General features: G+C 41.4%; 1 protein-coding gene across 6 annotated transcripts; it reads right to left on the bottom strand.

The window, feature by feature from the left end:
- Positions 1-50,537: 50,537 nt before the first annotated feature.
- On the bottom strand, positions 50,538-109,270 carry ICE1 (interactor of little elongation complex ELL subunit 1). 6 transcript variants are annotated; one of them, XM_036278797.1, is made up of 21 exons: positions 104,386-104,469; positions 102,465-102,493; positions 99,142-99,200; positions 98,556-98,590; positions 95,894-95,912; positions 95,013-95,124; positions 93,456-93,532; positions 92,461-92,498; positions 89,797-89,879; positions 89,543-89,582; positions 89,399-89,455; positions 82,425-82,511; positions 82,155-82,217; positions 79,500-79,894; positions 72,375-77,081; positions 70,732-70,900; positions 65,350-65,510; positions 62,644-62,834; positions 60,152-60,258; positions 53,101-53,199; positions 50,538-51,600 (listed from the first exon to the last, which is right to left on the bottom strand). In XM_036278797.1, exons 6-21 carry the CDS (start codon positions 95,088-95,090, stop codon positions 51,419-51,421), a joined length of 6,534 nt encoding a protein of 2,177 aa, XP_036134690.1. In that variant the 5' UTR covers positions 95,091-95,124; positions 95,894-95,912; positions 98,556-98,590; positions 99,142-99,200; positions 102,465-102,493; positions 104,386-104,469; the 3' UTR covers positions 50,538-51,418. The 6 variants fall into 6 exon arrangements, with proteins under 6 accessions (XP_036134690.1, XP_036134688.1, XP_036134691.1 ...); XM_036278795.1 differs by lacking the exons at positions 102,465-102,493; positions 104,386-104,469 and adding an exon at positions 109,181-109,270; XM_036278798.1 differs by lacking the exon at positions 98,556-98,590 and having other exon boundaries at positions 95,894-96,021.
- Positions 109,271-144,179: the final 34,909 nt, after the last annotated feature.

The following is a 144,179-nucleotide window of genomic DNA, read 5'->3' on the forward strand; positions in this document are numbered from 1 at the left end:
CCAGAGAGGCCACGAGGCTCCCACAGAGGAAAGAGTTGAGGTGGAGTTTTTTGGGGGGGCGTGGTTGTGCAGATAGACAGAAGGTGAGAAAGCTTTCCAGAAACAGCTTCAGGTAATGAAGGCTGAGGGGGGGGAACAAACGAGAGATGATCACTGACACAAGGTTATATGACCCAGGGCATAGTGGACAAACAAGGGTAAGAGGAGAAGTGGCAATAAAGACAAATCAAGATGGCTTTGAGCTCTTCACTGAGGACTTGGGGCTCTCCGAGGACCTGGAGTGAGGGCACTGCATGGCGGAGGTGATCCTTCCCGGTAAGATGCTACGATCATCTTCACGGGATCACTGATAAGGAACAGGAGCCAGGTGTTAAGGAGAGAAGAACAAGGAAGGGAAGACTTCCTGGGGGAGGGCTCGGTGAGGACCCAGGCGCCAGTCCCCCAGCGCTTCGGGCCCTCTGCGCGTGTTCACGTGTCCTACGCAACATGCAAAGTGTGTGCTCCTTGCTGTGTTAGATGCAAGGCGACAGAGACATCGAGTTCAAGGCAGCTGCCAGAAAAAGGTGACACAACAGGATTTGTGCCTGTGTCTGTCTAACCCCAAAGACCATTTTCTATCCAATATTTCATAGTGAGAAATTAAACGGAAAACACCCAGAGATGCATTTAAGATGTTTAGAAAATAAATTATGTCGGGGACAGGTGCTAAGTTTTGGAGATGGGGACATAGAGGTGTTAACCTGAAAATAAAAGGCTTTTCAAAGTGAGAGGCAGCATGCATTTATTTGAAATAAAAACGAATGGTGATTTGGCAATCACTGATTCAGGCAGAAACCCAAATGGTGGTCTGATCAAGAGACAAAAGTAAGATATGTTCATGAGAAAGGGAAGGGGAACAATGACATCCATAGAAGGAAGGCATTTCTATGGGTGCAGATCACATAACATTATTAATTCTAAATAATGTTTCTAATTTCTAGTTCAGTACTCATAATATCTGCTTTCTTTTTATTTTTGAAAACAATTCTTAGTGGCACGAGTTTCGTTAGGCCAGGACAAGGTTATTTTGCCCCGTTATAGCTTTCCCGATGTCTGAGGCACAAACATTAGGGAAGTTCTTCTGGGATCGCAGCTCTGGCTTCATTTTAAGGTGGCTGCATAAATATCTATATTAACTGAGGTTGTGCTGCAGGTCTGTGCAGAAAAGCTCTGCTGGGATCCAAGGGACCAGGGAAGATAATATTTCCAGAAAGAGGAAGTGTCCATTGTGTCAAGTCACTCAGAAGTCAAGAATAAAAATAAATAAATGTCCTTAACTTGGTGATTTTCAACCTAAGTTGAAAGAATCCATGACTGCCAAACACTCTTAATTAAAAAATGGATTTGCATACCATAGAGAAGGTCAATAAATCAGGCTGGTTCCCATCAGTACAGATATAAATACCCACCTCAGGAGTGGGGCTAGCCCCCACCTCACTGACCATCTGGAGTATGGGCAGGGCTCGGGGATTCACAGGCAGAAGCAGAGCAGGAAACAGAAGGATCAGGGCTGAAGGGTCTCCAGTGCCACCTGTCTTCCTCCTTACCTTCCATGTGGGACCTCTTTGCAATGCCTTCGCTTCCCCCCGCCTTCTGCTTCTGAACTCAGGTGTCTCTGGGGACCTGCTGACATGCAAAGAGATCTCAGTTTCACTGAACTAAGACCAACCAGACAAATACATTCCAATAAAAACGCGGATGATCAGAGAGTGACACTCAGCTGCTAGACACACACTGACCCCAGAGACAGAGTGAAACCAAGTGAGTGTTGGCAGCATCCTCAGCATTCAAAGAGATTCCGTCCATGTCATCCTGCCACGGTCCACTGCAGTGATGGTAGAAAACAATAAAAAATGACCCCATAACCACCTCTTGCCATCATGTCTCCAGCTGTTTACTGATACTAGGTTCAACTCTATGAATTTCAGGGTCCTTTACACAAATGGCTTTAAAATACTTCATCAGAACTAAACCTGACCCTTCCTTTCTGAGAACTCCATATCATCTAAGCCTCCTAAGTGTTAAGTCACAAAAGAAATGCTTCCCAGACTGCTTTCCTCAGACTCTCAGGCAGGTGCGGATCAGGTACAGTACACGGGAATGAAGTCGGCAAGCTCATCAGGGCAAAGGTCTCCTGTGGGTGTGTGGGCCAGTGTCTGTGTTAACACAGTTACTCCCTTGGGCACACCTGTTTCAGATGCCATTTCTTCAAAGAGGACAATAAACAAAGGGAGCCTTAGTTTGGCCAACTTCCCCACCTCTTGGGCTGTGTCAGAGTCCATAAGAAGCACCGCTAGAGTCCATGTCTTTAGCCCAAGAAGTCCCGGGAAGGGAATATCGCAGGAAAACCAGCCTGAGGGTAGAGATGGTGGGAGAGCCTCATACCTACAACAGGATCCCCGTGTAAGGGGCACCTTCTAAGGTTCCAAGACAGCTCGCTATTTGCACTGCTCATGGAAGCGAGCATTTCCTAGACTTGTCTGATCAGGAAAATCACCTGCGAAGGTTTTTAAATTCAGAGACCCAGCTCCCTGCACAGGGGTCTGATACAGTCTTGAGTCACATGTGAAATCAAGTGATCAACTGAATTTGGTAATTTAAGTTATTGCCTTCATATTTGGAGGGACAGCTGTCACACAGAAAACTCGAGACCTTGCGGGAGATTATTTCCATGCATCCTAATCAATGGGGAGCAGGTACAAAAGACAGCAGAGGACAAGACAGGATCACATTGCTCCCTGTTGCTCTCTATGTGGAAAGCCTGGCCCCAGACACTGTGTACACTGTGTTCTCCTGTGTACCCAGGAGAACCTAGGGTTTCAGTAACGTGTGAGCGGCCAGCGTGGAAAAGACAGAGAGACTGAAGCACATGCAGCTCAGGAAAGGGGCCTGTGGTCCCCCAGGACCCTCTGCCTGCTCACCCACAGCACCAGCACGAACCCAGCCATCTTCTTAACCTTCTCCTGAGATGGTCTTCCTGAGAAGGGAGGGCTAATGGATCAATGACATCAGAAGTCTGCTGCCCGGTAATGCTTACTTAACTATCTCTATTTGATCATCCTGTTCACTCAGAAATATTTATCACACTGCTCCTCTGTACTGGGTCGGAAACTGTGGAAACACAGAGAACAACGTGTCCATTGTACTTGGCCTCTCGGAGCTTCTGCTCCAGGAGGGGAGACAGCCGTTGAACAACCCTTATGCATTCATCCTGGACGTGTGACTGAGTGCCAGGAGCCCTAAGAAAGGAGGCTCGGAAATCCCAGTGTGAGTCAGAAGGCAGTGGGCCAGAACCTTCCAGGCAAGGAAACCCCACTGAAAAATCTTTATTCAATAGCTGTTCATTTTCAAGATTTAACATTGCACATTCGTATTAGGAGTTTGTGTGTGTGGAGTGGCAAAAGCCCTGTTTTGTAATTACCTTTTTTTTTAAACATCAACGATATAAATTCTGAAGCCCCTATTTCTCACCTGCGGGCATCCTGGTGCCGTGGCTTTGCTGGCTGAGGGCTCCACTCCAAAGGGTACTTTCCCTTCACACCTGTGCCAAATATTATTAGGAAGCTTTCTTTTCATTTTTTACTGTAAAAATTTTAGAAAATGTAAACAAACTAAGTAAAAGCAAATCATCTAATAGCTAACCAATATTAATACGTGGTGAACCCTGACTGGGGTTTTACATACTTTATCTTATTTAACCTTCACATCAACTCTGAAGCAGAGGCTCAGTAACTTGCCCAGGGTCCACAGCTAGGAGGTGACCAGGCTGCTGAAACCAGGTCCCAGCACTGGCTGTGCCTTCCTGCTTCCCAACTTGTAATTTCACATCCCGGAGATAACCACTGTTAGCACTCTGATGTACAGTTTTCCAGCCTTTTCCGTGTGTGTGTGTGTGTGTGTGTGTGTGTGCATGTTTAACAAAAATGGGATATAGGTTGCTTTTTTAAAAACAAGTTATTAAGATAAAATTTTCATAAAATAAATATTTTAGTATGAATAATTCAGTGGCATTGTGTACATTTTCTCTGTTGTACAATCACCACCTCTGTCCAATTCCAAAATATCTTCATCACTTCAAAGTAAAATACTTTGATTATGAAGCAGTTTCTTACCATTCTTCTCTGTCCCCAGCCCCCAACCACCAGTTGGCGTTCCGTCTCCATGAACTTATCTGTCCGGGTAGTTCATATAAATGACATCATATAATATGTGACCTTTTGTGTCTGTCTTCTTACAGCTAGCATAATGTTTTAGAAAGTCCATCCATGTAATACCTTGAATCAGTACATCATCCCACTTTATGGCTAAATAATATACCATTGTGTGTGATATGCTACTTTGTCCATTCATCTGTGGATGAATATTAGGGCTATTTCTACCTTTTAGCTATTATACATACATATTTCTACCTTTTGACTGCAGACGTGCATTTGATGAGTATTTTTTAAATTTTTTAATCTGTTCCCAAAGTGGAATTACAAGGTCATATGATAATTCTATATTTAACTTTTTGAGGAATTGCCAGACTGTTTTCCAGAGGCTGAACCATTTTACATTCCCACTAGCGATGTACAAGGGTTCCGATTTCTCCATATCCTTACCAACAATTGTTATTTTTATTTTTTTATTACTGTTGCAACCATACCAGAGGGTGTGACATGGAATTGTGGTTTTGATTTTCATCTTTCTGATGACCAGTAATGTTTATTCATGTGCCTATTGGCCATTTGTATATTTTCTTTGAAAAAATGTTCTTTTAAATCCTGTGCCAATTTTCTTAATTGGGTTGTCTTCTTGTGGTTGAGTTCCACATGTTCTTTTCATATTACAAATATTAGACCGTTATCAATACATAGTTTAATATGCATGTTTCACTTCTTCATAATGTCTTTTGATGCACAGAAGTTTTTAATTTTTATGAACTCCAATCAATACCTTATTTAGTTGCTTTTGGTGTCATGTCTAAGACTCCATTACTAAATACAAAGTCACAAAGATTTAGCGCTATATTTTCTTCTAAGAGTTTTATAATTTTAGCTCTTACATTTAGATTATTGATCCATTTTGTGATTATTCATGTATATGGTGTGAAGTAGGGGAAAACTTCATGTTTTCACATGTGGATAGCCAGTTGTCCCCGTACCACTTATTGAAAGGAGTTTTCTTCCCCTCATTGATTGGTCTTCTCACCCTTGAAAATCAATTGGCCATAGACATATGGGTTTATTTCTAGACACTCAGTTCTATTCCATTGGTCTATATATCTATCTTCATGCAAGTACCAAACCATTTTGATTACTGTGGTTGCATTTACTACTTTTTAAACTATTTGGCTTTACTTAATAAGCATAACATCTGCAAGACTAACTCTTCTTCCATAACACCATAACAAGTCAGCCTTGTTATGTTTACACTGTCCATACTTGTTTATTACATGCACTTGCAGTTTAATGGATGAGATAACCCACACCCCTCCCCTAGAATAACTTCCTAGAAGTAGAATTGCTGGGTCCATGGTCATGCAAAATTCCCAGACTCTGAGCAGCTATCACCAAATTCCCTTCCAGAAGTGCTCTGCTAGTTCATCTTCTCTCTATCCTGGAAGAGACAGCTCAGTTCCTGTACTTCAATCGCTTCTTAGTTCAGTCAGACCCCAAAGTTATTACCTCCTCTCTTCTTCCACCTCCAACCTTGTTGAGTAGCAACTGTCCTTTTTTTTACAGTTTTAAAATTAATTAAAAATTGGAAAATGTAATGCTCCTTTCTCCTTTCTTTGGCTGAGACATTAAAAAGTCCCAAGGATTCCCGAAAAATGGCGGTGGAGTGAACGGAGCTACACAGACCGTCTCCCAGAACCAAACTGCAATTACAACTATAACACAGACAAATCGACGGGAAAACCAACAGAAAAGCAGCTTGCGAGGACCATACAACAAGGGACACTGACTCCATCCCGGTTGGCTTGCGAAGGCGCTAGACGGGGATGGGAGCCCACGGTCGGCAGCTCGGCAGCGGCCTTAGCTGGGAGCAGCGCCCTCGGGTCACACTCCCAGGCGGCTCCACAGCGCAGCCGGGACAGAGGCTGAAACAGCCACAGCCACTCATCTTGGGCTCCAGCAGAGGGAGGGCAGACTGGACTGGAGCTGTGACGGGACACTCGGGGTTTGGAGGGCGCTCAGAGCTTTGGCTGAGTGCAGCCACTCAGGACGGTGGCCACATTGCTCCTTCCCAGGGCTCTGAGGAGAGGCAGCAGCCCCTCCCTCGGAGATCCAACCCCACCCTGTGGGCCATTGAAGTGTTAATTGAGGCTCACTAACAACCAGCATCTGCCCCACCCTCGTGAAAGCCCCTTGGCTGAGCACCAGAGGGAGTTTTTCAATCAACTGACAACCCAAAACTGATCAATTAACCTAGACTGCTAGCCTCCAGGCAAAAAGCTAGAGGATAACAGTACGTTTCCTGGGCTGGCAACTTTAACCAGGAAAGTAAGACTTGACAGTGGTGTTCCACGTGGGTCCTCCCTCGCTCATCTAAACACAGGAGAGAGAGCCACAAACAGCAGAACACCAACACCCACAGGGAGAACTTGACAGGCTCCAAAGCCCTCAGTGATAGCCAAAATGGTGAAACACAGAAACAGAAGCCAAATGAAAGAGCAAGACACCTCCACCGAAGATGAGATCAATGTGGAGCAATTAGGCATGTTAACAGAGCTAGAATTCAGAGCCATGATCTTGAGGAAGCTGAACAGCATGAGTAAGGACATAGAGACACTGAAAATAAGCCAATTGGAAATTAAAAACCAACAAGAAGAGATAAAAAATGACATATCAGAAATGAAAAACACATTGCAAGGTTTAAAAAGCAGAGTAGGGGAAGCTGAGGACTGGATCAGTGAATTAGAAGACAGGGTAGAAAAAATCAACCAATCAGAAAAACAAAAGGAAAAAAACTATTAAAAAACAGGAAGACAGCTTAAGAGAACTATGGGACAACTGGAAACGTAATAATATTCGCATCATAGGAGTCCCCGAAGAAGAAGAAAATGAGCAAGGGATAGAGAATATATTCAAAAAACTAGTGAGAGAAAACTTCCCTAATTTGGTGAAGGAAGAAGGCATTCAAGTTCAAGAAGCACAGAGAGTCCCAAGTAAGAAGAACCCAAACAGGCCCACACCAAGACACATAGTAATTAAAATGCCACAAATTAAAGACAAAGAGAGAATCCTAAAAGCAGCAAGAGATAAGCAACAGGTTACCTACAAAGAGAACCCCATAAGGCTCTCAGCTGACTTCTCACAAGAAACACTACAGGCCACAAGAGAATGGCATGAAGTAATCAAAGTCATGAAAAACAAGAATCTGTATCCAAGACTACTCTACCCAGCAAGGCTATCATTCAAAATAGAAGATCAAATAAAGAGCTTCCCAGACAAAAAAAGGCTAAGGGAATACATTAGCACCAAACCAGCACTGCAAGAAATGTTAAAAGGACTGCTGTAATTAGCAGGAGAAATGGGAAGAAAAATAGAACCACACTAAACAAAAATGGCAATAAATAACTACATATCAATAATCACCTTAAACGTAAATGGATTGAATGCTCCCATAAAGAGACACAGAGTAGCTTATTGGATAAGAAAGCATGACTCATCTATATATTGTTTACAAGAGACCCACCTCTCAACAAAAGACTCACATAGGTTGAAAGTGAAGGGATGGAAAAAAATTTTCCAAGCAAATGGAAAGCAAAAAAAAGCTGGGGTAGCAATTCTCATATCTGATAAAATAGATTTCAAAATGAAGACCATAACTAGAGACAAAGAAGGCCACTACATAATATTGAAAGGATCTATCCAACAGGAAGATATAACCTTGATAAACATATATGCACCCAATATAGGAGCACCAAAATATATTAAAAATCTTCTGGAGGACTTCCAAGGAGAAATCGACAACAATACAATCATAGCAGGGGACTTCAACACCCCGTTGACAGCACTGGATAGATCCTCTAGGCAAAAAATTAGCAAGGAAACAGAGACTCTAAATGAAGCACTAGACCAAATGGATTTAATAGATATCTACAGAGAATTACACCCCCAAACTACAGAATACACATTCTTCTCAAGTGCACATGGGACCTTCTCAAAGATAGACCACATGATAGGACACAAACTAAATCTCTACAAGTTCAAGAAGATTGAAATCATATCAAGCATCTTCTCAGATCACAATAGCATGAAGCTAGAAATCAATTGCAACAAGAACATGCAAAGACATTTCAACACATGGAGGCTAAATAGCATGTTATTAAACAATGAATGGGTCACCGAGGAGATCAAGGAAGAAATTAAAAACTTCCTGGAAACCAATGAAAATGAACACACAACAACACAAAACCTATGGGATGCAGCGAAAGCAGTTCTGAGAGGGAAGTTCATAGCACTACAGGCCTACCTCAAAAAACAAGAAAAATTTCTAATTGACTGTCTAACCTCACAACTTAAAGAATTAGAAAGCAAACAAAAAGAAAACCCCAGAGCAAGTAGAAGGAAGGAAATAGTAAAGATCAGAGCAGAAATAAATGACATAGAGACCAAAAAAACAATTCAAAGGATCAATGAAAAAAAGAGCTGGTTTTTCAAAAAGATAAACAAGATTGATGGACCCTTAGCTAGACTCACCAAGAAACAAAGAGAGAGAACCCAAATACACAAAATCAGAAATGAAAGAGGAGAAGTAACAACCAATACCACGGAAATACAAAAGATCGTTAACAACTACTATGAACAACTATATGGCAACAAATTCGACAATCTAAGCGAAATGGACAAATTTCTAGAAACACACAGTCTCCCAAAACTATTCCCGGAAGAGATAGAAAACTTGAACAGACCAATAACAACTAAGGAAATTGAAGAGGTAATCAAGACTCTCCCAGCACCCAAAAGCCCAGGCCCAGATGGTTTCACGGGGGAGTTTTACCGAACATTCAAAAAAGAACTAACACCCATTCTCCTCAAACTATTTCAAAAAATTCAAGAAGAAGGAAGACTTCCAAACACGTTCTATGAAGCCAGCATAATTCTAATTCCAAAACCAGAAAAAGACACTACGAAGAAAGAAAACTACAGGCCAATATCCCTGATGAACATAGACACCAAAATCCTGAACAAAATATTAGCAAATCGGATCCAGAAATACATCAAAAAAATTATTCACCATGACCAAGTGGGATTCATTCCAGGGATGCAAGGCTGGTACAATATTTGCAAATCAATAAACGTGATACACCACATAAACATAATGAAGAATAAAAACCACATGATCATATCAATAGATGCTGAAAAAGTATTCGACAAAATCCAGCATCCATTTCTGATAAAAACGCTCAGCAATATAGGAATAGAGGGATCATATCTCGACATAATAAAGGCCATATATGAAAGACCTACAGCCAACATCATACTCAATGGACAGAAACTAAAAACATTTCCATTAAGAACAGGAACAAGACAGGGATGTCCACTTTCACCACTCTTATTTAACATTGTACTGGAAGTCTTAGCCACAGCAATCAGACATGAAGAAAAAATAAAAGGGATCCAAATTGGAAAGGAGGAAGTGAAACTGTCATTATTTGCAGATGACATGATATTGTACATAGAAAACCCTAAAGACTCCATCAAAAATCTATTAGACTTAATAAATGAATTTGGCAAAGTAGCAGGATACAAAATTAATGTCAAGAAATCGACGGCATTCTTGTACATCAATGATGAACTCACAGAAAGAGAAACTGAAAAAACAATCCCATTTACCATCACGCCAAAAAAATTATGATACCTAGGAATAAACTTAACCAAAGAAGTAAAGGACCTATTTGCAGAAAACTACAGGTCATTGAAAAAAGAAATAGAGGAAGATATAAAAAAGTGGAAGCACATACCCTGTTCATGGATTGGAAGAATTAACATAATGAAAATGTCCATACTACCCAAAGCAATCTATAGATTCAATACAATCCCCATCAAAATACCAACGACATATTTCATAGAACTAGAACAAATACTTCAAAAGTTCATATGGAACCAAAAAAGAGCCCGAATAGCCACAGCAATCTTGAAAAAGAAGAACAAAGTAGGTGGGATCACAATACCAGATATCAGGTTATACTACAAAGTGACTGTAACCAAAACAGCCTGGTACTGGCACAAGAACAGGCACATAGACCAGTGGAACAGAACTGAAAACCCAGAAATGGACCCAAGGCAATACGCTCAATTAATATTTGACAAAGGTGGCAAGAGCATACAGTGGAGTAAAGACAGCCTCTTTAATAAATGGTGTTGGGAAAATTGGACAGCTACATGCAAAAAAATGAAACTAGACCATCAACTTACACCATACACAAAAATAAACTCAAAATGGACAAAGACTTAAATGTGACCCGTGAATCCATAAAAATTCTAGAAGAAAATGTAGGCAACAAAATTTCGGACATCATACGGAGCAGAATTTTCACTGATACATCACCTAAGGCAACAGAAATAAAGGAGAAAATGAACACATGGGACTACATCAAACTAAAAAGCTTCTGCACAGCAAAAGAAACAATCATCAAAATGGAAAGGCAACCCACTGTACGGGAGAACATCATTGCCAATGATGTATCAGATAAGGGGTTAATTTCCAATATATATAGAGTGCTCATACAACTCCACAAAAGGAAGACAAAGAGTCCAATTAAAAAATGGGCAGAGGAGATGAATAGACACCTCTCCAAACAGGACATACAAATGGCCAAGAGACATATGAAGAAATGCTCAACATCACTAATCATCAGAGAGATGCAAATTAAAACAACAATGAGGTATCACCTCACACCTGTCAGAATGGCCGCCATCAACAAATCATCAAACAACAAGTGTTGGCGAGGGTGTGGAGAAAAGGGGACTCTAATACACTGCTGGTGGGAATGCAGACTGGTGCAACCGCTATGGAAAACAATATGGTGCTACCTCAAAAAATTAAAAATTGAACTTCCATTTGACCCAGTGATCCCACTGCTGGGAATATACCCTAAGAAGCCTGAAACACCAATCAGGAAGAGTATATGTACCCCCATGTTCATAGCAGCACTATTTACAATAGCTAAGATCTGGAAACAGCCCAAGTGTCCACCAGTAGACGAATGGATAAAAAAGCAGTGGTACATATACACAATCGAGTACTATGCAGCGGTAAGAAAGAAAGATCTCTTATCCTTTGAGACGACATGGAGGGACCTGGAAAGTATTATCCTAAGTGAAAGAAGCCAAGCAGAAAAAGACAAATACCACATGATCTCACTTATATACGGAATATAATGAACATAACAGTCTGAGGAATACAGTAGACCCAGACACATGTAAGTAGTGCACAGACTGACATCCCTCAGAAGAGGGGAAGGGGGGTGGGGGGGGGTGGGAAGAGATAAACCACAGAACATATATGCATGTATGCATGACCAATGGACATGGACAACTAAGCCGGGGACAGGGTGGAGGGGGGGGGGTGGGTGGGGGGGTGCCAATGGGGTAAAAAGGTAAAATATCTGTAACAAAAAAATAAATAAAAATTCATAAAAAAAAAAAAGTCCCACCTCCTTGAAAAAGCCTGAAACCCCAGTTCCTGATGTGATGATCCAGCAAGGACTCTCCGGCCCTGTGAGTGCCTTGTGTCTGTTGAAGCGGCTTAGCTCAACTGAAATATTGGGGACACCCTGCATCCCAATCTAGCAGTCATCTCTCAGCAATTGCCTTTACAATAGAGATGACGTCTTAGTAGCTGATGGTTAAACTGCAGTATAAATAAGTTACTAGTCTCGACCGAATTGTGCTGGTAAACAAAGCCCTCTCTGGGCCACCGGGCAGGAATGACACGACAGAGAGAAAGAATGCCTCGTTTGACTCAGAAAACAGTCATCCCTCTCCGTACCGCTGAGAAAAAAACAGTTCTGAAAATTCCTCCACGGTGGTGAAGCATCTTCAAAGCTACGTGGCTGCGAAGTTTCACTGAGACGGAAATAGCTTCCTTTGATGATGAATTCAGAGCAGTGACTTCTGAATGGCACAAGGAAGAAAAGGGAAGCGGGGTTGGGGCAGCTGTGGAAGGCGAAAGAGGATAAAATCTCTCCACTCTAGAAGTCTCTGACTCTGAGATGTATGGTGAGGCTCAGAGGCGTCCAGCAAAGTGCCCTTACCAAGGTCCTTAGCTGAATAAAAACACTTTAAAATACTCCTCTTTTTAGCACTAAAGTATGGAAGAGTAAAAGTGCCAGGAAGCTGTTTATGAAGCTGAGTCATGGACTAGTCCAAAGAAGAAATTAACCAGGGTTGGGCTGAGCAGGGAGACCAGGCTTCCGGCAGGCTGGAAACCACTGCACGGCCCCAGGCTTGCACACATAGCACCAACTGGTAAACGAACACTGTGCTGAATCGGTTCTTCTCCACAGTGCTCCAAGAAGCCATGGCCACCGTTCTGAATATACCTGAGACGAGTTCAGTTGGCCAAATCTAGGCTAGACACTGCCCTCGCCTCATCACACAAGGTTGCATCTCTTTTCACCTTTTCTTGATCCCTCTCTCCTCTCTCCCTTCCCCAGAAGAGACATATAAGAATGAGAGCGAAGAAGATGAGGGAAGACTGGAGATCGTACCCTGTTGTCTTGGCATGAGTGCCCTCTGGGGATGGAAGTGAGGATGGGCCCAATAGGTACATCTGAAGGGAAGTTTTCTGTCCAGAAGGGGAACCATCCATTTGAGGCAAGTGGTCACTTTTGAAGTTTTCATCAAAGTCTTTGTTATGCAAGTCACCTCTTCCCTGGTTCTTCCTCTGGTGGCGTTTCCCAAGTTGACTTCAAGAGTTCCATTTGGGATTTTATCTATCGCCTGTCATGTCCTCTGTTCTCCTTCCCCACTTTGACTTCGGTGCTTTCAACCAGCTCATCCTAAACTGTTTCCTTTCTCCAGCGGCATTTCCCCCAGATCACAGAGCCTGAGGGTGCTGTGTCGTTAACTTACAGAATCAAGCTGTGTTCTGCCTCGGCATCGCCTCCTCGTTCTCTGTTCAGAGAGATTCTTTCTAATTTGCTTTCTGCTATGATGTTTAAACATTGCTTCTGTTCCAAATCCTTCTACCAACTCCCTCTGCTCTACTTCACATTTGGGCTCCTCCTTGTGCTCTCGTCTTTCTGTCATCAGCTGATGAGTTGACAGGAGTTGGGAGACGTGGCTAAGTAGCATCTTCTGTCACTAATGAGCTCTGTGATCTCGCTCAGACCACTGGACAGGCCTCCTCACTGCTTCACCTGCAAAGGAATGCTGAGGCTCCCTGCCCCGGGGCACCGTCAGGAGCTCCTGAGCTGATACTTTCCAAAGTGCTTTGTGACATGAAAGTATGAATGGAAAGTTGTGTCTATATTTCTTCGTACTCACCACCTTTCCTGAGTTCATCATGGACTGCTCTTTTTATCACTCTGTCTAGCATGTTTTCTTTATCCTACTTGTCCCTAGCTTCTTTTTACCTTTCCACTTATTTCCACATTCTCGTTTGTTGTGTGTAATATCCTTTAAAGAACCTGGAAGTACTGAAATTCCAGAACCTCTGCCTTTGGACATGTCCCTGATACTCAGAGCTTAGCTGCAAGCAAAAGTGACTTCATAATATTTCAGGCCAATTGAAGCTGCTGGTATGGCATATTTACCTGTTTGACATTGACCTTCCAAAGGCTTCTTGAGAGAACATACAAGTTAACCCAAAGATTTCCACATAGAAATATCTGATTGGTGATGACCTGCTGCTTCTAGTATTTTTATTTTAGAGATTTGCATTCAGAAAACATGGCGATTTGTTTTCCTTAGAGAAGTCTCAGAAGAGAGAAGCTATTAGTAGCCATTAATCCCTGTGACCTCGTTCACTATTCTCTTCAAAGAGAGCAAAAACCAGAAACAGATTTCAAATGAAAGCTCTTCTAATGAGCAGTGACAGACGTGCAGTTTGGGAGTAATGAGCCCTGAGTCTGTAATCAGCCACTCTGTTAAAAAGTGTCCCCAGATAAGGCAGCCCTCTGAACCTAATAAACACATATCCCAACTGGTAATTCTTCCTCCTCTCTCCAGGTATCCCTCCTCTACCTGTAAATTCAAGGTGCTTTATCTATTCCCTTCTTCCCACAAAGAACCAGGTTTAGTGATCTTGGGAAGAATGGGTCTATTTTATCTGAGCCAGTGGTTCTCAAGCAGAGAAGAGTCTGCCTCCCCAGGGACCTTTGGCAACATCTGGACACATTTTTGATTCTCATGACCGGGGAGGGGCTGAGTGCTGCTGTTGGCAACCGGTGGACAGAGGCCTGGGATGTAGCTCACCATCGTACAGTGCACAGGACGGCCCCTAGAGCAATAATCCAGACCAAAATGTCAACAGAGCAGAAGGCAAGAGACCATGACTAGCTGAAAGACATGAATACATCACAGCTCTCGCTCTGCCCCTCTAACACAGGACGCGGCTCACATGCAAATCCCGGGTCTGTCTTCTTTCTCACAAGTACAGGATTCCAGCATCCAGGTGTCCAGACAAGGATGTGTGCAAGTGCCCCCCTGTTGTTGCCTCACCTGCTGCTGGAGCATCGTCTTCATGTCTGAGACAAGTCAGGCCGTAGTCACACAGTGATGTGGGGTTGGGGTAGTTCAGATGCGTGATGCCCAGGGGAAAGACTTGCAGAGGTTAACTTCAGCTGAGTCTCACACATCCAAAAGCTTATGTACTTACCTATGTCATTTGCTGCACAACTTTATAGAAGTTAGTTATCTTCTGGATGCCTTACCCTGTCCTGATCATCCAAAAGGGATACTAAGAAAATGAAGGCCGGTCTTTAATCCTAGACAAGAGGCTACAAAGAAGTGGAGTCTAGTAGGAGTCTAAAAGAAGAAGTTGTGTATTTTTTTAAATCTATGACAAAAACAAGAAAGAAAAAGGACTTTTAAAACAGGCATATCACAATAGCCAAAAGGTATAAACAACCCAAATATTCATCAACTGATAAGCAAAATGCAACATATCCATATACTTTGTCCACCAGAAAGAATGAAGTACTGAAATGTGCTACAACATAGAAACTTTGAAAATATTATACCAAGTGAGCCCTGGCCAGTTTGGCTCAGCAATTAGAGCGTCGACCTGCGGTCCAGAGAGACCCAGGTTCGGTTCCCGCCAAGGGTGCGTATCTCTGTTGCAGTTTGTCCCCAGCCCTGGTTGGTCGTGTGGGTGGCAGCCACTCGATGTGTCCCTTTCACGGCGATGTATCTCTCTCTCTCTCTCTCTTCCTCCCACTCTATCTGAACAAAAAATGGAAAAATGTCCTGGGGTGAAGACAAAAAAATATATATATATTATACCAAGTGAAAGAAACCAGACACCAAGGCCATATATTATATAATTTCTCTTATGAGAAATGTCCAAAACATGCAAAGCAATTGGGACAATAGCTCAGGGATTGCCAGGGGCCAGGTGGGAGGGAAATATACGGTGACCGAGAGCCTGAATAAGGTTTCATTTTGGGGCAATGTAATGTCGGAAACTAGATAAAGGTAATGGTTTTACAACATTGTGAATAAACTAAAAGCCACTGAGATGTATACTTAAAGTTGTCCAAGTGAATTTTATTTATATGAATTTTATATCAATTTCAAATGAAACAGGTTTTGGAAACTTCTACTTGAGACAGTCTGATGAAATGAGTTCTATTGAATGGGCAAAAAGTTAAGCATGAAAAATCATTCAGGGTCTATTGGCTTATGGAAAATAAAGCCAAACAAACAGCAAAAATTACCAATAATCTGGGTGTTTGTGGATGGTAAATTAAATAGGTCATTCCCCTTGGCTCTGAATTGCATAGTTTAGGACAAGATAAATGAATACATATCATTGAATATAAGTCATTCCCTGGCCATTAGCCAGGCATATTGTTCTGTAATTCTCATTCTTTTTTTTTTTAAATATGTTTTTATTGTTTTTTGTTGTTGTTGTTGTTGTTTTTTTAAGAGGGAGAGAGAAACATCGATGTGAGAGAGAAACCAAGATCAGTTGTTTTCTGCATGCCCCCTACTGGGGATCAAGCCTGCAACCCGGGCATGTGCCCTGACCAGAATCGAACTGGGACCTCTCAGTTCGTGGGACAATGCTCAGTCCACTGAGCCACACTTGCCAGGCAATGCTATTCTCATTCTGATCCCCGCATGCAGCTGTATTTCGCTATGACTTAGAGAGATTTGAGTGCAATCATGGTCAATGCCAGCCTGTGGGACAGGTGGCCACCAAACCTTCTAAGACCTTCCTCCCCAAGCATATCTCACCTCTGGCATCATTGGGTCCCCAACCTTGGGGTCAAAACCCGATATGGAGCTGGTCCTGAGGAAGAGACAGGATGCCGTGAGAGGTCATCTGTTCAGTCCGCATGACACTGAACAAAGTGAACAACATACGAGATGAGTGACCAGCAGCTGAGTTACCTAAACCATGGTGTGCTTCTGATGAGGGCTGATCACTTCAGGGGCCCTGAGGCCTTGCACAGTCAGAAGACAAGAAGGCAAAGACACAGCCATTCTAAAAAGGGGGTGGTTCTAAACAAAAGGAGGTAGGGGTGGGCGGAGTGGTAGAGAGCTGAAGATCAGCTTCTTTGGTTCTACCTGTCTGCAGGCCCCACCTTGATCTTATCCTTCTTCAACCTATGCCTAGACCTGACCTCTGCCCACACACTTCAGCATCTCTTCTTCTTTTTTGATGCTGTCAGAATGGGCAGATTCCAGGCTTCCAGAATGTTCCAGCTGTTTGTCAATCTCACGATCAAATTCATAGTGTCAGAGTCACTGCAGAGACAGAGATATGGAACCTGTTCTGACCAAGACATTCTCCCCCTCTCCCTTTTTTTTTTTTTTTTTTTTTGACTAAGACATTCTTTGCAAAAGAGGACCGGCTTATCCGGACAGTCACATTTTGGACACAATTTCTCCTGTTCAATGCCAAACCTCAGTTGTGCAGAAATCTGGGGAAGCAGAGATAAATGTGAAGCAGCCCTGAGGGCCTTAATCCTCCACTTTCCTTCCGTCTCTCAGAGTCAGTAATTCTAAGCTGGCTGACAAAATAGGTACACGATGTTTCTAAAAGTCCTGTGTCACATGGTGGGCATGGCTATGAGCATTCTCAGCATTTTGCTGCTTTTTTATTTTTATTGTGTTTCTAATATTATTATTGCACAGGCTTTAAAGCCTGCAGATAGTTCTTTCTACGCAGGAGCTGATGCATACAGCCCACCCACCTCTAACTCCCACAAACCTGCAAAGAACCAGCTCCACAGAGTGGCGGAGAGGAAGCAGAGGAAGGCCAGGAGCCCGATCTCCAGCCTGCTTGAAACTTAACGTGCACACCTTGTGCAGGGTGTTCCCCATTCACTCCAGCAACACAGCACCCTGTGAACTGCTTCGACGGGCTCCCTGGGAGGCTGGCTTTCCTTGGGGTTTAGCCAAAGAGAGGCACCAGCAGGAGACTGGAGGGAGGGCAAAGGGAGAGGTCAGGTCATCTCTTCTCCATCTCCTGTTCTAGACCATGTTTCTGGGGTCCCTTCTTCACAGCCCCACTCCCTCTTAGTTTACATAAAACCCTTTCCTTCCCTTTAACCAAAAACAATGATTCCTGATGCTTGTTAAAGACAGGAAGGCTGACTTTATGCCTGGACTATCTACAGACACTACACAATGGGGTTCCACAGAGCAGAGGAACTGGGCTTCATTCTGAATACGAGAAGGAAAAGTTGAAACGTATAGCCAGGAGGGACTCTGGCCCATCTGACCTAACAGGATTCTTGCTTATGACAGGGTAGGGTGATCAGAAACTTGATCGTACACCCAGGGTTAACAGGTGTGAAGGATGGGGGATTCTGACTAAACCGACTTAGCAGTATTTTTGCTAAAGTGGGGTGATGTGAAGATGGACATGGAAGTCCAATGTCAGGGTTCAGGGAAGAGGGCACAGAGAATCCTGACCAGAGTTTGATCAAGGAGGAACACTGCCACCTTGGCCCGCCCGGTCTAAGGTATGTCACCTTCCTTTACCATTTTCTTCACTCTCACTTCTGAGAACAGAGCTTTCTTTAAGGGCTCCTGAACTATCTGAGTTTGATTTTATTTTCTGCAGTGACCCAGTCCTGTGCCATGTGCATCACCAAAGCATTGTTAGCACCCAACATAATTTACTGTTTTATTTCTGATGTTACCATTCAATAGAAATCTTCTGAAGATCTCCTAGCAACAGACAGATCCCTCCTTCAAAACGAAGGCATTTCAAAGGTGAGTGTTCCCCCGTGATTTACAATGTGCTCTCAAAGCCTCTCAAATGAGTGCCTTGTGAACAGGGAAGATTTATCACTGTCGCTCCTGCTACGGAAAACAAGCCTGCTCCTCAATCAGAGGATCCCAGCTGCAGAGATCGAAGGCAGATGAAACTGAACTCTGAAGACAGCTGGGAAGGTGGCTCCCCACCCGCATCAGCGTCCGGCACAGCCTCCCTCTGAGGAAAGCCGGCTGCCGCTACAGGCAGTTTCTCTGTGCCGCCCAGCAGCACCCGCGCGTCCAGGCTCAGCCTTTGTCACTGGGAACAGTGGAAATGCATGAGCTCGATGGGTGAGCCACCCGCCTGTCCCCCTGAAAAGAGCCACCATGAGATACAGGTTAGGTAGATCAGAGCTGGATAAACTAACACCAAATGCTTGCTGGTTTTCTTTTTCACACTCAAAGAATAAAATAATATCTTTCTTCTATTAACTTCTTTCTCCTTTGACTCTGAAGACCCACAATAGCTGAACTCAAGTCACTTTTTTAAAAAATTTATTTTAATTTTATTTTTATTAGATAGAGTGGGAAGGAGAGAGGGAGAGAGAGAGAGAGAAACATCAATGTGAGAGAGACACATGGAGTGGTTGCCACCCACACGACCCCAACCAGGGCCTGGGACAGACTGCAACCAAGGTACAGGCTCCTAGCAGGAACAGAACCCGGATTCTCTGGTCCATGGGCTGACGCTCTAACTACTGAGCAAAAATGACCAGGGCTAAACTTAAGTAACTTTTTATCATGATTGTCCAAAAGCCACCTTTTGGGGGTGCCCGGAACATGTATTTCAAAATCTGATGGCTTGTCCCTGGCCCCACTCTTCCTTCTCCACCCAACCTTGAAATATACTTTTTAAAGAGGAGTTGACAAGGATCAAGTGCTTTATCCTGCCTGCCTGGTCATCCCAGTGTCCCTTCTGTCCCTGTCAGTCATGTGCCCTGGGTTGCCTATTGCATTTTGGTGCACTTCCTTTTCTTTTCTTTTTTCTTTTTTTTTTGTTAATCCTCACCTGAGGATATTTTTTCATTGATTTTTAGATTGAATGGAAGAGTGAGAGACAGAAACATTGATGTGAGAAAGACACATTGATTGATTGCCTCCCACACCACCCCAACTGGCGCCAGGGACCCTTTGGTCTGCAGGCCGATGTTCTAATAACCACTGAGCCAAACCGGCCAGGGCAGTTGACTTTCTATAACTCGAAGTCAGGCGTCTCCCGTGATTACAGCTGCAGTGGTTGCCGGAACGAGGAGGCACTCAGGTCCCATCCTGTGGCAATGCCCAGTGAGAATTCATCCTGGAGAATGCCCACTGAGCGTCTGAAAGGAACTCATCTCGAAAATAAGGATGCTTGGAACCCTTCTGAGGTCACTGTGTGTTACAGAAATAGAATGGTGTTCTAGAAATACAATGCAAGGTTGAAGGATGCCTCCATTAAAGGAACAGATATTTTGTTCAATGGAAGACAAGTGAATAAAAGCCTCAGGCTCTCACCTGTACGCACAGTGGTGACCAGACACGAAATGACATCTTTATCTGTATGCTGGAGTTCATTGGGTGTTCAGATGTACATAGTGGGTGTTGGTACAGTGACGAGAAGAAGGCACACCAGCTAAGGTCCACCATCCTCACGGACAAGGGGGTAGATCTGGGTCCACAAACAATGGCTTATGAACTAAATCCATCCCACCTCCTGTTTTTGTAAATAAACTTTAATTGGAACACAAAGGCGGTGTTGAGTCTTGTAATAGAGACTGTGTGGACTGCAAAGCCTGTACCATGAACTCTCTGGCCCTTCAGAGAATAGATTCGCCGAACCCAGTGATAAATAAAGGATGGCAGCATCGCCGCTTCCTACCATGCCTAAAATCCGGTGGCAATGGGCTGCTCTATGAACCCAGGTAAATTTCTTAAACTATTTGAGCTTAATGTCAATAAGAGTGAAAGAGGACTGTTTGGTAGAAATAATGGAACCAGGAGAAAATGAAATATCCTCAAATAAAAACAACAACAAAAGCCAACAATGTAAATTCTAGAAAAGTCTATCTCAAAAATGAAAGTGAAATTAAAACACGGTCAGGCAAACGACATGGACAGAATTCGTCAGCATAAGAGCCACATTAAAGGAAGTGCTGAGGCGTATCTTCAAGGAGAAGAGAAGACTCCAGATGAGAACTGAAGGAATGGAGGGGAATGCAGGCATTGAAGCTGGGAGTAAATCTAAACAGTTTCCATTTAATAATAACAAAATAGAATTAAAGTGAATAAGAACAATAATGCATAAGGTGAGCAGAGGCTAAGTGGAGTTAAGTCATCCTAAATTTCCTGCATTGGGTGGAGATAAGTGAGAGTATTAATTTATATTATACTTTGTAAGTCAAGAATGCCCGCTGCTTTCTCTAAGGTAAGCACTGGGTTGAAAAGAGTATACAACTATGAAGCTAACGGGGGAGGGAAGTGGAGTCGTTAAAACATGCTTAACCAGTCCAATAAAAAGAACAAGGAGCAAACCATCCCTCAGATATCAAGACTTACCGTAAAGCTACCATAATGAGACATTTCGGTACTGACAGAAGGATTAACACGTTTTTAAAAGTTGAATGACCTCTTTGGAAAACTGTGGCCTCAGCAGCTAAACATGGTCCTTTGTCGGATAACAAGGTGCCAATGCGAGCGGGGGGCCTGGTGGCCTCTTTAGTAAGGTGCGAAGTCCACTGGAGAAGGTTACATGAGGGCAGGGGGCAGGGACAGAAATTGCAAATGAAGAAGTGGCTTTTGGAAATTCTGTGAAGACACCTGGAACTTTCGTCCTATACCTGACTCCAGCCTCGGAGAAGGAGCAGGGGATGTCTGAAAAGGAGGGCTCGTGCTTCTACGACAGTAGTCCCTCATCCTGAGAGGGGGAGGAGAACGGGGATGCGGCTCAGGAGACATGGGATCTCCTGGGAGAAGAGGGGTCAGGGTTACACACTTGACAAATGAATCCGGTTCTAGAAGGAAAGGGAACTTGCCCAACGAGAGCAGAATGCTGGTGTCCTGACAGGCTCCCCAGCGCCTGCTGCCTCCAGATGGGCTGCAGCAGAACCACAGCGACGAAGGGGAAACGAGGAGGCTTAGAAATGACCTTGTTACTTTTGTTCTTTCTAGACCAGTAAGTAAATTTTTTTTTAATTAAAAGAGTGACCCTTGACCCCTACATCACAAAGTACATAAAATCACTTCTAGGTAAAATGCAAAACAATAAATGTTCTAGAAAATAACATAGAAGAATATCTCCTTGACTTAGGAGTAAGAAAAGATGTCAATAAAGAATGATAAATAGAGCTGTTTAAGAACTTAAAGAGTATGATCATCAAGGGGGAAAGAAGGACAATATTAAGGGAGTAATAAGGCAAGTTATTATTATAAAATCTTATTATTATATAAACTTATTATTGTATTACATTATGTATGTCATTTACATCACATGTAACCACCAAAGTCCTCCCATTAGGAACCCTAGAGAATAAGAACAACAACAAAAATGACCGACAACTATATGAAAAAAAACAGGCAAAAAATCGAAAAGGCCCTTCACCCAAGAGAATGTGTTTAATCTTACTAGCCATCTAGGGAAATAGAGATGTTAAGACCAATATGGAACATCATCATGCACCCTCCAAAATAAACAAATTCAAAGATTGACAGTGACAGGCATTAGCACAGCTGCTCGGAGAACATTTGCCATTACCTACCGAATTTGAACAAATGCCCGCCCTGTGACCCAACCCCTATACACCTTGGTCTATCCCAAGAGACATGAATGAGAATACTTGTGGCAGCCTTATCTGTAATGGCCTCAAACTGGAAACAATTCTAATATTCTTCAATAGTGAAATGGGTAACAAATGGTAGATTAATAATTTCATGAAACACCATGAAGCAATGAAAACAAACAATATACAGTGATGTAGAACAACATGGCTGAACCTCAAAAATGTAAGTTGAATAAAAAAAAACAATAACAAAGAAATTATACTATATGAACCCACTTACATAAGTTCAAAAATAGGCAAAACTACTCTAAGATGTTAGATTTACATGGTGGCTAATTATGATTAGGAGGCAGCATGACCATGGGGACCTGGCCATATTCTATACCTCCTGAATACTGGTAAAACAGGGGCATTCATCTGGTAGCAGTTTATTGGCTGTATATTTATGATTGGTACATTTTATGTGCATTGTTACACTTTGTCAAAAAAAAAAAAAAAGAGAGAGAGAGAGAAACATATGCTGTAAAATGCCAAACCTGAAAGTAGAAGAACATCACAAATAAATAGCTGAAATTGGAAATAAGTCTCTTGGAAATAAGTTACCTTTTTGACTAGATTTTGATACAGGTGATTTGAAATAGATTCTGTTTATGGAACCTGTACTTGGTGCTCTAAAAATCACAAAAGTTCATGAAATAAATAAATGGAAATTTGGGTATTGAAATAGGGATAATTAAGAAGGGGATACTGCTATTCTTTGGGAATGGAAGGGCAGACCCACTGTGAAGAAACAGAGCCTTCTTCAAGCCATTCACCAAGGACCTGTCAAGCACTGATCACTGAGCAGGTGTTCTTTTAACTCAAAACCTGTATCTGAAAAGAGAATCCCAGGTCATTTATGAAGCTGGACTCTTTCTTGATCTCTGCCAGATAAGGGTTGTGTTGAACTGTGCTTATATATATATATATATATTCATAATCTGATATATTTATATATCATATCATATATATAATCATAATCTGATATATTTATTTATATGTAATATATATAATGTGATATCAAGTTTCATGAAGTAGAAAAAAGAACAGGAATTTAAAATCAAAGCACTGATAGTTTAGCCCTAGTGCATGTATTTTAACATGGAAGATAAAATATACAGTATTTTACAATTTTTTAAAGCATGAAACATTATAATTTATAGCCTCAGTTATATAGATATGAAGGTTGCATAATCAGAACTCCCATTGGGATTGAAAGTGGATGTATCACAGACAAACAAAGATCAGATAAGAAATTAGGTGGGTCCAATTCTCCTTAAAAAAATTGCTCCATATGAAGCCTCTCTGAAATTTTGAGTAATTTAGAGGTTCTTAGAGCAAAAACATAAGGAGATCCACAGCATCTTATAGCTCTAGGCTTCTGAGCATAAGCATGTAAAGCTGGTCTGCTGGTGTCTTCTGGGAAATCATTGCCCTGAGCTTCTGTGGGGTGTGCATGCGTGTGTGTGTGTGTGTGTGTGTGTGTGTGTGTGTCTTTCTCTAGTCTGTTAGTAGGAGCTCTGTCTAGTTCAGGAAACAGTATAATCTCAATCAGCAATGATATTCCTGCCTCAATCCACATTCGCCAGTAACTCTAAGAGAGCCCATCTCACCCTGATGACATAAGACTATACTCCTGGTCAAAGCTGGTGCATTAACCTCTTTTCATCTTCTCTCACCCTCATCTACATATGTTTGTCTTCAGTTTCAACCTCTGCACCTTTTGGAGTCATATGACAGTCATGTGAAGTCATCCTGACTTCAATACAACACCTGTGAGAAAAGATCAATGAGAGGCCCTTTCTAGATCCCATATCATGGCTTTTCTAAAAGAATTATTCCAAACAAGAAGAGTAAGACTCCATTAAGAAGAGTTTCCAAATCAACCAACCCAGGCTAATAATAGTAACTGCATCCTCAGACTTGAGGCTTAAATCATATTAGAGGTAAGTACCCAAAACAGAATAAGCTCTATAATTCATAGGCACCACCCTCATCATCATTGTCATTATTATCACTACCATCATTTTTTTCATCACCATCCCCACCACCATCATCATCACAATCATCATCATCACTCACAACACCACCATTATGACCATCATCATCACCATCAACATTATCATCGTCACTATCACCATCACTGTCATTCTCATTGTTACCATCAGCAACATTGTCATCATCATCACTACCATCATCATCACCACCACCATCATCAACATCATCTGGAGCTGATAGATTGCCTCTGTTTTCTTTTATTTTCCAACCTACATTCCTAAGCATTCCACCTGAGCCCTCTGGAACTAAATGTGCCTAACCATGCCCATCAAAGAGACATTGGTAAAGTGTGTTTTGCCTGTCGGAACATATGAAAAATGGCAAGGATGCATGTCAACAGTCGACAGTGCACTGTGTGAGCCAGGCACTTGGCAGACAAGCCTGGATGCATGGCTTTAGCTCAGTGGACACAGGGCAGGAGGACTCCAGTCATAAGAGGCTGTATGACCACATGACTGAGATAAAAATGTTAAGACACCAGCTTCCTGTGATCTTGAAAGTGCAACTGGCTGGTGTCCTGCAGGAACCTTTCTGAGATTTTGCCTTGATGTTCTGAATGAAGTTGATTGTGAGGCAGGCTCATTCCATTTATTTATAGTGATGAGATGAAACCCAGGTGAGTTATTTGGCAGCAGGGAATGCTGCTGTTTTTAATCAAAGCAAATAAAAAAAAACAATCTCTTTATTGAAAAGATGTATCCTCAAGACCTTTTACAGATTACATATGTGTGCATTGTAATCTCACAGTGCTTTGAGAAGAGAACACACTTGAAAAGCAATCTATATAATCCTAATTTCATAATAAAAGACTTAAATAGTTCTGTCTTTCTGAATCAGCACAGAAAAGAAAGGGAAAGCATAAGCCTGCTGTGACACACAGCCCCTGGAAGGCAATGATGCTGGGGGAATACTGAGCTCAAGACCACCAAGCCTCAGGCTGCTAAGAGGCAAACTCAATTTTACAATATAAACATGAGACGGCAAGATAATAACTAAAATACTAGGACACAAAAGGGTGAATAGAAAAGCAGAACCAATGTGTCTGAGGAGGTTATAACTATATTTATCAACTGTCAAAAAAGACTTCACACCCACAAGTAAAGGTGAGTTGGATGCCACCTAGTATGTCCCACACTACAATGGATAGTACCGTCTAGGCACGTGGATAATGATGCTTAAAAACCATTCAGAAACATATCAACCTCTATAATTGCCGTCAGGGAGAATCCTAAAAAGACAAACGCCCAGAAAATAACCTCATTCTTGGCTGATGCAAGCAGGAGCCTGCACAGTTTCATGCTGAGCCAGGGAGCTATATGATCTGTTGGGTGATGTTGCTGAGAAAAAAAAACATTTGAGTTCGTAAGTATTCAGGTTTCATGACTTATGTATAAAAAACATACATTTTTATGGATTTCTGACATGATTTCTTCACCCAACTAGACTAGAAAAAATATATAATCATGTTCCAAGTTTCTCTTTATTTTTTTTAAACTGGGGTGTGCTAGTGCAGATGTAATTTTGTCTTCTTATTAATTGTTTTACATTACTCAAGCGACTCTTACCATCACATCCATTATTACTTTAAGGAGATCTTAATTACAAAAAAGAGTAAGTTACTCAAGCATAATGAGCAGAGCTGAGGGGCACTGGGACTTGAGACCTGAGCTTGAGGTGATAAGTGCTTACAAGGGCAGTACTGGGTTGGAGGGTGTCTCCCAAATTCAAGTCTACTCTGAAACACACGGTCTTTTCAGATGTTATGAGTTAAGATGAGGTCATTCTGGATTAAGTGGGGTTCTAACCCAATGGCTGATGTCTTAATAAAAAGAGAAAACAGAGCCACACAGGGAAGGAGACTGAGTGAAGACAGAGGCAGAAATGGAGCAACATGAGTGCAAGCCAAGGATGGAAGGTCACCACCCGAAGCTGGAAGAGGCAGGAAGACCGCTCCCCTGGAAACTTCAGAGGAAACATGGCCCTGCCAACACCTTGATTTCAGACTCCCAGTCTCCAGAACTGCGAGGGAATTAATGTCTGTGGTTTTAAACCATCAAGTTTGTGGTACTTTCCTACAGCAGCTCTAAGAAATGAATACAAGGTCCCTTAGCCACTGGGAGAATGGAATCCACAGGCCCAGCCCCTTCCAGGAGTTCATGACCACTGAGCATTCAAGTGCCCTTTGACGTCTGTGAAGGAAAGAATTAACAGTGCTTCCCCTGAATGGCCCTGCTAACCCATGGAGCTGGGACAGACAGCTCCCGTCCACCAGGTGCCGCTGGAGTGCGGCCAGTCCTCTGTGTGCTGTCTTCCTTTTACTCTTGATCAGGCTTATGGAAAATGATTTCTGTTTGATCATCTAACCTGCATTTTTAATGGCCTGGGTGGACCTCGCTGGGCTTCAGTTTCCTTGTATGTAAAATACAAAGACAGGATCCTGTTACATTTAGAAACTTTGTGGCTCTATTAGTCTTTTTTTTTTTTTATCCTCACCTGAGGACATTTTTGCATTTGTCTTCTCATAGGGCGGGAGGGAGAGAGGGAGGAAGAGAGAGAGAGAAAAACATCGATATGAGTGAGACACATCGAGTTCGCCACCTACACAACCCCAACCGGGGCTGGGGACAAACTGCAACTAAGGTACGTGCCCTTAGTGGGAACCAAACCCGGGACTCTCTGGTCTGCGAGCCGACACTCTAACCACTGAGCCAAACAGGCCAGGGCTCTATTAGTCTTTTGACTATAAAATTTTCATTAGGACAAAAGCCAGCTGTGCCTTAAATGGGGACAAACAAATGCAAACTCTGTGCAGAAGTCACGGGCCGAGCACAGTGCCAGGCAGAGCGGGAGGAGGGACAGACACAGGCCCTTCATCCCAACACGAGGACTGGTCTGGGCTGTGGAGGGCACAGATCCCAAGCACAGCTTAGCGGGCGGGTTCCATCCCGGCCACTGGGCGCCCAGGCCTGTTAGCACCTGGAGCTGTGAGCACCCACAGGGTTGGGAATCAGCACCCATGCTCACGTTCCCAAGGAATATGTCTCCTTTCTCAGCCTGTAAACTGGACCATTAGAGTCCCAGCTGCACCCTGACTTGGTGCTGTGCATTATGTACATCTTTCAAGTGATAGCCTTAATTTAATAAAGCTTTTTTTAGTTGTTGCTGTCTCCTTTTGTGTCACGAAGGGCCCAAAGAGTTCATTCTTTATGAAACTAGGAAATCTCTCTCGGGCTCCAACACGGTATGTTTTAGGACTTGCCCACCTCTCATTAAATCATGCCAGGTTGGGGCGGGATAAGAGGTTTCGAGATGTACAGCCTAACCTCAAACTTAATAATCTGTTTTCAGGGGGAAAGAACTTTAATTAAGAAAGCAAATGACAGATCAGAGAAATGTAATCAAGCAAGCTTGTCTTACGAAGTCTCATTTACTAGCCATTTCCTCTGGAGACCCAGCCTGGAGGAGGAGAGTCAACGCTGAGTTCGAGTTGCAGCCTTGTTCGGTGTCAATCAGTGCACTTCCCTGACCCCTGGCCTGGTCACTCCTGGGACCCCATCCAGCCGCCTAGGTGCAAGGGCTGGGTGTGGAGGAGGGTCAGGAGGTGGAGCAGAGGAGCTCGTTGTACAAGGTGAAGTCCGGGCCTGGGGGGCTGCCTCTGTATGAATAACCAGACGCGTGCTCCCAGGTGTGTGTGAGGAAAGACGCCTGCAACCTCTGTGCTTAATCAGTATAAGAGTTCACTTAGAGAACATACTCCCTAAAACAAATTTATCTCATGTGCCAAATTTAATCACCTGGCACTGTGTTGAGAAAGATTCTGAGGCTGACTCAAGGTCAATGACAGAGGGTGTCATTCTAAGGAGCGGTACCCGCGGTAGGTGTGGGGTGGGGAGAGCAGCAGCTAGGCGTTGTGTAGTTACCTACCACTGGTCTCATGTGTCCAGTGACAAGTGTTCCATAATTGCGATGGCAAGGCAGGTACATTGTTATCTTTTCACTTCTTCCTAAAACAACAATGCCATGGATTGACTCTGCTCCTATGTATTCTTCCTTTTCCTAGAATACTCAGATAGATATAAATGTCCCAGTTCTATAATGTATTCACATACATTTCCTAAAATCTCTCTAGGCTTGTAAGTAGTGAGCATTCGATAACAAACTGATTCATCTCAGGACTCATGGTGTAGATTTTAATTTCTGCTTATACATCTTCAAAGGTTAATAAAAAGAGAAAACGGTTTCTACAAATAAATCATAGGAACCAAGAGTGTGATGTAATTTCATCCACCTTTAGATAGAAATGTTTTTATACCATCCAACACAAACTACAGTCCTGATTCTGCTCTCTCCCGGAAACCACCTGAGCCCCTCTGTGCATCCAGTCTTCTGGGGCTAAAGCCTCTTTGTGTTGTGGGTGCTCCTCTTGAGGCTGAACTTGGGCACCTGGAGAGAGAGAGAGAGAGAGAGAGAGAGAGAGACCGGTTGCATTATTAATTTCTCAAATTTCTGATCTGACCCACAGACACCCTTAACAGTGACATTTCCTCCATCCACTTACACCTTGTACACCTTGGTGCTTAACGTCCTTGTAGGCAACAGAAAAATGGAATGTTACCGCTTTTCCAATGTGGTGTTTCAAAAAAAAGATCGCAAGATCGCCCTGGCCAGCTTGGCTCAGCAGTTGGAGCGTCGGCCTGCGACCAGAAAGTCCCGGGTTCAGTTCCCGCTAGGGGCACGTACCAATAAAAAAAGGAAGAAAAAAAAAAAAGATCACAATGTCTTTGACACCCCTCCCTTCAAGGGGCTGCATCTGTGTCTCCTTGCTTTAGGTCGGGCAGGCTTGAGACTGCTTCAGTCAATCAATGTGGTGGATGTGACCCTACGTAACTTCTGAAGTATGAGCTTCCGTGTGGTGGCTTGGAATGTCCCCTGTTAGAATGCTCCTTCTCACAGCCCAGCTTATGCACGAGAAACCCAAGCAGGAGAGGCATGTGTGGACACTCTGCTCAACCGCCCCAGCAGAGCCCAGCCTTCGAGCCATCCAAGCCCACGTGCCAGATGCCTGAGTGAAGAAGCTTCCAGATAGTTCCAGTCTCCAGCCTCAGTTCATAACAGCCAGTCAAGTGTCTCTAAGTAAGACCCCAGCCCTCCCTTTTGAGTCCACACAATTTCCTGAACACTAGGATTTGTGAGCATAATAAAATGATTGCTGATTTGTGCATCTAGGCATGGGGTGGTTTATTGTGCAACACTCGACAGCCAGAGTAACCACGTGACTTTGGCCACGTCATTCCAACTTGTCCAAAGTCCCACCCATCAACCTGTTTCCACCCTGATGGCATATTCTCTGTCAGTCCTTAAGCAGATTTTCTGTCTTACTGCTCATATAGTAATGTTGCTCACATTATAATATTTTGCCATATTTAACTCCATTTTGTAAAGCCTTTACCTATTATGGAACATTTGGATTTTTTTCTATTTGGGGCAATTATGGGTGATGCTATCCTAAATATCTTTGGGTGTAATTTCATGCTTGAGTTTGGGATTTTTTTATAGAATATGTTTTCAGAAGTTTAATTACTGAGTTAAAGAGGTTTCATGACAAGGTTCTGGAGGCATATTGTCAAATTAATTTTCAAAGAGTTATAACCATGCAGAGTGATACAATAATATATGAGCATGCTTACAACTCCAGCTAACTTAGGTTTTATAAGTAAGAGAAATATTCATTTAAAGCATAGAATTCATTGCTTTATTTATCTCACACATAGATGTGCAATGACAAGGACAGCTAGAATAATAGGCACACTCTAGCTCAGGATAAAAAACAGATCCAGTCTGATTTAGAAGAGGAGAGGGAAGCAAAAATAATGATTGTCAAGACAGATTGGGAGAGAGAAAGAGGGAGGTGAAGTAATGTACCCGGAGAGACACTCGGAGCCCATGACAAGGCCAGGGTGCAGAAAGACGCAGAGAACCGGAAACAGAGACGATCCCCCACAGCCGTGGGGTCGCTGGGTGGAGCGGGACTCCGAGGCCTGACCGAAGCTCACTGAGGGCTGAGTATCAGGAGGTCAGATGGGGTTTTCAGGAGAGCGGTGTATGAGAATTAGAACAACACATTGCAGAGATCTAGGCAAGAGTCAGTAAGAGAATAAGAACAAAGAAATCTTGACCATGATCCAGTTAGCACCTTGTTTGTCATTCCATAGCTTCCTCAGAGGTTAGAACACATGCTTTAGAGAAACAGCAGTAAGAAAGAAAAAAAATTACAAAAATATATTTGGAATGAGAGTGAATTTAGCCAAATAGATTCAAATTTCAAAACAACTAACAATTCATCTTCTTCCAGGTAAATGTAGTTCCTAGGACTAAGACATTCACGAGAATATTTAAAACATCAATCTAAAGAGTGTTCCTTAAAGTCCCGCTGTTTAATGGCCAGTATGCTGTGCAGGCCTAGTTTTGTCCCAGCTACCGAGGGCTTGCGATGAAAACATCTGGTCTCTGTGAGCTTGTATGTGGCAGTAGCGCATTATGTAAAAAAATATCTGCTTAAAAAGGCATCCTGCCATTGCAATGGATATCATCAGCTACCCAGTTTTGCAAAAATAATATGAGAAAAAATGCCCATTAAGTCTTCCAAACAAGAAGAGGACAGCTGATAGCATCATCAGTGTCATTCAGGCTCTGTCTGCTCTGGGCTGCAGTGAGGACCCATGTAATTCCAGGCACGTGATGGGCGCTGTTGGACCTGCAGAAATCTGCCTTCTCTCAGACCAGGTTCAAGTGCCTGGCCCATGCATCTCACATATACAAACACATTAAAATTCCATGTTCTGCTTGGACAGGAAGTGAGCACATGAAATACTCTAGTTTGCAGCGTAAGTGGTGTCTATATACAGTGATACCTCGGTTCTCGAACATAATTCGTTCCAGGAGGACGGTCGAGAACCGAATTGTTCGAGAACCGAAGCAATGAAACCAATAGGAAAGCGTGACTCCACAAAGCATGACTCTCTCTCTGCACTCACACTGATGACGCAAGCAAGGCGCGCTGGGCCGAATGAACGCCATTCGGCTCATCTCGGAAGTTCGAGTTCCATATATTTGTTCGGATTCCGAGACAAAAGTTTCTCGAATCTCCATTTGGTCGAAAACCGAGGCGTTCGAGAACCGAGGTATCACTGTATCAGGTGTGGGTTGTTCATTACTCAGACTGTACACTGACCTCCAACGGGCATGCCGATTTCCTGGGCGTCGCCCTGCTTCCTCAGCACAATTCTGACAAAAAGCTATTTACATCTGTTGTTCGAGACTCCAGTCCCAGGTAAGTGGAACTGCTTGGAACATGTGGGCAGCCAATGCCGAGGAGAGAAATTGTACAACTGCTTTCGATGCGATTTCCCCTCAGTGTTCTCGCAGCCACTTGGGCCCTCAGACGCCCGTCCTCCCGCCCGCTCCCCACACCGCAGCGAAGATTCTGTGCTGGGCTCCCTAGCTCTCCCCCAAGACTCCATCATAGCTTTCAGGTGCCCCCACAAGAGTTCTCTCTGCTGCAGTTCTCAGAGTAAGCCTACCGCAGGTCTGTGAAGAAGAGCAGGTTTTAAGGTCTAAGGGGACCCGAGGACAACCTTCCACATCCTCTTCTGCAGAGTTCCCTGGTTTCTGCCAGCACTCCAACAGCTCAGAAGGCCTCTCTCCTGCCTAGAGGCTTCCTGAAGAGATACTGGCGTTTTCCAACGTGCTGTCTCTCCACGTGGACCGACGCCCCCCTTTTGGGAGACACTGATTTTTATTTATTTGTTTGTTTGTTTGTTTTTGTGGGCCTTTGAAGAAAGCAGAAAGCAACATGGTGGCTTCTACCACTGTTTGGCTGGATCGTGCAGAAGGTGCTTGCTGGGGTGATGGTCATGCATGGGGATGGAAATAGGATCAGTTAGGGGAGGAACAGTGTGACACAGGATAGAGCAGCAGACCGGGTCAATCTTGGGTTCCTGCACTTGGCTCTGAGAAGTCTCGGTGATGCTGGGTTGTGAACCTGCAGGGGCTGCAGAGCGGACCTGGCAAGCCCAGTGACAGAAAGCAGCCACGCGGCATGGTCCGGTCACAGATTCCTGACTGGGCAGCTATTGGTCTGCAGCTTCCTGAGCCAAGATCAATTGATGACGGTGAGCCCTGCCCACTGTTCTTAGGCATCTAGGATAACATACTGTCAAAGTTCACTGCCACCAATTCAGTTCCACCAGGAGTCTCCGATCTGGAGTGCCGCGAAGGAAGAGACTGTGTTCCGTGAAAACAGCTTAGTTGTGAAACACTGAGTCGAGGTGGCTCCGTTGTTCAACCCCAGCTCCAGTGTTACAGCTTCAGCCTGGAAAACGCAGTCTTCCATGGAAGCGGAAGCGTGCTCCGTGGACGCAAGGTGAAGCTGGCTGATAAAGAATGCCCGTCCCAGACCTGAGAAGCTGGTGCTGTTTCTGAAAATACTTGCAGCATAGTGATCTTTATTATAGTCCTGGAAAGTTATTCAACATAATTATATTTGGTTCTTTTTGACTTATTTTGCAAGCAACTTTGTGATCTCAGGAAAACAGATACATTAAGATTTTACTGTAGGAAATGAGTCACACTTGAGTTCCGAGCCCTGGCGGTTTTTCTCTCCATATTATTCACTCAGAGCACTAGGGCCACACACAGTGTCCTCAACTCCAAGGCCTTTCCTTTCAACCTCAGGGGATGTTACTGTTGCTCACAGGAAGACAGACATGGCGTGATCTTTTTAGATAATTTGGAATTGCTATTGGGAAAACCGATGCTACCGACGCGGACTACTTGGTGTGATTCTTGGGCAGGTCTGAGGGCTCCAGGCGGCAGCCTCTGGCGAGCAGTAGGTGGACAGAGGAAGCAGGTGAAGGGCCTCCATCCCAGAACTGAAGGGCAGAGTGCAGGGCCTGGGGCCATAGACAGAGGGGAGGCAGCCTTTTCAGGGAAGAAAGAGAAAAGCTGCAAAGAGGGGTAGTCTTTTGGGAAGCTTAGAACTTGCCCAAGAGACTGAGGGGAAGGGACTCCCTGGATGTGGAATACTGTGAGCAAAGTCAGGGGACGAAGAGCAGAGCACGGGACAGGAAGCTCACCCAGCGAGGTGCGCACAGTGCAGGCTGGTGGGGGTGGGGGTGGGAGGAGACGCCTCTGGAGAAGCAGGAACAGATGATGATGGTGGTCTTCCCGTGCCAAAGGGTCAACCCAGTGTGAGGGGTAAAATTCAGGCCAGTGATCTGTAGAGACATTGAAATGAACTCAGTAATGGTCAGCAGAGGAAACTGACCCAAGGCTCAGATGAGACTGAAGACTCCTAGATGAGAGTGATGAGGGTTTCTGGTCCCATCTGGGACCCCATCTGCATGCCTTTGAAAGGAAGGAAGAGAAGAGGAAGGTGAAGGGGTGGCAGGGGCAGAAGCACATGAACCTATCTGGAGGATGGCAGGGTGGGCACCATCATGGTCTGCAGCAGGATCATTTAAATTCCTCATGAGGCATCAAGAAATCAAGGAGTAGCCCGTCCAGCCTTCCTCCTCCTCAAGCCCCCGCCTTTATCTCCCTTCTGCTCTGGAGCCTGTGGCCTCTCCCAGTTCGGGTGCAATAGTCTTTTTTTTTTCCCCTCCATTTTATTACAGTTTATATTCAATAGTATTTTGTATTAGTTTCAGGCATACAGCATAGTGGTTAGACAATCATATATTTTACAGTGTTGCCCCCATATTTCAAATACCCACCTAGAACCTTATATAATTATTACAATTTTATTGCCTATATTTCTTATGTTGTACTTTACTGGACGTAACTACCTTACCTCGTGCTGGTGACAACCCCGCACCACCTGATCCTCGGGGTTGCAGGCAGCAGCTGGTGCAGTGCCCCCACAGGGGACCACGGTGGTGTGGCTTTCAAGAGGCAGCAGAGTGACTACTGAAGGAGCTTCTGATCTGGGAACTGAGAAGCAAAGAGCTTTATAGATCCTGAAGGGAGGGGCTGAGTGAGCAGCCATGAGGATGAGTGGGACCACATGCATGCATTGTATCGGTGTGTCAGTCACTGAAGTGGGACCAAGTCAGCACCAACAGGAATCCCCAATTTGGAATACGGTGAAGAAGGAAATTTTATTCAGTGCAAAACAAGCCAAATGTGATACAGCTCAGCTGTGGAAAACAGCGGGGCTGTGAGGCGGCCCTGGGGCCAGGCCCGTCTGGAAAGACAGCTTTCCTCGGCCCTGGGCTGGCCTGCTCCGCTCCGCTGCAGCAAGCCGTCTTCGGTTTCCAGTTCCTGCCAGGGAAACGCACTCTTCAGTGGAAGGGAATGTGTGCTCTCAGAGCAGAGGGAAGCTGACTTTTGTAGACAGAAGTCCCCGATCCTGGCCATTGTTGGTCTGTTCTCCTTCAAATAAGGACACCAAATTCTCACAGTTCAATGGGTCAAAAAAGCACTATCCTGATTGGCCTGATTGATGGGCGAAGAAGCTGATGAGAATGTAACTGTGCAGCTCCAATTGAATGGGGAAAGCCTCAGTTTGATTGGTTGAAATAGGATTTCGGGGATTTTATAAGGGCTGGCTCAGATGGCAGAAATGGTGTAAGCAGGCAGTTCAGTGAAGAGACAGATAGGTCAGTGCAGGTGTGTCACTGAAGTGTGTTTTGCTTGAGAAGCCCTGTGTAGAAATGGCTGCCAGGCTGTTTTTAAAAAATGGAGCCCAGTTAGCTACCAAGAGTTCTTTCCAGTAAGTATCTTCTTTCTCAGGGTCCACAGGAGTGACTAGGGGGGTGTGTTCCAGGTGGGGTGGACAAAGCCTCCATACCCCTTCATTCTGGGGGTTCCAGTCATGATAGAGCGACAAATCCCATAATGACTGTGAGAACCTGACCTTCACCCACCTGCTGAGTTCACACTAGAACAACCAAAGAGGGTTTGCCTTCAACAGAAATTGCACATTGTTATTAAAATGCTCACAGACCCTGAGATGGAGAGATCACAGTTTAATAATTTTGCAGCCGACCACAATTTTTCAAGGAAATAATGAACAGATATAGCATGAAGAATTATATGATGAGCAATACAGCACCTGTTTTAGGGAATCTGGTTTCAGAAATATAAATGCTCCTGTCCCCAAATATTCCAGCTGTGTGACACCCTCATTAATTACTTCAGTAGTGATTTTTTCCCAAATAAATGACCTTTCACATGGGGCCACCTGCCTCCTCTGAATCAGGATGCTGTGCTGATGTGTTAGTCTGGGTTCTCCAGAGACACAGACCAATAGGACGTATGTCTGTCATGGATATGTGCTTCTGTGTCTTTGGAGAACTCTGATACGATGGATGGATGAATGGTTGGATGGATGGATGGATGGATGGATGGATGGATGGATGGATGGATGGATGGATAGATACATAGATAGAGATATCAATATAGATATCTTGATATAGATATAGTATGTATATAGTATAGATATAGATATATACATATAGGATGTAGATATAGAAAAGAGTGAATGTAGGGAGTTTATAAAAATGGAGTCACTTTAAACAAGGTGTTGAAATTATTAACATTATAGAGATTGAGGCATCAGGAAAGATGCCGTTCTTATTCTAACTAACTTGAAAACATAAATATTTTCAACTTTCTAGTCCTATGCCAAAGCCTGGATATACAACTGGATATACACCAGACCTCCAGATAACCCTCTGATTACCACCTGAAGGACTCATGTATTCAGGCCACATGGCATTATCCAGACCACCGGACATGACCAGACCTCCTGGCATCCTCTAGACCACCTGGCATCCACCATCCAGACTGCCTGATATGTGACTGATAACCATTCTGGACCAATCCTAGAGCTAAGAGTACAGGACTGATAATTCTCAAGAATGCACTTTTTACTATGAGAACTCTTAACTTCTCTTTATTATTCCGAATATTTTGAGTTTTTCCCTAGCTGTGTTCAAAGTTCGAAAACTCTAAAACCCTTAAATAAATCACCATTTATTGTAGCCAAAACTTCTTGAGTTTTTTTGAATATATATATTATAATTTTAACTATTTTTGTTGTATTAGTCTCGATTTTCCAGAGACAGACTACATATTCTTAACTAGTATGTCATATTGGTTCTGTGTCTTCTGGAAAACCTGGATTAATAAACGATAGATAAGATAGATAAGTAAATAGATAGATAGATAGATACATAGATATAACCTCTCTCTACATATATATTTATATAGATATATATCAATATCTAGATGTCTACATATGTATCTATATCTATATTTATCTAATGTATCTGTATAGATAATGATAAAGATAGATAGATAGATAGATAGATAGATAGATAGATAGATAGCTATTGATTGTTTTTAAGGAGTTACCTCAGTGATTGTGGGAACTGGCAAGTCAGAAATAAGTAGGTCGGGCTGGGGATTCAGGTAGGAGTTGATGTTGCAGGCTTGAATCTGAACTCCAAAGGCAGCAGGCTGGAAACTCACTGGGTTTTCATGCTGCATTCTTGAGGCAGAATTCCTTTTACTTTGGGGAACCTCAGGAACCTCTTGAGGCCTTCAGCTGATTAGGTAAGGCCCGCCCACATTATCAAGGATAATCTCTTGTATTTAAAGTCAACTGATTGTAAATGTTAATCACATTTAGAAAGTCCCTACATAGCAACATGTCAAACGGTACCTGACCCAACCTCTTGGCACCACAGCCACATTGACACATAAAGTTAACAGTCCCTGCAGGTTTACATGTCCTCTTTCTGAAACTCCCCAGGGTGAGAACAGTCATCCTCCCCAGAGGGCAGCTGTGCTGCGGCTCCATCAGCCTGCTGTTCCTGGACCAGGAGGGAGCTGCCTGCGGTAGGAAGCTGCACACGGCAGAAGGTCCGAGGGAGGAACACAGAGCTGCTGTTCCAGTGGTTCTCAAGACCAGCCCTTTTGCACCCTGGACATTTTTTTGAAAAGGCTACTTCAAGTATCAGGTCTGCTCTCTCAACCAGGGGCAGAGAGGGTGGGTGTGGCAAAATCATTCAAATTCATATAAGGAAAAGTTGCAATACAATTTCTACACATTGAAATGCTCAGCTCACAAGTGGACCCTTCCGTAGGTGCCATGAGTATCTATCAAAGCACAGAGCATTTTCACGAGCAGAGGTGCCTCCCCTCCCCAGTCAATCTACTCACTCCGAAGCAAGCACTGGTCTGATGTCCACCACCACAGGTCTCTTTTGCTTATTCTAAAAGTTTATGCCTATTCAGTTATACAGTGTATACTTTTGTATTTGGCTTATTTCACTCAGTCTATTATTTTTGAGACTCATACATACTGTGTGTGTATCAATGGTTCACTCCTTTTTATTGCTGAGTAATACTTGACTGTATGAACAAAGCACAGTTTATCCATTCTATTGATCATTAATCCAGGTGTGACTATTACAAACATTATTAATGACTCTTTTTGGATGTACACATTTATTTTGGACAAGTACATAGGAGTGAAATCACTGGGTCATAAGATATATTTAGCACTTTAAGAAAATGAGTTTGTGCCTGGCCAGTGTGGTTCAGTGGTTGAGCATAGACCCATGCACCAAGAGGTCACCGGTTCGATTCCTGGTCAGGGCACATGCCCAGGTTGTGGGCCCGGTCCCCAGTGGAGGGCATGCAGGAGGCAGCCATTTGATGTTCTCTCTCATAGATGTTTCTAACTCTCTCTCCCTCTCCCTTCCTCTCTTTCTAAATATCAATAAAAAGAAAAAAGAAAAAGAAAAAAGAAACTGACAGTATGCCAAAGTGGTTGTACCATTTCACACTTTGACCAATAACATTTTAGATATTTTAGTGGGCCATGTAATAATAGCTCACTGAGTTTTTAATGTGCATTTTCTTGATTGATAAAGTTGACCAGTTTCATGTGCTTATCAACCACTTAATGGCTTTTGTGAAATGTTTATTTGCCTTTGTCTTTTTAAATACTATGTTGTCTTATTATTGAGTATAAGGACTTTTTTATAAATTCTGATACAAATACTTTGTCTTATGAACATATTCTCACTGTTGTGACTTGCCTATTTTATTGATGATATTTTGTGATGAAGAATTGATTTTTGGTTTTGTTTGTACGTGCTCCTATCAGGAACCGAACCCAGGACTCTCAGGTCTGCAGGCCAACATTCCAACTGCTGAGCCAAACTGGCAAGTGCACAAAGAATTTTTACTTTAATGAAGTCTAATGTATAATTTTTTTGTTTTATGATCATGCATTTTGTCCCATAAAAAATTTTTGCTTATTGAGATCACAAACACAGACATTTTTGTTTTGTTTTTGTTGGTTTATTTTAGCCTTTACATTTAGGTCTATAGTATAAAATACATTGTTAATGGAGTAAGTGATTAAGGTTATTTCTTTTAAAAAACTAATTCTCACACAAGTCGCATATTAAAATCTGATTTTAAGGTCTTAATGTAGAGTAGCAATATACTCTTTCCTCGATTTGGCTGCTAACACAGGTTTTGACAACTGGTTTTAATACACCTAGAAGCACTGGATGACATCATAAGATCCAACTCCTCTTCTTGTGTTTCAAGCTCTTCGATATGGAAACATGAGAATACCCTGACTTGTAATCACATTTATTTATCACTCAGTTTCTTTGTTGTCAAAATAGCTTTTCTTTTCATTATGCCTTGGTGTAACACAGACATTACAGACATTCTCCAGATGGTATTACCTCTTTTCATTTCTTTTTCTCTAAACATTTTTGGAAGTATAAAATTTACCATTTACCAACATATATGCACAGTTTCAAGAATACACACACACATTTATAAGGCCTTTATATATATACAAACATGTACTTTTTTGATTCTTTTCATTGCTTTCTGCAGATTCAGGGTTGAAGCTAATCTAATTTCTCTTTAGCCTAAATAAATTATTCTAGTATTTCTTATAGAGAAGGTCTAATGGAGAGAAATTCTCTTTACTTTTATTTTCTGAAAATGTATTTATTTTGCCTCCATTTTTAAATTAGTCTTTTTAAGATAAATAATAGCTTCATGTGCAATTGTAAGAAATACATAGATTCCATATATCCTTTACTCAGTTTCCTTTAATAATAACATCTTGCAAAATTATAGTGCAATATCACAACTAATGTATTGATGTTGGTGCAATCAAGTACAGAACATCCTATCACTACAAGGATGTCTTCATATTGCCCTTTTTAGTGACCTATCTCTCACCTCTCTACCCCATTAATGACCTCTGGTAACCACTGATCTCTCGGCTCTATAATTTTATTTCAATAATAAAATTATACAGGATAAACATTTTTGGACTGCTTTATCTTAATTTTAAGGCTATTTTTTCAGAATATGGAACTCTAAATTGACAGTTGTGTGTGTGTGTGTGTGTGTGTGTGTGTGTGTGCCGTATCCTTTTTATTTTTTTTTTATGATTGGTGTTTTCTGAGCATATTGGATTTGTGGATTGATGTCTTTCATCAATTTCAGACCATTCTGAAAAAATATCTTATTAATTTTTCTTATTTTTCCTCTCTTCTTCATGGACACTAATTACATATATGTTGGACCATTTAATATTGTCTCCAAATTAAGGCACTCTCATCTATTCTATTTTTTGTTTTGTTTATCTTTTTTTTTTTTATGTTTTTTCCCTTTGTATTTCAGTTTAGATACTTTCAACCAGCCTGTTCTAAAGTTTATCGATAATTTCCTCCGCTGAGTCACTCTGTTATTTTTAATAATATACTTCTCATTTCTAGCATTTTTACTTGTTTTTCATAGTTACTATGTTTCTGCTGAAATTCACCATCTCCTCATACATACTGCACATGTTATCCAATATGTCATTTAGCATATATCTAGCTATTTTAAACCCAAGTCAAATAATTCCAACATCTGGGTCATCTCTGGGTACTTTTATAAACTGTTTCCATTCTTCATCATAAGATATAAAAAAGGTACAGACTGAAATAAATATTTCAGAAAGTAGCACTTCTTTTATTTGTATCAGGCCAGGGTTTGGAGTGATTATAACTGTGTTCCACAGCTGAGTTGCAAGTGAGCTTTTGGCAAGTTTATTTTGCTTTAATTCACTACTACCTACACATATTTTGAGAGGATTTTCCACTCTGCAATGCTTGGGTTAGAGCACCAGCAAGATTCCCTAAATGTCTTCATGTTATCCAAACCAGCTGTTTTGCACACCGTGAGAGCTCTCATTGATTTGCAACTCAGCTGAAGCACTGTGCATTATTGGAGAGTTCTCACTGCCTTCCAGCCCAGACACAGGCCTTTGGGCAGCTGAGAAGATCTTGTGCTACCTGGAATGACCTAGACGATTCTTTCAGCTTCCTGCCCTCCTGCAGCTATTGTCCGTGGAAAACTGGAAATACCTGGGAGAAAGGAGGGTTCTCTCACATCTCTTGCTTATGCCCAGCACTTGACAACTGAAAATCCTGAGCGCCTCTGGCTGATTATCTCAGTTCTCATGCTCTGTTTCTTTTCTCCCTCAGTAGGGCGTTGCCTTGGATTGGAGGTGCCATGAACTTCAGCAGAGTCTCTCCATTTTCTATCTGGCCTTCCAGGCTTTGGCAATCCAACTTGAAGCACTGGATGATCACCGATGACAAGGACTCAGGCCCCTGGCCCACTGCCGATGTTTCAAAAACTTATATTAAAGTAATTTTTAAGTGAGTCATTTTGGTAACTGAAAATGTTGAATGTGGATATTACTAAATTGAAAAGTAGATGTATTATTAATATGTACTTATACAAATTAAATTTCAAACAATCCCTTATGATTAAACAAAAGTTTAACAGTTATTTCTAACTTAAATTAATCTTTGAGCAGAAATATATACTTTTAAATAATAACTAGAAATTGTCTGGTGTTAATTGCTCTTATAGAATTTTATGAGTAAAAGGCTGAATAAGTCTGAAAGCTTAATAATTTAGAAGGGAAGTGCATAATGAAATCTGGCGTTATACAGAAATGCTGCGAGATAGTCTGTGTAAAATCTAACAATGGAAGTGATCCTGAAATTCTTACCGTGTGCTGTGTTTCCCTTTCTACAGAGAAATACAGAAACCTCATATGTGCATACACACAAAGTGAGCATTGAAAAGATGGCACAGGCGTTAAAGTTAAGGCAGATTTCAGACTGAGGTCAAAGAGACCTAGTTTGCATCTATCTCAGCTATGAGCTAGCTCTCTAATCCCCCCAACCACGCACCACAGATTGGGTGAAATGACTGTAGAAGAGCGACTGCAATGACAGTGCCCATGGTCATGGCAGGGTCTGGGGAAGAGTTGGGACTGATAGAGCTCTTGCCTATCCTGTATCCATCTGCCTTGTGTGGTCCTACCAGCTGTCCTGGGTATACCAGATGATGGAACTGTCTGCAAACTGAGTCTGACATTTCTGCCACATTTTGTCATATCTTTGCTCAATCTAAGTGGCAAAACATTGGATCTGCGTCATGGGAAACACACTTTACACTTGACCATTAGGACTTCACCAGGATGCTAGAACCAGCAACATTTCTATAATGGTACCTTGTGCTCTTCACAAATGCATTTTCACTAATGTTAAGTCACCTCGCATGCCTGACCCTCGGATTTAGAAGCAGCTTCAGTGATAGCAGAGCCTGTTAAGCAGGCTCTAAGGAAGACAGAGACATAATAATATTCTTCTGTTTTAATAAAAGTACTTTGTCTTGGAAAACTATCAGGCAAAAATTTTAAAAAGTTAATCAAAAAAATTAGTGGCACATAATTACTTTAATAAAGAATATTGTGCTATCTATGTATGAACTTGAACATTTAAAACTAATTTCCAGGACTCGAAATTGACTTCTAGTCAAGATGATAGAGTAGGTAAATGCTGTGCTTACCCCTTCCACAACCACATCAAATTGCAACTAATCTATAGAACCACCACCCGTGACAACTATTTGAAGACTAGCTGAACAGACTCTTAAAACTAAAGATATAAAGAAGAAGCAAAGTTGAGACTGAATTATGAGAAAAGCAAAAATTACCAACATCAGAAAAAAGGAGATATCTACACATTCTATATCATTAAAAGTATTATTCTAATACATTTAAAAATTATAAAAACTTTTTTTAAATCCTTCTCCCCCACAAGAAAAAAACAAAAACAAAACAGAAACAACAACAGGCAAAAGAAAGCAATAAAAAATTCCCTGTCAGTGGTGTACTAACGCTGACAACTAACGAACCACCAGGATCCGCCAGAATAAGTCAATGAACTATGGTCGTTGCTAATGCAAAGAAATGTCTCCTGGGCTAAAATGTCTTCTGAGCTCCAAATCTCATGATCTGAGTGTGCATTTTTCAGGGGCATTGTTTGCATTTTCTATAGAAAAAAGTTTTCGGCCCACAAATCTTCAGAAAAGTGTTACTGGTAGTATAAGTGTCTTGCTTCATCATTGCTACATAGACAAAAGACAAATCCCAGGATGCAATGAGCCACATGAAGTCAGGAAAGAATGCAGACCCAAGCACACTCCACCTCCATCTGAGGCACATGCATGTAGTCCTGTTTTTGCTTCAATAATTCCAGGTAAGTCGCATTGTCATTTGGTTAAAAAGGAAGAGAAACATTTCTCAACTTCTCTCAGAAGTTCTGCTGTAAGTCCCTTCCCATGCTTTTGGGAAGTGTTACCAGCGGACAGCCTTTACTTCCATGAAAGTTTCCTCCTTAAAATATACACCAAAGGTACATTTAGAAAAGAAGAGATCTTTGGGATAATCTGAAATACACCTTGAAGTCCGTTGGTTTGTTTTCCTAAAACTGTTTCTATGGATAGGTGGGAATGATGGGTGGATGGTTCTGTGGCCCATGACCAAGGCACAGGTGCCCCCTACTGGGAAGGTAGGTAAGGCGGCTGCAGGCCTCATTTTGGAGGGGAGGAGCTAGGAAACTGATAGCATTTCCCACTGAAAACACTTGTACAGGATTGAAAAACAAAACAAAAAACAACACACTTGAATTCAGGCATAAATAAGGGGCTTGTGGAATTTGAGTGACGAGGATGCCATGTAAAAGACAAATACAAAGCTCAAAAACAAACCATTCAGAGCATTCCTTTTTACTTGAGTCATTATAAAATGGGAAGATACAGCTAAAGAAAGCTATATTATTTATTTTTATTTTTTTATCCTTACCCGAGGATATTTTTCCATTTTTTTGTTCAGATAGGGTGGAAGGGAAAGAGAGGGAGAGAAACATCGATGTGAAAGGGACACGTCGAGTGGCTGCCACCCACACAACCCAACCAGAGCCGGGGACAAACTGCAACTGAGCTATGTGCCCTTAGCGGGAACCGAACCCGGGTCTCTCGGGACCGCAGGCCAACACTCTAACCGCTGAGCCAAACTGGCCAGGGCAAGGAAACTATTTTAAAAAGCAAGGTGAAGTGATAGTTCCTAGAACTGTATTTATCTTACTTTAGTTTTTCTAGTATCTGTGTTTCTGAATTGAAATTAGTTAAGCATTTTAAAATTGCACCAAAATCCAGAAAACTTATTTCCTCATGCAAATAGGGTTTATAAACAGAAAGATGTATTAAAAAAATTATTCTGGATGATGGCCAAGACGATTGGAGTTCAATTCCATCCCCTTTAAAAATACAAACTAGGAAAGGTCAAGAGTGAATGCCTTACCAGTGCTATTTTCTCCTCCGCTGCTGACCGAACAATCAGATCTTCAACGTGCAGATAAAGGCCCATCCTCAAGGGCAGCAATTCAGAGGTTGTGAGCACCCTGTGCAGACTGCATCACGCTTTTCCATCGTCCACAAAGGCGGCTCTTCGGGAAAGCGGCGTTCTGAAAGTGGACCTGCACACGGGGCTCGTGACGACGCGCTTCTTTCTGAGCTTTAAGGTGGTTGTGTGGTTTTCTCCAGCATCTCTCCCTCGGCTCATCACACATCTCTGGAAGAGATCTGACCCTAGAGTTCCCACAATGAATCCCAGGTCTGCTTTTCTAGATGTTTCCACATTAATAAAACTCTGGAGGAAGCAAACATCCTACAAATAGCAGGTTCTCCTTCACCTCAAAACTTCTTTCCTCTTCTCCCAATTTCCTCAGGGTGAGGTAAAAGCAGAAGCTTGAGACAAACCGTTGAATTATTATTTTTTAATTTATTTTAGAGGAGGCGAGAGAGAAACATCAGTCGGGATCAAACCCACAACCTAGGTATGTACCCGGACTGGGAATTGAATTCCCGACCTTCCGGTGCCCTGGATGATGCTCCAACTGAGCCACACTGGCCAGAGTGCCAGCCACTGAATTCTTTATTAATTTATTTTTGTTACAGATGTTTCTCCTTTCCCCCCCAGCTGCTGAATTCTTAATGTGAGCTTCCTGAAATCGAAATCAGAGTGGTTTAGAGCACATGCTTGGAAAGCACAGGGCTGTCCCAGCCTTCCCAGCCTTCCCCTGACCTTCCCGTTGACCTTCCGTATGCCTATATCAGGTGTGGGGGCTGGAAGCGGGCTCCACTTAGCAAAAGAAACCCCTGGAGGCTAAATACCTTTTTGTGAAAACTGAATCCTTTCACCAGAAACATTTGTTTCCCCTCAAGGTGTAGCATCAAAAATGTATAGTGGGATACAGGTCAGGTCAGGAGGCTTTTCTCTCCACAGATACACTGAGTATTTACCAATTGTCTTCCTATAAAGTAAGTTTCTGGAAGTCAGACTTTGTCCAAATATTTGCAAATGACTGTTGTTTGCTATTAAAACAAAGTGAGCTCTTGGTTATCTGTTAGTGGTTGATGGGCAGGCCAAGGTGGGGCTTCCCTACTGCCTGTGACACATGCCCTGGGGAGGGCACTGGTGATTTTGGATGCCTCTTTTTTTGTCAGTTGTTTTGATAACATCCAGCCCCTTTCACTAGTCCACACAAGCAAGGTGGCCTTAAATATAGCGTGGAACGAAGTTGTGTAATAAACAGTGACTCAGTAACTTCATAACACAGGGTTACCATCGTAAACCACACACATATTACCTCTCAACTCCAAACCCTGAAACATTACTAGGTGTTTTTCTTCTTAAAGAGCTGTCACAGAACTTTATTTTTCAGAAGTCAGAATGGTTACTTCACTTGACATTTTGCTGCATTTTTTTTTAGGGTTGGTTTTAAGAATCTGATGTTGGCTTGGACTTCACGGAATCATAAAACAGGCCTCAGTTAGGAGTTCAGGTACAGAAGTAACCAAGGGGTGAAAGTTGGGTAGAGTAAGTGGCCTCAGACCCCACATACTACCTGCTGGTCAGCCCTTCACTCCAGACTGTGAGCCCCATCAGCGGGGGACAGAGCCCTGCTGGGCAGGCAGCACCAGGCTCCTGACTCCAGGTCAGACATCCCTCCCACCCTCCCTACAGCATCCAGATCCCAAAGCAGAGCAGAGTGACAGCCCTCCATACCTAACTCCCTGGCACTTCCGGCTTCTGAAGGGAACTCTGAATGGCTAATTGTGATTCACCACTTCATACAACCTGAAGTGCTCCCTTCACCACAGCCCCCACCTAGGGGACAGCTTCCCACCTAGGGAAAATTCGAGCATGCAGGACTTATTCACAATGGCAGGGGGAGCAGAGCATCAGCCTCCTCCTGTGCTGTTAGCCTCGGGGATTATCAGAAGAAAGGGGTGGAGAAGAGCGGTCTGGTCCTGACTTTCCCGTTACACCCTGGGTAGTTGGGAGTGGGCATACCCTGCCCCCAGGCTGCCTTGGGCCTGGTGGTCTCTGGAAGGAAGCTGCTGCCAATAGCCTGGACACAGAGCTGCCCGGAGAGCAGGGCCTGAGTGACAGGGAGGAGAGGAAGACTGACATTTCACTGTGTGACCTGTTTTAATATTTAATTTACTACTCACATACAATACATGAATAACATGAAGAGATTAAGTAATAAAATACATTGGGTTACAATTTAAACTATTAAAATGAATATGTAATAATACAAATTTACATATAAAAACATGACCGTCAAGAGGGGCAATTACTCTGGGTGTCAAATGTGTGCTGGGTTCAGGGGTGTGCATTTCGACACCCATTGTTCTCCTCTTTGGAGTTACCTCAGTTTACACTCATGATTTAGGGTGAGGTTATTTCAGAGCAGCAATTAATGACTATTTCTTAAGAAAAACTATTCTTAAAGACCACACACACACTCACACAGACACACACACACACACACAAAAATTAAAGGGACCAGGTTCAGCTCAAGATGATGGGAGGCAGTTACCATGCTCTCCCGACTTTCTCCGAAATTCCCACTGAAATGAACCAAGAAAGGAGACAATGGGAGAGCCTGTGTAGGGAGTGGCTAGGAGGGCAGTGCCCAGAGCAGAGGGCAGATGCCCAGGCAGCACAGGTGACATCGCTCTCAGGTTTCCCAATGCTAGGGTGCTTCTACACTACACCAGAATCCCGTTTGGCTCTCAGTGGGTCTGGGGTGAGGTCATGCCCTTTTAGAACCACTGGTCTGGGGACCAGCCAGCCAGGCCTCCTCACCCTCATCCCCCACGTGCACAGAGCCCCTGGGAGGATGAAGGGCAGCACCACCTTCCCCAGCAGGAGAGCCAGAGGTCTGCCTGGCCCCGAGGTAAACCCTGGCACGCAGGGGCCTGAGAGGCAGGGAAGGCCCAAGCTGCACCTGCAAGGTCCTAACAGTGTTCACAAAAACTCAAAGTCCATAAAAGCAAGCAGAGGCTTTCATTTTCATAAAACTGAATTGCAGCACCTCTCAGTGGTGCTTCCCCCACAATTCTGTCTTTGCTGACACAGAACTGTTTAACTGTGCTGAACAAAATGATTGTGATAGTCATTGGGTTTGAATTCATAAAAACAAGCACAGCTTATTAAGACGGAAATGTCACGCTATATGAGGTCTTCCTTAAAGTTCTCTTCAGGGGCAGGAAAAAGAACTTCCTGTTTGTTTCCCAATCAAAACAGGACAATGGACTTCTCTAAACAGGTGTCAGGAAAATGGAAGAGGGGCGTTTGAGTTAATGGCTGTCTTACCTTCGAAACTCCCCTCAATTTCTAGAACACTTCTCATCTAACCCTTTCTTGCATCTGTAGTCTTAGGCAGGTTGATTGAACTACATGTATAAGCTCTATTCAGACTACAGACACTTTACAATATAGTTCTTCATTAAAATGTGTTGGAAATGCTATTTGAAAAAAGCAGGATATGTCCAATATGGGCAGGAGGACTTAACTAATTGCGCTGATGCCTGGCCAGGAGAGTGCTCACAGAATCTTCCCATCCGTCATCACTCAGCCCTGCCACTGCTTTGTTTTTTGCTTTAGGATCATAAAAAATATCCAGGAAATAATTTGACCAAATAGGCAAAGTATTGCCCAGCCGGGTGGCTCAGTGGTTGAGCATCGATCCATGCAGCAAAAGGTCGCCGGTTCGATTCCCAGTCAGGGCACATGCCTAGGTTGTGTGCCTGACTCCCAGTGGGGGGGCATGCAGGAGGCGGCCAATCGATGTTCTCTCTCATCTATGTTTCTATCTCTCTCCTTTCTTCTCTCTCTAGAATCAATAAAGAAAAAAAAAGGCAAAGTATTTGCTTCTATTTTTGGGAGGTAGGGATGGGGAGAGTTCTCTCAAATACCATTGATTTGACATGTTATCCTTTCTATATTTTTTCTCATTTACTTCTAGAGATAATTGGCCTGGGTGGTAGCATTTAACTCCATTCAACACCAAAGTATGAACAGAAATGTCTCCTGGACAGCAAGGTGAGGTTGAAAACTGCACTTAAGCCCACCCCAGGGAGGCATTGTGTTCTCACCAGTGCAGTTCACAGGCGAGTCAGCAGTGCCCTCTAATGGCCACAGTGCACAGTGCAGCTCTTCCCATCCCCAAGTACAGATCCTGTTCCAATGTTCTCTTCGCTTTAAAAATGAGTTACACGGTCACATCCTCTCTTAATAAGCGATGTGACCAAGTTGTCTCAGGGTGGGAAATTAAAACCTGAAGTATCATCTATAGGCTGACTGTGCTCAGAATGACCAGGATGTCCGTAGGAATGTGCATTGGGAAAAGGTGCAGATGTCCGATCACTGGACATATTGTCCTCTCCCTCATAGCCACTGCCCTACAGGGAACAGGCCCTCAGGCTCCGGGGTTGTTACAGCCCAGCTGGCACAAGCTGCTGCAGGGGAGCACGCCAGCCTGTGGCAGGCTGCTTATGAAGGTCGGTGGAACCCAGCTTGGGTGCCCAGCACCTGTGTACTTCCTAGTGTGCAGACTCCTACGCTAGCCTAAAGCCCCACGCAACTCCTCAAACGCTTGTTCACTTCTTTATTCTTTTTTCAAATGATAAAACCTTACAGCATTCTGCTTAACTACCACAAATTACATCTATTAACAGCTTAAAATTGCTTTACCCTCTGAGGGTGACATAGCACCACAGGCAAGTTCAGGCCTACTTATCATCAGGTCACAACATAGATGCTGACAAACTCCACACACCAAATGGTCAGAAGAATGCAACCAGAAGAAAATGTCAGGTGTCACCTATTCTTCACCAACTAAAAGCACAGAAAACTGCTGAGGTTAAAAGAAAAAAAAAAAAAGTCAAAGAACGTTTTTGACAAATTCATCCACTAGGCAAATTTTCCAAGTGTCTGGAGACCTGCTCTTCTCTTCCTGACCTCCCTTCACTTGGCATCACTCTAAGCCAACTGTTATGTGGGGAATGCTCAGAGGTCACCACTCCCACAGGATGCAAGACCCAACCATCACCTGGCTGGCTTACCTCACTTGACCCTGCGGCTTCAAGCACAGATGGCCAATCCCTGCCTTCTTGGCTCTGGCAGGGAATCAATCACCAAGGTACTACTACAGCACCACCTCCTGCCAGATTGGTGTTTCATCCTCCCTCTGGAAAGTTATTTTTCTCCCTAGGCAAACACACACACACGGCTTTAAATAGCTTCCACACACTACCAATTTCCTAACTTCTGCCCTATTTTGTCTGAATCCAGAAGGGCTTGTAAAGGCTCCCTGCCACCTCCACTAGGATGTCTTGCAATCCCCATGTCCCAAACCAGCACAAAAGATGTGTGATTTCTACCACCAATCTGTGCACCCAGGAGCCCAACTCAGTAACCTTGAACCTTGATTCTTACCTGTCCCGCACTCCAGTTCGGGAGCTTAGCACTGATTCTACCTCCAGAAGATAAGTGAATCCCATCTACTACCATAATCTCTCCCCTACCTCTTGACAGGTCGCTGTGCTTCACCTTTGGTTCTTCTCACACCCCTTGGCCAGAGACAGCCTGAGGAACTGTAATCGCATGTGACAGCTCTGCTCAATCTCTAAACAAGCACACGGCTGCCCAGGTCCCAGTGACTGGCAGTTACCTGTACAACAGAACAAATGACACTTGTCCTTTAAACAGCATGTTCTGGCTGTATCAGCCTCCACCTGCACACAAACGGCTCTTTCCCTCGCAGAGCCACTCACCTGTCTAGGAGACACTCATCCCCTACTTTCAAGGCTGGTTCCCTCTTCTCAGGTCCTGGCTCAAGCGTTACCTCAGAGGACCATCCTTGACCAACACCTAGAAAGAGCGGAGTCTACCCTGCTATTCTACTGCAAACCTCCCATGTTTTATTCACTGAATTCACCAAAAATTTCAGCTGTTAATCTACTGGAGTGATTGCTTAGGGTTTTCCCCACCACCAGATCACGTCTTGGAGAACGTGCCCCTCACAGCCTGCTCACTAGGTCCTCCCAGAGGCACTGGCACGGAGCACATGCTCCATAAACACTGGCAGAAGAATGAACGCACCAACCAAAACCTTCCAACAGGCTACACAGAGTTGATCATAAATCTGTTTTTGTTATAATTACTTAAAAAAACAAAAAGAAGGAGTAAAACACTTGTCAAATATAATTTGTAAAGGGCAGCAACAGTAATTAAACAAAATATCCCATCCTGAGGGCCAATCAACACTTAACCATCTGGTCTCTGCTCGCACTACGAGCATCTTGGGAGATGCTCAGAAGGGTGAAATGCTGGCACAGCAGCATGTGCCTACCCAGAAGTCGGTCTCCTTCGGAATGGCCATCATCTTCACTAATCAGAACAATAATGTACATGGCTTACTTTTATTTTTTATTATAAAAAAACACATACAAGAGATTTAAGAAATGATGAATATAAGACAAATCAGAACCACGGTGAGTTATTAAACCCATTTTCTCTGTACAAATACTAAAATTCCGAAAGCGGAACATCATCGAATGTGACACACATTATCCACTGTCCGTATGTACACGGCGAAGAGCTCTGCCGCACCGGCCTCTGATCGGTATGTACACGTCACTGACACAGAACCTGCAGTGGACTTCTCCTGCTCAGTCTCCTTTTCCTGATAGTTAAATAGCTGAAGAAACTTTAGTTAAGAAACTCCTGTAAAGAAAACGCATTGCGGTGAGTTTCTAGAGGCTCCTCCGTGTTTTACCCGATCGGTTGCATACTACACCTTTAGAAAAACTTCTATAGCCCATTTCCAGCTAAGATAGTGGAAGAGTCTTCTAGTTCTTTTGTAGCCAATTTAGTTTCTCCTAGTCATTTGAGCACAAAGGCCAGAATTAGCTCAGGAACCAAATCAATGCTTTCATATTAAATTCATTAAAAAATGCCACTCAATTTTAAAAAGCGACTAAAAGGACACTTTCTGCAGCAAAAAGGGCTAAGTTCAAGTTTTTGTTGTTTGACCAAAACACAATAATACAATCCATACGCCACGTAATCATGACGGCCTTAAGTGATTTAATACGTGGTTTGGGGAAACACAGCTGTGCACTGTGCATTTCTCCTGTCTCCTTGACACACGGCGAGGAGAGCCTCTTCGAATTTTCTCTTTTGCGTCTTTTTTGTGAAACCTCAGTTTGCATTGCGAAAGCCGATTAACCTGTTTATCATATTCAGATACGTGAAGGCACTTCTCTAGGCGCAGTGCAGGCGGTGGCTCAGCCGAGCTCCTCCGCACACAGTGCACTGACTTCCTCCAGGGAGCTGACCACGGCAGAGGGGACGCTGTGAGAGGTCTCCTTGCGCCATGCTTCCAGGATCTTGGATATTTCTGCTGGATTGCTGGGACTCAAGTCACAAAGCGCATACACGGCTGCTAGCTGTATGCCCCATGGTATATCTGAAAGAATGTTCACATCCATCATTACATAAAAACATGTTCATTATCCAAAAATCTAATGGTGTAATCTACTGAACACTATTCAAATAAAAAACACTTTCTGCCAGCAATAAAAACTAAATATAAAAAACAAGACCCACAATAAAAAAATTAATTTAAGACCTGTCTACAAATGGGGGGAAAAATGCAAAAATGCAGAACAGCTCTGGGCAGTTTCCCGGTGCTGGTCCATGTGCTGAGAATGGCTAGCATGTTACGGAGGGCACAGGGCTGCAAAGCTCCTGCCCTTGTGTGACCGTTAGCTAAGCTTTCCAGAGCAGTGTGGAAACATTACACACCCATTTAAGTTTTAATAAAATGTAGATCCCAAAACATTCGCCAAATAAATGACTCCATTAAATATCCACTAGAAGTGTTTATAAAGGGACTTTGGAAGTGAAAAACTCAAAGAAATGAGAACAAATGGAAAGCTGTCCCTTGTGCCATACTTTCATACTAGATTATATGATTACAGGTGATCACATATAACTATACATTATAGTTAGGTTATAGATTATGGTATATTATAGGTCCCATTTAGCCTAAGTTTATTTGGGAGTTATTTAATTAAAATTATTAACTACCTATTTCAGATTTATGTTAGTGATGTAATGCAACACAGGGCAAACTGCTGCTATTTAAAACAAACAAAAACATCACAAAACCCACACATTAAAATGTAGACAGTACTACAGCTTTTCTTTTTTTTCCGTTATTGATTTTAGAGAGAGAGGAAGGGAGAGGGAGAGATAGAAACACTGATGAGAGAACATGGACTGGCCGCCTCCTGCATACCCACCCAGGGGATCTGGCCCACAATTCGGGCATGTGCCCTGACCGCGAAATGAACCTGTGACCTCTTGGTGCAGGGGTTGATGTTCAACCACTGAGCCACACCAGCTAGACAGTACTGCAGCTTTTTAAAAAGTATTCCCCGCTAATCTACAAGGTAATTAGAGCAGCACAAAGTGGGGTTCATAATAAGGACTAAAAAAAAAGTTTATGCCCTGACCTGTTTGGCTCAGTAGCTAGAGCGTCGGCTTGCAGACCAAAGAGTCACGAGTTCGATTCTGGTCAAGGGCACTCACCTCGGTTGCAGTTCAGTCCCCTGCCCTGCTGCTCACATGGGAGGCAGCCCATCAATGAGTCTCTCTCTCCCTCCCACTCTATCTGAAGATAAATGGAAAAAATATCCTTGAGTGAGAATTAAAAAAAAAGTCTAACAATAAAACAAATACAGTGATTTAAAAAACAATTTTAATAAGCAAGTAGGTGTGGAATTGGGTAATGAGCTGGGCTCTGGATCAACTGTCAATGCTAAAATGCAGCAAGACCGCAGCTTCTAATATTTCCCTTATCTCCTCATTTATGAGGCAGTGAGAGAGCAGAGCGTGGCACCCAGACCGAGTGATCGCAGAGGATGGTTAGTAAGAGGAAGGTGAGTTATAAACAGAAGTGTACCTTCATCCTGGGCGTGCTGTATGAACATACCGATAACCGAACTAATATTTTTCACAGCAGATGGAAATCCTTCCTTCAAACCCAACTGGCCTAAACGACCTAGAGGAAAAAAAAGATAAACCAAAATATGTTGATTAAATTTTCCTAAAAAGTTAAAATTTGTATTCTTTCATAAAATATTATGCACATTAAGTTTAATGATCCTGAACTAAAGTTAAAATGGGTACTTAGTCTTAAGTAAAAACAGGTTGAACAGTGAAGAATGAGAACTCAATAAAGCATCATTTGTCTCACAGGAGTGACTAAAATGACTAGTCATGTTTTTTATTCACACACACACATGAATATTCCATGGTCTGCTTTCTCAGTTAAGTTACAATAAATAAGGAGAATTTAGAAGAATGAGTGGTTTCAGTAGGCTCAGTGTGAAATGGCTGAGTTCTATCAGGTTAAAAGACCAACTCCAAGACTGTGGTCCCATCAACACACACTTTGGGATAACACTTTGCTGCTATAATATAGCTGTGTAACATACTGCTGTTAGTGTGGAACAGCGGCTCTCAAGTGTGGTTTTCAGACTCCCTGGAGTCCTCAAGGTCAAAACTATCTACACAACAATACTTAAAAGGTTATATGCCTTCTTTTCAGAGCTGAGACTTGGACTGACAGTGGAAAAGCAATGGGTGATCAAGGACTCTCAAGGCCAACGAAGGCAGGGGTACCACACTGCAGAGGTCATTCTTCATCACCAGTAGCTTGCAGTCAAAAAAGACAATTTCCCTTAAGAATGTCTTCATGAAGCAGTCATAGTTATTCCTGTTAAATCTAGTCCCCTGGGTACACAACTTGTGATGGAGGGAAAGTGCCCATGAAGCACCCCCCCCCACACACACACCAGGCACATTGCTTGTTTCCAGAAAAAGCACTTGTGCAGATGTTTCGACTGGGAGGAGTAGTTCCTTTTCCTATGAAACATCCACTTTTCACTGACAAACTGACTGACAAACTATAGCTATTCAGAATAGACTGAGGCAGACATTTTCTTAAAAATGAATAAAGTGAGCCTGTCACTGCAAGAAAATTCATCATTGCTGTCAATGATGAAATATGAGCCTTTACGCAAAATCAGAATTTTAGAAAAACTTCCATCAGCCACCCTGAGCCTGACAGCTTCAAATGCTTAAGATTTCTCTGATGAGATCAGCAATGATAAGAATATTTTCTTGATACTGCTGACATCTCGAAGATCTATGTGAATCAATTATTTTCCAAGTGAGTAATGCATGCTACAATCATAAGTGGGCACAAGATCCCTTCTATATGCAAGCATCTTAGACAGACGAACTTCAGTGTAACAGACAAAAAAGTTCACTGGTAACGAGTCAGGTTTCACACTGCCAAGCAAGAAGAATGTCCACAATTATCTGAAAAGAGGATAAAATACTCCTTTATTTATTAAATATCTGTTGAGAGACTGGGTTTTCTTCATACACTTCAACCCAAACAACCTACTGCAGAGATTGAATGCAGAGCAGATACGAGAAGCCTGCTGTCTCCCACTAAACCACGCAGTAAAGAGATCTGCAAATAGGCAGTGCCATTCTTTTGTTATTTTTTTGTTTTAGAAAGTTATTTTTCTAAAATTAAAAATACTATGTTAAAATGAGTTTATTGTTAATTTTAAATTAATAACTACTTTTAAAATCTCTCAGTTTTAACTTCTAATAAAATAATAACTGACAGCTATAACCTGGACTGACAAAAGTTCTCTTGGGGTTCTCACTAGGGGAACTAAATTCAACCAACGGCTAAAGCACACAGATGACACCCTTTATCAAGTCCTCATTCACCTGGATCCTTCCTTTAACTTGGGGGTCCTGCAGATATCAGCATACTTCAAAGCAAAATTCTCATCCTCTCCCTCAAGTCCAGGCCTCATCTTTTTCGTCCCCCTTTTCTCACTCAGGAGGATTCTGGGACACACCTTGGAGGTGCTTAACTTATCCAAGTCCTTAACTTATCCTGTGTCCATGTTCTCTCTCAATATGACTGTGGGGGCACAAACAATTATTTCTCTCCCATCTAAGTTCTCTTGGTTGGACTAGTCAAATTAACATGAGACAGATTAACAAAAGAAGATAACCAAAATGTATTACCTAACTACAGAGGTTCCATAAGAATATGAGACCCACGACAGAGAGGACAGACTGGGCAGTTGAAGATTCTATGCCATCTTAAACTAAGGAGGAGGTGGGAGTAGTGATTTGAGACATCAAAGGACAGAAGGCAACTCACATGGATATGGGAAAGAAAATGTTTGGTAAATCAATGTTTGCTGAGCCATCTTTAACAATGGGACAGAGAGAGGACTCTGATCAAAGGGGCCTTGCTGGGTTCCTCCCTGTCTACCACATCTACCTCATATTAAACTGGCATTCTACAGTGATACCTCCCTTCCTAGAGCAGGTCCTCTATCTAAATTCTTTTAGACAAGTTTGAAGAAAGATCAAAGGTTTTTCCTGAGTCTTGAAGTGTTTACTAAAAATAACCAACTTAAAATTATCAATATCCCAAAAGGCATATTTTGAAGTGGCAAACTCTGCTCCCCATCACTACAAACATCCCACCGGTTTATATGTGAACTCAGCCCATCACTCTCATCTCTATTTTGAATATGAGGCACAGGACACTGAAGGAATTTTGATTACTTTGTATCCCCTAAAGCAGTGGTTCTCAACCTTCCTAATGCTACAACCCTTTAATACAGTTTCTCATGTTGTGGTGACTCCCCAACCATAAAATTATTTTTGTTGCTACTTCGTAACTATAATTTTGCTACTGTTATGTCTTAGGCGACCCCTGTGAAAGGGTCGTTCTACCCCCAAAGGGGTCATGACCCACAGGTTGAGAACCGATTTAGGGCGTACAGGAATTAGGTTCAGGTTAGTGCAACCTAAATGCTGTGATACACAGCAGACGGTCAGCAAATGTCTATGGATCCATGAATACCTGGATAATTCTCAATCCAGGATGAAATTGTACACAACTGGATAATTCCTAGGCAATCTTTCACAGAGGATGAAAATAATGTACTTCAGAGATTAGAAATTTCAAGTTATAATCACTCTTAAAAATCTCTTTGCAATGATACTAAACTGCTAACTGCATGCCACCATATTAGGCCTCAGACAGTCTACCAAGTGTACCATATGCCTAACTACTAGCAGAGACATGGACAGGGCATGCATCTAACACAGCTGTGGGGTCACCTGGCCATGGGAGGTGTGTGCTCCCAGAATATAACTGACTCCACTATTACGGCTCACTTTCTTTCAACTAGAAGTGCTTGAAGAACTGGGCTTTATATGCCATTTAAATTAATGAAGAAATCTGGGGTAAAATAAATGGAAATCATAAGTCTGAGGTAGATGGTTTGGGGTAAAAGACTAAAATAATGATGACTTGACAAAGAAGATGGACAAATTTGCCAAAGAGATGGGGGGGGGGGGGAGTCTACCCACAGATGGCATATGAGTGGTGAGTCCAAGGCAGCTCAGCCATATAAAAATAAATAGGAAATGTGGTGTTAATTGCAACCTCAAAGGTAACACACTCCACAGTACCATTGGGGAGGAGAGCTGAGGGCCTGCAGGGAAGGTGACCCAGTCTATAGTATGGAACTAAGAACAAGACAGAGTCACCCAGGGTTTTATTCCAGATTTTAGATGCACATTTGCTAAGGAAAAGGTGAGTTGAGACAATTCTAATGAGAAAATGAAAGACCTGGCAAGGGAATGGGCAGAAACCAACAAGTAAAGGCTACTTCATACTTCAACCTGGCCTGCAAGAACTTGATGTGAGCAAGAGCTGTCCTAGCTTTTAGGCTCTGGGAATACCAGGTGGGCCATTTCAGGATTTAATATGCTCTTTGGGGTAAAAATTACAGAGCTTTACACTCTACAGAATCAGGAGGCAGATAAACTTCCATCCCAGCTCTGCTCCCTTCCCACTGAGTGTCTTCTAACAAGGGCTTCACCTTTCTAGGCTTCACCCTGGTCATAAAATGGGCAGATTAGATCAAGTTCTATTACTCCTCCTCTTCCTGTGAATCTAGAGCAATTCAAACATTCCCCAAATGGTTTCTAAAAAATTGTTAAGGTAGGTTAGAAGAAACCCCATTTAATAGTCATATATGACCACTTGGTAACAGCAATGTTCATCCCCAAACCCGACACTGGGTAACACTGAATCACTTTGACAGAATGCATGCTTTATTTCCCATGAAGGAAAAATTAAATTGACTACAATTTTGCAAATATGGAATTAAGAATAAAGACAATTGCCTTATTTTATGAATAATTAATAGTGTGTGACTTGCCAATATTATTAAATCATGGCCTACCAACTTAATTATTTACTAGAGTCTTTAGCCAATGTTAGCTTCATAAACTGCAAGAAGGTTCTCTAAAACCTTATTAGAAACAATTCAAACTACTCTACATTGATCTGCATGTGTGAGAGAGAACACATTCATCCAACCCTAATACCACTTCTCTGGACCCTGCCAGGTCTAAAGAGCAGGCCTCACCTGTTTTGCCCTTCCCCTCAGTCATCCCCGCAAGACTACACCCTCAGCAACCAGTAACTACTTTGCTCCAGGTCAGTCTTCAGTGCCAACAGATAACCAGGGCCAGCAAAGCTTAGCCACTGCTCTCCAGCACCCCCAGCCAAGACTAGAATAGCCCAGCTGTCCGTCTAGCCCTCTTTACACCTGTTTTTATTCAGGCACATTAGCTCAGCCTGCCCTGGTCCATCTGTAGACCTAAGCAGGATTCACTAATCCCAACCTGGTTAATATTTTCAACATTACACTTCCTTTGTACTTACCCATCCTTAGAACCACATTTATATATTTATACACTACCTTTCTATAACACAGTATTGATAACTATGTATTATTTATAATTACTAGTTATTCCTATAACATATATAACTGTATTAAACATAACTCTTAATTATGTAAGTATCAATTACTCTAAATAATACATATTATTAAATTTTATAAATTATTTTATCAAAAGCCAGAATTTTAAAGATTTAAAGAATAAACCAGCCTGAGTTTGACTAAAACTACAAGTCAGGTTTTCTCCCTACAATTATACATTCTCGTTTTTAGATAAACTATTAACACATTCTTCTTCATTCTCATATCGGTTACTTTTTAAAGTATATATTTGAAAGTATTTACATAATCTTGTGCAGTTTTGTTTGGAGGCTGAAAATTTGTAGTTTTAAAAGAGCTTCTCAGGCAATCTGGACAATCGGAGAAATCGCACAGGCACCAATGCACACAAGCTACCTGAAGGAGAGGCTCACGTGTGAGGCTGACCCTCCACCACTGGAACACAGAACAGAGACTGCTTTCATACGGTTCAAAGCCAACCACCAGAAGGAAACAGTCTTCCACTCTAATTCTCTCTCTTGTTACAATGAATACATACATAAACACATAACCAGTGCAATAGTAACAACAAAAATCTTATCATAATTTGTAAGTGTGACTTCAAAAAGCACATTTTCTTTTTGAAAATTTCATAAATACTTCATGTAGGCCAACATATGTATTTATAGATTTAACATCTGTTCTAATTCCTTAAATTCTCAAAAAAGTTTTGCAATTTAAAATGAATTAGTTCAAACTACGAACACTTTCTTGAATCCACAGGAAAAGGTGTGACTGACCCAGAATTCCCAGTCATACAGATGCCACCTGACTGGGAATCAGTGGCTCTTCTGTGTCCTTACTGCTTCCTATTTGGGACTAAAGTTATTCTTCAGGGTACTTTGAACTGAGGAAATCAGCAAAATGTTTGAGACAGTAACCCACTGAACAGTTTCATTTCCATTTCTGTGCTTCTATTTATCTTCTATTTCCAAGACATTCTTTAGCAAGCCTTTGATTCTCACACTGTCTTGTTTAGTAACTTAATTCCAAGAGAAATCTAGATGTCTACCTTGTAACCAGGTTATCTCAAATAATTTTTTATGTATTTAGCACAATGTTCCTATGTTTGCTTATAAAATATACAAAGTAGAAATGGGTATTTGCTGATACAGTAACAAAATTAACCAGGGATAGTATATTTCTTACTGTGATATATATGAAGACTTTCTTATACAAATAACTTAAATATTCTCAAACTTCATTTAAAATGGTATTATCTTGACTTTTTAATTAATTAAACTCTAAAGATACCTAAAAATCATGGTAATTATCTTCAAGTATCTGAAGGGCCTTAAGGCAAAAATCTAAGGAACCTTGGGTTGTGTGCCCAGGGACAATGAATACATGCTGCAGAGAGAGAAGTCAATTCAAAATACAGAGCCTGCTAATAATTCATAGATCTCATCTCTGATAATTCTGCAGAGCCTAGAGAATACCTTGTTAGAAATGAGGCAAAGAGGGAAAAAAGCAGGTAAAATTTAAAACTAAAGATGTGTGGTTTTAGGGAGGAGTAGAACCAAATGCCCAGATTTGAAGGTCCTTCCTTAAATCTGAGATTAAAAAGAATCTGTCTCATTTAAACAGTGATTTTAATTTCTGTATATTCAGCTTACAGGAAAACAAAACTATTTCCAATGATGGAAGTATATAAAGTGATCCTTACTGGGCAAGCATGAAAAAATAGCACAGCCTTATTTTAGAAACCTTATTTTGTAAATGAGATTACAGTGCAACTTATAGCAATTTATGTATCCTGGTGTGTATATGCAAGTGTGTACATGTGTATAGATTAATATTAGTATCTGAGAGGAGTTCAATTAGAAATAAAATGTACTAACATTGAAAATCTATGACAACAATAGATAAAAACATTAATTTTTAAAGAAAAGAGTATGAGTAAGGAGAATGAATTAAGTGCAAAAATACTCTAATAACTGCAAAATCAGTCATTATGACGAAGTTTTAGTCAACATATATTACACATTTATTACCTTACCAAAAATATTGTCAATAACAAGAAAAAATTTAACCCAAGAAATAACTCACCGATCAGCCTCAGTATTGATGCTATAATAATGTCAGGGATATATGCAATGTTTGCATGTCCTTTTCTGTATTTTATCCATTTATCCATTACAGGCCACAGCTCCTTACTACAAAGTAACAACAATACACATATGTGTGAAAGTATGCATGCTCATCATCACTCAAATATTAAGAACTTATCTTAAAATGGTCTGTAAGAGATAGACAATTAGTGAACAAGAGGCACTTCTAAAGATGTCACTTTACAGACACTGGATGCTAACAAACTATCCAATTATCAGGATATTTGTGCCCACACTGGCTTAAAAGAAGCTACAAACACTTATATTTGCGTCTTTATTCTCTGTTTTAACCCTTTTTATAAGACTTTGCATAGAGAAGCTGAATAACGTGTCCAATATAAAGGGAGAAATCCGGATTTTCACTTAAATCTTCCAGGCGTTCACATAGCTTCTGTGTTCTAAATGCCAAGAGTTTCCGCAGAAAAAGAAAGGTTAAACAGGCTATTTTGTAAAAAGAACTAAAGCAATGGAAATAAGAGTGAAAAATAAGCCCTGGCCCTTTTGGCTCAGCGGTTAGAGCGTCGGCCCGCAGACCAGAGAGTCCCAAGTTCGGTTCCCGCTAAGGGCATGTACCTCGGTTGCAGTTTGTCCCCAGCCCCAGTTGGGGTTGTGTGGGTGGCAACCAGTCGATGTACCTTTCTCACATCAATGTTTCTGTCTCTCTCTTCCCCCTTCTCTCCCTCTCGCTGTATCTGAAGATAAATGTAAAAATGTCCTCAGATGAGGATAAAAAAAAAATTAAAAACAAAAACAAAAACAAGAGTGAAAAATAAAAACACACTAGATGGATTAAAGAAACTTTCTAATCTCAGAAAACAGTGCCAATTCCTCTCTGCTTTCTTTTCTTTCAAAAATGTGTTTACGTCTTACATAGCATTTACAATATTAAAGAAGTTAAAATGCAGACAAACAAAATAAAAATGTAAACCAAAAGCATCCCAAACAACACATTCTCAGATAATTATCACTCTTGCAATCTGGGGCTTTCTTTCCTATATGTATGTAAAACACGGTGGAAGTGACCACAGTGCTTAGGAATCAGGGTCTGGAGTCACTGAAGCAGAGATCCTGATATTCAACACTGTGTCACCACCTGCGGGAGGACCTTGAATAAAACACCTCTGACTGCCACCATCACTGCTGGTCTTCTCTGTCAAGTCACTGGGGACAGAGCAGCCCCCTGCCTCCTGTGCTCCTGTTGCTCTTTTGAAGAGTCAGGAAGATGAGGCCCGGTAGGCACTCAAATGTCATTACACAGAAAGAAGGCACTGGATAGACTTCTGTCACTTTCTTAGTAACGAACTATGAAATACTTCCATGTGAATACATAAAAATCCATTTATAGCTACTTTCATATGGTTGTATCTCATTACATAATTCAATTTCCTATCGCTGACATTTAGATGTATATATAATCTTCCCCTAGTGTTAAGGAGGAAAAAAAAGGAGAGAACAAATTTCTATAGAATAAATTCCTCTAGTATCTCAAGGATATGGACTATTAATCCTTTGATGAATCTGTTTCAATGTCATAAACTCCATCAAATCAGCCTTTCTCAGTCAGGATTCCAAAAAAATTGAGAACTACAGAACAGAAATTTGAGTATCTTCTCCATTCTCTCAAAAATGAGATCTAGCCTGTGCCAGAATTCTAGATGCATAGAGAGATGTTAATACATCACTTATTTTTCTCCTGAAACCCCAGGTGAGAAGAGCTGCTAATCTGGAATTTTGAGGATTTCTGTTCATGTGGGGTTTTCCAGGGTATTTGTATATTAAGATAATGGTCATTGCCCTAGCCAGTTTGGTTCAGTGGTTAGAGTGTCGGCCCTCGGAGAGAGTTCCGGGTTCGGTTCCTGCTAAGGGCAAGTACCTTGGTTGCAGTTTGTCCCTGCCCTGGTTGGGGTTGTGTGGGTGGCAACCAGTCAGTGTGTGTCTCTAACATCAATGTTTCTCTCTCTCTCTCTTCCTCCCTCTCTCCTGCCCACTCTATCTGAAGATAAATGCAAAAAAAAAAAAGTCCTCGAATGAAGATTAAAAAAAACAAGATAATGGTCATTATATTCTGTACTACAAATATTTGTTGAGCACCTCCCTTGCATGGGCACTGTCCCACAGGCTGGCACATGCCAGTGAACCAAAGGGCTTCCTTCATGAGTCATTTCTCTTTGGGAGAGACAAACTATAATGAAAAGTAGTGACAGGTACCACAAAAAAAAAAAAATAAAATAAAGCAAGGAGATGTGATAGTGATATAAGTACTTTTAGGGTAGTTTAGTAATTTTCATCCAAATCAAAATATCATTTGTAAATGTTTCAGCTGCCTTAAACAGCAAAAATTATTCAAAGTACAATTCAGCAGTCATTCAACAGACTACCCTACAATTCAAGTAACCCAGCTTTACTGTAATTTAGAAAATAGCCCTGTACCTTATGATGTTATCGTGTGTCCAAATCCATTTCTGATGGCAGCAGAGCAGATCAATGGCAAATATGTACTCCCAAGTGTTATCACTTAGGTCTTCACCAAATCTTTCACTAGACTGAAATTCTGTTTTTGGACATAACTGGATGGTCAAAAGCAGCTTAGAAACCATGAAGCCAACATCTGCAGGAGCATTCTAGCAAAAAAAACCCACAAATAAATAAAATAAAATTTAGAATTTCAAGAATATCACATCTAATGTGAATAGCCTCAAAGAGTAAAACAAGCATCAGATAATCATTTACTTTTAAAGGACACCTTCTGAAAGTTGTATTTGAATAACAAACTACGTTTATCTTAGTTATGGCACATGTCCTAAAGTTATGCTAGAATGGTGGTTGATAGGCCAGATACAAAGCTCCAAGTAGGATGCAGAATCCTGTTAGGTATAAAAGAGGGTAGCTGCAATCTAGACTGGAATGCAAATTTAAATCAGAGATCTAAAGTTATTAAGTTATAATTTAAAAAATTTAAACCTTTAAAGAAAACTATAAATTCTGTCATTTTTCTGACTCATTTGTTTTCTAGAAATTCATAAAGTTGAATCGGACAGTACTAGACACTGTTATCTGTACTCCTTCACACTTATGCATGTTTTTTAGTATTTATCCAAGTTTTTGCATGTACTGGTAGTCTGCATGCTCCTTTTTATTGCTGATAATAATCCATTATATAGACATAGCAGTTTATCCATTCACTCACTGATAGACATCCAGGTTATTTCTAGCTTCATGCTCTAGTTAATGTGGCTATGAGTATTCGTACACGTCTTTGGGTTGACATAAATTTGACTTCTCTTGGGTAAATGCTAGCAGTGGATTTATAATTGTTTTTTTCTTGTGTTATTTTTTTATTGGGGTTTGTTATAAAAAATTACAGAGAGCTTTCAATCTTTTCTTATTTCTGAAAAAAACTTGGATTACCTGGTTCTTTAAAGATGAGGTAAAAATCAGGTGGAGCCTACACATGCTTTTTGTATAGTACATTTTAAACCCTCTTTTCAACCTTTTATGATAATTGGAAACAACAGGTTTATTTAAGTGTTCTCTCCTAAAACCAATTTTGGTTGGTTTTATTTTGCAAAATCATCCTAGGGTTCCAAATCTGCTGCTCTAGATTTGCAGGTGGTAATTTTCTCAGTCATTATTCTATAAATATAGATATGTCTTTATCCTTAGCCAAAATCTTGGATATTTTTTCTTTTTTCATTAATTTGAACTGAGCAGTTTTGTTAGTATTTTTAAAGACAATATTTTTTCTTCTATGTGTTTTTTGTTCTCTACTTGATTACTTTTATCACATTTTATACTATATTCTTTTTTCTAGATTCCATCTCAGACTTAATTTTTAAGATTATCATCCAACTTTATTTGCTTAATAAAGACATTTAAACTACTTTAATGAATGTAGGTTTTCCAAAAACCAGATCTTTGTTATGAAAGTTTCCCTTTTTAATTACTTCTGAAAGACTGCAATTATACTTTTGAGTTTCTATTTGTTCCCAGATTGTCCAGGACTGTGTATTTAGATTTCCAAATCACTTCTATGGAATTTTTATGAAATCTTTGAATTACTTATGTTAATTTTATTGATTATCAGAGAATTGTGAGTGTAGGACATTTACTTTTTAAAAATTAAGGTTTTCATGTGGTCAAACTCATGACTGGTTTTTGTACATGTGCCACATTTACAAAATGTGAAAAAATATGAAAAAAATACATTCCTAATTCAAGTTTACCTTTTATATTACTGAATTCTACTATGTCTCTACTGATTTTTGTCTATCAGATCTGTTGAAATCTGTAAGAGAATTTGGAAGTCTTGTACTATAACAGTATTTTCCCCCAAAGTATTCCTCATTTTATATAGTGTTGACTTTGTATTTTTATTTAATATGGTTCAGGGTAAATACATTTATTAAAATTCTATCTTCTTTTGTAAAGAATGTCTCCTCTTATCAAATCATCGCATCTAGCTTCATCCTAAACAGGCCAAAGGAGAAGGTTCCTTTGCACAAGTGGAGAACGATGCAGGAACCAAGTGCCCTGCAGGCAGTCTGGGAGAGTGGCATTTTTCTTTACTCTTTATAAGAAAATAGAAGTCTAATAAATATTAACATCAAAAACTACTAAGACATCAATCTAGATACTATATTAGCACATCAATCACTAAAGAAAAATAATACAATAAAAGAAAACATGGAAACAAAACACTTAGAACAAATATAAATTTCATCAACTAGAAAGAAAAAGTACAGAATATTCTTCAGAAAAATCTTAACAGAAAAAAGTTGACATACAATTTTTTCACCTGTCTTAGTATCTACTGTAGAAACAAAGTATTTACAGCTCTCCTCAGAGCTCTTACTTATACACACACACACACACACACACATAATCTCGTCAGTCATAAATTAGTGCACAAAATAAACTGTTAAATTAACACAATACACACAGGTCTACAATTTCTCCCAAAGGGTCTCATGCATACTTAATGAACAAAATGCAAAAGCTTAAGGCTGAAATGATATTTTAAAGGATCTAAATAAAGCAAAGAATATATTATCTCTAAAAAGCCCATGAACTAATAAAAAAACCAAATAACAGTACATGAAATCTACAAAGTATGGTATTACAAGAAGTAAATCTCACCTTTTCCCAGTTGAGAAAAGCTCTTAAACAGTTTAGAACCTCTCCTTTAGCACGTTGCCTGGCAACTAGCTGCATTGCCTTATTAATCACAGATTGAGAGATAAATATATCATGCCACATGTTTGCAATGAACAATGTCAATTTTTCTGACTCTGGAAAATCTGTAAGAAAGAAAAGAAGATAATAAACTTTTATGTCTGATCAAGTGAATAAATAAATAATAAACTAAGAATATGTTAGTAATTTTACTTGTGCCTTGCAAGGTCTGCTACGTAATGAGGCCCAGCCTCAGTTATTTAAAAATCTGCTTCTCTCCTTTCCCCTTCTTCCCTTCGGCAAACTTTCTTTAAATTTGAAACATAATACATGGATATACACCACTGTAGGAAAAGAGCAATAAACTCTAAAACATGAGAATCAGGCAACCATCCTCTCTCTAGCCTCTGATCTGTTACTTTTGAAATCCTGTGTTCATCTAGTTATACTTCCTATTCTCCCAGTCCCAGAACCTTTCCATTTAGTTGCTGTCATTTCAGGCCATTTTTTTGTACATTTATAAGATAACGTACTTGTAGAATAAATTAAGCTTTCGATTTGAAAAGATAGGTTTTTTTACTATTTTCTTTTTTTTTTTCCAAATCTTTATTGTTGGATGTAAAATGTATTACAGATGTTCCACATTTTTCCCCCACTGACCCCCTCCTCCCCACTCCCGCCCCCCTCCCACCTTTTCCCACACTATTGTCTGTGTCCATTGGTTATGCATATAAGTTCTTTGGTTTATTTCTTCCCACCCCCCCAACCCCTTTCCCTTTGAGGTTTGTCAGTCTAGCAATGAATTTGTGCTTCTTAATCCCTTCATCTTTTTCACCCATTCCCCCACCCCCCTTCCCAACTGGCAACCAACAAAATGTTCTCTGTATCTATGAGAATGTTTCTGTTCTTCCTGTTCATTTTGTTTGTAGATTCCATTGTTGATAGATATGTATTCATTGCCATTTTGTTTGTTCATACATTTTATCTTTTTCTTCAAAAAGACCCTTCATCATTTCATATAATAATGGTTTGGTAGTGATGAACTCCTTTAACTTTTTCTTGTCTGGGAAAGTTTTTATATGTTCATCGATTCTAAATGACAGCTTTGCAGGATAGAGTAATTTTGGTTGTAGGTTCTTGGTTTTCGTCACTCTGAATATTTCTTGCCACTCCCTTCTGGCCTGCAAAGTTTCTTTTGAGAAATCAGCTGAAAGCCTAATGGGAACTCCCTTGTAGGTAACTAGCTGCCTTTCTCTTGCTGCTTTTAAGATTCTCTCTTTGTCTTGAACCTTTTGCATTTTGATGATGATGTGTCTTAGTGTGGGCCTCTTGGGGTTCATCTTGTTTGGGACTCTGTGCTTCCTGGACTTGTATGTCTGTTTCCTTCACCAAGTTAGGAAAGTTTTCTGCCATTATTGTTTCAAACAGGTTTTCGATTTCTTGTTCTCTCTCTTCTCCTTCCGGCACCCCCAAGATGCGAATGTTGGCACGCTTGAAGTTGTCCCAGAGGCTCCTTACACTATCCTCATTTTTTTGGATTCTTTTTGCTGTTCTGATTGGGGATTTTTTGCTTCCTTATATTTCAAATCGATGGTTTTCTCCTTGGATTTACATACTCTATTATTGAAGCTGTGTAAATTATTCTTTATTTCAGTTAATGCCTCCTTCAATTCTAACTGTGTATCCATGATTTCTAACTGGTCCTTTTTTATGCTCTTGAGGCCCTCCCTACGTTCCCTGAGGTTCTCACTAAGTTCATTGAGCATCCTTATAAGCAGTATTTTGAACTCAGTATCTGTTAGGTTGCTTATCTCCCTTTCGCTTAGTTCTTTTATTGGAGTTTTGTTCTGTTCTTTCATTTGGGACCTGTTTCTTTGTATCCTCATTTTGGCTGCCTCCCTGTGTTTGTTTCAGTGTATTATTTAACGAGAGGTATGGGGCTCGCTGAGACCAGATGCTGCTCGTTTGAAAGAATTTAGGAAAAACCTGAAGCAGGATCCAAGACCGGCCAATCCTATGGTTAAGCAAGTGGCAACAACTTGGGTGGGCTTGAAAGTTGTGTGGGGCAGGGCGGGGCCTCAGGGAGTCAGCAGGGCGGGGCTACCAGTGTGAGCCAGGTTGCTGGAGTCCCAGATGTGGTTCTGTCTGCCGCCCCCGGGAAGGGCTCACCAAAGGAACAAAGGCCTCTTACAGCACGTTTGTCCCCGAGGAAGCCCCCTCTCCAACCCTTGGCTTCCAGCCCTTGCTCCATTGCCAAACAGCTCAGTTCTTCCCTGTATGTCTCTGGTGCCCCTTGAGCTGCCTCCCCTCCAAGCTTAGAGGGAGAGAGTCTGATAAGTCCGTGCGCGGGCCCTTTAGGGAGCTACCTGGGGCTCCAGCCGCCTCAGCTTCCCTGAGCCTCAGTTTCCGCTGGTTTTTCCAACCAGAAGTTATGGGGACTTCTCTTCCTGGCACTGGAACCCTGAGCGGGGCACCTGGTGTGGGACGGGGAGCCCTGAGTCCTCGGGAAGGACCTTCCCAGCTGCGGGAGCCTCCTGATTTTTATCCACCACACGTGGGTGTGGGACCAGCCAGTATCGCCGCCCCTCCTACCAGTCTGGATGTAGCTGCTTTTTTTTTTAATTCCGTAGTTGTAGGACTTCCATTCAGCTTGATTTCAGGCGGTTTTAAATGATGGTTGTTCTGTAGTTTAGTTGTAACTTTGATGTGGCTGTGGGAGGACGCGATACCGCGTTTACCTATGCCGCCATCTTGACCGGAAGTCCGTTTTTTTTTACTATTTTCATTGATTTTTTTGGAGAGAGACAGAAACATCGATGTGAAAGAGAAACATGAATTGGTTACCTCCTGCACACCCCCTACTGGGGATCAAACCCACAACCTGGGCATGTGCCCTTACTGAGAATCGAACCAGAACCTCTCAGTCCATGGGACGATGCTCAATCCACTGAGCCACATAGGCTGGGCTGAAAAGATAGTATTTTATAAATTATGAATGATAATTCTTTGTTGTATATACCTTTTCCCTCACTGTGGCTTGTCCTTTGTTTGTTCAATTAATTTAACTGAGGTACAGATTACATACAATAAAATACACTTTTTAAGCAGAGTTGGATAAATTTTGACAAATGAAGACACCCATGTAACCCCCACCACAATCAATATATACAACACTGTCATCATCCCAAATTCCCATCATTTGAGCCTTTCCTATGAATCATTTCACATAAATACAGCCAACCATGATCTGCTTGCTGTCACTTTAAATTAGTTTGCCTAATTTACATGTAGCACATGTATCCTTTCTGTCTGGCTTCCCCTCAGCATAATGTTTCTGTGATTCATCCACACTGTTGTATGCATAAATAGTCCGCTCCTCTGTTTGGTGAGTAGTATTCCATTTCTTATAATCATTCTTGCTTTTCATTCACCTGTTCATGGACATCTATTTCCAGTTACAGGATATTATGAATGAAGATATATGAATATCTGTGTACTAGTCTAGGTGAAGATATATGTCTCTATTTCTGTTGAGTAAGTACCTAACAAGTGAAATTTCTAGGTCTTATGAAAAACTAATGATTTAATCTTATAAGAGACTGTCGCCCTGGCCAGTTTGGCTCAGCGGTTGAGCATCAGCCGGTGGACCAGAGTTCTGGGTTCGGTTCCCGCTAGGGGCACATACCACACACACACACACACACACACACACACACACAAAGAAACTGTCAAAGTGTTTTGCAACGTGGTTGTACCCAGTCAACATGAAGATTTTTATCCTATTTGATGTGAAGCCACATCTTTTAGATTCTCTGTTCTACTGTAGTTAACATTACGATGTGTTTAAAGAGTGGGTAACCCAAAGTATAAACTGCACTGTTCTGATCTGTTACTTCTGAAATCCTGTGTTCATCTAGTTATACTTCCTCCTGTCCCAGAACTTCTTCACATGTTGTTCCCTCTACCTGGAATTCTCTCCCTCACTTTTCTCTTAGGTATTCTTGTGCATCTTTAGCTCTCAAGTTCAAAAGCCACTTTGACAAGGAAAGCTTCCCTGACCTCTCAAATCTGCCTTCCATAGGAAAATCCATTCATTCAACAGATAATGATCATGCACAATGCATTTTTCTGGGGTGGGAATATGGTAGAAACAAGAATAACAAAATTGCTGTCCTTACACAGTATGCAATCTAACGGAGGAGTGAGATAGCAAAGAAACAATGTAAGCAGGGTAAAGTGCCATGAAGGAAAAGGAGAATAAGGGATAAAGAATGACAAAGAGAGTATGTGAAGTCATAGGGTGAGCCATAAAGAAGCTGTGGGGTAAGTTTCCCAAGAGAGAAACCTGTAACACAAGAGCCCAAAGTGAGAACAGGCTGGTTGTGTTTGAAGAAGAACCAGAAACCCAGCTTCTGCTTAGAAGAGTTTGTGCCCCTCTCCTTTCTGCTGCCCACCACTGATACAACCCGATGTGTGTTTGTGTACAATTACCATGTATTGGGCCCAATGAATGGTCATATCTGGTTTTGGTCCCCCTTGAAGTCCTAACACTTAGCATGCACCAGTAATTATTTGTTGAATAAATCAGTGACTAAAAGAGTAAACAAAGAAATGAAATGGGCAACAAACAGCAGCCTCATTCACAACTCTAGAGTTGATGGATACATTCAATTAACCTGATTTATAAGTCCTACAAACATTATGGTAATAAAAGAGTATAAATCTTTGCAATCTAGACAAAGACTTTCTGACATAATATTAAATTGCATTTGTACACCACTTTACCATTTAAAAATGTCTCTAACGATAATGATAAAATGAAGAATGACTCCTAAGCTGATCATCAGTAGAGACTGAAGAAATGGCAGGAAAGGGAAAAGAGAATCAAGGACAGCCCTCCTTCCATTTATCTGATACTCTTCTTTTCATGAGTTTATGAATCCATCTTATATTTTCTGTCCTTTCCAGTTGATGACACAGCAATGTAGTTTGTCATTACTTTAAATCATTTCCTTATCTTGTGTCAACTATATCAGATTCTAAAGTAGCTGCACAAGGAATAAAACAAATACACAACAATGAGAGATCCTGTACTCTATACAGGATGTATACTCTGTACAGGTGAAATGCTAGCATAAATAAGTTTGAATTCTCCTACTGAAAATCAGGAATGGACAAGTAACCTAAGACTATACATGCTCTCCGGTAATTGTACAAACCATTTACACAATTAAAAAAAAATACACAGCACTAGCTTAGCTAAAAATACAGATTCAAATATAATGAGGTAAAAAAAAAAAAGCAGTAATATATATTCAATACAAAAATGACACCATGTGCACATACCTTCCTTAAGTAGGCTGTAGCAGAACAAGCGAGCTCTTTCCACATCTCCAAGTTGCCGACAAATACCCACATACACTCTGCAGAGTGCATGAATGTAATTGTGCTCCAGAGATGTCTTCTGGAGTTTTAGTTCTGAGAGAATAGAGTGAAGCAAGCACTCCGCTAAATGCTGGAGTGGGGAGAAAAAAAGTAAAAAGGTAATGTACAATGATATTTATCTTTAGCCTACTAAAGAATAGCTAAGCCCTGGCCAGCTGGGCTCAGCAGTTAGAGCATTGGCCTATGGACGGAAGAGTCACGAGACTGATTTCTGGTCAATGGCACACACCTGGGTTGCAGGTTCCATCCCTGGCCCTGGTCAGGGTCTTGCAGGGGGCAACCAATCGATGTCTCTCTCTCTCTCTTTCTCTCTCCCCTCCCCACTGCCCTTCTCTCCCCCACTCCCTTCCACTCTATCTAAAAATCAATGGAAAAATCTCTCCGCAGGTGAGGATTCACACACACACAAAGTATATCTATAAGTTATAAAATTTGGTATCTACTGGAAAAATAAAATACATACTCTATCAGAAGGTAGGAGAAGGCAATAACCAGCAACAACCAGCTTAGCAGGTAAACCAAGGGGCTCTGGGGGATAAGTTAACACCTGTCAGGGGCCTGCAGTCAGCAGTGCTGCAGGTGCTCGATGGTAGATCAGAGCATACTTAGATGCCTACTGTCACTCCTACCATCCCCACCAATTATATACTGTCTTGGTTTTTCCTACAACGATTTGTGTGTGTGCGTGTATTAAACCCATTCTATTCTACTCCCTTCTTGTTCTCAACTCCAGTGTACTCTACACATTTATCCTGTTCAGACATTAAAATATTAGGTACCATTTTTCTTGCTCAGGAAAAAAAACATTAAGTAATTTGACATATTCATCCATTTGAAAATAAACATCTTTTCAAAGTTACTTATACTGTCCTATATGCTTTCTAAAAGTCAATGATCTAAGAAAAATATTTCTACTGTTGTGACTTGGAGATTGTGCACAGAAATAATAAAGCACGACTGCATGGCACTGGAAGTCACCCACACAAGGTATCAACATGGGTATTTAGAAAATGTAAGCCTGTGGAAGTCCTAATAAACTGTAGTAGATCTGCACAACCCCTATCTTGAAACTGAGTAACTGCTGTTTGATTTACAAAATACATTAATAGAGAAGGGGAAAACCAAACCCACATGCTGTCTTTCTGAAAGACTATCAAACTCTCAAATGTGTATATAATACTATTCACAGAAAAGAAAGGCTCTATTACGTGATAAGCATTTGATGTTTTCAAGTAAATAATTTCAACCCTTTAAATATGTCAGAATCTATGGGAAATATGCTATGCTATTTTAGTTCTGATGGATAGGTTTTCTTTAAAATTGTATTTGATAAACACAAATTATCAAATCTCTAGTGTCTTACCACATCTCAAATGTATAAAATCCTGGCTAGAAATAAAATATAGGCCTCACTGTTTGTATGGCTAACTGTCCATTTCTGAAATAAAACTTCTGTTGGGGTCCTCTGCCATCTTGCTGACAAAAGACAGCCTGTCCCTGAGGATGAGCAACTCCTAAGCTCACAGAGAACAGCTGCCACCTACCTTCTTTGTTGTGCTGAAGTCATAGACAACTTCTTTCTCTTGATCTCTCATTACAGGCTTTTTGGAGATATTTCCCACATATATGTGACTACGAATGACAGGCAACAGGTCAAAGGAGGACTCTGCAATCTTCTTCAGGGCATCAGCTATGGCTTTATCATGGGACTCCACAGTTTCTTTGGGGTTCAGAGGCAACTGTGAGACTGTACTGGCAGCCGGAACAGAACTTGGTTCCTCATCTGTCACTGCAACTTCAGCTTGAGGGAGGTTTCTGCGGGGGTGTTTGTTGACTCCTTCTGGAGTGATGCTCCCAGTTTCTGGTTCTGGGGACGCGCTGTCCAGGCGCAATCTTTTAGCACTCCGCAGTGTACAAGCTGACAATGTCCTCTTTCCACTTGAATCCTGTTGCGTTCCCAACTCTCTTGACTTATCCTGGTTACAGTCACCACCTGAGCTGCTCCCTGTTTTGACAAAGGCAGTTGACATGGAAGTGATTGCTTTGAAGCCAGTTATAGCACTGACTGGCCCTGGTAAATTCTGACGGTCAGCAGGTGGCCCTCGGGTGAGCTGAATATTCCCTTTGAGGATGTTGAGAGTGCGGGCCCTGGCAGATAATTCTGGGTACATGGTGTCAAGGATTTTAACAGAATTCTCCTGGGGCGCAGCCACAGTAGTGTGGGCTGATGCACAAGGAGGCAGTCTGCCGGGCACAGGGAGAGCATGCTTTGGGGTGGTGGCACAAAACTGCAAAGGCGATGACAATATCCTCTCCCCAGTGGGTACAGCAGATGGGGATGGAGATGTACACAAGGGGGAGGCACGCCCTGGGTCTTCCAGCAAAGGCGACATCACAGATGGCATTGGGATCTCATTCAATGGAGAAAGCTGGCCAACAGGAGAGGTGGGTGAGGAAGGACTGGAACTTGATATCAGAGGAGAAACTGGGTGTGAAGTCCTAGGAGGAGTGGCAATCAAAGGAGCAAGCAGGGGCGGCAAAGGGGGCCCCACCTCCTGCCGAATTTTACTTAGAGTGTCAGCAGAACAATCTGTAGGGGTAGAGGTGTCAGCATTGTCCAGAATGGTCTGAGTTTGAGGTCTCTGGGTTTTTGTGTTACCTCTGTCACCTGAAGATGACTGAGAAACTTCACCTGGGTTAGTTTCAACTCTGCCAGATGCCGAAGTCTTTACTGGTTTGTTTGTCTGATCTTTGTTTGAAATCTTTGATCGATTCTTGTTTTTGCCAAATGGCTCCAGTTTCGAGTTATAATACGTGTGATCAGACGCAACAATCTGAGACTCAAAGATCTGATCATAAATTTCAGAACTAATCCTTACACTAGGTTTAACAGGTCTATTCCGCAAACGACTTTTATCAAAGTTAGAACTCTGGCCACTGCTGGAAATATCCTCTTGGGTGCATGGAAGATTACTGTCACATGGGGGCTCCTGAAATGGAGAGCCAGGGTGGCTGGTCTCTGGGGACTTGTCCACAGAAGTAACGGAAATGAAACCAGCTCCCGGCCCTCCTCCATCTGGGGAAGCAGGGATGTCTCCAGGGGTGTCACACAGGATAACCTGATCCACATTTGGCACGAGTGGTACCCCGTTTATGATGGTCCAGTTGTCCCCCTTTTCAATGACTAGATTTTGGTCCTTATTTATCAGCACATTTATAACTTCGGAAGTCACTGTAGATATCTGACACTGAAATGTCCTTTCTGTCTCACAACCAGCACTGTCGTCTATCTCAGAACCCTGGGGTGGGGGCTCCGCTAGTTCTGACAAGACCTCGTCCCCACTGTTGATCAGCCCGGTCACATCCAAGTTATCCTCAGGTCTGTCCTGAGTGTTTTCAATAGTAGATGCCCCGCCAGTGGGCGAACTGTTCAAACCGTCTGTTGATGGGGGTGGGTCTGAAGGGTGCAATGAGGAGCCATCTGTTGGCTGAGGTGAGGCTTGTTCTTTTATGTGTTCGGTTGCTAGGCTGTCATGTATACTGAAGAGCAGTAAATTACTAGCGTCTTTCACATCTGAGTCCTCATAGTTGGACTGAAGTTCCTGCCCAATCTTGGTGAGCACCTCAGACAGTGTTTCCAAAGAACACTGAGTGAGCTGACTCGCATCCCTTAAGGAACAATCATCTTCCTCTGATTCAATCCACTCTTCACAGGTTTTGAGTGTTTCTTCTTCACAGAGTTGCTTTCCATACTTTTCTCCTGGTATTTCACTTTGCTTTAATTCTTTGTTCATTTCTTTGTTTAGGGTTTCTTTGCTAGAATATTCAGAAACAGAGTCCCCTGAACTATAATCTCTTAACTGACAACTTTCAAGAAACATAACCACCTCTGACGTAGAAAGTCTGTCTATCTCAGAGAGTGTACTGATATTGAAGTCCTGCAGTGCTGAAGTCAGACAGCCCACCTCTGCAGAAGGCCTGGTCTCGGCAGCACTAGCATCCGCAGCTCCTACAGTTCTTCTGGAGGCCTCAGCGGCATCCTGCTGCTGCTTACCCATTACGGCTTCAGGCTCATTTTCACCCTCACTGCAGCTAGGGGCCTCACTCTCCTCCACTTCAGTGTCACCACCTCCCACCTCCCGAATGCCTGTGTAACAGTACAGAGGACTAGGAAGGCTGCTTTGGGGGATACCATGTGTCTCATCTTTTCTGCCAATCGCTGGTAACAAGGCAGCACCTGTGGTGCCCAGACCTTCGGAAGCACTGTCAGGAGTTGGCGACAGCCGTTTCAGAGGCTCTTCCAGGCTTTGCTCTCCTCTAGGAGAGTCCTTTGAAATGGCCAGGGCTTCACCACCCGATCTGACTCTCTCTCCACAAGATATTTCTTCAACAGGAACAACTCCTGACGCTGCCATTTCTGTGGCTGGAGAAAGTGTTTCTGCACCGATCCCAGATGAATCCAGGTCTGTGGTATTTAGACATGGATGCTGGTCCTGCAATTCTGTCTGCACTGCAGGTTCCGTCATGTTTTGGTTTGGGACTGGGGTAATTTCAGAAAAAAAAGATAATTTACTATTTGTGGAACAATGAGAATTTTCTCCTGGTAAAGAACCACTTGGAGAATCAAAATCTAATTTTCTCCAAGTGGTGGATCCTTCTGGTGAAGTCCTTTTTGTAGTAGCCACCTCCTTGATGTTCTGGGTTGTCTCCTCTCTTTCTCCAAATCTTGCTATAGATGTCACATTAGCAATATTCTCTGTTGCTGAGGCAGGCTCCTTCCTATGTAGTCTTGAAGGTTCTGATCTAGCACTCTGTGTCGTTTCAGGCCTGGCCTGCTTGGTGATAACTGACACTTGGTTAGGCAACAATGACACTGACTCTCTATTGTCTAAGGATGGCACTGCCTTTTGTAACTGATGGTTGGTCTCTTGTTGATGTTCTGACTTAGCTCTCAGCCTTTCTTCACCACCTCTCCTTAACAGATCACTATGGTGCCAAGAAGTGCTTTTAACTAAACCAAAACCACTCTTGATCAAGCCTGACTGAGACTCTACTAATGGTGTGAAATCTGACTGACTTGGTGTGAGCTCAACTCCTGGACCCTGGTTTTCAAACTGTCCACTTTTCACGGCTTTCATAAATACTGACTGAGGAAGGGCACACACTTTGGTCATACCTTTTACAACTTTTGTACATTCTACTCCACTACTACTCTGATGACAATCAGATGCTCCTAATTCAGGGTTCATAGCATGCAAGCTATTCTCTGGGTCATTTGCTCCTGTAGAACACTCTGATGGCTCAGACTGCAGACCTAACACATTTGAAGTTCTAGCTTGTAAATTCTGTTCTGAATGACACACTTCTGTAGGGATTACTTCAGTAGGAACATGAGTCTCATGACCACACTTCAACCCAGAGGAAGACTGGGGATTATTGTAGACAGACAATGCTCCCGAGGTAGAAGAGGAAGAACATTTGGCTTCAACATCAAGTTCTGTTGCATCCATTACATCACCTTCAATTTCTTCAGATTCAGGTGATTCTGTTAAAACAAACCCTTGCCTATCTTCTCTTTCCTTTTCCAATTCTCTAGATATTCCTTGAAGATGGTCAGAAACTGATATGTGATCTGATTTACAAGTGGTTTCATTAGGTGGTGTCCACTTAGTAAAGTCTGATTTAGGTGATCCTATCATTCTGGACAATGGAGTTTTTCCTTTGGATCCCATGAGTTCATTTAATGGCCTCCTGCCAAGGGGAGAATAACACATTTCTGACGTGCCAAGGGCTGCTTCCTTCCCTTGTGCTAGGCTGCCAGACGACTTCTCCATACTCACACTTCCGGTGGGTTTACAACGTGTTTCCTCAGTTTGCACTGACTTATCCATCTCCCTAACCTCTCTTTGTCTTTTTGTCTCACCTAAAATGCTTCTAGTCATGAATTGAGAAGACACTGTCCAGTGTTTCTCATGAGCTAAAGAGAACGTGGCTGTAGGTTCTTTCGGTGATGCTGTAAATGTCCCACACCCAACCGCTGTCACTTCATTTCCTTCCAACGTGTTTAGAGCTTTGGTAGCTTCATGTGATTTGGGCTCTTCCTCCCATGTACCACTTCCATTATTTTTTCTGGATGAGCCAAAACAATCCAGTGCCTCAGATGTATCATCTTCTGAAACAGACTCAGCAGAATTTCCATGATGGGCTGAGTCATTATCACTGGAATCTGTATACTCTCCAAAATAGGTTTCCTTAAAATAAATGAGTTATACTAGTTAGTTAATTAAATACTAATTCAAATAACTGAAATTCAATTAAATGCATTAAAAAAAAGTACATGCTTCCTGAAGAACCCTTTAGAACACATAGGAGGACAGGTAATTTACTCTCTGGAATCGCTGCAATAGGTGGGAAAGTCTCAATCACAAGTACAACACTGATTTGCCCTCTCCTAATAAAAGTGCACCTCTTCCCAAAATTACCCTCACTCACACCTCTTCTCCCACAACAGGCTCTTCCAAGTTCCAGTCCACACACAGCCTTGGGTGTGGTTTGTTCTCCTAACCTCGAAACACTCCTACTTCTCAACTACTCAACTACTTCCAATCTTCTGGCCAAAAAGGTTTCTGACTCTGGCTACACAACCTCTTTTCCTCACCCTCCCAGTCACTCCTCCACACATATCTGACTCATGTCTCACTCGACCCCAGAGCGTCACCCTCTATGCACCAAATGGGTCATTACTCCACGTGACGATCATGGACAACACTCGCCACACATTTCCTCACAAGTGCTATACCTTGGATTAGCACCTGGACCTGATCCACGCCTTCCCCTTCAACAGTGTACGCAGTGACAACTCTCTCTCCCACCCAAGCTGTCTCCACTCCTGTTCCAGTTATCCTGCTTGACCCCCAACTAGCCCCCTCTTGTGCTAACTACCTTCATCACGTGTGATCCACCAAGCGAGCCCATTCATCAACCACCTGGCCTCCCTGTTCAGTAAGGGAAATGGCAGTCTGGGGAAGACTAGCCACTACTGACAGAAATGCTCCTGACCGAAACCTTTCCATCCCTGAGTTCTGGAGTACCATAATCTGGTTTTCCTCCACTATCCGGCCACCTGTTTTCAATCTTTCTTTCCTCTTCCCCTTTTCTGCTTGGTCACGAATGTACTGACAATTCCTCAGGAGTCTCTGAGACCCCTTCCTCTTCTTCTACACTCTTACTGAATGATATCACATGGTCCTATGGCTTCTGCTGCACACAAATGCTGATGTATCTTGAATATCTGTCTCACCACAGCCTCCCTCTGAGCATCATGCTCATGAATCTAAAATTCACATTGCATATATCCATTTGGAAATCACACATACACACTTAATATCTAACATTTTACAAGTTATCTTCTCACCCAAGTAGGGCTTCTTCTTACTTTTTTTATTTTCCAACACATTGACTCTTCTATGTCCCCTAATAACCACATTGAAAATCTCATCAAAGGCTGCTCATTCAAGCTCATTAACATTTTTCAAACAGTCCACACCTCTTTAATTCCAATGCAACCACTGAATTAAAGTGTCAAGAATTAAGGAAATTGCTGATTAAATGATTCCCCTATTTATGGTCTTGCTCCTTTCCTGACTATCCCCACTCTCTACCCATTCGTAGCGACTAAACCTTTCAAATCAAGATCTATCATCAGGTTCACTTATTTGAATACATCAAGAATTTCCCACTGCCTTTAGGATGAAAGGAAAAGTCCACAGACATTGTGGACCTGGTCTGTGTGAGTGTTCCCCAGTGTCAAGTTCACCTCAGCTCTACTCCTCTTCATAAACAGCAGTGCCACCTGAAACGCCTCACTCCCTCTTCAACACTCAGCTAGGACCCTACCCCCTCCACCTGTCCTCCATTCAGGACCAAGGTCCTGTCTAGGTCCTCTCCAACAGGGTGCCCTTCCTAGCACTGAAGTGCTCTACTGAGGCCATGTAATTGCCTATTCCTAATGGTCCGACCACCACACAAGATCCAACCAAGTGGGAACCATCCCATACCCTATGTCACCTCAGCATTCCTGGAGCCTAACATAATGTCTAGAACACAACAGGCATTCATTGTGTTTCCTGGATGAAGGAAGTGACTCAAAGTTGTTAACTGCTCTTTAAGCCAAAAAAGTATATAAATCTGTTTCATCAAAATGACCTTTCTTAGAAGTTATAATAAACCATTCTGCAAACACACAAAAAGTTGATGAGTCCATGAAGTGAAAGTGGGGAATTCAGCAAACTAGGTTAATGTATGCTACATACATGGATTTACCCATCTCTGAAAAACTCTATGGTTGCAAACGTTTTCAATTCATTCATTCCATGTCTGCTAAGTGCCAGGCACGAAAGATAAGAACAATTAAGACACAGTCCTCCACAGCAGACTTACAATTTTGTTGTGAATAAAGACGAAAATGCAACCATGATAGAAAGTAAAAAAAGTCATAAATTTTTCAGTCAACTACATGTTGATCCTAAGGGCACTGGCAGGTATTTTTAAATTCTATTACTCTCTAATAAAATCTGGCCTGAGTACCACAAATGTTCTTTGAGTATGGCTAATATAATAGGATGGGCACTGTGCCCACTTGGTGACTCCAATTCCAAGTGCAAACTCACAGGTGCAAGTGAAGAAGGCAAGGTGCCCCGGTTTGGGAAGGACCCCAGAGGGGGTGATGGCACTGGAGACAAAAGCGGAGGGGGAAGTTTGAAGAAGTCAACTGCAGCTTGAAGATCTTCATCAAAGGAGTGATCATGATCAGAAAAGTCAGTACTGTCCTCATCATTCCTCTGGACTGAAACTTCAGGATGCTGGTCCTCATTATGGTGGGCTGCTGCACAGGGTATCTCTTCTCCCACATTTTTACATGCAGAGAAGTCACCCTCTATCTCCATAGACAGCTCTGCCAGACATGTCTGCACAGCTGAGGCTCTGAGAGGACTGCCTCCTACCCGAGTGGGCATGTCATCTTCCCTGGACTCTCTGGATCTAGACGTTTCTTGGACAGGTTTTGCTGTAGAAATAAAAATTAAATATCAAATATTACAATATCAGGAAAACTTAAAAAAAAAAACAAAAAAAACCCTCAACTTATTCTAAGAGTTCAAAATGTTTGCAATGTTATAGTCAAAAACATATTTTTAAAAAACCATCCCTTCCTAAAGACTATCCTATAAAACCTGAACACACTTCACGTAAGTATGCTTCACTCATAACAAACAGGAGGAGAAGACAGGTAGATGGATGGGATGCTCGTGACCCCTCCACAGCAGATAGCAGGACGCAGCAATGTAACGGGCCCTGGGACCTGCTGACATGCTCACTATCTCGGTGAACCTTAAAACCAGTAGTACCTGGGAGAAACAGCTTTGTGCATGCAGGTTAACAGGGAATACAATTTTCTCTGTCTCACAAGCAATCCAAAATCCATGGATATCAAGCCTATTCCATGACCATATTAATACAATGCTCTAAAATTAAGGAACTAGGTCACATGAATACTTTTTAAGCAACAGGTCTTGTCTTGATCAGAATAGGATGGGGTAGGAAGAAAGAGCCCAGAAGCCAATCAGAAGATGATCCCAATAACCAAAGCCGGAGAAATCTGAACAATACATAATGACAGTACTGAATTATAATACATAAAATAAAATAAATACCCATGAGACTATCATGACAGAAATAATTAGAAATATCTATTTGTTATATTTGAAAGCTATAAAAATATGTTTTACAGAAGGGCTCAGGACTCATGGGAGAAGTGACAAATAAAAAAGTGAATGAATAGATAAATGGTAGAAAAGAGATAGCTCTTTCTTATAGAAGAATTCCAATTACTAAACGCAAAAGAAATGAGGAAAATACAATAAAATCTACTAGACGAAGTAATCAATACAGTAAATAGTATCCATGGATGGCTGCTAAAATCAGTGGGCTATAGTTGCAGAGAAAAAATATTTGCAGAGTGTCAAAGTATCTCCCCAAAGACAATTAACTAACAGAACTTTACAATGGAGAAACCTGACAGACGCCACCTTTAAACAAGTGATCAAGGTTTGCATTCCCAGTGAAAATGCATCTCCACATCCCCTCTCCCCGTGTACAACAACCTAAGCAAAGTGAAATATCACCACGATGGAGTTCTTGCCATAAATACATGGCCTCAATCTAATATGAGAAAACATCAGATAAGCCAAAACTGACAGACTTTCTACAAAATCACCTGTACTCTCCAAAAGTAGAAAAAACATGAGACATGGAAAAGACGAATGAATTGTCAGACACGGGGAAAGGAAAGGAAGAATGATGGCTAAAAGCAACATGGGATCTTGGAAAGGAAAATGACACTGGTGGGAAAACAATAAAACTCACATGAGGTTTATTTTGTTAACAGTATTATACTAAGTCTTCTGTTTTTGATGATTGGTGATGGAAAATGTTAAGCTTCAGGGACTCTGAATGAGGGGTAATAAGGGAATTTTCTGCACTATTTTTGTAACTTTTCTCATGAAAACAAAACAAAACAACAATATATTTTAAGATATAAAATTCCAAAGATACCATGTTTTCCCTTCTACTTGAAAAAGCTAACATTAAGGAACAGATTTAACCCTTGAAATAGTTTTAAATAAACATATACAATTATTAAACAAACAATGTCCCTTTTAATAACATCTTTAACAACATGAAATCAAGTGTTTATATAAAGTAAGACTACTGACTAATACAGAAAACTGAAATGTTGCCTATGAGCATTTTCCTTAGGGAACATGAGTCAACTGCAGAACCTGAGAGGAAAAAGTAGGTGCACATTTTCTACAGACTTAGAGCTTCAAAATCTGTGAATTCATAGCAGCTAATCAAAGAAACTAGTACAAAACAAAAAAAGTTAAGAAAGAGTTTTATCTTATGTAAGATAGCAATCTTCTCCCCATCCACTCCAAGTAACCAATACCTACTTCCAAATCTCAAGTCCTAAATTCAGTGTAACTGAGAATGTGGTAGAAAGCCTCTGTGATACACAATAGATTAAGTCAAATTTCTGAAAATACATTATTAGCTAATTGTGTTGTACAATAATAAACTGACAGTTTTTACCTAACCATATCAGCATCCTAAAGGAGACTACAAATGAAGAGTAGAGTGTAACCCAACATTTCAACCAAAGTAACTGGTAAATTACACAAAAAACAAATTAAGCTAAACTGCTGGTAGGTGGATGGAACTCATGAAATGAATGGAAAAGCTGAGCATCTGCAATCTTCTGCACCCACCTGCCAAATTTGCCTCCACTGTGGGTCCTGCCAGTTTCTCTGAATGTTCTCTGATGAAGGCCGCTATTAAAAATTAAAACCCAAATGCATTTACTGAGATTGGTATATAAGTCACACTGCAGGGAAAGGAGCTTTGTATAAGTAAGGTACCCATTCTACTTAGTTCATTCTTTGGTACATTAAGACACTAAAAACTAAAGACACACAATAGCCATGGTAAACATTTCTACTTCCATGTATGATACGCACTTCTGGAAGCTTCTCACTCACCTGGGACACATCTGCTGCTTTCACCAGGTACTCTGTGTGTTGTGTTTATACAGAGCCAGAGTTCCTTCAGAAGTAGTTTTACTTTTCCTGGGAAAGAGAATAAAGTGTAAAGACATGTTATTTGTTTCAATCTGTACAAGGCCAAAAGATAGTCCTGTGAAATCAACACTTACCAGGAATATAAAAACTAAGTAACTTAGATATCTTCCCCAAATTCAACTATTGTGCATAATTCAGTTAGCTACTGATGGAAAGGTCTGCAATGCTCTAGCCAAATACTGATGACTGAATACAGGCTTGGGTTGTGTTTGAGTGCGGAAGGAGTATGTACCTGTTGTAAATAATGGCTTCTATCGCCTTTATATATGTGTGTAACAAATAAATCTTTGGCCTGTAAGTTTTCTACAGAGAGTGATACGGGATAAGGGAAGGAAGCAGATATAATGACTGATACAAGGGATTCAGGTTCCATGTATTCTGCAAAAAATAGGAGAGCAGAATCTCCTCAGTTACATGAGGTTATTAGAAGAGCCTCAGAGTCAACCACGCTATAATTAACCTGGGGGCTTCTTGGATCATAGAAAAGCCATTGGTGGTCTTAAGGGAAAAGGAAGTGGGAGACAAAAAGATGTGTGTGTAAACATATAAATAGAGAGAGATAATCACACAGAGAAGCATGTGTTTTTACGAGCAAAGCAAACATTTTGGGATTTGTATACATTTTTGAAGGGGTCTGTCTGGATTCCTAAAATGGCTAAAAACTACTGTTCAAGTTGAAAGGTCAACAGTAGTTGCAACGAAGACAGGCCCAACAAAATTCATACAACATTAAGAATATAACTATGGTTTTAGAGTGAGTTTAACATTAATAAATACACAAATTCCAAAAAAACATTATTCCAAAGCAAAAAATATTCATAAAAATATCAACAGCCTGTAGTCAAATCTGCTCACACAAATTGAAATTCAACTTAAAATAAGATGTAAGTATCAGGCAATTGTTCAGCCCACCTCAAAGTTCTATTACAGTTTCCTTGAACTTAAGTTCTTAAATTAACCTGAAACATTTATTTAAAATACTGAACTCTTTAATCCAGTCTAGAGAAGCTAAAAGACCAACCTTTTAAACCAAAATATCTCCAAGGAATCACAAGTTTTAAATAGGTCAGCCCTATGGAAGCCAGCAAACCGAATCACACCAAATAATGAGGTTCAGACAGAGGGACCGGGACAGAGGGGAAGGACAAAGGCAAGGGGTGGGTTTGAGAAGCTGGACATTTCCAACCTCCCGAGCCAGTCAGTCAACCCCTGACGGTCACCACGTGTGAAGCACATCTATTTTTGAGTTCCAAATTGTGTAATCAAGTAGCTTATCTACGTTGTGATTTAACCTACCCCAAAGCCTGCTTCCAAACACTGTAATCCCCTTTGCTTAAATGACCTGACCAGGATCCCTGCTTATTAGGTATACACCCAAAGCAGCAAACAGGGAACCTTAAAAAAAAAGAAAAAAAGTTACTTTTCTATTCTTATGGAGGCTATTAACCAGAGCTATGCCTATTCTAATTGAGCACTCTTTCATTACTTCTAATCTACAAATAAGAGCCATCCATTCCCAGCAAAACAAAACAAAAAAACCTTCATTGTGGCTTCACGACTTAGTTGGGGAAGAGAAAACCTCATTAAATTGAACTGCACACCTTAATCCAATCTTTTAAAGCACTTTCTTTATCAAAAGCCAAGGCATCTGTCAGTATTTCTGGACCTTTCTATTCCAATGACATGTCAGTTTCCACATGAATACCATACTTCTTTAATCATATAGTTTTATGTTTATGTTTTAGTATCTGTTCAGATTTTTCATTTTCAAAAATTTTACTATTCTGAACATCCGTTCTTCCAGATAAAGCTTCACTATCTGTTTGTCCTTTCCCATATAAAACCTCAGTGGTATTTTGAGTGAGACCTTATAAATACATTTGAGGAAAATTCACATCTTTATGCTTTGTCTTTCAATCCAAGAACATGTTTATTTACAAATGCAGGTCTTCTTTAATGCTCTTCAGGAGTGTTTCATAGTTTTTCTCATGGAAGCACAGCACACTGCTTTTAGGTCTTTTCCTAGACATCTGATGGTTCAGTTGCCATATGAGATGGGTTGGTTGTTCTTATTCCATCCCTGCTCTATAGTTTCATAATGATATGTTGTGTCCTCCATGTTTATAACACCACTTTCCCGAGCTCCTACACTTGAATTTTCCAGCTGAGACTTTTTGATTTTTTTACAGTCACATCATTTTGAAATCATGACATTTTTAACTCTTCTTTATTAGTATTTACAGCTCCTAGTCTTTTGTGTTTACTCTGTGGCACTGCCTGAAGCATCCAATATTTACAGAATGGAGCTAACAAGAAGCATCCTTGCCTTGTTCCATAAGAGACAGTAATGATTGTGCTTTTGTTTCACCATTCTCAAGTGCAAATGTTTTTTTCTATTACCTACCATTTCTTTTATGAGGACTAGGTGCTGAATTGAGATATCATTCTTCTCTTAACCAACTGCTGCAGTATTCCTCAGAGAAATCCTAAGTCATAATTTGTCTGTATTCTCAACTACTAGATTTGAGTTCTTAAAATTTTACTTATATTCCTAAGTGACAGAGCTCTGAGTCTTGAGGATGTGTATGCATGTTATTCTTAACTGGCTCTGGTACAGTTATGGTAGTCTAAGACAATGAGCCAGTTATGGTAGTCTAAGACAATGAGACAGAAAGCACTATTTTTCTAAGTTCTAAAACAAATAAAATGATAACAAAGACATCAGTTTGCACTGAAGGCTGTATAGAGCTCATCTGTAAGCCACCTAGTCTTCTAAGGTGCTAGAGCTTCAAGTTTTTTATTTCTTCTGGGTTTTCTGTTCAGGTTTGCAACAACTTTTCTGAGTTAATTTCGGTAGGCAGTCATCCCTCCCACTTCATGCTTCGACTTCTGCGGCTTCACTCTATTGCGGTTTTTTTCAAATTACTATACTATACTATACTATACTATACTATACTATACTATACTATACTATACTTGAAAAAAATTGCGACAGAGTGAAGCCGCAAAAGTCAAAACGCGAAGTGGCGCGGAACGACCGTATATAAATAAAGAATCCTACTTCATGGAAATTCATTTATCGCGGTAGAGTCTGGAACTGATTAACTAGATAAATAAGGGCCGACTGAGTTTTCCTAGAAAAAGGTCCATTCATTAACATAATCAAATTTGCATATGAATTTGTTAATTAGGATTCTCCAACTATAATTTTATAGCTTTCTCAGTCCTGGTGTTGTTGAATTTTTGTTCCTTGCTTTCTTGATCAGACTTGCAAAGTTCTGTCGATTTCACCAGCATTACAAAGATACAGTGATTGGTTTTAATGGTCTCAAAGCAATTGCTTAGTTTCCTATTTCGGTAATTTATGTTTTCATCTTCATCAAATGCTTCCTTTTATTTTCCTGAGATGTCTGCTATATTTTTGTACCTTCTTAGTCATTCATTTTCTGTAATTCTTGCTTTCTAAAGTAATCACTGAAGGCCACAATATCTTTGAATACCATTTGGCAATATCGCAAAAATGTAATAAATACTGCCTTATTGTTTATTTCCAAAACAGTTTAGTATTTCCATTTTTATATTGTTATCCAAGAGGTATTTGTTTGTGTTTATGTGTTTTCAGTTACCAGATAGGTTTTGAAAGATTTTGGGGGCATGTAATAGATATTTTTACTAGTATCTTACTAAACATCAGTATCTTAATATCTCATATTAAACATATTAGTAACTAGTCAGCTTTTACATGTGTTAAAAGCATTTCAAATTATAGGATTGTGGTTTAAAAGAGTCGTGTAATATGTAAAGTATTGACCTCGCAGTTACGATTCCAATTCTATCTCCTATTTGGTCTGCTTTTTTATTTCTAAGAAACATATTAAAGTCTCCCAAGAAAATAGATTTAGCTCCTACTCCTAGACTTTCCAAGCATTTTACTTGGCATAGATATTCCCTTATAATCCATGTAAATTCATATCTAGGCTTCAATTATGTTTTGCCTTACACTACAGTTCAAGTTAGCATTTGCTTAAAATTTCTTTATCTATCCCTGTATATTAATCTTTCTACTTCATTTAATTTTAAATGTATTTCCTATAAATGTATCAGAGATAGAGATCATACACAAATCAGGCTGAACACTTAGGCCTTTCTAATATAAATATCCCATCTGTGCTCTGCTCTGGGAAGTTTCTGTCTGTTATTTCTCGATCACCTTTTCTCCTTTGGATCCGGTCTCCTGAGAAGTCCTAGTAGATGACTATTATGACACCCAGCTGTATCCTCCAGATTCTTACATTTTCCTTAATACCTTTTATCTCCTTGTTCTTCTATATCATGTTCTCAGAGACACCCACAACAGGTCTCAGAGACACCTATCTTGTATTTGTCCATTCAACAATTCAGCCTTTCTAAGTGGTGTATTTCAACAATCACTTTTTTTAAAAATATGTTTTTATTGATTTTTTGAGAAAGAGGGAGAGAGAAACATCAACATAAGAAACACTGATTGGCTGCTTCCTGCACACCCCCCTAATGGGGATTGAGCCTGCAGCCCAAGCATGTGCCCTTTTACAATCACATTTTTAATGTTCTAGAACTCCAACTCCAATTCATAGCAGCAGCCTATGTATAAATTCTTTGGACTTTCTAAAGATACGACTCTATTTTTAACATTTTATGTCGTTTATGATTTCACACTACTTCCTCAGGGACTAGCTCTTTTCCCTGAGTTTTGTTGCCTTTCTTTCTTGCCACTGCTGCTTCTCTGTTTTGGATGAAAGTTTTGGCAGGACATATTTGATAGCCAGAGTATGTTTTTCAGCCCACGTTTTTAGTGCTATATTAGCAATAAATATAGGTTCTCATTTCATAAGCCTATAGGGCCCTTTCTTCAGAGGGAGGAGAGACAGAGTGAACTTACATGGAATACAGAAACATCTAATTTTGGGGAACCAGGAGCAGTTATCCTTCAAAGCAGCCATAATTATCCAATTTTTGCACCCACTCTGGTGCCTCCCATGGCATAACTAACATTTTAGACAATTAAACTTTGGGCCATAGCTGTGGACAAACGTGAGAAACAGTTTCTGAATCCAGACGGTTGCACACTTTTCACCCTTTCATCATAATCTGGCGAGTGCTGCTCTCCTGTCCCTTCTCCCTCTCACTTTTGCTTTGAGGAAAAACAGGGCTTATGCCATAAAAACTTGCTTTTTAAGTGGTGCTATTTTCTCTGTAATTTGGGGCTTTATCACCAATAGATACCAACGCTTTACATTTCCTCATTCATTTCTTCCACTGGTGCTAAACTGTTTAACCATAAAGGAGGGCTATATTTTATTTTCTGCCATTTTTACTGGAATTTGAAAGGAAGGAAAGACACATGTGACATTCAGGCACACTTTTTTAAAGTGAAATCAACACTACTTCTACCTAACGTACAAATCTCTTTCAGAAGTCAGATAGTAAAGAAAAGCATTAAAGATACATTTAAGAATCAGAAATTAAACCCATCAAGGTCCATAGCTTAATAATTAGCAGATCCTAAAGATTTCACTTATTTGGAAAAAGGAAAATATACAACAAACAATATCCCTGTATCCCTGCCCTCACAGTGAGGGAAGATAAAAACAAAACAATTTTACTAGAGATAAAGTAACAAGTTTTTTGAAAAAAATAAAACAGAATGTAGGGACAAAGAGCAGCTATAGGAAGAGGTGGGAGGTTTCTGTTCAAAATAGTAAGGCCTGAGAATAGCCGAATTTTAGTGCAAATCTATCAGTCCAAAAGAGATCATTAAATTCAACAGCTGACTGTTACTTGGAAAAGCTAAGTGCTGTCCAGTCCTCTATTTCTCTCAGCAACAGCTATTACTAAGAGTCTGACTTTGCACACATAAGAGCAGAAAGAACAGAGTCAAAAGCACACGAATTATATATCAGTGACCGTGATAAATCAGTGCCCAGGCAACTTAAAGGTGTGAATTGCTAACGCCTTAAACCACACACACACACACACACAAACACACACACACACACACATCTCGTGTTCTGAACAAAAAAATTAAAGGAAAAGAAAAAAGATAAAGGAGACTTCTGAAGAGATACTCCCCCTCTATCTTGTACAAACCATTTAAGTGGTTTTAATAATATCCATTGGGAAAAAAACAAAACCACATTAGTGACATGTAAACATCATTATTTACATTTTAAATTTATCTCTACCAAAAAAGTGAGCGATAGCAGAGCAGAAATTCATTACCTCCTACTTAAAAATGGAGAAAGAAAACACAAAGAAAGTAAACGTTCACACAGTGAATAAATAGAAATATTAAAGTTAAAACCCCAATTTCTCAACTTACAGGGTTATACCTCTCCTACAAGATTACTCAGGGATAAACGGTACACTTGCATGTTCATCATTTCCCTTGTGACTTTGGTGACTACCACTTCACTTTTCCTTTAACTTTTGGCCTTCCCAAAATTCTTGTCTTCCAAAATACACTTATAGACTTTGACTCCAGGTTTCCTGCCTAACATAAACAATTTTTATATATCTGGCACCTAAGAAATTAAATTTAAGAATTGTAAACCAATGAGAAAATTATACTTAATTACTGAAAAGTGTGGAAATTATATCTATCTCTAACTAGTTTTGTTTCCCAAACAATACTGCTTTTTCACACTTTCTTTCACTGTGTCATTTTATCAGACAGTATGGTAATAACATACACAGATCTAATGATGACATGAAATAGGATACAACTTCTTCTTCTTCCATGAAACATCTACTAAGCCCTGGAACTTTCACAATTATAGGTAAGAGCAACCTCCCAAAACACTAAAAGTAATGCAAAAATGAAATTGGAATATACTCACTTTTATCTATGCTTCCATAAGAATCACTTGAAATCTGTGTTCCAATATGTCTCAACTCTAAGAATATGGGGGGGAAAAACTGTTAAAAAAGAATCTTGTGCACCAAAATAGAATTTTTATGTAAGCCATTAACTGAATACTCACCCTTTGCATGTTTCTGTTTAGAAAATTCATCAAGCCTTTCCTGTGAAAACAAAACACTACAGTGTTTGCAATGTACTGGAGTACAGCCATTCTAGACCTGATAGAAGAGTGGCAACCTGACAGGTACTGCTGGCTGTTTTCATTAAGGGCCTCATTCCTGACTCCTACATAATTAGGACACTGCAGTTTTACAAAGGACACTAAGGAGCCCTGAAACCAGAAATTTAACATGCGTGTGCACTGTTATCTATTACCTGTGTCTTCTTATATTCCTTTTCAAGTATATTCTTTTCATTCCTTAGTTGCTTGAAGTCCTGAGTTTGCTTGACAGCAGCCTCTTTATTTAAAGAGTGCAAAAAAAGTAAGAAATAAACATAATATACCAACTTTACAACTATCAATAAAATATTCAAAATCTAATCTACGTTTTTCTTCTTAAAACTTTGAAAATATTTTGTAAGATTATTGTGTGTTCAGCATTTTATCTCAGGAATAAATGCAGAAACACTTTTAGTTTAAAATATTAACTCTACTACCTACAGAACCATGGAATTGGCACAGGCCCTAAGAATCCTTTGCAATCCCAGCACAAGGGAGCCCAAATCCTCAAGTCAGGAAAGATTCCAACACACATAACCTTTAGAGAGAGGGAGGCCATGGTCCCCCCTCCTTATTTTTCAACAATCAGTAACATTCAAGGTTTACAGATTTTAGAACTGTAGTTTTATCTTAGAATACAGTTAGTATCATTCTCTTTATCTGGGGAAAGAGACAATCTTCTCTATGCTTACTATATTGTTACTCCTTTCTGGAATTCCCTTCAATAAGCTAAGTTGTGACTGCTAATACTTTTATTATAGATCTGCAGTGGACCTTTGAATAACACCAGAGTCGGGGCACCAATCACCAAGTAGGTGAAAATCCTCATATAACTTTTGAATCCCCAAAAATGTAACTACTAATAGCCTACTGTTGATCTGGAAGCCTTACCAACAACATAAACAGTCTGCTTAACACGTATTTTGTATATTATGTGTATTATACACTGTATTCTTGCAATAAAGTAAACTAGAGAAAAGAAAATGTTATTAAGAAAATACTGTATTCATTGAAATAAAGTTGTGTGTCAAGAGACCCATGCAGTTAGTTAAAGCTCAAGTTGTTCAAGGGTCAACTGTACTTTTAAGGCATTTTTATAGCTGTTTTCTGAATCTTCAGTCAATTATTCATTCCTGTTTTTGGTTCTGAAGCACTGTATAATCCAAGTATACTTTAAGAATCTGGGCAGTACTGAATATGTTCATACACGATCACTATGAAAGTAAAATCCCATAAAACACCAGAGTGCCAATCCTTTCTCAATTCCTTTTAATAAGTTGAGTATTTCTTGACCTGATTATAATGCTCTAACATTTACTAGAAAAAAAAATGTCACATGGAAAATAAAGGCTACATATTTTTAATTAAATTTTTGGAGTGATATAATTTTTTTTGGTTAATATGATCATATATGTTTCAGGTGTGGATTTCTATGTTACAAGATCTGTACATTGCACTGTGTGCCCACCACCCAAAGTCAAACAAAGGCTATACTTTTGCTTCAAAGGAATTCTGTTCTAAAAGTTGCATGCAGTCTCACAGGCATTCCAGACCTCTTTAAATACATTTCCTCGAATAGATATTTATCTCCACATACTAGCAAGAAAAGGCAATATTTAGAAAGAATACAGTGCTGCTATACGTATTGCCATACTACCAATGTTTGTGCAACAACCAAATCAAAGAAAAACTTGTTACTAAAATATTTATAAAGTTATGGTCTAAAATAATCAAGCTCAGTCTAGGTAAACTGATGTCTAGAAGTATCTTCTTACATCTGTATGTCCTGATCTAACTACATTCAAATCATTACTTCACACTCTAAATGAAAAATACATCATTCTCTGAAGCAGAGCACTGCAAGTATGATGAAATAGCATTCGGCAGGGTCAGTAAGCCACAGCAGGTAAGAGCATTGCTAAAGCCCATGCTGGAATGAGAGAAACATGTACCAGGGATGGGTCCAGCAGAGCCCTGTTCATCTCTACTGGATGTTATTTCCACATCCCAACCACCCAAAGAAAGGGGAAGAAAATATCTTGCCTTCAATTTCTGAAAGGTTTATTCGCTGCTCCATAAGGACTGATCAGATCCTCATAGGGCCCCTCTGCACTCTACCTACTCAGTATGGACGAGAAGCCCCTAACCAAACAATGGGGCATGGGGAGGACCAAGGACAAAGTGGCAATCCCCAAAGTAGTGAATTTCACAGAAATCTTTCCATAGGTTTTGTCATAACTATCTAAATCCATCAAGTTTCTTGTTACTAAAGGTAGTAACATTCTCCCCTGGCCAGTGTAGCTCAGTGACTGAGCATGCACCAAGAGGACACTGGTTTGATTTCCAGTTATGGCACATGGCCCAGGTTGTGGGCCAAATACCCCCAGCCAATCGACATTCTCTCTCTCATCAATGTTTCTCTTTCTTCCTTTCCCCTCCTCTCTTTCTGAAATCAATAAAGAAAAAAAAAATTAAGAAAACAAAAAAAGTAGCAACATTCTCTACTAACCACTGATTTCATTAGCAAAAAATGAGAAAGCCTCATGAGATTCAACTTTCAAAATTAAAACCTCTTATTAATTGCTGCTTTTAAGTATAGGCTGCTATTACTTTGAGTACATTTCAAGAATTTGCCACATTCCACTGTCATGCTACCATCCAGTAACTGAAAGGAATACAGTATTCAAATTTCTTCCTAATGGCACACTAAAAACAGTCATCCAGGGATATGCCATCAAAACCACAACTACTCAACTACTTCATCAAGTACTATAACCTCTTATAGTTACAAGTAGCTAGATAACAATAGTACAAATTACCTTCCAGCTTCTTCACCTTGGCTTCTAGTTTCTTCTTCCTAAAAATAAAGTTTTATATGTTAAAATTGCAACAAAAAAAGGATATAAATATATATATATATAAAACAGAAAAAATATACATTACATTTTATGGTATATTTATTTTTAATTACTGAGATTTATATAACAAAGTAAACGTCAGTCATAATGAGCATCACACATCAAACATTAAAATTTCCAGCAACTGGTCTAAAAGTAGAGCAAGAAAAACAGTATACCATTTAGTGTGTTATAGTTCTAAAATGGATTAAAGAAATCTGTATTTTTCTCTCTGAATCGCAGTGATCTCATCTACGAACGAAACTGATGTGTCTGGATGGTCTCCAAGATTCAGTGCAGTTTCTAACTAGGCAGTGCGACTTTCGGGAGCATGGATGGCAGGAGAGCTCACAACATCACTACAAGAGGCTGTGGCTGGAGATGTGCACTTGTTTTAGGATGGATTTGGTTCACAGAAGAGAGGTAACTCTCTGAGAAAGAGTCTCTGAGTTATTGCTACATGAACATTAAACTACTATATGTATAGTTCACAAGTTTGTTGAATAATGTGAATATAGTATCAAACATCAAAATAATCAACTGGATGCTTCTGAACAGCCTTTCTATGAATGGCAACAAAGATACCCATTCTGTAGGATATCTGTTAAAGTACTGATACAAAGGAGTAAATAATGTTCTCATACACAGATAAACAGGCATAGATGCCATACGAACAAAAACATGTTTACAGAGTTCTTTGTTTGCATAGCCCTTTGACATGTAATGGCTCATTTAACCCTCCTTAAAATGCTTCAAGGTAGTTATTTCCATTTGACAGATGTGGACACAAAGGATGAGAGACATTCAAGATTGCAGTTAATTACAGCCAATAAATCCAAAGACAGAAAGAGAAACACTATTGATTTAAGAATTTTCAAAGATGAAAACCCTACTACCACAGTAATTTTAAAACTTACTGAGCATCAGTTTTCAAGCATTCTTCTTTTACACGAGCATATTCCTGATGAGTATCCTGATACAACTTCAGAGAACTCTAAAAAAAGAAACAGATATATACTGTCAATTTGAAAGTCATGACAATCAGTAATAACTTATTTTGACCTTGAACAGCTAAATTATTATCACTTAATGGTATGAAATTAACCAAATAAATAATGTTAGGCAGGAAACCAAAGTACAATTCATCGAACATTTTAAAGGATATAATTAGATCTTTACTAAATGTAGTATGAATAATAATCTAATCAAACAAAGCTTTAAAATTGAAACTACATTAATTTTAAAGCAATTCTAAATCTTCATAACACTGAAAAGCTAATAATTTTTTTCAACCAATTAAAATTCAAGAAAACCTAAAGAAATTTTAGAACTTAATATAAGCTATTGTTACTACTATTCAACAATATAAAGTAAGTCATTATACTTAATAGCAACTGGAGAAAATGTGTTAGCACCAATCAATATATAAACCCTGATGGCCACTATGGAACGGGAAAGAAACTGTTACTGAATAGCATTATATCATGATATAATGTGTATACGATATTTCTTTAATCACCATAGCTCTGAGAGACGGGCTTTATGAACTCTTTTCACAGATGAGGGGTCTGAGCGTCCACAAGTTGACTTAAATCTTCCATAGTCACAGTGAGTGAGTGAGGAGGGCTTATCATTCAGGTCTGACTCCAGCTCCTGCTTCCTCTCAGATAGGGCTGATCAGATTATTATACAATCAGAAGTAGACAAAATTCAATGTTTTGGTTGTTTTTGTTTAACTTTCATTGCATAATCAAATTTATAAAAGAGAATTTCTACAGAAATAGGTAAATCAATCTGTTAAAGTACGTAAGAGCTCAGACAGATTTATGGTCATTACTAAAATGCCACAATTTGAAGACTGAGAGACACAAATAATATTCTGAGAAGAGCTTAGAGAACAGGTAGAGAAGATAAGAATCATCCCAGCTTGGCTACAATGTGTCTTATTGCAAACCACCTCACTTTATTGGCTTCAGATTTTTCTTATCTGTAAAAGCCATGATTTCTCTTCTAAGACTCCTATAAAGCATAAACCAAAGTTTACATAGAAAAACAAGCTTACACCATTTTAAATAAACTTGATCATGAAACAGAGAACATGATTTTGCTACCTTTAAGTTTAAATTTTTGCATGTTATTTTACACTTAAACTAAAAACACATAAATAACAACAAAAAAAGTGAAAAGGCAATCAATGTAGGAAACATGCAGCCACAAAAATTCACAACTAGAAGGTTCTCTACCGAACCTCTCATAAAGCATAAACAACTAATACAGAATTACATATCTAATTACCACTGTAAGGATCAAGCCACATATCAACTAGTTCAATGTTCATAAGTATAGTAACTCAAGAGTCCTGACTAGCACGGATTTCCTGTTAACATATAAAATGTCCCCTTATCCCGATTACAGTGAATTAGCAGCTCTTAATTAACTGAAGAAAAGCCTTGGGGGAAAATTACTTTAGGTACCTTTTTCTCTTCTAGCTCAGCTTTTAAAAATCCCAGTTCTTCCTGACATTTCTGCAGAGGAGAAATTTTTTGAAGCATCTGTTCCACTTGATGATGCAGAGTACTATTCTCTCTAAAAATGGACAATGCAGTAACACTGTTATACAAAAGAATCTACAGTGAATTGTTACATATATCTGTTGGGGATTTGTGATTATTTTCTAAATCGAAACAAAAAAGGAATAAAAGAATTTCTCTTTTTAAATACATTCTCTATACCAACATGATCCTCATGTTGCTTTTAATTTCTTTGGCATTATAGTCTATTTCTAATAAAAGTATATCAAAAAGCCACTTGAGAAGCTGACAGAGCAGATTCTCAATCTGCTGGAGAAAATATTAAAGGGCAATCTACCAAGAAAGTTGGCTATTCCAATCTTGAACTCATCCTCATTTATCCAAATTAAATGATAGACAATTTTGTATATTCAGTCTTCAATCATGGTTTTTTTTTTTTTTTTGCCTTCTAAGCGATAAATGTAATCAGAGTTTGGAATATTGCTAAATTTTTATGTAAGTTTATTTAAAATTATTTCAAATACACAAAATAAACAACCCCATCCAACAATCCAATTCATGTAAATGACAATAATTATATAGCAATAAGCTTCATCTCAATAGCAACATGATTAGTAAAAGTTATTGAAAAGTCAAGTCAGGCCATAATTTAATACCTTAATAAGAAACTCATTTGGCAAACATGACTCTTCTTTTATTACGACCATCAAAGCAACATTCTAAATAATGGGCCAAATCTATATGGCTTTTTGTTTCCAAATCCGTTTAAAAATCTAGGCTGATAAATGTCTCCCCCACATCAACTCTGAAAACAGATAGCTTACCTTCTGGCAAACTGCAGCTGTAAAACTTGTTAAAGAAAACTCTGATAATTTTATCTACTTATGGTTGTCTGAAGACAAAACTCACTTAAAATGATATTTCAATGTGCATACAAGCAAGGCCATAATTCCTAGAAAACAATATTCAAAGTCCCATTCATAACATACATATAACACATTGAAAAGACTTTTACTGAGTTATTCCTATTTATAACATGTACCAAAAGTCAAAATATCCATTTCTCTAAATTAAAAAGGTATCTGATTAAATATATTAATATTAAATTCCAAGAATAAAGACAATATGAAACTAATGGATAACATTTCGAATCCTATACATACCAGAGCCCCCAAACAACCTGTCCTTTACTTCTCATATGATCCAGAGAATAATTCCATCAAACAGTAGTTATGTTTTTACTAAAACCATATATAACTATATCAATGAGTAATGAGGAAAGACAGGGAGAATATTAAATCTAGATAATCCCTCACTTCTGCAATTCACACAATTTGATAACTTCATTGCCCATCTCAAACTGCTAGTAATGTTAAAAGACAGCAAAAAGTTATTCCTTTAAGTTCCATCTCCTTTAAATTCCTATTCCTATCACAAGATAGCAAATGTTTAGTTGTAACAAGTCTGTATTCTCCTCTATTTTTGTGAACTTCTCAAGATTAAGGAGTATATTTTATTCATCCTAAATTACTGCAGTCTTTGCAAGAAAGAAAAGTTCAAAAAACATCTGATGAAATAAAATTACTCTGCCTTCAGAAAGAGGAATAAACAAAGAAATGGTCAGAATTACACAAAAAAGTAAGAAATCAAGTTATATAAGAAACACATACTAACCCTGCAACATCGGTACCTTGCAGAGCAAATTACTACATAGTTGAGGTACAACCAATACATATTTTGGGCAAATGCCAAATGTGGCTCAGTTGGTTGGAGTGTTGTCCAGGTACACAAAAAGGTTGAGTTCAATTCCATCAGGGTACCTACCTAGGTTGTAGGTTTGATCCCTGGTCAGGGCATATACAGGAAGATAACTGATGGATGCCTCCCTCTCACATTGCTGTTTCTCTCTCCCTTCCCGTCTCTCTAAAATCAGTAAGCATGTCCTCAAGTGAGGATAAAAAAAAAATCTCTATTGACCTGCAGCTGAGACAAGCAGATAACCACATCACAGAATGGAAAATCAAGAATAATCAAAAGTTTTATCAATTTTAATAACTTATTCTAACAATTTTTACTTTTAAAATTCTGCAAATTTTAGAAAAGTAAATATTTTTCCTGCTTACTTGTGCAACTACCTTAAAAAGGTTATGCCCTCGCCCTGGCCAGTTTTTCTCAGTGGTTAGAGCGTCGGCCTGCAGACCAGAGAGTCCTGGGTTCGGTTCTCGCTAAGGTCATGTTCCTCGGTTGCAGTTTGTCCCAGGCCCTGGTTGGGGTAGTGTGGGTGGCAACCACTCGATGTGTCTTTCTCACATCGATGTTTCTCTCTCTCTCTCTCTCTCTCTCTTCCTCCCGCTCAATCTGAACATAAATGCAAAAATGTCCTCGGTTGAGGATAAAAAGTTATGCCATTTCTTCCAAAACGGATATAATAAACACATACTTTTCTAATATTGGAAATGATTGCCTACCTAATTTTCAATGTAGCTAATTAAAAGTAGTTGCAATAACTATTTCTGTACAGCTTTTATAAGCGAAAATATTACTCTTGCATAATACACATTTATAGTTAAATAGACTGATAGTTTCAACAAATAACACACAAGAAATTTCAATGACTTCTACTTTTTAATGTAAAAATTTAGATTCGAAAAGTAAATTTCAATGTTATGCCCTGATTTTACTGCTCTGATCACAAATTAGATATGATGGTACCAACACAAACAAAAAAGTTCGGGTGCCAGATGTAATACCGAAGCAGGCCTCGAGTAACTACCAAAGGTGACCTGCAGAATCTGCCACAATATTTAAGCTGAAGCTGTACTTCAGTGACTCCCTGAAAATATACATGTATTTTAATGAAATTTTATTTCTATGGAAGAGAAATAATTCAGAGTAAGTGTCATCACAAGATGAAAAAGGATCAACTATACACACTATTTTCACCCTGCCAAGGAATTATTTAACCAGAGGCCAACATGGTCAGTGAAGAAACGGTGACTATGAGTCTGAGAAGTATATTGTGAGTACAAAATCACACTATGACTTGGCATACATACATTAATCTCTACAAGTCACAACACTGATTAACCCGAGTCAGTCTTCTAACATCATGAATATTCCTACAGGGCCCTTTTTGCAGAAATCCCAATATTCTAATATTCAGCTTCATATTATTCCTGACCCTAAAAAACATATAGCATGACCTTGGTACAAGTGAAAAAGACCTACTCATAAAAAACTTATGGCACCTTAAGAATATCAAAACCAGTTAACAAAATAAATTATAAAATTAGACCTGCAGTCTTTACCAGGAAAACAAGTATTAACAGTAAAAGATCAGCTTTTTCTTGTGCTTGTTAGAAATACTCCCTATTTTAAGGCTATAAATACTGTTCTCCAAAAGATAACTATAAAAACCTCATATTTCTTTAAAAAAAATCATAAGTAAATTTAAAAATTCAAAGGAAAGAGCCAGTCAAAGGATATCATCACATTTCTTCTGATACTCTGTTAACAAATTACTGCAACAAAGAATTGTTATACTGTGTTAAAATTATGTTTCAAAATATGCAAGGCACCTTTCTTCCTAAGCAATAGATTTACATTAAATTACATACATAAACATATATGCATTACCTTTAAATTCCTTAAAATGCATTGATATATGAGCTTTTCATTTAAAAATCCCTTTGCTCTAACTAATGTCATAGTTTATAAATTATGTGACTTCTACAGAATTTCAAAAAATTAAATCTCACACCACGGCTATAAAACATTGTAAGGAAATGTGAGGCCCTGTTCTAAAGCTAAGAAGGCTTTGAAGAGAGAAAACAGCTTTAAAAAAACTTTCAGTTTAGCAAATATCACTTGCTAAGCCATGACCCTCATGGTAAAGGCCAACAGACAAGGTTAAGGATGAGGACAGGAGTTTCATTATAATCAGCATAACACCACATAGGCCTCAGAAGAAACTCTAGTTTGCCTTTCAGGCCAAGAGGCCTACCAGCACCTCCACCTTCAACTTGTCTGTCAGGTCCACAAAGTTCAGACAAACACATAAAAACATACTCACTCTGTATTAATAATTTTTTGCTTCAAGGTAATTAATGCTTCAACATATTCATTTAAATTCTGAAAGAAAACAAAAAACACTAGTCAGTTACCTGTTTTTTATTTTTTATTTATTTTTTGTTTTTATAGAGTGCTTATATAGCTCAACAAAAGGAAGACAAAGAACCCAGAGGAACTAAATAGACACCTCTCCAAACAAGACATACAAATGGCTAAGAGACATATAAAGAAATGCTCAACATCACTAATAATCAGAGAGATGCAAATTAAAGTTACTTGTTTTTATATAAATTACTTTAAATATAATTTTACTGTAAGATATCATTTAGTATAAAGTATAAACATTATTTCTGTATTATGTAAACACAGAAATATATAAATCTATTATTTCCACTGTGCATAATAACACACAGACTTATACTGTGTAATCCTGAGCCCACACTGCCTCTCTGAATCTCTTTCATCTGAATGATGGAACTCTAACGGCAAGGTAGGTGTTCAGATGCTCTGACTGCATGCACTTGATTTCAGTGTGGTGTACTCAATTTACAATGCAAAACATCAACAAGATTGGAAATCAATGACACCAGCTTCCTCTCAGCCACGTCTCAAAGAAACTGGTCCTCCCTCATCTAGCAAGAGTTTTGCTCTTTTGAAGAATCTCTTCCTGGGACAATGTAAACACCTAGAGCAGGCTGACTAGACCTAGAACAGAGGGACTAGGTACACCTATGCACACTGGCTGGCTGCTTCTTCTTTCCATTAAGCTCCCAGATAGTGGCAGCCAATCCTTTTGCTCTCCAGGCAGAGACTGGAAACAGTTTCTCTGAGGATCTGAGATAAAGGTATGCCATTAGATATTATTTCATCAATAAATGGCCCACCCAGACCTACTATAATGAAACTCAGAGAGAAACCTATAACATGAGAGACTAAAACAAGCCAAAGAAATTTGGAGTAAGCAAAAATCAAGAAAACTTCAAAAAAAATTAATATGATCTAAGATGAATTACATTAAATTCATAAAACAAGAAGCTATTTTTAAAATAAAATAGAGCTTTTAGAAATTAAAATAAAAAGCTCATAAAATTAAGACTATAAACACCCACCACCATGGCTAAAATCAAAATGACAAGCAATAACAAGTGTTGGAGAGGATGTAGAGAAATTGGAACCCTCATACATTGCTGGTGGAATATGAAATGGTGCAGCTGCTGTGGAAAATAGTTTGGCAGTTTCTTAAAATGTTAAACAGAGTTAACCATATGATCCAGCAATTACACTCCTAGGTATATACCCAAGAGAATTGAAAACACATGTCCAGGCCAAACATGTACACTCTTATTTATAGCAGTATTATTCACACTAGGCAGAAAGTAAAAATAAACTCAATGTCCATAAACTGATAAATGGATAAACAAAATGTCATAGAACCACACAATGTGACTATCTGGTAATGAAAAGGAATAAATGACACAGCTACAACATGGATAAACCTTGAAAACACGCTAAATGAAGGAAGCCAGTCACAAAAGGCTACATGCTATATGATTCCATTTATATAAATTGTTCAAAATAGGCAAATCCAGAGACAGAAAGTAGATTAGTGGTTGGGGGGAAATAGGGGAGGACAGGGAATAACTGCTAATACAGGGTGGGGCAAGAGTAGGTTTACAACTGTTCATATGAAAAATAATACAGTAATTAATAAATAATAAACAATAATAAACTCTGCTTCACATACTCACAACTGTAAACCTACTTTTGCCCCACCCTGTATTTAAGAGGTTTCTTGGTAGGATACAGGGGTTATATAGATGAACCTATTTCACAATAACACAGGTGAGACAAGATTAGATAACTGTGAACACACTAAAAACCACTGAATTATACACATAAAAAGGATGAATTTTATGGTGTGTAAATTATATCTCAAAAAATTATTATAATTAATTAAAAACAGGAAAGCAAAATAAAATACTTGATAAAGATGAAAAACTGTCCCCCCAAATAAAGCAAACCACAGACAAGGAAAAGAATAAAGAAAAAGAAAAACAATGTGTCAGTGTAAGAGATCCACATGCCCAACAATAAGAGTTCTAGAGAGAGAATAATAGAAAGAATGGGGAGACAATCAAAGAAATACCCATGTTAAAGAAAAAATTCCAGAAACAAAGCCAGAATTTTCCAAATAAAAGGGCCCAACACAAGGATACAAATAGAATCCAAACCATGACACATCAATATAAAATTTCAGAACATCAGAGACACAGCAAATAGTCTATAAGAATCCTGAGAGAATAAAAAATATGTAACAAGTCATATACAAAGAATGTGGAATCAAAATGGCTTCAGACTTCAACAGCAATCAAGAAACTGAGAAGTCTAGATACCTAGAAAGCAAGCCTTCAAAATTCTGAAGACAAATGAATTATAAGTAGAAGTCTATACAAACTGTCATTCAATAGTGATAGTAAAATAGACATTTTCAAATCTGCAAAGTCTCCAGACATCCTTGCTCAGGGAGATACTGAAGGTTGTGAACAGGCTCCACACAATCATAGATAAACTGATGGAGGACAGTGAGGGGCACAGAGCAGAGGTAAAAATTCTCTAGGAAGGCAGCTGAGGGCCAGATTAGAGCTGAAGGCTCAAGAGGGAATTCTTCCCCTAAGAAAAAAAATGATACAATACCTGCTGTAATGAAAGCATTAAAAAGCAGGGAAGTGCAAGTGAATGTATAGTTGGTTTTCGTCATGCATTTAAATTTCATATTTTCCCATTCTGTTTCAACTTCTTTGCTAGTTGATCTCATTTTCCCCACCTTGCTTCCAGATGCCATCTGCACTGTAGAGTACTATGCCAGAAACATTCCAGAGACCTCAGACAGAGTCACATACTGCTGGATTCAAATTCCTGTTCCTCCACTTTCTGGCTAAGTGACTTTGGACAAATTTATTTGACTTCTCCCTGACTCAGAACCATTTCTAACTGCAGAGATAAGGAGACAAATACTAGGAGGCCACAAAACTGGCTTGCTATTAGGATTAAATAGGATGAGTTAAGTGTTTAACCCAGCCCCTAGCATAAAGTAAGCACTCCTTAACACTTTTAAGATGAATAAATTGAATTAAGGATACAATCATTAACCAGAGGAAACAAGAAAACACAGGAAAAGTAATAATAATTTACTCGAGCTTAGCTCTGAATAAACACAGTTAAGTCAGCTCCCATAGTGACCTAACTGGGGGGTGGAGCACGAGGATGAAGAAGGGATACTCAGGTGTGGTGGGGTACAGAGCAGAAAGAGAGCTCAATTCTCACCTTCCAAAGTCAGAAATCAAACGACATGCCTAAAAATGAAAAACGAGAAGTAGTGACACAAATTTACTATTTAACAATATGAAGTTCACTATGAAACTGTCAACAGCCCGGGCTGGTGTGGCTCAGTGGTTGAGTGGTGTCCCATGGACTGAGAGGTCCCAGTTCTATTTCCAGCCAAGACACATGCCTGGGTTGTGGGCTCGATCCCCAGTGGGGGGCATGCAGGAGACAGCCAACAGATGTTTTTCTCTCACATCGATGTTTCTCTCTCTCTCTCTCTCCCTTCCTCTCTCTCTAAAAAGTCAATAAAAACATATTTAAAAAAAAACAAAAACAAAAAAAAAAACTGCAAACAATGAGAAGTGCTGCATCTTGAAAAGGAGGAATGAGGGAATCTGGGGGCTGCAGAGTGTCTTAATAAAGCATGTACACCTAGCTGTCTCTCTAAAGTAAGTTCCTCTATAACTAAGAAAAATTAAAAAAACTAAATTCACAAAACTAAATGAAGATGACTTCTTGGTTTCCTACAGCATTCTAGTCTCTAACTTATTTTCTAAGGCCTAGTTGTGTGGCAGTACAAATTTGGTCAGATACTTCAGAGTCCTAATAAAACATTCTATTTTCTCCAACTTGATTCAATTGTCATTTATGTTGGGTGCAACCAAGGTCTCCCACTAATGAATCTTAAGAGTTGTGAACACTAAGCAGCCTGTGACTAAGTGGAGGGCCCTTGGAGCCCCATCCTGAACCAAATTCATTCTCAGGTGGACGTGCAGTGACCTACTTGCCTGGCCTCCAGGGAAGGAAGTGAAGTTTGGGGTACTCTTCCTCCAGAAAAGGTTATGGTGGTGTGGTTTCTTTGATTACTGCTTTTCTCCCAGCACACTGCTCTCTTCTAAATTCCTATTCCAATGTTTATTGGAAGGCTCAGATTTACTCTCAATTCTCTATCCTCTCCTCCCATAATTACCATCTTTTGTTTTTCTCTGCCTTCATATTGAGTTCCTCAAGCTATGCTTGATATTCACTGGGCCACTAACACAATTCCAAGAGGAACCCATTACACAGACTTTCTACAGTGTACTGTTTTAATTTTATCCATTCAATCTCCTCCTGAATGTCACTGTGAATATGTAGCACTGGAGAAAAAGAAATCCACTATGTGCTTCCTATCTTCCCTTCCCTTCTTGGGGAAGTGGAATCAACACTGTGTCTGAGCACACAGGGCAAGGGTAGCGGGCAACAGGACAGCCCTGGCAAGGAGCAAGCCAGCAGGCCTGGCCAGGGTAACCTAACAAAATGTTAATACTAAATACATAAAATCTATAGACACACAGCAAATAAATACATAGATAATTTGAGGAAAAGTAAATTGTCTGAGTCACTACCACTCTAACACTTCTATCATTTTGGATGAGAAGATTCTTAGTTGTTGGAGCTGTCCAGTGCATGCTCGTATATGTGGCAGCATCCCTGGCCTTTATTCACTAGCTAGCCAGCTGTGCGTACAAAAAAGCTACCACAGCAGGCCTGAGACTGCTACCCTTAGAAAAATCTGCTTGCAAGGCAGGCCCTTGGCTGGAATATGGTAACTTGAAATTCTAGAGGGCTCCCACCCGTCCCTCCAGCCTGGTCTTCCACAGCCCTTACCTTTGACTTTTTGTGCCTAATCCATCACGAACTACTTTGTCCCCTCCAAGATTTGCACATGAAATGTCCCTGTCCACAATACTTTCATTACATTTCTTCCCTCTTAATTAACTACAAATCATTCTTCAGACCTCAGTTTAGGTTTACTTCCTCTTGTGAAGCCTTCAGTTGTTCCACCTAAATGTTCAAGGTACCCTGTATATCACCCAGCATAGTACTTACTGCATTATGTTTATAATCTGGTTGCTTTCTCACTCATCTGTAACCTCACCTAGAACAGGAGCTCCATGCCTCTTCTGTTCTTGACTGTACTCCAAAACACCCCATGGCATCATAGATGCAGTGATGCTCAATAAGTGTTCTCTAAATGAATAAATTACAATTTTGTGAGCATCCTCGTAATATAACCATTTACAAATCAATATGTCTATGAGGACATTATGTGGGAAGCTCCAAATTATGAAGTTCAAATCACTGACAATTATCAATGAGAGTCCAGCACAAGTTTATATAAATAATAGGCTCAAATCTGCGCCAAGGAAAGCCAAACACCATCTATTCTGAAGCTATTCTAGTTACATTAGCTAAACAGTATATCATGTGCTTCAAATTCTCATCTGGATCCCCAAGAGTTAAAATGTCTGGCTCTACAATGAATGAATCTGGTTTAAAAAAAAGGGGGGGGGGGGTATGGGTGAGGTCTGGTGCTTCTTCTTCATCACAATAAAGTGACTTAAAACAGCTTGACTTAAAACCACTCAATTTAAGACTTGTTTACTTGTACGTAACTTCACCAGAGTAAGGTCCACATTGGTTTATAACTACCAAAGTTTGGCAACCCATATAGACATTAAGATATAGACCCCCTCATGACCATTGCAATCAGTTACAGTGAGGTGATGCGTGAGACTACTACAAGTAAAAAGATGCATAAAATGTGGCTATTTCTGAATCAAGCCATGATTTCAGCAAATGCCCTGTATCTCTTCAACCACTAAGAAAAAGAAAGCAGGGAGAAGTACGACATGAAAGGAGATTTCTGGTGCAAACAAACAACTGTTCAATTCAGAACAGGAACAGTTAGACTCCCAATACAGCTCAGAATGAAGTCTCAGCACTGATGCTAGTGCCTCCTTCAGGGAAGACGCCTGTAGTAGGCTTGCACATTTTCTGTAAGATGCAGAAGTTTCAGTGTTAAAACTACACAGTGGGATCATCTTCTCTCTGTATGGAACCTCTTAAATTTCTATCTTGCATGACTTTTACCGGAACAAAGAACTTGCTGTTGTACTATGGAACTCCTATAGAAACATCTTTCCTAAGGCGGTTACTGACAAATGTAACTGCCTGTTCTCAATTCTCATGCTTTCCCAAACTGATTTCCTATACACTTCCTGTTTCTCTCTCTATCTGTTTCTCCTTTTCTCATCATTCCAAGCTTGCCTTGTCATTACCCAGCTGGTTTTTCTTCACTGAATCCTCATGATGGCATGTAGTCCCATGAATTGCCACAAAGGCTTTCAAAGTTTCTTTTAAGAGACAGAACACGCGCTTCCATTCTCCCATGGCTCTCCAAAAGAATTCTTACAATGACTCCAGTGCCCGTCTAACCTGGCCTCTTCTCTACTTCTTTGGACATACATGTTAGCGAACCCAGGAGGCACTGTGCTTCACAAACAACAAACCTGAAAACAGTTGAAAATCTTCAGTTCTGACGTCATTCCAAAACTTCAGTCCCACGTTTCCAATACCTCTACTGGCTTGCATTCACTTCTGTCTCTACCAGTTTTCAAAGCCACTTGAATTTTAAATCTCTGTACCTTCTATTTCCTTGACCTGAGATCTGTCCACTGTGTATTTTCTCATAACCAGAACCTTTCTCTTCTCCATGCCCAGGTTCAGGAAATTTCAATTAATCCAGGCTTTTATTAGCACTAGTATGCATTAGTAAAATAATTTACCAGAGCTAGTTGCACATTCTCAATCCATCCAGCACACCACCACCTGTTATTTTTACTATAAGCACTGCTCTTGTGTGGTTAACTATGCAAAACCTTTCACTATTCCATAACGCTGACAGAAAAAAGAACAAAATTTTAAGGTGGTAACCATTCAAGGTCCCCTATAACTTGCCATGAATCTACTTTTCCAGCCTTCCTCTGTAATATTAAAGATTTGTTCCAGAGACCCTACTTACCCTCTTCTCCTAAAAAGACATTTCAGGCAACAGAAAACCCAAATGCAAAGGTGTGTCCAGATCTAGGGACGAGGCCTGCAAGCTAAGGCCCTTTGTCTGTTTTTATAAATATTTTAATGGAACACACCATACCCATTCCTTTAGTATTATCTGTGGCTGCTTTTACACTACAATGGCAGAGTTGAGTAGTAATGAACAAAACCACTCACAACACCAAATATTTATGAGCTTGCTTCTTACAGAACAAGTCTCAAGATACCTGGGTTTAGAGGTCTAACAGGATTACCTCTATTAGTGTTCTGGGAACTAACAGTGGAAATGTGGCAAGTGTAGAAGGAGGGAAACTCCTTAAGAGGCTACTGCAATAATTTCCAGGCCACAGATTATAGTGGATCACACAAGTGTGGAGGCAGTGGAGATGGTGAGAAGTGAATGAATAACCTAGGTACAACCAACAGAATCAGCTGGATTAAATGCAGGTTTAAGAGAGAGGAGCCAAGGATGACATCTAGTTTCTGGCCTAAGCAACCAGAAGGATACACAGTTGCTACTTTTGAGTAAGATGGGGACTATTATGAGTAGACCAGGTTTTTGAAGGAAGATCAGACCCAACTAAAAATAATAATTCACTCCATTTGCTTTCTTACACAAAAGCCTCCAATGACATTATTCTTTCAAAGTCAAAATCCTTACAATGGCTACAAGGGCCCACATAATCAGGCCTTCCTTTTTGTGACTCCATCAGATTCCCTGACTGCTATAAATGGTCCCCTCCAAAATTATTATGTTGACATCTAATCTCCAATATGATGGAATTTGAACTTGGAGGAGGGCTCCCTGGGAGGTGCTGAAATCATTAGGGCAGATCCCTTATGAATGGAATAATGTCCTTATAAATGAGACCCTAGAGCTCTCTCTTCCCCCTCTGCCATGAGGACTAACAAAAGACAGTCATAAACCAGGAATTGGGCCCTCACCAGCACCAAATCTGCTGGTGCCTTGGTCCTGGACTTCCCAGCCACCAGAACTGTGAGAAGTAAATTTCTGTTACTTACAGGCCAACCAATTTATAGTACTGTTATAGCAGCCCTGAACAGATGAAGACACGAACATTCACTCTACCCCAGAAACATGGCCTCCTTGCTTTTCCCAAGCACACTGAGCAAACTCCTGTGTCAGGCCTCCACACCTGACTTTTCCACTGTCCAAGATGCTTTTCTCCCAAGATATCTACAGAGCTTATTCTCTCACCTTGCCCCTCCAACCTCATACAAACATAACCTTTTCTGTGAGATCTTCCCAGGACTCCCTAATTACCCCAGCCAATGGTCCCTTCCAACCCCAAATGTTATCCCCGCTTCTCTGCTTCATTTATCTCCAATGTATTTATTACCTTCTCAGGTAACTTGTTTAATTTGTCTCCTCCCCCCACCTCCTAGAATGGAAGCTCCAAGACACCAAGGGTATTTGTCTTTCCCCTTTACTGCTATAATCACACTGCCTGAAACACAGCATGTGATCAATAAATATTTGTTGAATGAACTGGCCCCCAAAAATATATAATTTATTAAAGATTCACGATAACTTCACTCGTGTTCCCAGGATTTTGAGAGGCAAAAAAAATTAAACTATATTGCAAATGATTTATATGCAACTCAACTCAATGGTTTTATTATTAGTTTTCTTTCTATTCCAGAGTGCCAGTGTATGGCTCCTTTTTCTCCCTCCTCTGCTCTCAGCAATTAAAATGGTTGAGATCAGTTCATAGATAACACACACACACACACAGCTTCTCTTGGTGGTCTATCAGTCTTACATTTCTTTCTGGTCTCATTTCATCAGCACTCTCCCCGTGCACCATGCTCACACCAACCAGACCCTGTTCTGCTCCTGAAAGACACTGTGCTCCTTCTCACTTCAGTAACCTTTCCACCTGTTAATCCCTCTATCTAGAAAGCTCCTCCCACACCTATTCTAGTCTGCTCCTTCTCATCAAGATCTCCCAATGTCACCTCCTAAAAAAACACCGTGCCTGCCACCTCAGTCAAGAGACTAAACCACAATTTCAACTCCTTTATTTTCTTCCTAAAACGTAAAACCTTCTAAGGTCTTATTTGCATACATATATCTTACTTATGAGAGCAGATCTTATCTATTTTGTTCACCACTATGCGGCCCTCTGCCTAAACACTATATAAAATAGGTGATGATTTAACCTAATAGGTGAGGGTGGACAGCTCACTGCACTATTAAAGACACTGACGGGAAGAAGTTGGGACACCCGACGTCAGACAGCGAGGAGGGTCTACCTGGAAATGAGTACTTGGGACTATTTCCACTACTTCACAAGACCTGGAGCCAGACACTAGTAACTCCTCTTCTGCCACCATAGAAAACAGTCCATGCAGCCGTTACAAATTTCCAGTATCTGCATGATAAATGACCTTTCAGCCAACCCGTTCGTCGCATAAGTTTCTGCCTCCAGGCAAGAAATATTTAAAGACAGGCCAGAACAAGCAAAAAACCTTAACCTTGATCCTATCACTCACCAACCTAAATGTAAGCCTGGGGAGCCCTGAGGCTGGGTAAGTGAAGGAGGGGGCCCTACAAAACTCGCTTACTCCGCCACCGCCCCCCCCCCCGGAAATGAATCCTGGGTTCCCGTCCTAAATAAAGCAAAGGAAGCCGTTCCCAAAACAACTGCTGTAGAAAGAGAAGGGAGAACCCGGGGTGGGGAGTGAGGGAGGAAAGCTCCGCCGAGGAGGGGAGCTACGCGCGGAGGCGCAGCCCTTGCGTCCGGACCCCAGCCCCGCGTCCAGGTGCGCCCACCGAGCCCCTCCACGCCCTGGGCTCTGGGAGGGCGCCGCACCTGCTGCAAGGAGGCGCAGCCCTGACACCGCGAGAGATCCGCCGCCGCCCCAGGAGCCGCCGAGTGGGTCTCGCCCGGCATCATGGTGCCGCCGCCGGGCCCGGTGGGCCCGCGCGCCTCAGGGACCCGCGGCCTTGGCCCTGTATTGCCTCTGCTGACGCCGCCAGGGCCGCCGCCTGCCAGGCCGCTTCCCGCCGAGTCTGGGCGGGTCCATCCGTGCACAGAAGTCTCCGTGGAGCGGGCTAAGGGATCTCCCAGCCAGAGCTGCCTCGGGCACTAGAGAGGAACGCTACCCGGTGCGGCCCCCGAGCGCGACGCAGCACAGCCAGGACCCTGCCCCGCCCTAGCTCGCTCCGCCCCTCGTCACGGCGCGAAGCTGCCTAGGGTTACGCCTGAGCAAAATAAGGAGTAGAGCAGTGTTGATGCGGCAGGGACCACGCCACGAAGGAAAATTCAGGGAGAGGATAGCGGCATCGGAGGTTCATTTTCTCCACCGTTTACTGGTTCATATTTTATTGCCAGCTTGCTGCGTGACAGACGTTCCATAGACACCTAAAGCCTACAACGAAGGGGTGGTGGCCCTTCGATGACGTCACTAAACGCGCCTCCTGCAGTGGAAGGACCCCACCCTGCATGGGTTAGTGCGCGATTTATAACCAGAGCGCTACGCTGTCCGAGTCCGGCCGTCCGGTAGGAGCCGGGGGGACTACAGTTCCCAACGCTCTGCGCGGCTGGCGGACCCGGAGCGGTTCTTCTGGCCGAGCCCGGTGTGCTTTGTCGTCTAGTCGCGGTTTTTGCCGCCGGTGGCCCTTTCTTCCTCCAGAATGTTTTCTTTCCAGGCAGCTCCCCCCGCTCGTGGTCCACTTGCTGTCCACACCCTCACCCTCACTCCCAGACCCATCCTTGCATCCCCCCCTGGAAGCTCTGACTGTAGGCGCCGCCACCCACCGGGTGCAGCTCACGGTCCATAGCCAATCTCTACCAAGTCCCAAGTCCCATTTTAATTACTCTTGGGAGGGGAAATACACACACACACACAGCCACAATTACTGGATAAATTCAGGCCCGATCATTTTTTCCTTGAACTGCAGTTTTTTGTGTCTCCAATTCCTTATCCACCATCACCAGAATCTCTTTTTAATAATAGCAGCTGGTTACCATCCCTGTTTCAGAAACCAGCCTCGCTTCCTGAGTCTAGTTATAGTCTAAATTCTCAACGTTCAATGTAAGCATTTTGTTAAGGAGACTTACTTAACTTGCTTCTTCGTAAATCTTTAGTATGGAAATCACAACTGGAAATTCCCCTTCCAAGAAAGCAGCCTGGATTTCTTCCCTTGTTTACACATTCTGGCTGGCAGCTAGATTTCCTGTCATTGACACCTAAGATAGTCCAGTACCTGACTGAGAAAGTCTACTGGCTGATCCAGGTACACATGAGCTGAACACAATTGAAAGGGAAAGGAGACGTGAACAGATAGTATATACCCATGAGCAGAAAACAAGAGTAGGGTTAAGAGAAAGGAGAAGTGAGCAGATGTACAGTGCTTGGAAGACGGATGCCAACAGGAATCCCCAATTAGGGGTTGTGGTGAAGAACAACTTTATTCAGTGCAACTAAATTGTGATACAGCATGGCTGTGAAAACAGCACAACTGTAGAACAGCTCATTGTGTAACAGTGAGGCTGTGAGGCAATCCTGGGGCCATGCTTCTCTCCTGCTACACATCTCTGCTCAGCTCCTGTCTGCTCCCAGCGTCACATCTTTGGTATTTTAACTCACCAAGGAAACACATGCTTTAGTGGAAGGGGAAAGTGCCTCTCTTAGCCACTGGGGAGCTGGCTTGTATGGACAGACATCCCCACAATTAGATCCCTGATTGCTCTGCCCTCTGTAAATGAGGACTCCAAATCCCCAAAGGCACTGTCTTGATTGGTTAGAATAGAGTTGCTCTGGTTGGTTGGAGCTGAACAGCTTGGAGTTGATGGGGAAAGCTTCAGTCCAATTGGTTGAAATAGGATTCCAAGAACTCCTTCATAGGGGCTGGTTCAGAAGAAAGAAATAGTGCAGGCTGGCCAGTGTAGAGGCTGGCGGTTCAGTGCAGGTTTCTCCCAGTGCTAATTACATGAGAGGCATCTGTGTAGAAACAGATGCTGGGCCCTGTTTTTTGTTTTGTTTGTTTGTTGTTGTTGTGTTTATTTATTTTAGCCTAATTAGCCACTAGGAGCCCTAAGTATTTTTCTGGAGTACCTTAGTGGGTAAGGCACCAACTTGTATATTTCTGTCTCCTACTATTCTGTCCACCTACACCCACTACATGACTGCTACTGCTGGAACTCAGGACTACTTCTTCCTTCCTGCCTTTGCACACCTGCCCTTGTCTTCCCTTTGCCTGGAACACCCTCCCAGCTCCACATGTGGTGATCCACATAGCCTTCTAGATCTCACATTTCCCCTCCATATCCTCAAATAATGCCTGCTTCCTTTTTCACCTCTTAGCCTTGACTAATTTTTTTTACACTATATTTTGACTTTAAGTGTAGTGTTTTTTTTTTACTCTTAGAGGTGAGTTTGCCTTTTAAATCCTGCAAAGTGCTGTACGTAGTAGATGCTCAATGAATGTCAGAGTTAATCAAATTTGTTGCAACTAATTGAAAAGGGAAAAAGAATAAACACTTGTGTTCAAAAATTAAAGTGCATTTGCTTCTACTTCTGCCTTTCTCAAAATCAGTTCTTAAGACATTTTAAAGAAAGAAACCAAAGTCTTGATTGTGTAATGCAGGGTAGGCAAACTGTAAAGGACTGCATAGTAAGCAGTTTAGGTTTTGGGGGCCATATGGGTCTCTAATGCATATTTCTCATCTTTTTTGTTATTGGTATTTTTTAAAGAACTTTTAAAATGTAAATATCACTTTTACCTTGCAGGCTTTACGAAAACATATGTAGTTATAGGAAATAAGGGAAACAGATGTAAGTCACTAGTTGAGGAATGCTGAAAATTACATTGATCCTCCTTCCCACATGATGGGCCACTGTTTTCTCATTGTGTTGGAAACAAATGTCCACACTGCAAAAAAGTGGTGATTGTTGGCTTTGGAACCACACACCTGGCTTTAAATTCTTAAGCTAGTGCTTTCTTTGAGCTGGTATTTCCTTCTAGAGGATTAGCTACAATTTAGGTGAAAAGTGTCAAGGACAGGGCTAAATCCTCAAAATCTATACAGAGAGTAGTTGTTACCAATTTATGACATTCTTTATTGTGGAAAACAGAAGAACTTTGTCCCTTTCTGTCAAAGTGTCCTTAGACTTGGAGGGACATCTAGATTTTAGACTCTGATTTGGGGGCTTCCCTGTGCCCCTTGAGTCCATAAAAGTCTCAGTTCTTGCCCCACATCTATATCATCACTTTCTGGTAGTTGGTAACTTCCTGAAACAAATTATTTAGACTATAACATAGAGGTGACTGAAGATTTAATTTATTAATATATTCTTCCACTGAAATGGCTCATAAATTTGGTGTAGAAGCCAAGGAGGTTTTTTTTTTTTTTTTTATCATAATTCAAAATGGATGGCTATTTGTTGTTAATTTTATGAAGAGCTAGCTACTCTTTCATTTGATGCATTTACCCATGAGAAAAATAAGCTACATTTTCTTTTTTCTTGTTACCCCCGGAGAGACGTTTTATACAGTAGTTTGCAATGCTAACAGTCAACTGATTCAAGGAATATAATCTGATTATGTTAGATTAATTTCCAGACCTGTGAAGTAATGCTACCATGTGCCCACAAGATGTCCATCTTTCCCTGTCTGTAGTTTCAACACAAATTTAATTTCTTGCTGTATTTACTACATATCAGCCCCATTCATGTGAGAGAGGAAAAGTCACTTCTGGGGCATCCCAGGACGGGAGACGTTTTGTGGGAACCACCTGCCAGTCATGGTCCACTGAAGCTTGGTGCTGAGCTACTTTGCCCCCGTGTTTCTCACTTCCCTGGGTGATGCTGGGGTTCTGTTTTGTTCCCAGGGACCAGCAATAGGTCCGTCCATGCCTTTGCCTACAGCCCCTGTTCTCACCTTCAAAAGGATGCACAGTCTGGGGGTGGCACACAGTGCTTCTTCCTGGAAGATTGACTTTATTCAGCAATCAAAAGAATCCTGATTCATTTTTGTTTTAAAAGAACCATAGATGGAACAGAATACAAAACTGACAAGGTTGTTAAGAACAAAGCACAGTTTTAAAGGCCTTGCATGCTTGCGGTACCTTCTTCGGGGGTGTACAGGCTCACTCTGCCTTGTATGGTATTCTGTGCACATCAGGAAGCTGAACGACTGGTTGGTTATATGTGAGCTTCCAGTGGTCTCCAGGAGTTAGAGGAAGGAGTTGGGCTCAGAGAGGGTGACAGGTGAGAGGATTCTGTCAGGGGCAGTTGGTGTGCCAGGGCGTGTCGCTCCTACTCCAGAGAAGAGTGGGAGAGGGAGAAGTGTGTCCCTTCACCTTAGGCCAGTGAGGAGTCATGGAGTGAATCTCTCAGGATTCCACATGTGCCCGAGTGATTGGAAGGAACCGTGGGAAGCACAAAGGAGGTGGGAGATTCCTGGGGCTATGGGAAGAGATCCAGGGGGAGCCAGCCACACTCTTACCAGCATGGGACAGATAGTGGTTTTCTGGGCAATAGATACATAGGCCTCTCGATAGGAGCTATCCCGGGACCTAAGAGGACAGACATCTAGCAGGTGTTTTAGATACCCACGACCAAGGCAGAGTGAAAGGCAGCTTGGAGTAAAACGTTGCTACTGTAACCACATCAAAAGAACTGTAGCTGGATGTCCACAGCTGGAAAGGGCCTGCTTTGGCCATCTCCTGTAATCCTGCACAAGTGGCAGACCATGGCAGCTGCTCACCAAAATCTGTTTCAGTTTTTCCTGAGCACCCAAGAATTCCCCAGGCTCCCTTGTGACTGACATGAGACTAAGTTTCACTGGTTGAATGTCAGCATCAAGTCCTGTCGGTGAGGTGTCTACCCACATCCATCCAGCTCTTCCTCCACAGCCCTCACTACCATCCCAGGACCGCCAGCTCCTCCTGAGCTGTAAGGAGCCTCTCACTGCAGAAAACTGCTACTTCTGCTTGGCTGATGCTCCTACTCAGCCTCTGCCCTCAGCCAGCCAACTTTGAGTGGCATCTGGCTGTGCACAAGGGTAACACAGTGGAGAGGAGAGAGACAGACAGGCTCTGGATTCAAATGCATTGCCTCCCCATACAGCAGATATCAGACTCCCACAGACACCAAGGTTCCCCTGGATCTGGTCCATGCTTGTGCCCCAGCACCCCTGTCCATCCTTCAAATCTTCTGGCCAGGGTTTCTCATCCCTCAGGGCTCATCCTAAGTATGACCTGGTCGGACCTTCCAGGCACACACCGCCAAGACACATTACTGTTTCATTGTCTTCAGAACAGTATCCCATTACTCCCAGGAAAAAATAAATGTAAAATATTTGAACTGGTTTTATTTTATCCAAGCCTTGATTTTCTTCCTATCCCCACTAGAAGATGAGCAGGGAGAGTGGGCCCTTGTCCAGCTTGTCCTTCCCAAAGCTCAGAGCCTAAGGCAGCACCTGGCACATTGCAGGCAAGAGTGAGCATTTGTTCGGGAAATGGATGAATGTGCTTTTTTCCACAACTCGAAGCAGTGCATGTTGATTAGTAAATGAGCAGCAGACCCAGTGTAATTAAGTGGCCTGTCTCACATATCACAGGGAAGAAGTGGCAGCGCTGGGTCTTCCTCCAAAGCCTCAGGGACGTGCAGTGGCCATGGCACCACCCTACATCCAATCTTGGCCTCCACCTCGCTTTTTAATTCTCTGAAACCGGCGTATTGCTATTCACACTGAGGGCTTGCTAAAGGCATTAATGATATGGAAAGAAAGGCCCCTTTCTAACATGTCCCCAAGGTTAGAGACCTGTAGAAATGTGTGACCTGTAAGCAACCCTCTTTCTAACTAGATCTGCTTCCAGCCCTCCTCACCCTGAGTGGTCCTACCATCTCCCAAGCTAGAGTCACCGGGCTGACTTTCAGACTCAGCATGCCAGAAGGATCACCTCTCCTCTTCGTCCAACTCCTCCCCCTGGTTCTGAGAAGCCACCACCATTTGGCATCTAATGGCATCGACTGGTTGACTTCTTACTTTCACCAAATTCTACTATTCCAGGTCTCTCAGTTGTTCTTTCTGTCTGTCTGCCTATCTGTCTAGTCCCTTTACCACTGAGGTCACACTCAACCTCATCCACCCATGTCGTATGTTACTCCTGTCTTTAAGGCTGTGATTGTAAGACCCCAGGAAGCTCTCAGGTAACCTCAGGATGAGTCCACAAGTGTTCTAAGGAACTACTAAAGGTGAAGTATTATTCTAACTGTTAAAGAAACAACATCATGCCATTTGATAGAGAATGAGAAGGGAGATGATTCAGGACCCTCATGCCAAGTGCAGGTTTTGCAACAGGAAACAGAGAAGTTGGCTCAACTCCAGATATAAAATGGAAAAATGGGCATTTATAGCCGAGGAGCAGGGTGGGTCAGTGGATGGAATATTTCCAAGACGAAACATCAAGGGTAAGGGGAAGTCTGGCTAAACCGACCTAACAGGATTCTTGCTGAAGACATGCAGGGTGATCAGCGGTCACCTAGACATGACGAAGGATGAGAAACCCGATCAGATTTCAAGGGTCATCAGATACTGTGGATAGGGGATTCTGGTTAGACTAACTCAGCAGGATTCTTGCTTAAATCGAGCAATGCAGAGATGAACATGGAGGCCCAGGAGCAGAGCCACACTGAGGAGAGCGTTCTGAGGAGTTTGTTCAAGGAGAGACTATCAGAAGAAGGGGCAGTTACTCTCTGGGGGAATCTCATCTCCCATCCCCACTTCAACCCCAGAAGATCTACTACTGGGGATTCTCCAAAGTATCATCTGAGCAAAGATTTCACTCCCCAAAAAGCTGGGAACACCTTTATCAGAGCCATGGCTCAGCCATAGTTCAAGGGAAGACTGCCCAGGCAGGGCTCAGCCCTAGGAAATGCACCAGGGCATTTCCAAAGCAGAGGCTTGTATATAATCATCCACTGCTACCATTCAGCACAGGGTGACAGGAGCAAGGCAGACCTCCAGGAGGGATCTGTGGTGACAGACCCAGGACAGGTGCCTCAAAGGCCAGTCCATTGGCACCTGCCTAGAGGTTTAACTTTTGTGATACCTGCCCTTTCAAGCAAATCTGAAGGAAGAGGTCCCTAATGGACATTGTCTGAGGCAGGTGGTGCTACTTCTGAGATGGGCTTTTTTGTTCCTCTCCTTGGGAATGAAGGCTGCTGTGACAAGCAGCATCACCAGCACCCAACGTGTCTGTCCTGCCTGTTGGGACTCCCATGCCCCTCAGCCCCCAGCCAACCCCCAGCTAGACACGGAGGAAACTTACTAAGTGAACAATGCCAATCTGAAAAGGCTGCATACTGTATGATTCCAGCTGTATGACATTAAGGAAAAGAACTATGGAGGCAGTAAAAAGATAGTGGTTGTCAGGGGCAAGGGGAGAGGGGTGGATAAATAAAGCACAGAGGATTTTTTAGGACAGTGAAACAACTCTGTCTGATACTTTAATGGTTGATACAAGTCATTATACATCGGGCCAGACCTATAGAATGTGCAGCACCAAGATTGAACCACAATGTAAACTATGGACTAGGGGTGATTATGATGTATCAATGCAGGCTCATCTGTTGTAACACATTTACAACCTGGTGAGGAATGTAAATAGTAGGGGAGGCTATGCCCTTGTGGAAGTAGGAGGTATATGGGAAAACTCCATCCTTTTCGCTCTATTTTTCCGTGAACCTAAACATGTTCTAAAAAATAAAACCTATTAACAACAACATAAAATACACATCAAGAACCAAAAGTTGCAGACCTAGCAACTTTTTGCAGACGGCAGAAAGCCTTCACATCAGAAGTAAATGTGACACGTTAAAGCATCAGAAACCAGCCCGGGGTCTGCAGTGCACAGGTGTCAACATTGAGGTGAAGGGGTGGGCACAGGCCAGGTCACACAGGAGTTTGTAAGTCAGGGTAGAAATGTTTTAGACTGTAAGTGCAAGGGGCAGTCATTAAATCATTTTAACAATGGACTGGCATTATCTGATTTTCATTAAAAACTTTCATTACTGCTGTCATGGAAATAGGCTGGGAGACTGGGTGTCATTTCCTGATCTGGGAAAGAAGAATCAGCTTGAGGTAGGAAGTCAAGGATGTGTTGCTTCAAAGATCTATATGACTTGAAGGGGTTGTTTACTTCCTTTCTGTATTTAACAAGGAAGCACCATATAGTACAAACCCAGAAAAGCAATGTTTTGAGTTTCTTACTGACCTTAAGGAGCCATGATCCTCAAAACTTCCCTATTGCAGAAATTGAGATTCAGATTGTGAGTTGGGATGATTTTATTCTAAGATCATGAGAATATAGTACTTTCTGTAATTTATCCAGGCAGAAAATGGTTGCCAAGGAGGGGAAAAAATGGTTTTCATTTAAAATAAATGTCTAGCAATTTGTTTGTATTTTAGATAAAATTATACCAAACATGTTTGGCCATAAATTTTCCTCTGGCCTCATCTTCAAGCCCTGACACAAAGAAAAATGTTGTTCAACTCTAACAGTGCATTCCAGATACATGGTGGATGCTCCAAGACTTGTAGACAATCATTCAACATATAATAGAGTGAAAAGAAATAGCTTAGCTTAATTTTTTCATTAAAAACGATAGGAAAGGATGACCCCCCCCCCAAATGTCTCTTGGATGTATCTTATTAAATGGTTGTTACATTCTGAATTTCTACACAAATTACTGTTTTATCCAGTAAGAAGCTTTATGGATGTTGAGGTAAGAAATTTAAAAATTCAAATATCTGTTTCAGCATGGGTTGAAATCTCTTTGAAAATTCAGAAGTAAGATCTGAAAAGGACTGTTGTGAAGATATAGCACATCTCCGTCAAGCTCTGAAGGTATGAATCACAGGTTGTGGGCCCTTTGTAGTAGACAAAGTTATTCAGAGTTCTGCTAGAGCCAAGTAGTTATATTACTTCAAAATGACTCAGTTGTAATCAACAGAGAATCCAAACTCATTTGATTTAAAAAAAAAATAATTCATTTATTGATTTTAGAGAGAGGAAGGGAGAGAGAGATCAGAGATCAAAAACATTCATCTGCTGCTCCACCCGTTTGCAGTCACTGGTTGACTCCTGCAGGTACCTTGACCAAGGATTGAACCCACAATCTTGGTTCATCAGGACAACAGTTCCAACCAACTAAGCTACCCAACCCAACCTCATTTGATTTTCAAGGAACACATTGGCTCATGTAACTTGTGGGATTCAGGGCTCATGGATATGATCTTTGAACTCTTTCAGTGATCAGACAGGTCCTCTCTACCATCACATGATGGATGGTGGCAACTCCTTGTTCTGCATTGCTGTGGGTTCTCAAACACTAGCAAAGAGAGTTATCTGTCCCTGCTCCTAGCAAACAAAATCCTGCCCTGCTGAAGGCAGGTGCTCATACCTGAACCAGCCTCTGTTGTTGGAGAAGCTTAGATCTGGGTCACATGTCCTCCCCAGCAGTCAGGAGCACGGGCAGCACAACCACACCCTGAGGTCTGTATGGGTGAGGGTCAGATACCTACAGAATCAGGCACTTCTACTCAAGGAGGAAGTCTGGATGCTGTGCATTCCTTTCACACGAGTGGTGATTCCTGTGGGCTCTGTGATGATCCTGCCCACTTGTGGTTTCCACTTTATGGAAAGTTCAGAGGAGCAACACTGTGAGTAGATAATGGCTCTCTTTATGGCTAAAGTGACCTATTGCATTAGAGACTTCAACAGCAAAATGAAACCAGATTAGGAAGGATGGTTTTTAAGGCAGATTTCTTAAATTTGTTCATTCACTGGGCATATTTTATGAGCCACTATTCTCCACACCAGGCCCTGTGCTCTGTGCTAGGACATGAAGGTACAAGCTTACCACATCACCAGGAGCTCACTTCTGAGTCAGAGTTGGGAGTTAAGAGTGTCAGTTGTTGAAATCATAAAAGAGAAAGAGGGAAGTCCTTAAATGCCTACTGGTTAAATGTCACTGGGAAATTGATTGAGTTATATACCTGGATGCTGATTTTAAGAGCTTTATGTGGATAACATATATAAACAAAGGGTTTGAACCTATACAAGTGATTATTTTAAAGGAATGAGCAAGAATGCTTGCTTGGCACTCATCTAGTTAATTGCCCAGATAATGATTAGTTGTTTGGATGAAGTAGCTATAACCAGAACACGAAAACTTAAATCATGGCAATTAAACCAAAGCATGGACAAAGTATTAGAGATGAAAACCTAAAATCAAAGAAGATAATTTCCCATTGTTTAAACATGGTGGGCAGTGTGGTGGGTAGAGGTGATAGGCAACAGCAGTCTCCTTTCATCTTCTCTCGTGTATCTTTGACATACGAAACAGTGTAGAAAGCTAACACCACTTTGCCTGCGTGTCTTCTTAGCTAGAATGATGGATGTGAATTAGATGTGCTCATGGAAGTACTGGAAGAAAGAAGCAAGCAGGAGGTCGTCTTCCTGCTGATGTGACTTTTTCCCCCAGGGGTGTTCCTGTGTGCCATCACTAGATTTTCTTTTTTAGGTGTCAAGAATCCTTTGCAGCTGTGATGGCTGGAGCTTCTTTTTTTAATCCTCACTGGAGGATATGCTTATTGATTGGAGAGAGAGAGAGAGGAAGAGGGGGAGAGAGAGAGAGAGAGAGAGAGAGAGAGACACTGATGGCTTACCTCCGACACTGACGGGGAATCAAACCCACAACCTAGGAATGTGCCCTGGGTGGGAATCCCACTGAGCCATCTGACCAGGGTGGCTGGAGCTTCTTTGTATAACTAGGAAAGGAGGTCACTGAAAGCACCCAGCTGATGCTGTCCTTCCTGACATGCATAGGTTGCCACTCTCTATTTTAAAGTCCTTTTTACTTAAAATAGTTGGAATTGTTTTTATTTTTTAAAACGTAACACTTACTCATACAGAATTTGGCAACAATGTGATTGTGGTCTGCATACCCTCCAGGTTGAACCCATGAGACTGTGTATCTGTCCTGGTTGAACCTCAGGGAAAAAGGATCGAATTACCATTCCAAAAGGAGCAATACCTTAGGTGGCACACTGTAGAGGAAAAGCTACTTAAACTGTCACCTGAAGCCACTGGGAATAAAGAGCCAATTGAAGGCAAGACGTTGATGGGCCAAGAGGCTGGTACACCATTGGGACAAACGTAAGGCTTGCGGGGTGGGCTGGCTGCTTATGGCTGATCTAAAGAGTGCAAAGAAAGACAATGCCAAGCTTAAGGATTTACATTCTCAGCTCTAGGTGCAGGCAAAGGAAGGGCTCCCTAATCTTAAAATTATTACCTACCTCTATTGGCTGCAGGCTGGACATAGCCAAAAATATGAGTCCAGTCATGAATGCTGCCAATTGCAATATAAGTTGATTTCAAAGTATCACCAAGTCACCTTTATGAAATACGGGGAATGGTTTGGTTAAGAGTAAGAACCTGAAAATTGAAATGGGGAGCTTACCTTGCTAACAGAAGTTCCTCCTTCTTTGTCTGGTGAGGTCAGTCGTACCCACCTCTAATCTAGTTACCTGGAAAGCAATGCTAGGTCTCCTTGAGCTCATTCCCTCCTCCCTCCATCGCTTCTTGACACATGGAGTCCAATCCCCACATGCCTAGAAGCATAGAATCTGACCAAGGAAGAGAAGACTTACTCTTCAAAATAATTCTAATTTGTTTATATTTAATTGCATGAGAAAAAGCCTGTCTATTATATTTTGGAATGGATTACAAACATACTAAACTAGGGTAAAAAGAAGATAATTTATTTTGGGCAAAATGTATCAGACATTTTAGACTATTACTTTTGATATACATCAACATTTTCATTCTCTATCACAATTTAGTCATCAGAAATTTGGTTATCTTACCATCCTATAGGGCACTGTATTGGTTCAATATGTTGGGGCTATCATGCTTATTGAACTCAATGAACCAGAAATGCCCTATCACCTGCCTCACAGAGCAGATGAGATAAAACATATCAAGTGTGCAGGGGCCACCAGCACTAGTGAAGTTATGCAGGTCCAGATATGCCTCAGCATGGGAGAGTAAAAGACAATTTGTTGATCTTTGAGACTACACCACTGAAAAAGAGGCTCAATGCTGCAATACTGGGTCAGCCTTTCTTCATTTTATGTATGTATGCATGTGTGTATGTATGTGTGTATGTATGTATGCAGAATGTATTGCATTGGAATATGCTGCTCTGACACACTTATTCAGTAACTTGAAAGTCTACTAACGTTTGAAAAAGCACAAGCAGACAAGGAGTTCTGCCATCTGGCCTCCCAACACACACAGTAGGACAGACTATATGGTACATGGGACCCATCACAAACTCTAGGAGAGGAATAGGTGGTGCTCCTTAGGCTTTTGGCCCAAAGTAATGCTTTTTTGGGGAAAATATAACACGTTTTTCTGAAATGGCTTTTGGTTGCTACTGGGCCCAGGTAGAGAATGAATGCCTAACCATGGGAAATGGTATGGCTATAAGATCGAACTTATTGAGTCCTAAAACTTAACTTCCTTAACAGCACAAGGTCAAGTGGAAGTGACACATGTGAGAATGTGTGCAGGCAGGTCCTGAAGACCAACACATTGCTGGAGCAGAAACTCCCCTACTCTGCACTTCACTAATGCTGCACTTCACATCTGCTAACCAGCCACTTCTACAGCCTCATCCTATACCCAGTTGTCAAAGGAAGGAAAGCATTAAGCATCACTAACCAAGGTTTCTAACTGTGTGCTGGGAACAACCCCAGATACAGCTCCTCTCAGGTTAGTCCCTGTAGACAAGTAGTGAAGGAAATTTCTTCCAGGGGCAGAAATTGAGCAGTTCATACAATGTCTCACTAATATTGGAAAGAGATAAGACCAGGTGTAGACCTTAACTGATTCATGGGAAGTTGATGGAGTTTAGATGCTCAGGGGCTTGGAAGGAATAAGACTGGAGAACTGGTGACATACTGTAGAAGGCAGTATGTGCCTCGACATGGTGACAAACATTGGTACTGTTTTCCCAGTGGCCAAAATAAAATGAGCCCTGGACTCCTGCAAGTGGAAATGCTCATTTTGTTATTGTACCTAAAGCTCAGCTCATAAAACTGTGCTTCCTGTTTCTCCAACTTTGTGATGTATTTGTTTGAAGGCCTTACTTAGCTCCCAGGTGAGACATGCTGAAACTCAGATCATTCTCAGTGACATCTCGTAGTACTGCCAAACCAGTGGCAAAGACTAATAGAAGATTTCACAATTCTATATACACAGGACCCAAAGGGTCCGAGTGTGCCAAGATTTGAGTTGCCAGGTTAATAGAAGTATTTTCTGAATGGAAAAATAGGAGGCAAATTTTAAATATATACATATATATATGTGTGTGTGTGTGTGTGTGTATATATATATACATATATATATATATATATATATATATATAGAGAGAGAGAGAGAGATTATCTATGGCTTTGAGACTACTTGTAAAAATAAGGATAGTAGTAACTACCTATAATTTCTTTCCTATTTGTAAATACACACACACACACACACACACACACACTATCTATGGCTTTGTGACTACTTGTAAAAATAAGGATAGTAGTAATTACCTATAATTTCTTTCCTAGTCTACAAAGTAGATAAGCCAAGTTCCTTTTTTCACTTTCTCTTTTTATTTTACGCATGGTGTATTGGCAGTGATTAACTTTTTAATTTAGTCTTTAAGATGCAGAAGATGAGATTGTGAATGTAAAGAATATAATCCAATGAGGTGCTGACTGAAAAGACTTTGTATTTCTCCCCTTTTGTGGAGAAGATGAAGCTACTTTCCCCTTGTATGAACACTAATTCGGTTTTGTTGGGCAGGAGCACTTGGTGGTGGTATGGTGGTTCGGGAGTTTCACCACAGCAGGGTGTGTGTAGACAGTGAGTTGCAGGATGGGTTCCTAGGGCGTGTGTGGCAGTTAGAACTCAATGCCATGCCAGACTCTTTATTATGTGCCTTCCCAGAGATCCAGGCATGGAACAGTGCTTCTTCCATTCCATTCCAGTAGGGGTTCTGGGTGTAAATTAACTTCTAAGGAGGAAGTTAACAGGTAAGTTGCCAGGCGGAAGGGTGGCAATGTTCACCTTGCTACCGCCTTGGTTGTTCCAGCTGAGTCTCAGGACTGAGATGTTGGCTTTCTGCAGCATGGCTCACTGTCTAGGCCTCATTGCTTGCACTCCAGAGACTGTTTCCTGGTGCCTAGAATGCACCCAAGGCTGGGTATTCCTGAAGTCATGGGTTCCAGTGGCGGCTGCACAATCCCCCACCTTCCTCTTTGTGGTGGAAGCACAGCTCCGTAGAATGGCTTTCCAGAGTCATTTCCTGAGTGACACACCCTGCTCACAATCAAGGGGAAAGAATTATACAGGGCACAAGTCACTGAGGAGGGGTCACCTTGGGGTGTGTCCACCATATCACCTAAGAGTGTATTAAATATCTATATGAATTTTTCCATTTCTTAAACAAAAATTACAAAAAGACTAAAAACTGAACTTCCATTTGACCCAGTGATCCCACTTCTAGGAATATATCTTAAGAAGCCTAAAACACCAATCAGAAAGAATATATGTACCCCCATGTTCATAGCAGCACTATTTACAATGGTTAAGATCTAGAAACAGCCCAAGTGTCCATCAGTAGATGAGGGATAAAAACGATGTGGTACATTTACACAATGGAGTACTATGCAGCTATAAGAAAAAAAGATCTCTTATCCTTTGAGACGACATCGAGGGACCTGGAGAGTATTATACTAAGTGAAATAAGCCAATCAAAGAAAGACAAATACCACATGATCTCTCTTATTTGTGGAATATAATGAACAAAGTAGACCCAGAGACATAGAAGTAGGGTACAGACTGACAAACCTCAGAGGAGGAGGTGGAGGGCAAGGAAGAGATAAGCCAAAGAACTTATATGCATGTATGCGTAACTATGGACATAGACAACAATACTGGCGGGGGGGGGGGGCAGGTTGGGGAGGAGGCTGTCTAGAGGGGGGAAAAGGAGAAACATCTGTAACAAAAATCAATTAATTATAATTGCAAAAAAAAAGAGAGAGAATAAATACAGAAAATGTAGGTTACGTGAATGAATACAAAGAAAATAAAATCACTCCTAATTATTACTCTTTCTACCATGAAGAGATGATCACTTATGATGCTTAAATGTGTGCTGGACCAGTTCTTTGTACCAATACAGCTATCTTTGGTCATGGTTCACTACTGAGTGTGACTGCTGACCGGGTTGTGGGAGGGCCAGAGAGGAGGCTTCCGGCTCTTCGGCAAGAAAGAAGCTTCTGGCCCTGGCCAGTTTGGCTCAGTGGTTAGAGCGTCGGCCTGCAGTCCGGAGAGACCCGGGTTCGGTTCCCGCTAAGGGCACGTACTTCGGTTGCAGTTTGTCCCCGGCCCTGGTTGGTCGTGCGGGTGGCAGACACTCGATGTGTCCCTTCACGTCGATGTTTCTCTCTCTCTCCCTTCCTCTCTCTCCCTCCCGCTCTATCTGTACAAAAAATGGAAAAATATCCTCGGGTGAGGATAAAAAAAAAAAAAAAAAAAAGAAAGAAGCTTCTGGAGCTCTTCTCCACCTAACGGCAGAGGCCATTGGCCAACCGTGCCAGTAGAGCCCCGTGTGCTCTGTGACATGACGTTTTTGAATTTTTTTAAAATCTCCAAACAGTAACAAATGCATTACTGATATAATGTTACATAACACATTTTTTTATGTGTGTATCTATGGTTACAGGTAATAAATATTTTCATATAAACTGACAAAATTTTCTATGATGGTCAGACAAATACATATTTTGAAGCCACAGAGTATTTTATGTTCAGAACAACATACAACTGTTTCTTGTCTACATTTTAGAATATATAGTTTGAAGGCAACATTATTTTTGAATTTTTGATTGTCACACTGTTCGGGTGGGCAAACGGCTATGGCATCAAGTAGATAAAGCCTCAGGCTGTGTGAGACATCCTACCACGCACAGGACAGTCCCTCACCACACGGAATGTCCAGCATCCAATATCGACAGTGTGGAGGCTCGGAACCCCTGGTCTCACTCCTTATACAAGAGCGTGAAGCTGGAAATTCTGTGGGGTATTTTGGTTAGTTACCAAGGTGTTCCTTTCTCTCTCAATCATACCTCATTGCCCAACCCAATGAAAATCACCTGGTTTCAGAGCATCTATAGAATTCAACACTTCTTATAGTTACAGCAATCTTGGGTAGACATTTACATGTAGTAATAGCTCAGGAAGAAATTATATTCCTCCTAGAATGAAGCACTAGAGAGTGGGAGAAGATTTATTGGGCTTTATGGAATAAAGGGAAATTTATGTTATCAAGTGACAGATTGGAATTAATCAAAGTTTAGAAAACGCACATCAGAGCCAGCCTTCTCTGCTGCCTCCTTCCCACAGGAGCAGCAGGCTGGCTGACCCTCTGGATTTTCGCGGTCACACTTCCCAGAACTTCAGAATGCTTTGTAGAAAGACCTTTTGGGGGGATGTTTGGGGCCCAGCATTTGGAAAGAGGTTTACCTAAACTCTCCTCCCTGGAGCCTGTGATCATTTGAAAGTAACAGAAGAAAGTTGTCCATTTCAACAGGCATGTCAGTGGTTAGGATGGAAACCATTTATTCATTGCGAAATCATGGGGTAGATACGTGATGAGGGATTCAGAGGATCAGAACCCTAAGAATCCCTAAGACTAATGATTCACATGTTCATTCCACAGACAAGAAACCTGAGGTCATGGCGCAGACAGGAGGAAGACCGGGTCTGGGATGAACAGTCCTGTGTCTCGCCATTCCCCGTGCCCTCTGCTCTCAGGCTGACTCAGGGAGTGGATGGCAGGCCTGAGAGAGAGCAGCATGACCTGTTGATGCCCTCTGCATTCCTCCCCTGGAGGAATGTAGCTCAGCGGGGGACCCTACCGGAAGCAGCCCCGTGGGGAGCCATCATCTCTAGAGCGTTCTCAGAGCTGTTTGCTACTCAGGGCAGAGCTGAGGAACAGGCAGGCCAGCCAGTCCAGCCACACTTCACGGACAGAGTACAAAGCTAATCGGGATTCAGTGTGCTATGTCCCCAAGACAAGTTCGTTATTACAGATTCTAACAGTGTCTTCACTTAGACACAAGACTATTTAATGATGGAACCTTAAGCATCCTAAAAGAAATCATTTGTATTATATTATATTGTATTTATTATATATATATATATAGAGAGAGAAAGTCATAGAAAATAAATAATAAATGCCATAGTATGTGTGCATATAATTTGTATTTCATTCATATGCTACTTTCTATAGACAAATATAAAGAATATATTCTTTCTATAGAGCACATGAAAGATAATATTCTATAAATATGTATTTATTTTATTGACTTATTTTTATTTTTCTAGCCATATGATCATTTAAATATATCTTTATAACCAATTTTCACTTAACAGTGAATTCTGTACATAAATATAAGTGAATCTATACCAACAGGATCATAGTTTTATCTCATGGGTTACAGAACTTTCCACTTTAATTGATTCAACTTAATCCCTGTAATACAGAGGTTGTCAACCTGTGGGTCGCAACCCCTTTGGGGGTCAAACGACCCTTTCACAGGGGTCACCTAAGACATAACAGTAGCCAAATTACAGTTATGAAGTAGCAATGAAAATAATTTTATGGTTGGGAGTCACCACAACACGAGGAACTGTATTAAAGGGTTGTGGCATTAGGAAGGTTGTAACCACAATTACAGTGTAATTGTACATTTTGGTCAGGGTTTCCCAGCCTCACACTATTGGCATTTGGGCCGATGGCTCTCAGTCAGGGGCTGTCCTGTGCCCTGTAGGAGGCTGAGCAGCGTTCCTGGCCTCTGTCCACCAGATGCCAGCAGCAGCAGCCCTTCCAGTTGTGACAACCAAATCTTCCCAGACTGGCCAAATCAAATGTCCCCTGAGGCCAGAACCACCCTAGGTGGAGAACCCATGATGTAATTCATTTCCCTCTTTCTTTTTGTCTTTTTTTAAAATTATTTGACAAAACTACCCAAATTTCCTTGTAGCTTCCCTCCCCCCCAACTTTATCCAAGTATGTGCAGAGGGGAAAGCCCTAGATGTTCAATTACTGTTGCAGAGAAGAGGCAGCTCTTCGAGAACCTGAAATAGTTCTGCCAAATTTCTGTCAAAGGATCATTTTTCAAAAGTTCAACAGAACTCTCATGCAAATGTAGATTGAGCCTCTGCCCAGGTTTCTCTGTCTCATTGAGTGAGACAACCAGCAGGATGATGGGGCTGATTCAGAAAGAAGTGGAGAAAGAGGCCCAAAGTACTGAAAACACACAGGACGAAGGGTGTTCAGTGGTGCCCACGTGAAGTGCTAACCTTTGGGCGGTGAGCCTTTCCACAGCTACAGGACAATGGTCCTTTCTGCTGACCCCAGACAGGAACCACGTGCACGGCTCTCAGTTTTCTGTAAGTTAACATGGGCTCTCACAGCTTGCGAAGTAGCCTGATGAACAGAAAATAATCTGCCAAACCAAAGGGAGGTGCTTCTAATGGATCAGGTAGGTCGTAGGACTTGGCCAATACCCAGGGTATCCTTGAAATGACAGACTCAGCTTTTGCCTATGTCTGAGTTTTACTTTTCTTTTTCCCTCTTAACATTGTCTTCCTGAAGTTTTGTAAAATTTGTTTTCTGTTCAGCTGACACAGCTCCCATCACCATGATTCTCATTCTTTTTATTACATCCTATCAGACAGGTATTTTATTACTTTGTTTCAACTTATTCCACTGTCTGTGAATCAAATATGTTCTCACATATTTATTGGTCATTCCTGCTTTGATTTAATTCGCCTGTTCATGTCTTTTGTCCATTTTCCTTTTAGGGAATTCGACTTTTTCTCATTTATTTGTAACTTATATATCCATTTAGAATACCAATCATTTGTCTTTTATAAATGTTAGAAATATTTTTCTAAATGTTCCTTTACCTTTTCACTTAATTTTTCTTTTTTATTGATTAATTTTTGTTACAGATGATTCTCCTTTTTCCCCCCACTGATTCCCCCCTCCCTCTCCCCTCCCTGCCCCTTCCCCAGATTGTTGTCCATGTCCACTGTTCATGCATACATGCATATAAGTTCTGTGGTTCATCCCTCCCCCACCTCCCCACTCCTTAGGGGATTGTCAGTCTGTACCCCGCTTCCGTGTCTCTGGGACTACCCCATTCCTCAAACTGTTATGTTCATTATATTCCACAAATAAGTGAGATCATATGAAATTTGTCTTTCTCTGTTTGGCTTGTTTCACTTAGGATGATACTTTCCAGGTCCCTCCATGAAGTCTCAAAGGATAAGAGATCTTTCTTACTGCTGCATAGTACTCCATTGTGTATATGTACCACAGCTTTTTGATCCATTCGTCTACTGATGGGCACTTGGGCTGTTTCCAGATCTTAGCGATTGTAAATAGTGCTGCTACAAAGATGGGGGTACATATATTCTTTCTTATTGGTGTTTTATGCTTCTTAGGGTATATTCCTAGAAGTGGGATCACTGGGTCAAATGGAAGATCAATTTTTAATTTTTTGAGGTGACACCATATTGTTTTCCATAGTGGCTGCACCAGTCTGCATTCCCACCAGCAGTGTACTAGAGTCCCCTTTTCTCCACACCCTCGCCAACCCTAATTTGACACTTAGTTTTTCTTTATAAGAAGAAGATTATATATAATCAGGCCCATCATTATTTTTCTTTTTGGTATTACTTTGGCAATTATGTTTGAAAGTTCTTTCTTAACCCCAGGATTAAATATTAATCTATGCTTTCTTCTAATATAATTTAGAGATTTAATTTGTATTTCATTCAAAGTTCATTTTAAAATAAAAGAAGAGCCCTGGCCGGTTTGGCTCAGCGGTTAGAGCGTCGGCCTGCAGTCCAGAGAGACCCGAGTTCGGTTCCCGCTAAGGGTGCGTACCTCGGTTGCAGTTTGTCCCCGGCCCTGGTTGGTCGTGAGGGTGGCAGCCCCTCGATGTGTCCCTTTCATGTCGATCTCTCTCTCTCTCTCTCTTCCCCCTCCCACTTTATTGGAACAAAAAATGAAAGAAAGAAAAAAGTCCTCGGGTGAGGATAAAAAAAAATAAAATAAAAGAAGAGTTGAAAACATCTTTTCCCCCAAAGAGCCAGCCAGTTTTCTTGACCACTTGTTGAATGATTCACCTTTGTAAGTCCTATGACTCAGATGTGTAGTCCCCATACAGGAGAGCATGTTTCTGGGCTGTCTGTTCTGTTCTTTTGATCTGTCTGTTGTCTTGGCCCCAGGCCATAAAACCTAGATCACTGTTGATATATAATACACTTTATCTGGGTGAGCAGGTCTCATTTAAAAAGTCACAGCTTGATGTGGTCCCAGGTATTAATTTTTTCCTTTGTTTCTCTTGCCCTAGGTGATGTATCAGAGAAAATTTCACTACATATGATGTCTGAGGTTTTCTACCTACGTTTTCTTCTAGGATTTTTATGGTTTCATCGGTTACATTTTAGTCTTTTATCTATTTTGAGTTTATTCTTGTGTATGATGTAATTTGTGGTCTAGTTTCATTTTTTGGCGTATCGCTGTCCAATTCTCCCAACACCATAAAAAGCTTCTTCATGGCAAAGGAAACCAGCATCAAAATGAAGAGGGAACCCACTCTCTGGGGGAACATAGTTATTAATGATACATCAGATAAGGGGTTAGCATCCAAAATATATAGAGTGCTCATACAACTCAACAACAACAACAAAAACCAAAGAATCCAATTAAAATTGGGCAGAGGAGCGGGGGAGGGAAGAGATAAACCAAAGAACTTATGCATATAAGCATAACCAATGGACATAGACAACAATGTTGGGGTGGGGGGGCAGGATGAGGGTGTCAATGCGGGGGAAAGAGAAACATCTGTAACAAAAATAAATTAATTACATTAAAAAGAAATGGGCAGAGGACCTGAATAGACACTTCTCCAAATAGGACATACAAAGGGCCAGGAGACATATGAAAAAATGCTCAACATTTCTAATCATCAGAAAGATGCAAAGGAAAATGACTATGAGATATCATCTCAAACCTGCCAGAATGGCTGCCGTAAACAAAATCATCAGACAACAAATGCCGGCAAGGATGTGGAGACAAGGGTGCTCTAGCACACTGCTGGTAGGAATGCAGACCGGAGCAGCCACTATGGAAAACAATATGGTGTTTCCTCAAAAAATTAAAAATAAAACTTCCAATTGACCCACTGGTCCCACTTCTTAGAATATATTTTAAGAAGTCTGAAACACCAATCAGGAAGAATATATGCACCCCTATGTTCATAGCAGCGCTATTTACAATAGCTAAGATCTGGAAACAGCCCAAGTGTTCATCAGTAGATGAGTGGATAAAAAAGATGTGGTACATTTACACAATGGAATACTATGCAGCTGTAAGAAAGAGAAATCTCTTACCCTTTGAGATGACATGGAGGGACCTGGAGAGTATTATGCTAAGCAAAATAAGCCAGACAGAGAAAGACAAGTACCACATGATCTCACTTATTTGTGGAACAGGATTAACAAAATAAGCTGTAGACTGAAAGAGATCCAGAATCATGGAAGTAGGGAACAGACTGACAAAGCTCAGAGGGATTGGGGGTGGGAAGACATAAACCAAAGAACTTATTTGCATATATGCACAACCAATTGATATGCACAGTAGGCTGGGGAAGGCAGTAGGGGTGTGGGATCGGGAAGGAGGGGGGTCAATAGGGAAAAAAGGGGGACATCTGTAATACTTTCAACAATATAAATAAATAACTAAATAAAAGGTCACAGCTTTTATTTGCAAACAGTTGAGTGTTTATTTATGTAGAATTTACATAAGTGAAAAGGTGTTCATTTATTTTAGGATGGTGATTTTTTTGTACCCTTATTAGGCCAAGAATTTTCTACTAAAAAAAATATTTTCCTTTCTTAGTGAACATTTTGAAAGCATGAACTTTCCCTCTGTGTAGTTAAGCCACCTGTCCCAAATATTCTTACCAGACCTCCTTTTCTTATGCCCAGAGCGTCTGGGAATGTTTAGGCACAAGGTCGTAGGGGGATGTCCAAAGGTTGGCCAAAAGCATCTGGGCACTCCCTGGGTTGCAGACTCATGCTCATGCCACAGTATGATCCGATGGAGAGTCGGCAGACCTTTATTTATCTGTTTGTTTGTTTTAATTAACCTCTGAACCAGCTTTCTCAAACTGGGCTCCTTGAGTCCCTTGAGATTTGCTGGAGTGGCTGGAGAAAAGTGCTTTTGGGAACAGCAGTGTTGGAAAATGCCCAGTTAACGCATGTTGAGCAAGTTTCTCTGCAGCAGAACTTCTCAAGGCCCTTAACTACTCCGATCCTGTGACTCTCCAAGAGTGTGATGGTTACTAGACCTTGGCACCCTTCTTCAAGAAACAACAGCACACAGCCAGGGAACACCAGCTTTCTAAGCCTTGAAGCCAGGAAAGGCCGTTTTTCATGAAAAATTGTGAAGAAGACAAAATGTCTCCAACAGTGAAAATGAAGACAGCTGTAGTTAAAGACCATCACTGACAACCAGAACATGATTCTACCTTGGATGGCACTTTCTATTTGTCCAAGTGAATTTTATGCATTTTTCTCAGCAGCCCTCACCACGCCCAGGTGAGGAATGGAGGATCGGAATTAGTGGTCCTTTTTGTTGAGAACATTGATGTCTGGAGCTGTGGGATGGTGGGGCTGGCTCGGGAAATCTGCATCTGTTGATTGCACAAAAAATTTTGTTAGCTTTCCTTTGCTGTGTGAAAGTTACCAAGAATGTAGCGGTGTAAACCAATAGCCACGTGCTACCGTACAGACCTCCAGGTCAGAAGTCCAGGCAGCTTTGGTGTTGGTCAGGCTTCCTTCCTTTCTGGAGGCTTGAGAAAAGAATCTGCTTCCAATGAATGTAGGATGTGCACGATATCCATTTCTTTTCATGGTTGTAAGACTGAGGACCTCAGGTCCTAGGGGTTGTCCACATTCCTTAGCATGTGGTCCCCCCATTTTCAAGGCCAGGAACAGAGAATCTTCCTCATGTTGAATCTTCCTCATGCTTCAAATGTCTTTCTTCAGGAAGTTCCCCATCACTTTAGACTCAGGGATGGGGAACGTCCAGCCCACAGGCCAAATAAGGCCAGCGAAATCAATACTAGCTAACATCATCACGCCTCACCAAATTAGCCTGACCAAATATAGCAGGCTAATTTTATATAGCCCTCAAATGATATTATAAATATCCAAATGGCCCCTGGCAGGCAAAAGTTTCCCCGCCCCTTCGAGGCTCACCTGATTAGGTCAGGCTGACCCAAAATAATCTTGAGTTCCATTTATTTTGAACCTATTTTCATCTGCAAGACTCAACCTCAGCAGTACTTAGATTAGTGTGATTGAATAACCGGGTTGGGGGCAATCTGTGTGCACCATGGGCCCTTGGGGAGGAGTAGAAACCTGGTCATCTTAGAACTCTGCCTCCCACAGTCACTTGTGTTGGATTGCACTAGCTTTAGAAATTTCAGTGCTACTAAGATGGTCCATGTGTGATTGTGGAAATAAAAAGTCAGAAAAGATTTGATTTTCGGTAGTAAAACACACGAGAACCCCAAAGACACTCCAAAGATGGCGATGCTGACAACCTGGCAAAGTTTTTTACGTCTGGCAAAATCACTCTCCTTGCTGCTGCCTTTGATTGCAAGAATCTGTATGGTGGCTCCATGTTTGCCTCTTAATAAATATTTTTTATTTTTATTTAAAATAGTTTTTTTTTCTTTATTGAGTTTAGTGAGAGAGGAAGGAAGAGGGAGAGAGAAATAGAAACATCAGTGAGAGAGAATATTGATTTGCCACCTCCTGCATACCCCCCACTGGGGATTTGGCCCACAACCTGGGCACCTGGCCTGACCAGAATTGAACCAGTGACCTCTTGGTGCATGGGCTGATGCTCAACCACTGAGCCACACCAACTGGACAATGAATATTTTTTCAAAGGGTCCATTTTAAGTTTCATTGTTGTCTATTGTTGATATAATGCTCATATTTGGAGCAATTCAGTAATTAACTGTGATGGCACTGATGTTCTTTACCAGATGTTAGAATCAATATGTTGTTTGTCCTCAAATTGAAACCACCAATGCCAAACCCCCAGACTGAGACTTTTTAATATGACTGCTACATTGTTGCACTCCAAGCCATAGTTTCCTCAACTACACCTGATCTCACTTTCTGAGTTCCTGATTGCAAGTTTTTAAAAATCACTCTGTTTGTAAAGTTTTTAGTGAAATCTACCAGGTGAAAAAATTTAGCATATAAGGTTCCCTGGTGATGTGTTGGTTGTAGCTCCTCATTTTCAGCCCGTATTGGGAAGAGGGGAACCCTAAACAGATGCTAAACGACCCTCCTGCTCCACCTCTGAGCCAAACTCCTCTCTGCAGGAACCACCCACTTGCCCCTTGGCTGGAGGAAGCTGCCATGTCCTATGTCAACACACAACAAGCTGGGGTCCTCTGGGGCTAAAGAGACAAGCCCCATTGCACGTTCCCTCTGCGTCAGGGCTGTCACCAAGCACACCAGTCCCCAGCCATTCCCTCTGAGCTCTGATGTCATAGATTCAACACTCCAAGACTGAGGCCGGGCTCCTTTTCTCAAGCAGGCCACGCTAATGTCATTAAGCCGCCTGGTTTTCATTTTCAGCCACTTCCCAACTGTCTATTTAGGGTTATTGAAAGCCAAACTCATTCATTCTTTCCACCATTTCCTGGTGATTGGAGCAGTTGAATGATTGTTCTGTGAGGAGGAGAAAGGGATGCAGATCAGGAACAACTGGAGAGTGATGAGAGAGAAGAATTGTAAGTTGGAAGAGAAACGCCAGCTCATAAACGTGTAATTGAAAACATCATACTCGTATAATTACCATGTTGGGGCTTGGTTAACAGGGACTCTAAATTTATCATACTGCTGATAGTCCACTGTGAGAAATAAAATTTTAGAATATCTGGGGGGCATTCCAGTTTTTCTCAACAACTTTATCGAACAGTTTGGTGTGTGGGAAATAGAATGCAGGGGACTTGAGGGACTTCAGTGGTCCCCTCGCCCTTTTGTAAATGAGCCAGACCCGTGCAAAGACTGTTCAGATCTGAGCTCAGCCATTGACCAGAACCTATAGAAGTCCTTCTGTGTTCTCTGAGAGATAGCAGACACGTCTCTGTCTGCCTCTACTGTGATGTCTTGTCCTGTTGACAGACTTCAGATTTCAGAGAACAGGGTAGTGGCTGTGAGGCGCTTATTCTGAACACTTCCTTGTTTGTTTTAACCTTCAACATGCCCACGAAGATGTCCCACGAGCATCACAAACATTTCTTCCCACATCTACCTACGCATTCCTGAAATCTTGCCCTTTAGTCAGCAGCCCTCTGCAGACCTCACTCGGCAGGTTGCTGTGAGCTCTCATGTCCTCAGAGCTCAAATGCAGAATGTCCTATTGGCTTCCCCTCCTCTGGCTCCTATGTGGCCAGACCACTGCTCCCTGACCCCTGGAAGAACACCCATACCCAGCATTTCTGCTTTTCCTCCACTAATACCTAGTGTCCTCACAGGTACCCGAGGGATGAGCTCAAAACCCAAAAAACATCATGCTCTGCCCCTGCTCAAAGCCCTCCCACAGCTTCCCATTTTGGTTAAAGAGAAATTCAAATATGACGATGGCCTGTAGACCTGCCTTCACAGATGCTGCCTCTCCCGACTCCTGGCCACCAAGAGCACGCCTCTCTTTTCTTCTGAAGGTCTCCTCAGGTCCTGGTCCCCTCACCTGGAACATGCCCCCTCCAGGTCTGCCTGTGGTTCATAGGTTTCTGTTCAAATGTCCCCTCTCCCGAGTGGCTTCCCTCCACCACAGATGGTAAGTCTGGTGAGGCAGGAGTCCCCAAGGCAAGAAGGGCATCTGGGCTGGCACAGGGTGGTCCCTCAAATGTTTGGAAAATTAATGAATGAATAACTTCCCTGATATCTCAGAAAGTTTAACCATTTGAGCCAAGAACCAGATTCTTACTCAGAAGTTCAGTTCATTTCAATACCTCTGGACTGAATACTTGATACCAAGTGGTATGGGAGCTTCTGGGCTGTGCTGTTGAAATGGTAGCCATTAGCTACACGTGGCTACTGCAATATGCATCCAGACTGACATACAATGCAATGAAATACCAGTTCCTCGGCCTCACTCTGCACGTTTCGAGGGTTCCATAGTCACATGGGGCTAGAGGTTGCATGTTGTGAACTAAATGTTTGTGTTTCCCCAAAATTCATGTTGAGGCCCTAACCCTTGTTGTGATGGCATTTGGAGATGGGCCTTTGGGAGGTGATTGGAGTTAGATGAGGTCAGGAAGGTGGAGCCCCCATGTTGGGATTGGTGCCTTATAAAAAGAGACACTAGGGCACCCTCTCCCTGCACTTTGTGAGGACACAGAAGAAGGCAGCCATCTGCAAGCCAGGAAGTGGGCCCTTATCACACAGAATCTGCCAGCACCCTGACCTTGGACTTACCGACCGCGACAACTGTGAGAAATAAATGTCTGCTAGAGTCCCCCAGTCTGTGGTGTTCTGTCGAGGCAGCCTCCAGCTGTAACAGTGCCTGCTGCATGGTGTAGTTGTGGAACATTTGCACTCTGCCAAAAGTTCAGTTGCACAGAGCTCTTATAAAACGCCGTGCGACCCTGGTTGGTCGTGCGGGTGGCGGCCACTCGATGTGTCCCTTCACGTCGATGTTTCTCTCTCTCTCTTCCTCTCTCTCCCCCCCACTCTATCTGTACAAAAAATGGAAAAATGTCCTCGGGTGAGGATAAAAAAAAAAAAAACGCCGTGCGAAAGACACTGCCAGCCTCTCTTAAGGAGCTCAGAGTCTACTGGGGAAGGACATATGGGTAACACCATTTAATTAGTCCTGGCGGTGTGTGCACAGGTGCTGAGGACTTAGCACAGAGGCCATGGTGGGGCCCACAGGTGCTGACTCTGAGCCCAGTTTTCTAGGATGAGCAGGAGCCCTCAGATAAAGCAGTATAGAGGATCAGAGGTTGACCCCCTGTACCCTAAAAATAAATAGAACTGTAAAGAGACCTCAGTAGAAGATGATGTAAAACTCCAAAGACTGTTTGCTTGCCTATTTCCCTCTCTCCACTGCCTTACACATTTTGTTTAAAAGAAAAGAGTATGCCACTCTTGTCTCTTGGCAAGAGACATACACAGAGGTATGTCATAGTAAAAATGTTGGGGGTAGTGGGCCAAGTTACTCTGTGGGGAGGAAGCTTAACTAGTGTTTGTGAAATAGAAGAGATAGTGGGCAAGGTGCCACATTGTCACGTGAACAAAAGTCTCAAAGTAAGAGCATCAGTGTGGTCGAAGTCCATTCCTTTTGCCAAAGAAGCATCCTTGTGATGAGCAGTGAACACAGCTGTAGAATGGGTTCTGCCCTCAAACCTGGGTCCTCCGTGCCCACACAATGTTACTGGCTTAGCCTCCCCAAGGAAGGAAGCATATTCAGCCTTTTTTTCCACTCACCTGATGTCAATTATTTTCTTGCCAGGGGAAGTGGTTATTGGCCTGACCTGCTGATATCCAGGAGTTTTAACCCTCCAAACTACCCATTGGCTTTCCCGCTGTGACTTTGCTTGCTGGTCCATGTTTATGGGCAAAGTTTATGCAATAATTTCACTTCTGGGTCTTCCTTTCTCCCCAGCACCAGGCAAGATTCTTCCCAGTAGGAAGCGTTTAACAAGAAGATGCATGCCTTTTATGACGGTAAATGAATGACCCTTCCTGGTTGAGTAACCAATGCTCAGCAGTGCTTTGGCCTTGCTCTGGCTCTCCTGAACCCTATTCCTGGGATTGTGGGTAGCAGGAAAATAATTCAGAGGCGGTCAGATTCCCCACGATGCTCCTGAAGTAACCTTATGTAATTGAACATGGATTTCCAGGGATTGGTGTGAGGAGTGAATGGATCTTTGGGGTCCATAGATAGAAGGAGAAAGGAGGAAGGCACAGCAAGAGACTCTGACACTGTGTATCCAGAGAGCAAGCTCTGCATCCAGCTCCTGAGACATCTGAGCTGCTCACAAGAGAAGTGGTGGCAGTTGCATTCATTCACGCAGATAAGAAGGCTCTTCCTTGCCTTGTCTGCACCGGCCACTTTTCATCGCTTTTGGGGGTTGTAATTGCTGCCACTATACGTCATGCTGAAGATGATACAGCCCGCTGAACTTTGTGTTGAATAAATGCTGGCAACCATATCAACTTTAAATTGATATTAATGTCAGGGTTGCTTTTTATAGTTTTCCTGATGGTTTTTGCAACAATAGACCAAGGAAAGCATCATGGTACCTGAACCCGAATCAAGCTCGCATTTTTCTGATGTGTATTTAATTTGGTTTTGGCACAGAGTCTCTGTTTTTCTTGGGTTTTACATCATTTATGAGGTTGCATGGATACACTCTAACAAAACATCATCTATAATCAACTGAGGCTCACAGAAGAAAGAAATGTGTGCCAATTCCAACTAATCTGAGCCTTTATGGGAATAGCTGTTTGCTATGAATGATTGGCCAAACATCTGTGTCAACACTTTGGGAGCTGGAGATAGAGGGGTTGTTCATCGACACATTCACAGTATTTCTAGCTCCATAGAGGGGAAAATGCTCATTACAAACAAATGTCTCAACTAAGCTCCTCTGAGTGAAATCTACTCTCTTAATTAATTATAATAATTAAAGACAAACATTTGAATGGTGTATGTGTATGTATATTGTGTGTTTTGTTGGCAAAAATAGTTTTGCCTTGTTTCACACTAAGCTTTCTAATGAAGTGACCTCCAGTCACTCCTGTGGGGTCATTTTAGGAAGAAAGCCATATTCTTTTCCCCATTATACAGAGGCATCTGGTCGCATCCACCCCTCTAATCCAGACATCACTCAGCAATTTCTGGACTGAAAAGAGGCATACATGCTTTTCAAGGATGGTTTGTGTGATTAAAGATGATGGGAAACCTCAATAATTGAATCCATTGTACAACATTTCACACAAGAGTCAACATCTGTGCTCAATTGTTCCACGCATCCCGTGGCAGTTCTCAGAGCTTGTTGTGGGGAACATATTTCTCCTGGTGATTACCAGCACTCAGCTGCCTTACAACTCTGCCTCCTACGGCACCTATTTACTGCTTAGGGGGTGCTGGAGAGGGTGGGGGTTTGTGCCTCAGCACAGTACGCTCTTTTTCTCTGCACTGAAGCACCACGTCTCTGGGGGTCTTCCATCTTGCCCCTCTCTGACGTCTGCCTGCAGAAAGGGCATCCAGGAAGATAGGCTAGAATGACATGTGCACACAGCAGCAGTAGCCAGCTAATGTTCTTGGATTCGAAGACAGACGTGGGTGTCGCTGCTGAAGAACCAGGACACTAGTGTAGCCCGAGTGGGCATGGAGAACTCCATGCAAACGGGCATTTCTATCCCATTTGAGTCAACTGAAAGTACCATTGATATTGGGTCAGCAGCTGTCTCTGTTTCATCAGCTGCATCCTCTGTGGGCATACAGACTTCCCCAGGCCCTCAGGGGAGGCCAACGTGAAACCTCTGAGTCATCGGATCAACTCCTTTAAACCTAGACACAAATTCCTTGAGTTTAATAAAATGAAGTTTTAAATAAAATGGGTTTTTCTGCTTAAATGTCTGTCCCTCTTACATCTGGATCCTCCTTAAGCGCCTGGATTGTGGTAGAGAGCAGGCACGGGAAAGAGAGCCGTCTGAGATAGTTCAGTCTCCGGATCCAGTGGGTTCTTTGAATTAATAGCACCAGCTGGATGGAATCCAGCTTCAGATTTGATCCCACTCTGGACAAGCAGTTTCATCATTTTGTTTCCTCAAGTCTGCCCTTTGCTTTGTAAAAGTTCACCTGTGAGGTCAGTTATCATGCAGGGACAACAGCCTAAATACATATATCTGGGTAGAGTCTTTCCAAGCTGCTGTCACTTGCTCGAGAGAGGTCTCTCTCTGTGACTGAAGTCATCATATGTCCCAGTCGGCTTGCTCTCGCCATTTCAACCTCATGTAGTTTTTAGCCTGTCCCTCTGCATTTTCCCCACTTATGCACATTAAAAATCCTCAGACTGTTCTGGATTTGGCAAACTTAACAAGAAAACCATTTATCAAGAAGTCTACAATGGGAGAGATGATTGGTACTTATTTTATTTCAAAGTCGGTGAATCTGGAGGCCAGGAGACACTGAGTGAAGTGAGCAAGCCCGACCTCTCTCCTGAACAGCTGTCCATAGTATCATGAGGTCTCTGAGCCCCGCATTCATACCTGGGAATGTGAATGTTAAGCAGAAGTTTCATTCTGGAGGCCAATCTATGCACCAGCACCCACTTTGCAAGGGAACAAAACTATTACTGGAGAGGATGCTCAGATGCTCAAATAGGTTGCACTAACATGGAGGTACTTAATGCTTTTTTGCAATACTTTTATCATGCATCCCCCCAATCTGTGAAATTCCTCTCCTCAGCTGTACTTGTGACTTCACTGGATGGTAGCTGGGGTGAGGACAGCCTGCCTCGATGATATGTTGTGAAGAGCAGGGGTGACTGTTGAGCTAAAGCCTCTCATTGGCCTAAGCACCCACTCACCCCTTTCTTGGGTTCTCAGAAGATTAAAACCTCAGGTCCTACATCCACTGTCCATGTAGAGTACTACTACTTCCAAATGCTTTGCTTTGAAACCATTATGTATTGCTAATAGATTGGTGGGCACAAGAAAACACAATATTCTTTCTTGTCAAACATGTGGGTTAGCCACAACCTGTAGACAGAATCCAAATGACTCACTTTTGAATGAGTTGATATGACCCCATAATACTTAGACTGAAAGGGAAATTTTCATTATGGCTTATTTTGTTATGATGGAAACATACAAGAAAAGCTTATTCATTAGAGTGTAAAATGAGAAAAATAACTTACTTTGGGAGACTATATGTAAACGAATTAAAACCCTGAGACTTTGGGACAAGCCCAGGGTGGGACAGCTATGGAAAATGATACAGTGTTAACCAAGGGTCGTTCAGTCAGTCTTGCTGATGTAGATTTACCTCCCTGTATTGTGATTGGAGTGTTGTCATGGTTAAGCATCTCCTGAAGAAAAGTTCACATTGGTTATATTCATGCTCAGAATGCATTGAGTTGCTCTCTGGAGCAGTTGTCCTGGGCTTAATTTTGACTCTGAGATGTATTTTATTACAGTGTTATCATTCAAGTCCTCAGAAAGGTGAACAGCTCAGTTTGGCACCTAGTCTTTGCAACAAGTTGCTTTTGAGCAAGTCTCCACCAGGGCCCTTCCTCTCGATGTCCTGCTCACCTGTAGGGGAACTCTGAAAACTGTGCAGGGGCAAGGGGATGGCAAGATCACACGTCTAGCCAGAGTCACAATGACTTTTCTGTGCCTCACCGAACAACACAATGGATGCAATGTTGGCACAAGGGTAAAGGGGAGAGTTGAATTCTTTGGGAGAATATATAGCCCTCATATTATTTACTGGACTTATTCAGTTGCAGAAAGAAACCAATTTTACAGAAGTTGTTTTCTAGCTTATGGACTAAATTTTGAATGTTCTAAACAAGTTGGTTTGAATCATTCATAAATTGCCATAATTTATTCAATCTCCTCCTAAAATGTCCACTTTTTATTGAATAAATTATATATATTATTAGAGTAATCAAGAACCAAAGTATGGGATTTACATGCTCTATTATTTTAGTTTGAATTTCAGTTTATTTTTGATAGAAAGAAATATATACAAACGTAAAAAGTTTGAAGTGTGTTATCTAAAAGTTTCAGTTGTATATTTTTCTTGAGATATTGCTCTTAAATTTTAGTTTAAAGGGACTTGGAAAACATGCTTTTGATAATACCTTAATGACTTTCCAACAGTCCAAAATACATAAAAAAGATGGATAAAATGAACTAAAGAGTTGATGACACTTCTTAGCATTTAGTTGTGTTCATACTGGAAATCCGTCCTGCACTGAAAAAACTAATGGGAGCGAATGAGGAAAGGAAGAGAGAAGAGAACACTAGACCATCAGCTGAATTCACAAGGAATGATTTAATGACAACTGAAACAGCTAAGGAGGAAAAGGTCTGGTGTTCGTTGGACTGTGCAAAGGGAGATTGAGCTGGTTTGGGGGCAGGTCTCTTTTTTTTGAAGGGTATATTTAAGCTGGTTGTAAGAGGAATGGACACAGGTAAAGGGTTGAGATGAGCATCCCAGGTCAGGGAATGGCTTTTATTTTGGATGTGCCCATCTTGCATTGACCCTGATGTTCATAACCACCTATTTAGAAATTAGCTGGGACCCCAGCTATCTCCTCAAGCCTCACATGCCACGATCCTATATACCTGCCGCAGCAATGCCATGGTCCTAGTTAATTCTGCATATTCCCTGATCTCCCAATGTGCTTTTACTGCTTTTCCCTGGGCTCTTGTAGCCCATGGACATGGCTGACTCTCATGGACATGCTGTATACAGCATGTACCCTGCTGCCCTGTCTTCATGTGTTCATATCTGTCTGTATTCTTCTTCCAGGCTGGGCTGTGATGGCTCCTCCACCGTTGTGCCCCTACATTTACTACTGAGTTTAGCATACAGTAGGTCATCTAAGTGAAACGGAAGGAATATCCACCAGCCTGTCTACTCATTAAGTCATGAAGAGTCATGAGGTGAAGAAGAGATGTGAGCTCATCCACATTTATACCCCAAAACAATCTTGTCATGATGAGGACTCAACATCTCACTAATCCCTTCTTGAAAATAACTACATATTTTAAAGCTTATTTATTTTTACCAATGATTTATTTTTATTAGCCACTTATCTGAAGATAAAACATGACTCACTGCCTTTGAACAAAAGTGGTTCATACTCGTCTCTGCTGCTTCTTGCTCCTCCCATGGGCAGTACCTTCTTTTTATTGGGTTGGTATTCATGTAGTCTTCCCTACTTCCTTTCCCCTTTGCCCTGACTCCAGGAATGCTCACCATCAGCTCACATAGCCTGACCCTGTAATCATAATGTGCATTTCTTTCTCTTTAACACACTCATCTCCCTCTCCCTTTCCCCTCCCACATCCACAAACATTCATGTATCTTTCCCCTCCATTCAAGTTCCCTCTCACATTCTTCAGCTAGACTCCCCCATGCCAGCTGCACAAGGCTGACTCATAGTTGGGGGGATTAGGTCACTATGACTTGTCTATACAGCTGTGTTTCTGGCCAGGCCCTGGAACCACTAAGCCCATCCCTCTTGGTGGAACCGAGAGTTTAGTCTCAGACCCACTTTCCAGGCATGCTCGTACTCCTAGAAACAGGAACCATTCACAATAAACACGAGTCACCTAGCCTGTAACCCAGCACTCACTTCCCGCAGGTTCCATACCCTACTGAGACCCTGGATTCATTGAGAGACTCTCCCAGCTGGTAGGAGTGGCTGCTATTAAGACCACCATGGCTGGATATAGAGAGGTCTTTGAACATGGGGTTGTCTGCATGGTAGGGCTATTCTTGGGTTGATGAGTTTAGTGGCTGCTACTTTGGGGTGGAGGAGACTGGCATTCTGGTTTCATGCTAGACACTTCTTATGTGGTACTGGACACACCTAATGTGAAATGTGTGGGTAGAACAGGAGCCATAGATTGGGTCCAAACCAGAAGAATGTTAAAGGCGTGCCAGAAGGGAGTTGGAAATTAGGTAATAGGGAGGAAAAGGAGCTTGTCCATGATTGGTCTCTCAGTTCATCTGTGATCACCAAGAGTCATGACTGGCCAAGGTCTATGTGAAGGCAAAGCCAAAGCTGTCAAAATAATAGCTCTGTTTGAACACAGACCACACAGTCATGGGATGTCAGAGCAGGAAGTGGCTTTAAAGCTAGTCTAAGATTCATATGGTCAGACCAGTTGCCCAAGGTCACAAATATTTGGGAGCATTCTCCAAGTCCCCCTCCCTCCCAGTGGCCTTTTCACTGCTTGCTTGCTTTATTTATTTATTTATTTTTATTCATTCATTCATTCATTCATTTCAATTCCACAGTGCAGACACCAAATGTTATACAAGGAGGAAATGCTGGCTGTTACTCTAAATACTTCACTGTTATTACCCAAGAAACCCTGTCAGAGATACACTATGGTTTTATAGTTGGTGGAAATTTTACATTCTGGCATCAAGTAGAAGAAAACATTACTCATTTTGCGGTGCCTGAGGATAGTGAGCAAGAAACCCACTGACCAACATTGTGTCTGTGTGGACGTGTATTGGATGGTGTGCCCGGTGCTCTGGTGTGAGGTAGAATAATATATAATGTGTGATATCCTTCATGCAGTGCAGAGACCAAATCTAGCTGAGAAAGCACGTGCTGAGAACACGTTCATTGAAACAGGAAGGGCAGGACTCTGAACTGCTTTAGGTGCAGCAAATGTGATAACTGAATGCAAGAAGTGAACCCAGACTGCACCCTTTACTGGAGGGGAAATGCCACAAAAGACGTTATTGGATCAATAGTAAAAATTGAATGGTAGTGAACTAGATAAAAGGATTGCATCACTGATAAATTCACTGCATTGGGTAGCTGTACTATGATTGTAGAAGCATATTTGTTTTTAGGAGTAA

This window comes from Molossus molossus, unplaced genomic scaffold (assembly GCF_014108415.1).
Source record: "Molossus molossus isolate mMolMol1 unplaced genomic scaffold, mMolMol1.p scaffold_m16_p_3, whole genome shotgun sequence".
NCBI lineage: Eukaryota > Metazoa > Chordata > Mammalia > Chiroptera > Molossidae > Molossus > Molossus molossus.

Excerpts from the sequence above, each read along its gene's own strand:
- ICE1 (XM_036278795.1), bottom strand. The coding sequence starts at position 109,264 with ATGATGCCGGGCGAGACCCACTCGGCGGCTCCTGGGGCGGCGGCGGAT. Across the intron at positions 98,591-99,141 it reads CAAAAAATTATTAATACAGA|TAATTTGTTAACAGAGTATC; the intron begins GTGAGTATGTTT and ends TCTTTGTTGCAG. Across the intron at positions 70,901-72,374 it reads ACTTCAGCACAACAAAGAAG|CATTTAGCGGAGTGCTTGCT; the intron begins GTAGGTGGCAGC and ends TCCCCACTCCAG.